The 144,179-nt window shown below is 44.8% G+C and overlaps 2 long non-coding RNA genes across 2 annotated transcripts; both read right to left on the bottom strand.

Annotated features, from left to right (window-relative positions):
• Nucleotides 1-61,242: 61,242 nt before the first annotated feature.
• Nucleotides 61,243-105,932, bottom strand: LOC146797750 (uncharacterized). Its single transcript, XR_014968443.1, has 3 exons — nt 105,833-105,932; nt 62,863-62,951; nt 61,243-61,329 (listed from the first exon to the last, which is right to left on the bottom strand). It is a non-coding gene; the product is annotated as an uncharacterized LOC146797750 (long non-coding RNA).
• A 541-nt stretch (nt 105,933-106,473) lies between these two features.
• LOC146797749 (uncharacterized) lies at nt 106,474-113,124 on the bottom strand. The gene is made up of 3 exons (XR_014969038.1): nt 113,083-113,124; nt 108,697-108,849; nt 106,474-106,565 (listed from the first exon to the last, which is right to left on the bottom strand). It is a non-coding gene; the product is annotated as an uncharacterized LOC146797749 (long non-coding RNA).
• Nucleotides 113,125-144,179: the final 31,055 nt, after the last annotated feature.

Below are 144,179 nucleotides of genomic sequence, written 5' to 3'. Positions count from 1 at the left end.
ATACGCCTGTGTGTGGGGGTGAGGTGTCTTGCAATGCTGGGGGTGGATGTATCTGATGTAATGCTGAGTGTTGCGAATGAGTACGTGGGTACAGGTGTGGTGTCTGTTGTACATTAGGTGTTGTGGATAAGTCTGTAGGTAAGGGTGTTGTGTCTGGAGTTATATTAGTGGGGTGGTGATGAAGGGGGAAATTGCCATGTGAGTGAATGCGTGCTTCAGTATTTTTTGATGCTTCTATTTCCATGTGCTACTTGGGTTGTTGAAGCGTGTGTGTATGTATTTGTGAGTGTGCTTGGGACAGGAGTGGGGGTATGGATTTGGATGGAGAAGAGGCAAAAGAGGGGTAGAAGTTTGAAATGGGTGGAAGGCTGCTATGAGGGAGGACATCACAGCCTAAAAGGTTTTCTGTAGGACACACATAGCACTGTGGATGCCTTCCAGGATCGCCAGCATTGGTTGCAGTTGACTGCCTTGTATTGGATGGCATTCAGTAGTGCCATCTGACCCACAGAAATGTTTCTCAGGAGGCCAATAGCCTCCTCACTCACGCAGCGGGGGTAGCAGAGGCTGAGGTGCCTGGAGCGAAGGAGATGGCTCCCTTCTTTGGGAAGCAGGCCCAGTCAACTCGTGGGAAGCAACAGGGATGGTGGCGATGGAACTGGGGGTGGCAGACAAAGATGGTGTGGATACAGGTCCTGTGTGTTCCACCACCACTAGGGAGTGTCCACAGGAGGATGACTCTGTAGTTGAAGAACTTGAACTTCCATCCTTCGTGGATACTCTCACGGCCGGAACTACAGTGATCATCTGCTTCCCCAACAATGTTGGCCCTGTCTTCTCCACTTGCCTGGGATGATGCTGAAATGAAATTGAAAGTAGCTTTTTTGCATGTGCCAGTACACACTTGACCAGCAGATATGATCACAGAACATTAATATAGTGTACAGAACACTTCAGCTGCAAGGTCTACTATATTGGCTTCAACATTTATATGCATGCTCCATGACCAGTAAACATTTGCTCACAGTGAAGTTATAACCACAGACACTCCAATTGCATAAGTGAAGTTTTCTCAAAGCCATCCTCATGTATCTAGTGGGATACTTGATTAACTTGTATAGGTTGGCTCTTGTAGTATACCTTAGTAACCTGATGTCATCAAATAGGATGGCAATGCCAAACTCATTCCTATATATTCCACACAAGGACTTGCAATCAGCAATAGGTCATGTACCTAATACCACATCATGATGCAATGATGGTCAACTAATAGAGCTATGTTTCAGCAATATGTACAGTAGCAGGCAAAAGGTGACATGGAAATGCTCATTTCACACTGTTGACACTTCCTAATTGAAACTTACTCATATGTCCACTGTTAGAATAGTATATTTTCAAAACGGGGTACAGAGTTCCTCAGGTACAGGAAGAAGAGAGATGTGGACCAGGCGGAGACCCAGTCGGTCGCCAATTGGTTGTGGAAAGAGGTATACAGGGAGGGCCAGGGAAGTGCCCTTTGCGGAACTAGAGCTCTCACACACCCAGCAAGCTAGGTGTCATGCTTCATCATATGAGCACTGCCCCTCGTCAAGTCGGCGCTGCAATCCTTGACGGGCTCCCGGAACCGGGGCTCTTTAACGGGGATCTTTTGTTCCTGCCGATTGTGCTTGGGGGTGAGGGGCCTAGTGGAATAGATGTAGCAGAAAATGGAGATATTTAAAAAGGGTTAGTCAGTCCTAATCATGTATTTATTCTAAAGGTAGACTTCCCTGTTAAAATAAGTGTAGAGTGGCTAAGTCGTAGAATTTAAGGTGTCCAGACGTATAGCTCTACTCTAAAAGATCGACATGTTTCTTGCCATAAAATGTCTGGAGGATCAAGGCAATTCTTCAGGATCATAACACTGTCTACATAAAAGTGGTAATGTGGACTCTACATACCACGTCCTAGGTTGCTGCCCTGTGGAGATAAAGTGACAACATGAAGACGGGAAATAAATTTATAAACATCATCTCTTTATCTAGTACATTATTGGTCAAGGGTGGTGTTGTATAAATCACCAAGCAAACGTGTACAGTAAAACATGGTAAAAAGTGTATTATGGTTAAAACCAGTGAGGGGGGGGGGGATGGGTGTGTTGTGAAGTAGATCACTAGCTACTAACGTTGTGGCTAGTGGAACTCTCAAGGACAAGCAGGGGTACACTCACCTAGTAATTTGACTAGAAGTGCTAGCAACGGTACTGGCGGTTACAAAGGACACCTGTTGGGTCCTACATTAAGAACGGTATACAAGAAAAAATGAAACTTAAGAAGAAGGTAAAATCACTTGGTCAAAATGACGTAAACTGTCAAGATTACACGGAGCATATCGATGCGTAATAGCATAGCCATAAAACAAAATGCCCATCATGACCACAGCATTAGTATGGACTCAGTGAGCCCGGAGATCAAAAAGCTAAAGTCTGTAATGACTCGTCGTTCCCAGCGAGAACGAGGGAGAACGATGTAGCGTGGCATACCGATAGATGAAAGATTGCACTCACCAGACGTCAGTAGACGTAATTCCGTCGACCTACCCAAAACCGCCAGGGACCGGGGTGGTGAAGTGCTTCTGCCGCTACACGTAATTATAGTGTAACTGATAATGACGTATCAGTAGTGCGCCGTTGTATGGCGCGATGACGTCAACCGTTGCTAGGCGATGGCCTGGGACGCTCTAGGTAACGGAGACGTGGGGGCGTGACAGGGTGTAACAACGCCGTCAATAGAGGCGTGGTGTGTTACTTAGCAACATGAACGTGTGTGTCACGCCGCAGATAGGTGGAGGGAGGAGACCGTCTCTGGAACGTGGATGGTGTCAAGGGGAGACGCGCAAAATCCAGAGCGCCAATTTACACATGGTTAGTGTAAATTTCACCCAATACAGTCTACGTAGTGGAGACATGTGTTCACCAACGATGTATATGTTGGGTCTGCCGTGGGGGTGAACCTAGTGCATGTTCACGGGACAACTGACTAATTTCAATCCATATACCCAGTATGGTGATTAAGTCAGGTATGGCAGTTATGTTATAACATAGAGGTAGAACAGTTATAACAAATAGGTGAATTCGTATTCAGTGGTAATTCAAAGGCCTGTGTGTCATGATGTTGAAATAGCTGTACCCCATGAGCGTAATATGTAATCATGGTATAGAGCTCCAAGGGATGTCATCATTAAGGCCTAAAGTGTCACAAGAGAGTCTATGCACCCACCTCTGTTCAATCCTGAATAGAGAAGCTTTGGAAATCTGTGTGTGGGATTCTAGTATAATCCAATGTAATGACTCAGGGGAGTGATGTGACTCTAAGAAATGTCTGTAAAGTTTGGTCGTGGTACGTTGACAACGTATACTGCTTCTGTGTTCTATTATGCGGGTTTTAACTGGTCGCATTGTCATGCCGATGTATTGTAACCCACATGGGCACGTGATCAAATAGACACATTGTTTGGTGTTGCAGTTAGTGTGTTTCTTGATTATCCATTTAAAATTGGCATGTAAAGTGACTTCTTTGGTGGTACTGGTGAAGTCACAGACAGTACAGGTACCACAGGGGAAATGACCTCTAACAGGTGGAAGGCCCCAAAGTGTAGTCTGTAAAGGGGTAACTTTTCTCTTGGGTCTAGTGTGAACCAACATATCCCGTAGGTTACTGGTCCTCTTGTAGGCAAATCTCGGCCTTGGTATCTGTAATTCTCCTGTATTAAGGATATCCCAATGTTTCAAGATGGTTTTCTTGATCAGGGTTGAGTTAGGTGTAAAGGAAGTCACACATGTCAGGGTCTCTCCAGATGGTTTAGGGTGTATCTCTAGAAGTGATTCTCTAGGGTTATTGAGGGCCCTTTTCATGGAGTCTTTAATCACCTTGTGTGGGTATCCCCTTGTCATCAGGTTGGTAGCTAGAGACTTAGCTTCCATTTTGTAGTCCTTGGTTGAGGTGCAATTACGTCTAATACGTAAGAATTGGCCCACTGGAAGGTTATCTCGAAGGGCTCGCGGGTGGTAACTTTGGTATAGCAGAAGGCTATTGCGATCTGTTGGCTTTTTGAATAAGCTAGTCGAAAGTAGGCCCCCCGATAGTTTAATATTTAGATCCAGAAATGCAACAGTTGTATCTGAAATCGTGTGGGAGAATTTAAGAAAAGGGTTCTGTATGTTGATCCACTGCACAAAGGTGTTACAGATGTCAGTGGGCCCCTGCCAGAAGATGAGAATATCATCAATAAATCTTTTCCAAAGAACTAGATATTGTTGGAAAGGATTGTGGTCAGTATTGATGATCTGTTCCTCAAAAGATGCCATATAGAGGCAGGCCAGACTGGGAGCAAATGTGCTCCCCATACACTGTTAGAATAGTCTCATGAAAGCTGTACTTAAGTAGCTTCACTATGTATCACTTGTAGCATAGAAAAATAAACTGGAGACAATCTGCCCCAAATATCTGGGAGATTTGTATACAAATATATACAGCATAATGAATCAGCAAGGCTGAAGGACATCCCGAGCCCAGATTGGTACTAGCGAGAACACATTTTACATTGCATATCTAAAAGGCAATAGGCCAGTGAAGGATGTTGAGGCTCAGGGTAGTTCCATTACATGAAGAGGTGGTTTAACCTATGTCCTAATCGGAAGCACATCGCAGTACCTTTTTGTCTCACAAACACACATTCTTTTGTATTACTGAGTGTATGCACTCACATATGATCCCTACATTTCTATGTCACTCCCTGATGCATGTGACCAGTCACTGAATGAGCCTTGACAAATCAACAGGTGCACCTCGCATAACTGAATACTCACACACCAATTGCATGGAAATTCACATTGTGAAAAATTACTGTAAGTCTACCTGTCACGTCCTTCATTGCTTCGTCAATTGGACCTGACTAATGACAATGAGTAATGGCTTAGGGTATGTGTGACCCACTCACCATTCTCTACCCACTTGTCTGTGGTAGCACATGAACTCTATACCCATCACAAATAAATATTTTCAAATACAGATTGGCCTATGCACACATGTGATGGCATCAGACATCATCCTTTGAAGGCACGTAGGTCATGTATGAACATAAGTGCAGATGACACTATAATGGGGAAAGGTACACATGCCAACATGTAGGCACTAATACTAATGGCACCAGTGATGGTTTGCTCTCTCATGTGACTGTACATTCCCTGTTTACCAATGGGAAGTATTGCTCAGTCACTGCATCCAAAGTGCACTGTGTGCTAAGTCATATGCACCATAACATGAGACACAGTAGTGAGAGGGCATCACTCATGACCCACTGAAGACAAGTGGCATTTTTGGAACAATTGTCATTCACAACAACAAAGAACATGACCTGATTAATCACTTAACTCAGCCATGTGTTTGCTCTAGACAGTAAATTGATATTGGACTGGACTCTGATGTGTTCCTGTTCAGAAGGACAATAGGCAAAGCACATCAGCAGGTGCCTACTACCAGACCTACACAAACAGTAACTCTTCTTGTGCAGCGCACAGAGGCCACCCCCAATATTGTTGGGGAAATGCCTGCTTATAACACTCAAAGTTGGCAATGTAACCTGTATGACTCTGGCCAGAACTTACCCCCTTGAAACTGCTATTGGGCCCTCAACTGCCCATCAAGCTCTGGGTAGGCCACCGCCAGTATGCAGGCCATTAGGAAGGTCAAGGTACAGCTCTTGCCCCGTTCATGTTAGTAGGACATCCCAGCTGGACCTACATGATCTCCTGGGTCCAACACCTAATGTCCTCCTACCTTTTGCTGCAATGGAAGCTGCACTGGAGTTGGACCCCCATGGTCCGCACCTTCCGGGTGATGGCTTGCTTCTGATGGGCGTTGACTTGCATGGATACAATAGATGAATCACAGATTATAACAGCAAGGTTCAGGATATCTGTTTGGCTGACACACAGTTTGTATACCCCTAGCACAAGCATTAATCAATAGTTAACACACAACACTTGTCATTCTCACATGCTAAGCACTACAAAGACATGAGAGGATTGGGCCTTACGGATAAAGCGGTCGACCTCAAAGCTGGAGAAACTGGGTTCGAGTCTTGGCAAAGACGCTCAACATCCTGTGATTCTGGGCAAATCACTTAATCTCTCCGTGCCTAAAAAAAATTATTGTGCCCGTCTGTAACAAAACTGGTGCTCATGTAAAGCACTCTGATACCTGCTATCTTCTGGTCATTTGCACTATACAAAAATCTACAACAACAAATAAATACCCACTTTTGGAGTCCTCTACTGACTACCCTCGACCCTGGTCATGACCTACAGTGACTAAGCCAGCCCACTAACATCATGTAGCCCTGGGCCATCCTGCATGTACTGTGATGTGAGCTGCTGTGAAACATAACACACCATTGTGACCTTCTGAAGGGTAAAGGTTAATTACAGACACCTTTACTGCCAGGCACATTGACTTGATGCATATGGGCCATACAGTATAGACTACATCCTAACACTTAGGTCAAAATGAAAGGGCTGGCATATGTGTCACTGAGAGCTTCCTCTCTGGGGATGTGTGGACATGTCGACTACTTAATGGGAAATCATACTACGTCTGATTGAGTTTGTGTGCTGTGTATTGCCATTACAGAACACACCATTTCCCATATGTGGCACTGTTACAGGGACGACATTCAACATACCATTGTATGTCTTGTTTGATTGTAACAAAGCTGGTGATTCACGTATCAAAATCACTTCTGAAGTAAACATCTATCGGCATTGTTAATGTGTTACATGTGCAATAGGCCTGTAGAATGCAAGCATGACTTATGGAAAAGTGACAGCAGACCTGTGGGAGTAAGGGGCCTGTCATTAGTAAATGTCACACATTGACAATGTGGGTCAATGGAAAGAAGTATCAGGTCAGGGAGTTACCTCAGTCACCATTCCCAATGTAGTCTATTTATTAAAACCAGTCAGGGATACTACTGGTTCAGAAAACTCATTTTGGGAACATCCAAGGATCTGCAAGACTACAGGGAGATTACGCTGTGCATCAGTTGCATTGCTACAGTGATTTTCTCCCAGCCCGGGTCATGGCCCAGACTGGGCACAACTCATTGTCAGGCCTTGCACCCAGCAGGCTGAGCATACTGATCCCACATAAACATCATATTTCCACCACTTCAATACATAACAGTACATCTTGTGGCCATCCAATAAGTAGCCTCAATATTGTGTGCTACTCTGAAGGGGTCTGTGAGTAGTAGTTAGCTCAGAGACACAGTCTGATGAGCCCTGTTCTGGGCTGAGGGATATGTGGGACTGTACACATAACTAACATAATCCTCAACTTCTTCTTACAGTATACATACACAGCTCATGTAATGCCTATAATTATTTTTGCACATTTACCATGATCTGATTAGCAAATATATCATAGGTATCATGAAATGTATACATGCATAGATATGTGCTTGCGACACAAGTACAATCGAGGGCTTATCATAAAACACACAACACAATGGTGATGTTAAGTACACAGAGTGGACTAGATACACAAGCCATTACATGACTGTCCTATGTAGGGGCCACAAAATGTTACAACGGTAATCTGAATACACTCTGGGACACAGGGTCACCGTGTAGCCTATGGGAATGGAAAGTATGGCCCTAGAGCTGGCCATACAGGGGAAGCACTTCTTCAACCAGTTCCTCCAGCTCCTCTGGAGAGAAGGCAGGGTCCTTCACACCTGCTTGGCCTGTCATTTTTGCTCCATGAGGTGGCAAACAGAAGCTAAAATAGAGGAGGTGCTAATAGCAGCAGTGTCAGAAGGCAAGTGAGTTATTTTTCAAACTGCTGTGTACATGTATGCCACGTATGCGGTCATCAGCATAGACAAATACAGCCATTAATCCGCAGCTATCACAATCACCAATGTTAGCGTATGGCTGTGTCCGTCGTGAATGAAACCGCCCATCGCGAAGTTGACATGCGGCGGCGGCGGGAGGTTCAGAATGTCCTATATGTGAGGTCAGGCATCTGCCATTTTAGCGGTTGGAACTACAATATTGGTGACTGTTAAATGTGTCACCCCCACTACAAATGTGTTGTAAGATGTTTACATGATGTATTACTCCATTGCTCGATAATATACTGTGCATAAACATTATATTACAGCATTTTTGAGTATAATTCCAAATTTACAATAGTAGGGTGCGCATGATACATTTTTATAGGCAAAGTGAAGGTGGTAGTAGTGGATCCAGAGCGGAAAATTACCACACCTCGTACAGATATTTAGGTATAGCAAATTTTCAGTGAGAAAGACGTACAATACAATTGTATATATAAAGAGGTCCTTATGCAGGTCTTTCACCCTACTTCCAAAGGTGACCCATATACATTAGAAACCGAATGTGAATCAAGTCAACATTTATAGACCTGCAACCTCAGCACCCTCATGAATAGTTAGGGTAATCACATTTGTATTAGATATTCATTAGTAAGAACACAGTATTCATTTAGTTCAACTGTCCTCTAGGAGGAACACACAGATACTTTTTCCACGGACGCCAATAATATGATCCAATAGATTTTCAATGTTGGTTTATTCTGTGTGAGAACACTTCCAGCAAAAGATCATCCAACACATGTTTCACCACTTTAATACTTTTTCAAGGCAGTACAGTAGTCTAGATCCTAATGCTCTTCTGGCGTTGTTTTAGTAGTCGCAAACGAATACACTGGAACTAATTCGCTCTGCTAAATATTTTTCTAGTAGAGTTCACACTCCTAGTTCCCGAATAAGGTCCCCGTGTAAACAAAATTGCCGCTCTAGTTTCAAATGTTAAGCCGATTCCCAAATCCTGGGCATGTTATATTGATAAACCGTTGTCAATCAGTAATTCAGGTAGTCCATAGTAAGCTCCCCAGCATGTGTTCTGCAGCCAGTATCTGAAATGCCAGTCCTTTCAAGTGAGTGAAAGGACTGGCATTTCAGATTCTTGTAGATGTAGAAATGTGAATCATCTGCTTGGCTAAAACATTCACTATCACACCACACACACAATGGTATGTTGATTGTCATCCATGTTACAGTGCCACATATGGCAAAAGTGGTGTCCTGTGATGGCAATACAAACAACACAAACTCGTTATGACTATGGAAGTCATGCACAGATAGTTTACCCTTAAGATGGTCCAAATGGTGTGCTGTGTGTCATGGTACCTCACATCACATTCAATATCGGATGGCCCTATTCTACATGATGTTAGTGGGCTGCCTCAGTCAGTGTAGGTCATGACCAGGGTTGAGGTTAGTCACCACATGAGCACAAAAGTGTGTATCCATGATTAAGTTGTGGTTACCATGTGACATGGACAAATGTATTTTGTTGACTCTTGATGAATGTTTATGCAAGGTGTAAAATAAATAGCGTATCAACCATACAGATATCCTTACACTTCCAGTTACAATCTGTGTCTACATCTATTGCAACCATAGAGGTCAACGCTCATCAGATGTAAGCCGTTTGGAGAGCCATCACCTGGAAGGTGAGTACCCGGGGGTCTTCAATCAAGATAGTGCTTACTGCAGAAAGAGGTGGGAGGACCTGCGGTGCTGGACCCGGAAGATCGTGGAATTCCAGCCAGAGAAGTCCCCTCAACGTGGAAGGGACACTAGCCTGACCCTGATTTCGATGATGGCCAGCATACTGGTAGTGGCCTACCCGGACCTTGATGGGCAGTTGAGGGCCCAACAGCAGCTACATGGGGGTGTGTCCAGGCCACAGTCATACATGTCATATATATTTCCTACTTTGAGTCTTACAGACAGGCATTTCACCAAGCATATTGGTGGTGGCCCATGTGCCACACACAAGATGAGCCACTGTTAGTGTAAATGTGGTAGTTGGTGCATGCAGCTGTGCTGTGGCTATTGTCTTTCTGACCTGGAGCACAGCAGTGTCCTCTCACATCCAAGTCCTTTTGAGTAGACACCTGGCTCCATGGAGTGAGTAATCATCCCATGTACAAGACTCTACTCAACTCTACTTTACAACACTCTAGTCCACTATGCAACACTGTATGGCAACTCTTTGTATACCACTGCACCCCACTTTATTCCACTCTACTCTTACTTAGTACTCCACTCTACTCCACTACTCCACTGTCTGCCACTCTCCTTTTCACCACTCATTGCCATTGTATTCTATAACACTGTATGCCAATCCACTATACCGCACTCTACAACACTGTACTGTACTGTACACCACTCCACTCTAAAAAATCAACTAGACTGTATTTCACTCTACTCCATTGTAGTCTACATCCATTTACAATACTCTACAACAACCCACTACACTCTTTTGTAAACATGGTACTCACTCATATTTATGACACCTTACTCAACTATATTCTATCCCACTTCATTCTACTGCGCTCCACACCACTATACTTTAAGACAGACCACTCCACTCTCCAACACTTTATTCCACTATTCGCCACTGTACTAAACTACGCTCTATGACACTCCACTGTCCGACACTCTACTCCACTGTATGCAACTCCATTCTACAACACTATATTGCACTATATACCACTCCATGACATACTACTCTACTCTATGCCCATCCACTCTATGCCACTATACTCCACTGTATTAGACTCAATGACATTTCACTCAACCTCTCTATACGATACGCCACTCCACTATATAAAATGGCACTCCACTCGATGACACTCTGATTCACTGTACTCTACAACACTCCACTTGACTATCCACTCTATGGCACTCAAATTCACCCTACTCCACTTCTAAAACTCTCTACTCCTCTCTATGACAGTCTACGACACCCTACTGTTCTACATGCCAGTCCACTGTACAACTCGCTGCTCCAGTCTACTATACTTAACTCTACTATTCGAGACACCATGCCACTACACTATATAAACGTTTAATACATTGTATGATATGGTACTACACTCTACTCTGCTCCACTCAATTCCAATCTCCAATACTACAGTCTATGACAATAGTCTTTACAACATTCTCCTCCACTGTACTGTATGACACTCCACATAACAACTCTCCATTTGCAACACTTCACTCTACAATTTGAAATAAGATCATAAATAACCCCACATCCATGGTATCTCCTTTAATAGCTCTAAAGTGAAAGTCGCAGCTTACGCTGGCGATATCTTAATTATATCTGAAAATGCTGCCCAATCCTTCCCTGTCTTGCTCCGAACCACAGAAGAATATGCCCATGTCTAGAACTACAAACGTAACAAAGACAAGTCTGAAATCCTTTCTCTGAATAACCTCTGCTCCCCTGCCCTCTTCACCACCACAGGTCGTTCCTGGCAACCAAAGTTTGTTAAATACTTGGGACTGGAGTTCAACTTGGTTATAACTGTATCACAGAAAGGATTTCCTTTGGACTAGACTTCAGAAATGGTTAATCACTTTTCTCCAAATGTTCTCATGTTCACCCCAATATCACAGAGCTCTAGCATTCTAATCCACCATACACACCAGGGAAATATAACTGTATACCCAAGGTCAATAATACAAGACAGTATTAAAAAATATAGATCTATTTTTTAATATCAATAACATACAATGCATGAATCATTTCATAGATTAAAATTCATTTATCACATCACTAACACAAAATCTAAAAATGAACTCTAAACACTTGTGTACATTATAAAAACAATGTCACTGAAAAGACAGCAAAATTTGTCATACAAACAAACACATCCGTGATATCACAATAATCGGAACTGGAACCCGATACTGTAACGTAGATAAGTAATCTATGATTCCAGCCTCTTCACGGATTATGTTAAAGAAGCATTGACGCGTTTCAATGGAGGACCTTATAACACCATCTTTCTCAAGATTCTATATATGACTCTCTAAAAAACTGCTTTTGACTCGAACATTTACAAAGACCTGTGTAATAAAAACATAGATATCAACATACGTATAGGAAACTCTATTTCAGTTTGTATTAATATTACATTAGCAAAACTCATAGATGTCGCAAAACTCATTCACAAGCTATCTCTGATACCATGTTTAAAATAAATATGATGGCTATTTGCACATTTCATACCTCTAGTAGGGAGGCCTATATATCATTTTCTTTGAAGACTAATTCCATAAAACACATAGAGGTCCATTGTCCAGTAAACACCATCCCCTGGGCATACACAACATAGTCCCCTTAATACTGCTGCCAACTGGCCAAAACCATCATTCACATGTCAAACTCTTCTTTACACACACATAAACTCTCAACCTCAAGGACTTTATTGTCCTGAACTCCTCACACACTGTTGTGACTACTGTCTCACAATATTCATCCTCACCTCCTGTAGATTGTATGAGGACGATGGAAAAGGGCGTTCTATTTCAATTGAATTAAGTGTAGGTGCTGGGTTAATGCCTCTGTTCTTTCTCAGTATGTCTTGACATCAATCGCAGGGCGTCTCTGGGAATACAATTACTCTAATTAAAATTGCATAAAAACTCAAACTCCATGTCATTGTTGTATTCTAAGTTATCTTACACTATGTTTAGTTATCTATTTAACCTCACCTTTAGATCAATAAAATATAGTGCGATGCTAATTAAAAGGAATATGATTTCCAATCACCGGGTTCTCGTATGCGCCTTTATTGTGACAAATCTATAGAAAAATACGATAAACATTAGTATCGCGATGCGGGCCACTACAGGTGCCTCCAACCTTCCCTCTTACTCGGGGTATGGATCATATACATACCTCTGGAGTGGGACCTGCCACATTCACTATAAATTTGTTATCCTTCTGGATGAGTCTTGACACTGCCGTTCATAAATTGGGTCTGGGAGGACAAAAAAAAAAGAAGAAGGGTGGGACGAATCTATAACTATCTCCGACAACACGGAATTCTTCAAGTACTTAATAACCAGTTTCTAGTCCGCTGTCATTATCGCCCACAGAGTACTCTGGGCGTCATTGGACTTAACATGAGAACATGTGGAGAAAACTGATTAACGATTTCTGAAGTCTAGTCCAAAGGAAATCCTTTCTGTGATACAGTTGTATTGAACCCTATTCCTTAGGCTTTAAGGGGTCCCTCTCATTTTCTTTTACAAGTTCAACTTGGATATCCTTGAATCTCAAACCATAATGAGGCTCAAACACTGAGGAGGGTTGAAGCCTTATTAAAGAGCTAGAACCCTAAATTCCTCACATGGTGGGGCTGCATCGTGACCAGCAAAATTATGATCAACCCCATAATTACCTACATCACGAACATGCTTCCTCTAGCTCTAGATGATTTCCTACAAAAGACCAATAAACTAATAAATACATTTATCTGGCAAAATAAACAACCCAGAATTTTTCTAAAATAAGAACGCCTACCGGTTCACCTCAAAGGCGTAAATTTGTCAGACTTTAAAAATGATCAAACTGCCTTTCTTGCCAGACAGGGCTCCCTTTGGTTTGCTCAATCTCCAGACTACATGCCCACATGGCTATCGATCAAGAGGGAACTTTGTGGCAAATTTCACTCAATCTCTCTCTTAGCATGTAACCCCAAACCCCGCACTTAGGTAAATACTTCTTTAACAACACCAAAAGAGCCCTCTTAAAATTGATAGAATTTTGGAAACCCCAATCACCAACTTGAATATGACCTCCCTATAGAACAACCATAAAATAAGAATCTCCACCCTTCTGGTCTCACTGGGCATCTGATGGCATTCACTTCTTGAAGGATCTAGGGCCCCCCACTATCCTTTAGGGAATTAAGGTGCCACTTTACATGACAGAACCTAGACCTCTAAAATTTCCTGAAGCTAAAAGTCAGTCTATTCAAGCTAAAACCCCAAACCATAAACCTATCTCTTGCCAAAACCATCCTAACCTTTAATCAATCCAGTCACCAGGCCTCCAAGTTGTATCACCTACTAAAGACGAAGTCCTCTGCCCTGCCCTAAAAACTCCAAGCATAGGTGGGACCCCACAAAGTCGGTTTCATTGGAGTCCTGGCACCTAATATGGAAGTCAGTAATCTCATATAAAATCTCTCCCACCCTTTCACAGACGAATTTCTAGGTACTACACAGGACCTTCTGGACTCTTCTTCATAATCTCCTCCTCAGAGATAATCCAGCTTGCTGGGACCGTAATGACCCGACTGGAGATCTTACCCACCTCCTCTTTCACTTTAGCGCGGTTTCGCAATTCTAGGACTCAGTATTTCGCTTTATTCACTCCATCTGCAGAGTTCAACTAGAATGGAACTTCCTAACCTTAATCAAAGATTTCCTTGACCCAAGTATCAGATCCTGTAAAGATAGCCTCTTAATCTACATTCCTATTACTGCTGCCTGTAAAACAGTTCTAGCTAACTAAATGAACACTGGGCCTACATCTTTTCACTCTTGGCTAAACGGCCTCTCCTACCTAAGAGGCGCAGCTAACTCCTCCCTGCAAAACTCCCCATTGAGAGTGCACAACACCTCTATTTGGGACTCCCTCGACAATTATTTTGCTACCACTAAAGCACCAAGAAGTGCTAATGGGGGAACCACCCCCTAAAATCCCTGAGAGCAGTCACTTACTCTCTCAAGTCAGTACTCTCCCTGGATGCTCAAACATCAGACACAGCAACTGTTTTCACAGCTTACTAAAGCCCGAGGCTTGATACCTGGCTTGATAGGAATATACTCCCCAAACCACATATACACCTACGCACTCTAAAGCCTCTTTAAGTTCCAGCCTCCTACACATATCACCTGATTTTACACCTACTGGCTTTTCTTTATCTTTTCCTTATTGATCCATTTTTGCTCAACCAGTTATTTACATGGGTTGGTATGTATACAATATGTTACTCTGCTCTTAATTGTTACATGTTTCCTGGGCTTTGTCATGTGTAATATTCCATCCGTTCACAATTCTATACCAAGGGCTTTTCGTATCAGGCCTGAGCTTCTCAATATGCAACCCATTTACTTTACTACTATTCATTTTTCCCTTTGAAAATGTACAATGAAATATGCCTGAAGTGGAAAAAAAACCTAGTATAATACAATGAAAAAAATCGAAGGTCAAATCTTAGTTATGGTTAAGAAAGCTAGTTTTCCCTATACAAACCAAGTTTAAACTACACAAACTTTAAAAATTCAAATGTTATACTTATAACTTTCATTTACAATTTATCCATCACCTTCAAATTTTTATAAATATCAGACTTTGTTACAAACTCTTTACAGCTCATGCTTTTTGGTTTGCTAATAATTTGGCACCTGTCTGAGCGATCTCCATGAAACTACCCAAACAATATGTTCATCCACCCCAGCTACTCCCTAGAACGTTTCGGGGTGATCCATCCAGCGGAGGCCGAGAAAAAAGGGGATCCCAAAACATAAAATCTCCATGCATTTTCCGAAGACTTCTTTTTAGAAAAAAACTGCTGAACCGAATTACTCAAAATTTGGCAGAAAGCTAAATCTTTGGTCCTCAGATTGTAGTTTTTGTGATGCGTTGTAAATCCATTTAGTAGTTTTTGAGAAATTAAGGGTAAAACATAGTTGTATATTTTAGCACTTGGGCTCGCGAGAGTCTCACAAACTTCACGCGAGAGTACAAACCAAACATAAAGCCCTCTGATTGGTCGAGAGGCCTGTTTTTCCCATGAGCCTACACGCTCTCACGGGAGCGAGAGGCTCACATGAGTCTCACAAGAGCGAACACTCTGATTGGCTGTGTTTTGGAATGTTAGAAATTAAATGGCCACCATTATCATTTACTGTGAAAACTTTCAGGTGTTGTGGAAATGGAAAGAAAAAGCTATATAAGGGGACAATAGAAAGGTATGCTGTTTCCCCAAGTTTATAGAGGAGATGTCTAAATGATAAAGACCATGAAGAAAGTAAATATATATTGTTTTTAACTAGTTTTTATGCTATCGCTGGACTCTCGTGAGATCGGGACTAGTAAAAAGGGGTAGATGAGTTCTGAACACACTCTGTTAGTAGGAATGCATATTGTGGTTATTATTTTTTTAGAGGAAGTGCTTATGAAATAAATACTTTGATGAGTAGATGGCTAATTTCTAATCGCCCCAAAACTTTACGATCTCGCTAGACTCTTGCGGGACTGTGAGCAGTAGAAAGGAGTAGGTGATGTTGGAATAGACTGTAGTATGTCCACTTGCTTCTGTGGGAAGGAGTACTACTGGAGATGGTGCTTGTAAAAGTTTACTATTCGGTTTTGTAAGAGATATGAGTAGCGTACAGTCTCTTCACACAACCTACTATGTACATTCATTATAAGAGAGAGGGGTGTTAGCAGGAAGGATAGTGCCTGGACAAAATATACTATGTACACCTGTCATCCAAGAGAGAGGTCTTAGCAGAGATGCCAGCCATCATCTGAGACAGAGTTGTGACAGAAGAGGCCAGTCCATGTATGCAGCCTAATATGCACACCTGCCATCTAAGAGCGAGGTCTGACAGGAGAGGCTAGTCCATGTACATGCCCTACTATGCACAGCTAACATCTGATACAGAGGGCTGACCGCAGAGGCTAAACCATGTGTTCAACCTACTAAGCACACATGTCATCTAAGACAGAGGTATCACTAGAGAGGCAAGTCTTTCTCAATACAGCCTACTACATTCACCCGTCATCTGAGAGAGAGGTCTGGAAGGAAAAGGTAGTCCATGTACATACCCTACAACGCAAAGCCGTCATCTGAGACAGAGGCCTGATAGAAGAGGACGGTCCATGTATACAACCATGATCTGAAAGAGAGAACTTAGTGGAGAGACAGTCTCTCTGCATACATTCTACTACACAAACCCATCATCTGAGAAAGAGGTCTGAAAGGAGAGGGCAGTCCATGTACACACCTTACTAAATACTCCAGTAATCTGAAAAAGAGGTTTGGAAAGAGAGGATAGTCCTTGCAGACACTCTATTACGCACACCTTCATGTAAGCAAGTGGTCTGAGGGAAGAGACCATTCTCGCACCACACCTTACTACACACATCTGCCATGTAAGAGATGGGTCTCAGTGGAGAGGCTACTTCATCCCACATACTACAATTTCCCTACAATTTTGTTGTGATTCTTTGGGATTCTCGTTAGAGTAGCACACAAGCTTCAGATAGTAAAGCTTGCTGCATGGACACAAGCGATCTTGCAAGAGGCTCACAAGACCGGAGGGAAATTACTGAGCCTGCCACAAGATGTTTTACTCTCTTGAGCATCTCACGGGAATCACATGGAAAATTAGTGGGCTTGCCACAAGGTGTTTTCTGATCCCATGAAAGTCTCACAGAATCACATGGGGGAAGGAAACTCAGCCAATAGTTACCATTCTTTTTGCATGGCTGAAGAAATGCTGTGATGTGATTGGGTGCAGAACCAGGGATTGCTCAGACTGTTCTTCATGATTCGGAGGAGAAGGAAGCCTGTTGGCATTGTGCTCAGCTGAAGTGACTGGATTTGGAACTGAGACAGACAGACTAGTGACTTCAGCTGTATAAATGGAACTATTCTAAGTTCAGGTAATTAGAAATCTACTTCATGAACTTGGTTGGGAACTGTCAGTAAGAGCTCTACTCTTGGTAAACGTATTCTATACAAGGCTTAGTGAGTCAAAAGCTGTTTGTAGAGGTGCATGTTTATTAATATAGACTTTGAGAGGTACACTTGAGAATGTGGATCGATATCACCAAGTATTGGACGTAGAGTTAAAAAATAAAATGTTCAATCTGTTTGTAGTTGGAATTTATAGAGGCAGTGTTTCTGAAATTATAAAACAAAGCCTCTGTAATCTGTTACTACAAGGCCTAGTGTTTTTATGAACTTTTCTGTGCACATATGTTACCACTATGAGATGTTTGAGTAGAGATATTGCCATTTCTAGACTAAAACACTGTGCTCACTAATAGGAAAGGTATGTAAAGAGGAATATGTCATGTTACAAATTGTTATGGAAGCAAGTTTTATGGCATGTTCTAATTTTATTGTGATAAAATGCACTGGTTGAGGGTGCTGGATTCTTCAATAGGGAGAAATATGAAGATAGTGGTACAATACATATAACAATGTGATTGTGAGTGAAAAACATAAAAACACTTTAGATTATATAGTGATGTATTACTGTTGTCAATTATTGATCAGTATGTAACTTTACATTTTTGGGTTTTCTTTTCTTTTTAGGTGAAAAATAGAAAACAGAAGTTTTGAAAAACAGAAGTATCATGTCACAAAATATATGGAGAAGAAAAATAAAAATTGTTTATTTTTGAAGAAAGAGGGAACAGTAACTGAGTGCAAAGCCAAGGAAAAAAAATATTGCACAACTGATGTTGTAGTTACTGCATGTGGTCACATTTGCACCCTTGAAGAAGCTTGTTCTGTGGAGTTCCACTCAGTTTTTATGAGAAAATGATCTGCTTACTTTTAGAGCCAAAAAGTGCTTTATTTGGAAAAGGAGGTTTGTTATCTGCTTGAGCAGGTGTAGATTCCTGTAAAAGTGTAACACACTGATGGTTTATAATTTCCCAGCTGCACTACTTTTTTCAACTATTATTTTATATTAAGTGACTCTTTTGCCACCAAGCCTGCCAGAAAAAAAGGACTATTAAGCACATATTGTTTGGCAGGCTAATGTGGCTGAAACAAAGGAAAAGAAGATCTACCCACATCAAAATCCAGTAGGCAAATGAAGCAAAAGGGGACGAGATGTTGGTGCCGGAGTGAGAATTTTTTTTTATAGATCAGTTAAGTTTATTGCCTTTATAGTTGTTTTCTGTTAGCAATTGGGTATCTGGTTGGCAGAAGTATGCACCCTGTACAAGCAGGAAACACAATCCTAGTCAGGGTAAGTCACAATACTCCCTAAATTATCCTATGCTCACCCTCTGGTAACTTTGCACAGAGCATACTGTAGATTCCTAGGGAAACTTCAACAACTATTGTATCTTAAACCATCAAATAAACATAGGGAGTGACGAATGTGATAGGCAGATACAAAAATAATATTTATTGATTGTCATATGTACTTTTTCTTCAATATAAAATATAGACAAACTTCATACACACCACATTCATCTAATCAAACATACACATCATTCATAAATATGTACATGTACAGGTGTCTTCAGTATGTGAAACCTTGTTTATCCAACAAATCAATGAGAGGGGGGACTAGGAGCAGTTAGAAAGAGGTCCTGAACCAATGCTCCTAAAAGTCATACATTATTCTAGCGGATGGTTACAGTTCCTACAGAAAGGAGGGGGAGTTTACAGCCAGCAGATAAGCTGTAAATAGTGGGGAATGTCTCCAAGGATAGAGTGAGTGTGCAGAGTAAGGAAAAAGTACTCCTTAATGTGGTATGTAGTGCCCTCACACACCCTTGCGGATGTATAGCATCATCATTGGGCAAGGTTGCTCCTCGTGGGGGTGGCGCTGCAGTCCCTCACGGGCCCTTGGTTAGGGGCTCTCTGGCGGAGTTCTTTTAAGGAGTTGCCACATTTGTGAGTGAGGGTGTGTGGGTAGGGGAGTGCTGGTGAGTGCAGGTTTAAAATGAGACAGGGACCTAAAAATATTTAATCAGAAAGGTCCCTGGTACAGACTAAAAAGTTCACGGGGATGCTCCTCCACACTCACTACAGGGGGGTATGCATCCCTTTTTGTGCGGTCAGGACACAGCTTATTCAGGCTGTGTTCAGCTCCTCCCTCCCATCTCCCAGGAAGGCCCATCAGGAACACCTGAGCACCCTTTGTGTGTGGCTGTTTAGATGGAATACACAAAGTCCAGCTGTCACTCATCCCAGACTCAACAAAGAAAGGCAGCAGGCACCAATGGCTACAGTAAGTAAATGCCAACTTTCTAAAAGAGGTATTTGCTAATCTGTAATCAAATCCAATTTCATCATACATTCTGATTTTAAATTATGAGTCCCTTGACACCAAACTTGAAAATTCTATCTCTTCAGAATTGGGAATTACACTTCAAACAGGTAATAATGTAATCCCAATGTTATCCTATGGGAGAGCTATGCCTTGGAGTAGTGAAAAACGGAATTGGGAGTTTTTGACTACCAGGATATGTAAATCTTAAACGTACATGTCCTGCCTTTTAAATACATTTCACCTTGTTCTGTGGGTCATACAGAGCCTACCTTAGGGGTGATGTAAATGCATAAAAAGGGAAGGTTTAGGCCGGGCAAGAGGTTTATCTTGCCAGGACGAAGTAGCAGTGTAAACTGCACATGCAGGCTCTGCTACGGCATGGTTAGAGGGATACTAAAATGAGTGACACAACGAGTGCTGCAGGCCCATGAGTAGCATTTAATTTACAGGCCCTGGGCACATGTAGTGTACTTTACCAGAGGCTTATAAGTGAACTAAATATGCCAATTGGGTATGAACTAATTTTACCATGTTTAGGGGAAAGAGCACAAGCACTTTAGCATTGGTTAGCAGTAGTAAAGTGCACAGAGTCTTAAAGCCAGCAAAAATAAGGTCAGAAAAATGGAGGGAGGCTGGCAAAAAGTTGGGTGAAGACCACTTTCAGACTGGCAGGTCCAATATTGTTGTAGTTAGTTAATATAGTTGTTGTTGTTTGTAATGTTGTTAAATTGTTTTTTTGTAATAAAAGTTTGAAGTTACTACTGATTCCTTTCCTTAATAGCTTTTAAAGATTTTAATATTATTACAGCCTTGCAAAACGGACTCAAAGTGACAATTCCTTCTTTAAGAGCTGTAACTGTGCTGTTTGATGTATGCATAGGATACTATAGAGAGATTAGTGCTTCTTCCCACTGTAGCATAATGATTTTTATACAAGAGAGATATTTTGGCACAGAAGCAAATGCTTCATAGTATACCATGCACTGCTGTAAGGTGGTGAAAATGGCAGTTTTAAAGTATATCTTAGTGTATATGCTTGTCACTCAGGAGAGAAGCTTCAGCGCTGAGGTCTGTCTCTGTGTACACCTTACCACACATGCCTGTCGCCATAAGGAGGTGCCTGAGAGAGACGTGAGTATGTTCTTATATTCAAATATACACACTGGTTGGCCGAGGCACAGTTTTCCACAAAGAGGAACCTCCATTTTATAGTCTACTAATGACGCTCATTATCATAAAGAGAGCCCATTTTGCACATATGTTACTCTGGGCAGATGTCTGAGCTGACCCGGCAGTCTATCTATACCTCAGCCTGCATGCTTGTCATCTAAGAGAAACTTCTCTGTATAAAGCCTAATTTCACTCTGCACTATAGTTGTGCACCTGTCATTCAACAAAGATGTTTCAGCAGAGTTGTCTCAGCAGAGAGGCCAGTCCATATCAACACACTACTACAAATACTTATCATGCAAGAGAGAGAACTAAGGATATGGGTCAGTCCCTCCCCTCACCCTACTACATGCAATCAACATGAAATCTCTCGGCGGAGAGGCCAGTACCTCCCCACACCCTACTACACACACCTGTATTCTGAGAGAGGTCATAATGTAGAGGTCAGTTTCTTCCTACATCCTAGTACACACACACTCTTCATTCAAGAGAGAGTTCTCAGTGTTGAGGCCAGCCCTTCTCCACACTGTTTTGCTCATCTTTATTGTCCTGTGAGAGGTCTTAGTGGAATTGCCAGTCCCTATTATAACCTAATGAGCCGGGTGATTATCCTGTGGTGAGGCGATTTTGAAGAGTCCAATCTCTCCTCACTTCCTACTATATACTCCTGCCATACTGATGAAAGATGGGACTGGAGTGGTCACGTTTTCCTAAAATCCTAGGAGAAGGAAGTAAAAGTTGTAAATGCTGTAATGAAGGAGCGTTTACATTATGTGACTTAAAAAAAACTTTACGATCTCGTTAGAGTCTTACAAGACTGAAAAGTACAGTCTTGCGCGATGCTCTCAAACACCTGACTCTCACGAGAAGCTCACAAGAATCCCCCATACTTTGTAGGGGAGCCTCATGGTTCTCACGAGTGTCTCACTTGGTGGGAGCATTCTTGAATTTCCTGTCAATAGGGAGCAAACACCAGGTCCACTCCCAGCAGGCGGGAGCCTTACAAATGCTCCCATGTGATGGGAGTGGACTTTTCATCTGTTTCCCTCCCTGCACTGAAATGGGATCAAAAAATTGCATTTGGAGCTTCTCCCTCTGGGTGGAAGCAATACCGGCTCCTGCTGCATGTGGAGAGCCGGCTGGGACCTTGGTCCTCCCCACGCAGGCCCCCAGTGACTATATGGTGTGTGCCCTAGGTGGGCACAAAGGCACCCACCTTTAAGTGTGAGAGCCCAGGGGATGGGCTTCCCAGGACCTACTACAGCTCGGGGAGGGGGCCGTGGAAGATGTGGTCCGCTGGTCCTAACAACAAGACTCGGAGAGGGGAGCCACGTGGCCCCCTCCCCCTTAACAAAAACAGCCCTGGGGGATGTGTCCCCAGGGCCCTACAAGGCTCAGGTAGGAGAGCCACACGGCCTTCCTCCCCATTTAACATATATGTACGGCACTGGGGGATGGGGTTACCAGGGCATAACAAGACTCGGGAGGGGAGCCACCTTGCCCCCTCTCCCCTGAATAAAGAAACAAACAGCCCTGGGGAATATGTCCCCAGGGCCCTGCAAGGCTTGGGGAGGGGAGCCACAGAACCTTCCTCCCAACTTAACATATATGTCAAGCCCTTGGGTATGGGTCCACAGGGCCTAAAGAGGTTCTGGGAGGGGGCGTGCGGCATACTCTCCCCTTTTAACTATTATGTACATCCCTGAGGATGGGGTCCCCAGGGCTGGGAGAGGCTTGCTGAGTGGGCCAATGGTCCACCTCTTCAGTAATAAAAAAAGTCATTGGGATGAGGTCACCAAGGCCAGGCCCTATGGCCAACCCCTCAACGTGCCCAGCAGAAGGCTGTGTGCAGTGTGGGGTTGGCTGGCTTTATGAGGGTTGGCCAAAGGGCCTGGTTGCAGGCCCCCCCTACTGAACACGGCCAAATGTCGTGTGCAGTGTGGGGTTGGTTGCATGTGGGGTCCAGCCACAGGCCTTGCGTGGTGTGGGTGGATTTACATATGAAAATTAAATATTACTTTACTTTAAAAAATACACTGAAAAAAACAAAATTTCAAATAACATTATAGTTAGGTGAAGATGCCAGTGACAATATTAAAGTGTTGAACTAAAAAACACAGAAATTCTATAGTTATAGTTAGCAGAGCTAACTATAACTTGTGCACCTACCATGCACTGCTTATGATCTCAAATATTTCTTCTGTCATAAAATGGTTATGACATCATTTATGACATCACTATGGACATCTCAAATGAAATAATTGATGCCATCACTGATGAATTTGGTAATAATTTAATTTGAGCTGACTAGAGATCAGTTAGAATGATGGACTGTGTCAGGAAGGGGGTAGTTTGAAGAAATGTAGTTTTTGTGATATATCAAAGTCGGCTTATAAGGAGTAAATACCATAAGGTAGAAAACTAGAGTTCGAGAAAGTACAAAGTTACAACGGATAAGTTTGTAAAAATCTTCTCAGTTTTATCACTAGTATTATGCTCATTTGATGACAGAAATTGAGTGATGTAATATGCCCTATTCAGTTGTGCATTTAAACTTCACGACACTGGGGCATATCATCAAGGGCAATATAGCCGCTTTAGCGACACGTTTTGCCGCTGAAGCGGCAATATTTTTATTGCCCTATCAGCAAGCTGTTGCTAACAGCTGTTAGCAAAGGCTTACTGGCAATAGCGCCCGTGTCATTGCCGCTTTGCATGTCAGCGATAATAATCGCTAATGACATGCAAAGTAGGCGTTCCCTAGGCGTTCCCTCTGAAAACAACCCTGGAAAAGTCGCTAACCGCACATCGCGGTATCATGAAGCCGGACCCTGATACCCATAGAGACATAAAAATCGGCGCTAACCGCGGTTATCGCCATCAGCTAACGTCTTCAAAATGTCAGACTTAAGTATATTTATAATGGGAGGTGGATTCTTAGCCTAAGTCCACATCTCCCTATTAACAAGGATTCCCTTAGCGCTGTAGTTGCATCACTGGATTTCCAGCGATGCTCCATCTTTGCGCCTCTATTGCTGGAATTTTTATCGCCGTGGAGATAAGCGTTGATAATAACGCGTTATCTCTGCGATTAATTCCGGCAGTAGCCGGTGTTATACAAATTCGCGCAATGTGCGTTCTGCGCAGTTTGTTGGTGATATGCCCCTTAATGAGTAGTCAATGTTTTACTGAGCTGTGAGCATGGAGCAGGCTAATGAAAAAGAAATACCATAAGTGCTAGAACCCTAGGTCGAAATCACACCTCTCAATGTCAGATGTGTTCTTTTTTTTGGTGTTCGCTGTATCAAAAAAAATTGTTTTGTTTGTTTTCTTTTTTTCTCATTTTGAGTATGATGATGGTAATTTACTTACTTTGCAGATTTCATACTGGTTAGTCCATTTTGATATTTGATATTTGATAACAATGTATATTAGGTTGGCCTACTGCATGGCTGTCAAATTGCAAGTCAGCACTGATTGGATATATTAAAAAAACAGTTAGGGGAGTATCCAGGAAGCAACATCAAGTGTCATTTCTGAGGCAACACTAAAGTGAAGTCGTTTAAATCAAGTTTTGCACCCTTTTGCTTGTGGCAAGACCATGACATGGATAATTAGGTAAATGAGCTGGAGGTGAAAACTCTGTCTCATTTTGTTGACTTGCCGTTGTAGTGCACAAGTGTGTTATGACTCTTATTGGTTTGTTTTCTGACTTTCTTGAAACTAAGGAAGATGGATATATAGGGCCTTATTATGACTTTGGTGGTCTCAGAGCATGACTGCCACACTGACGCCCCGCTCTGAGACCACGAAAGCCATTAAAGACTACCCATCAGAGTTCAACTTATTTTCACTCTGGCAGGCGGTTCTTTGGAAGTCGAGCTTCAAAGACAGTTCCTGCAGGGCGTTGACTGTCAAGTTCATGTCCTGCAGGAACTGGGGGTGCATGCACACAGGGGGGGGGGGACAACATATGCCCTCCTACATGCACCCCAAGTTTGAGAGGCATAAAAAATGTGTGCTGCTGAGGAAACTCTTAACGTGCTTGACAGTGCCTCAGCGACACTGCCAGCATATAAGGGACCTCAGACCACTGCGCCACTGCCAGGGATCATGGATCCCTGGAGGCAACAGCCTGTGGTGGTCCAACTGCCACAGTCTCCATGCAGCAAGCAGACCACCAGTTGAGCGGTCTGCGGACCACCACCACAAGTTTGGTGGTCCTTTGGACCGCCAAACACGTAATAAGGACCATAGCATTTTTCATGTGCAATAAATCTGAATACTGATACATTAATTTGAAGTGTTCTCTAAGATAATTTGGAGTGATATGATGCCAGGTGATAATGAGTTAACTTGAATAGGTGTGAAGAAATTGATACGTTTTGAAAGAGGATTTATGAAATTGAATCAACTCAGAAAATAGTTGTTCCTCTGTGTTGTTTGACTTTTTAAACTTTACACCGCTTTTCTATGGTGATCTGTCATTGGGGATTTTAAAATTAACATCATTAAGCCCATGCTGCTGAGCAGAGTCAGTCATCAATTTTTTTTATTAGTTTATAGAACCTCTGTACTTGTAAAGAGGCTTCTGTAGGTAACCCGCAAATGTTATTGACTTTTATTGCATTAATTTTCCTTTATTTTCTTCCTTTTCCTCCTCTCCTTTAACTGTATTTAAAATAGTTTATCTCAGATGTATATCAATCCCATGTATTTAAAAATGTGCTTATGGCTGTTTTATTTTGTAAGTCATTAACCTTCTATTTGTATGTAATATTCTAAGAAACTTTATGTTTCGGAAGTTATCACAGCCCTAGCCAGTGGAATGTACTGTTAATATCAATTAAGAAAAATGGCATGAAGGAATTTAAGTAGTCAATCTGTTAATTTACAGCCCTGAAGAAGTGGTGTTGTAACCGTGAAACACGTGTTAGCTGTCTATGTGGTGCTTACTCTTGAAAAATGAACTTCATTATTAACATTTCCTAAAGTGTTCAATGGATTTTGAAATGTGGCTGTTTCTTTTATGTTATTGACTCACCTGAGTTCTACAGAATATGGGCTGTCCATGTGGTACTTACTCTTGAACAATGAACTTCATTATTAATTTTATCTAAATATTGAATTAATTTTGAAATTCTGTTGATTATTTGATGTTCTTGACCCACAATATGGATCTAATGTATCAAATGCACTGAGACCTTCATGTCTGAATTATTTATTTATTTGTTTATTTATTTAGAAGTTTTATATAGCGCTAGCTCCACCGGGGGTATCAGAGCGCTTTACATTTGCATAAAAATTATTTAGGACAAAACAGAGCAAATAGTTAAAATAGTGAGGCAATTATACATGAAGGAATAGAAGACTCAGTTGAGCTCATGCCGATAATAATAGTAAGGGGAGCAAAAGGGTAGGTTCAGTGGATAAAAAAGCGCCTGGAGGGATAGGGTATGTGAGAAGGCGATGGAGGGGAGAAATTAGGATAGGAAGAGAGAGGTAGGGTGGAGAGGAGTGGGGGCTGTAGAAGTGGGAGAGGCAAAGGGGAGAGCGGTAGTGTCAAAGGGAGGAGGGGGTGGGTAGCACAAGAATAGTAGGAGAGGAATTAAGTACCCCAGTATTGATTGAGCAAGTGTATTTTAAGGTCTTTTTTGAAACTGATATAGGAGGGGGTACAACGGAGAGCTTTGGGGAGGGCATTCCAGAGGCTGGGGGCTTTTCCAGAGAAGGAGCGTGCCTGCGAGGCTTTTTTCTTTAGTAGCGGGGGGACGAGAAGAAGTGCGTTTGAGCTTCTCAACGTCCGGGAGCATCCTGCTTTAGTGAGTTTATTGGAGAGGTAACTTGGTGTCTTTTGATAGAGGGCTTTGTGTGTAATGCAGGAAATTTTCAATGGGAAGCCATTTGAGTTCTTTGAGAGCAGGAGAGATGTGTTCAGAACGTTTACAGTCGGTTGTTAGTCTGGCCGCTAAGTGGAGGACAGATTTGAGGGGGGAAAGGTGAACTTTGGGTGTTCCAGAGAGTAGAGCATTTCCGTAGTCAATCTTGGAAAGGACTAAAGATTGGATAACCGATTTGAAATCTTCCGCAGGAATAAACGGTTTGATTTTTTTGAGAAGCCGGAGTGAGAAGAGTGCTCCTTTTGCCGAATTTTTTATATGGGTATTGAGCGCAAGTTTATTGTTGATGGAGATGCCAAGAGAATTAACTGATTCGGATAGGAGGAGAGAGCAGTTAAGGGCATTAAGGTCAGTTATCCATGTTTGGATGGGGAGAGGGTTGTTTTTGGGAGAGAAGAGAATGATTTCAGTTTTGTTTGGATTAAGTTTGAGATGGTTTGCAAAAAAACAGGATTGGATCTTGGATAGGGCTGAGGTTAGGTGTAAGATATCAGAGTGGGATTTGATTTTATAGTACAGTTGGGTGTCGTATGCATACAGATGGTAGTTAATTTTGGCTTGTTTAAGTATGAGGGTGAGGTGTTCCATAAAGAGGTTGAAGAGGGCCGGCGAGAGGATAGATCCTTGGGGTTCACCGAGGGAGACCGATGCAGGGCAGGAGAGGTAATTTTGAATTTTGATTTGTTGTTTTCTGTGTTGTAAGTATGAGGTGAACCAGTTTACGACAGTGCCATTAAGTCCGAAACGATCTTTGAGTGCATTGAGTAAGGTTGAGTGGTTAACTGTGTCGAATGCAGCAGTGAGGTCAAGGAGGATGAGTATGCAAGACTCACCCTTCCTTATCCAGTGTGAGGTGGATGTCATCTACAATTACTCATGAATAAATGTAATTTTGACTATATAACGTTAATTGCTGGTTGTATATAATACAACATTACTCCCCAAAATGTAATACTATAGGATAAACGTTTTAAGCCAGAGGGAAAACTGGACTAGTGGGTAAATGCACAGGGCCTATTGTTCTGTTGTCCCCAAATTAGGTGATGTGTGCTGCACACTTTGCTTTTGGTCATGATATCTTTTCTTTCAGTCCTCAGTTTTGGTGATATTTTGTCAAATCTCTATGTACGCCTTTGCATTGGTCTTAATGACATGATGGCCCATGAGCCTTGGTTCTGCCATTATTATTTCCAGAGCAAGTACTTGCAGATGTATCTAAAAAGGTCCTGATGTTTTTTAAAGGGAGGATGCAAATATGATGCAAATTGCTCACCACCATTTTGCGACTTGCACTTCATATTGCAAAGTGGTTTATGTACTAAGGCAAGCAGGTTACAGGTGAAAAGGTCCAGTTCCAGGGGGTCCGCGAACAACCTGCTTAATGAATACATATGTCAGGTTAGCAAAATGTGAACACACGCAAGTTGCTGCGAATACGGGGATAGCTGCTGCAAGGATCAGCAGCCCAACATCCTCCAAGCCACATCCCCAAACCACAGGGAAATCTGCCACCCAATAAAGCCAACCAAACTCAGACATGTTAACAACATCAACAACAAAATAAAGCAATACAAACAATAATTCAGATTGTATTACCCAATTCGTTCACTAAGCGTAGCAAATAACAAATGCCACAAGTACATAAAATGAGCAAGTGCAAAAGCCGAGGACAACCTATAGAGAAATGGCGGATCTTATACCATTCTGCATTCCTTAACTTCTCCTAATAGAAATCTTCTCCATGCGGCTAATTCACAAACGGCATTTTATAATTCATGAAGTAGCAAATTCTACTAAATGGAATTCACTAACCTTGGAGTGGAGATCTCTGCCTCCATCTCTTCTATCTTGTAGCCATCTTTCTGTGAGATCCCTGCCAAATGGCAGAGATATCTGACCTGCTATTCATTCAATGTTGTAGTAATTGTGGGAGGGATTTGGGGAGTGGTTGGGAAATGGGGAATATTACTTCAAAATAGGAGAGGTCTACAGAAGAGTGAAGAGGGATTTAAGGAAGAGTAAGGAGGGGTTTAGGGATGTACAAGGTAATACAGACATCCACCCACAAGATTATAAGCTCACTGCTATTCACAAAGTACACCTCTAAAGTTACTGCAGTCCAAAAAGTACAGAACAGTCACAAATGTACATCCGCCCAGCCTTGAAGTAAGTCAAGCACCATACATGACCAGTCAAAGGTACTGCCAAACACTCCATGGATAATGGAGGAAAGGATATAAAAAAAAACATTACATAATACAATAATTTTGAAGTGGATATTTTTTTTAAAACAAATGAATTTCACTTTAACCTTGTATTGAAAAAGTAAAGTTATTTAAAAAATACATAATGTTTATTTTCATTTAGAACATAATAATTAAATATTAATATGCTCATGTGGGTGTGATTTGGTTAAATTTTATTTTAACATCAATACTTATAAAATAAATACTTTAGTGAGTAAATATGTTTAAACTTTTTTTGTTACAAGCCTGAGGTAATCAATAATTTCATCTAGAATTAATTAGCAAACTGAATTTATGTGTTTTCTATATTTAAAAAAATTAATTAATAAGCTTTAATTTGAATAAGTTTTCTTTTATTTTAGCATAGGTAGACCGACCCCTCCACACTCATGGAGGAGATGCCCTCCTATGTGTAATCAGTTTCTAGTTGTATCCTTAAACTCATAAATTTACTCTTACATGTCTTCACCCCATGGTGTAAAGGGGGTGAAGTCATGTAAATCTACACTTTGGGCCAGATTACGATCTCGTCAGGAAGGCCATCCCGACGCGTACTGGGATCTGGTTTTCTCAAATGACTCATTACGATGCCCAAAACCCTTTAGTTACCAAACGACTCGGTCAGTCCGAATCCGACTGAATTTTCCTAATGAGAAGCCCCCAGAAACGCAGATTGGAGTACCTCGGAGGCACTTCCCAGTTCTAATCCCACTGCCCAAGTACGATGCGTACTTCCTATGGGCCGAATCGGTCGCCACAACCAAAACGTCAGAGCGGTCGGAAGGGGAGTATTTCAGATCCGATTGGCACCACAACACGATTCCTGCTACTGTGACTGTCCAGCTATGCATCCTAGTGCACATGTCATCCCTCTATTCTACATCTACGATGAATACTAGAACCCCAACCAACGCAGTCGTCACAGACGGTAAATTAGACACCTACCCCTACATAATAACACAACTACCCAGCGAAAGACAACATAAAAGAAAGCAGGGGCGAAACTACAGATACATTTAGGGGGGAAAATACTTCCAGCAACGTAGAGCCAATTTTGGGATTAGGGGCAAATACACCCAGCAATGTAGAGCCAATGTAGGGTTGGGGGGCAAACACCCCTAGCAACGTTGAGCCAATTTTGGGATTAGGGGCAAATACACCCAGCAATGTAGAGCAAATTCTAGGTTTATGGGGCAAAAACCCCTAGCAATGTGGAGCCAATTTGGGGGTTGGGGGCTAATACCCCCAGCAATGTAGAGCCAATTTTCAGTTTTGCGGGCGCAAATACACCCAGTAATGTAGAACCAATTCAAGGTTTATGGGGCAGATACCCCTAGCAATGTAGAGCCAATTTGGGAGTCAGGGGGATAATACCCCCAGCAATGCAGAGGCAATTTGGGGGTTGGGGGGCAAATAGTCCCAGCAATGTAGAGCCAATTTTGGGGTTGGGGTCAAATACCCCAGCAATGTAGAGCCGATTTGGGGGTTAAGGGGCTAATACTCCAGCAATATAGAGCCAATTTGGGTTTGGGGGGCTAATACTTTCAGCAATGTGTACTTGAACAATGTAACGGGTGCTCATGCAAAGTGCCTTAATACCTACAGTTGGAGTGCAAGCTGCAAACAATTCCCCAAACACAAAGCCAAAGGTCACTTTACAGCAAATGCATTCTCACACTGTGGCAGCAAAAGTAACTTCATCTTTAAGGAATGAGTAAAGTGAAGATGCTGATGTTCTAGGGACTGCTGAAAAACAAACAAAGCCTCATCATCTACCATAACTTCATCTTTAAGGAATGGGTAAAGTGGAGATGCTGATGTTCTAGGGACTGCTGAAAAATAAACAACGCCTCATCATCTAGTAAATGGTCCTTTAAAAACCTGTGAATTACTTGGGTGCTGATATACATAGATGACAAACCAGCCACCCGCAGCAGCTCAAGGACTTTATGTGCGTGTGGGGAAGCAGTCTCATCCTGAGCTGACACACTCAACGGGGGGCCTGAAGCCCATAGAGCCCGATGGGTGTTGAGTTCGATCAGAGTGTTCTGTATAGGCTTGTATTGGCTATGCGGGCAATTGGGCATTGGTCGATGAGCCGGTGCACCAGGGTCACCTCTGGGCCATGTCTTTGGGGTCGTTGTAAACCACACCAAGAGACGGACTCACTTCCCCTGTCCCCACCAGGCCACTGCAATGTGGTGCCAGTATGTTGTCCGCTCACCAGCTGTGTTGCAAATTGAGGCTGGGGGTCAGCCTTTGGAGCATACTCACCTTGGCGCTATGCCTCGCATGCCTTGCCAGAAGCAGTGTCATCTCCCTCACCCAACCATAACTTTCAGGTCATGGCAGGTGCAGGGAGGTTGTGTTGTATGTAGGGGCCTTGCAGGAGGCAAATCTCATTTGGTCAGTCTAATCTACCCTCCACCCCCTTGATCAGCAGTAGTGTGCCTTTTTGAAACCTCTCTTGATAGGTAAAAGCACTGAGGCTACAATGAAAGAGATGATCACGGAATGTGTGCCAATTACTGTCAACATGCCGAGAATCATTGCGATCCCAATCTGACCATGGATCCATAGCATGTTGTGTCTGTCCAATGAGGGAATGTCATCATCAGGTAGGTACACTTATCCCGCTAAATACTAGGAGAAACACACATTTGACAGTGGAACAAGAATTGCCATAACCACATATGTGTATGTATCACAAAGTTAATGCATGAGTCCACAACAACACACACTGAAACATCGCAGGGCAACAGAACTCCAATGTACTCTCAAAAGTATGACATTGTGAAACCTCTTTGTACAGCAAAGACCAAAGGATATTGGCCCTGACAACACACAAGTCCACAGACCCAGCCACTCAGTACTGATTTCAGTGCCTCACACTACAACACCCTAGAAGTGGTTGTGTCACAGTCATCATAGAAATATTTGTAGACAATATCCATCTTGATTTTGAAAGAAGCATGGGCCAACAACAATGTAGGATACAGTCACCATGTGTGGACTGGGGGAGCTGCACACAACACACAATCTGTATGTGTACATGGTCATCTTTGGAGAATGTCATTCACAGCAAATCTGCATCTAGCTCCTCAGGATGTAATGTGTGCAACAAAATAATACTTCCATTTTGAATGCGCAGATTGTGTCCTGCAAAGTAGTAGGAATGTGCATTAGTCTCAGGACCTAGGATCTACCAACAGTGTTGGGGGGTCTAGTGCACAGCCTATTGTGTAAGATAAGCTGCCAGCACTAGTGAGGATGCCAGGGGGGGGGGGCTCAGTCTGTGGCTCTCCAACACAATTGACATAGCCATTCTCAAGCCAGGTGATATGGGTACATCTTGTGGGGATGAGGGATATGTGTAGAATGAAGTCTGCTTTGTCCACATTTGCACCTAAACACTGTCTCCAAATCTATGAAAACATCAAGGAGACCTTCAACAAAGACATATTGCTCTCAGGCTCTAGGACAGTGTTGAATTGGCAAAATAGGAGCCATCATGGACACACTCAAGGGCTACCCTTGCCAAACCAGATTAGAGGTTCAAAAATATTGACAATGTGAACACTTATGGAACTGGGTGTACTGTTCCAGTGTCACATGTGTGCTTGCTTAGAGTGCAATGTGTTTTCATCTGCACAACCATAGATATCATTAGAATGAGTCCATCTCCCATGGTGTCCCCATACCTCAGACATTCAAAGTCAGAGTGCCATTAATAACCATGTGTGTATAGTCTACTGGGAAGTGTGGGAATGTGTTTCTGTAGTAGTGTGACCCCAGGTGGCACAACTACATACATTCTTGACTTTTCACTTGAGGGGCTATAGCCCTCTAAGCAATGGACTGCCATCCAAGTTCTGGCATCATGACATAACAATATAAGCAATCACCACCTCCATCCCAGGGCAGTATCCAAGGGCAAGAATGACTATAAGTGACTACAACTACCCACAAAGGGTAACTCGTCACTTATCCCCGCACACAACTGAGACAAGGCAAGGCTAGGTGGAGGCTACTGTTGTGTAGTTCCTATAAACCCTATATAGGATCTGCATGTTTAGACAACATACACTGCGGGACTGGTGTCCAAACTGATTCCAGACACCCCCACCGGGTATGTTAGCCTGTATACCAGCTAGCTCGCAATGCCACTATAATTACCAAGGAGAGAATAGCTTTTGGCAACTATTGAACAAAACAACCCTGATCCCTCAGGACCGTGGATACAGTATCTTACTTTTCGCTCAGTAATCTCGTGCTCACTTTTTCTCAGAGAGATGCACAGAATAAACGGTTGGGACATTTTTAATAAGCATTTATTGAACAGTCGTTATTCTACTGTAAAATAAGTGTACTGAAATCACCAGTAGACAGTAGCATAGATAAATGAGTAGAAGCACTAGAAAGTAAACAGATGGTAGGTTTCTACCATTTTGCTAAAATCATAACTACAGGCAAGTATACAAAATACGTGGCAATAGAATGCGTACGCCTATGATGCAACCCTAACTAGATGTAGCTAAGTATACCTAGCATGTGAGTAGGTGTAAAGCCAAGAATCCCTCTAGGATAAAGCTAACCCCATTACCTGATGTGAGACTGTGGGACTCCGTTCTGGTCTCAAGCTGAACACCCCGCAAGGGATGTCAGACCACTGAGAGCTAGAGTATCTACATGCAAGGATCTCAGCATCTTGCGTCAGTGTGTCGGCCGGGAAGTCCTGATCTCCTCTGACTGTCACAGCAAGATGTGATGTTTATATACCCTAAGGTATGGCCAGGGGTTCCAACTTGCTGTGCCAGTGTCCGACTTGGGATGACATCGGGAATAAACTTTATACATAGTTATTATGCAGGAGATGATGGTCCTGCTGTGTTTCCAAGAAACTAAGAATCCTCATGCATAATTTATGAGGCCAGCGTTCAGGGAAAAACCCTATGTACTGTGTGTATTATTGTAACTAGGTAAAAGGTCAGTCCTTCAAATCTGTTATGTACGGGTAAAGGGGCGGATTACTACTCTAAACGCACTGAGAACTGTCCAAGATTAGGTCGACATGTTTCAGCCCTGTGTAGTCGCCCAAACGGGTCGGGGGGGCTTTCTTCAGGACCTTGGAAAAAGAGGTGGGGTCTGTGTATAATAATGACAGCTCTATTGGACCATACTATGGTTCAATTTCATTAGAAAAGGTCATAAAGTACCTATTTGTGGTGAAAAAGAAAAAGAACAAAGGAGAAAAATAAGTATTTACAAACATATATGTATTTTTACATCATGTTATTTGACTGTGTGTGCTGTCAAGAAAATCCACAGTCATATATATGGGAATAGTAACTAGAAAATGGCAATTCTTTATCCCCATCAAAGGTTTTTAGGATATGGGCTCTCCGGGGTCACAAGCCCTATTATTATGTCATGTGAAGTATGTAGCACAAAGTTTCAAAATTGTGTGGTCATCGCTGGCTAGTGTTCTCAAGCTTCATGTATTATAGCTGCATAACTGTGCCTGGCTCGTGTTCTGAAACACATATGGATGTGGCAAGTGTTTGGGCCGCCCCCCATGGTTGTGGGGTTTAGATCTGTATGTAGACTACGTATGGAGAAATCTATGCGTATAATAATCGCAGCAGGCTCAGTTGCTGGTTTGCCATAACGTGGCAATAAGTGTTATGAGCTGTTACAGATCACTAAAGCAGCGGTGATAAATTGCGTTATAGAGTCAGGGTGGGGCTGTGCAGCGTTATGAGTAGCGAGACGATACAGTTTCTATTACTGTGACAGCGCGTAGTCATTGCGGGATTTGTATGTTTGCAAGTGGGAATGCGTTGCGTTAACCAACAGTTAAAGAGAGCGTAAAATGGCGGTTTTGCGTACATTAAAGACCGTAATTACGGGCTTCAGCGGGGGGTCGGCAGGCATATTAACTTGCTGAGGAATTGAGGAATACATTAAAATCACGAACAATTTCAAAGGCTACAATACGTGTCTTCGTCGTCCGGTGGATAGTATCTGTTATACCTGCATCTATGGTAAGGAGCGACTTGTGCTCGCTCTTCTCACGACGCCCCGGTTAAGGCGAGGCCTTGAGTTTCCTCATGTTATAGTGAAAGCATGGCCATGGAAAAAAGTGTTAACGTGTTGACGTATGGCAGTGGAAAAAAGACTTTTGCCAGGCAGAAGAGACTTTAGTTGTTAGCTGTTATGATAAATGTAAAATGACCGAATTACTATATCTAAATTATAATTTAAATTATAAATTATATAACCCCGTTCGGTCATATAGTTCAAGGGTATTTCGGGTGTATGTCGTAATTCTAAGCATTGTCTTGCGCAGCTAGGGGCATTCATTATGAGTGAGTGCGTTTGCTTTGTGTTGCTCGTTACAATAATGCCTTCAAGGATTAAAGGGGTCAAAACATAGATTGGTGTAGCGGACAGTTCAGTATGGTAGATCCTGACTAGCGTTTGACATATTTCTGACAGAGTTTCATGATTCTGACAACATTAATCCTTTTGGCACAGGCTGAGCCATGGGATGTTATTTTGGAGTCCTCTAGTGTTCGTTTTGAGGCGATGGACACACCACCTCTGTTCTTTTTCAAAAAGTATTTTTTCAGCGTTTTTGTCTTTAATCTGTAAGCATTCCAGAATCACCCATTTGAGATCCTCAACAGTGTGTTGTAGCTCAATAAAGTGAGCACCCCTCTTGGTCGAGCCCCTCTTGCATTTGACATTGCTTCTATGTTCGCAATTTCGTTGTTTCGCTTTGCGACATGTCATCCCTATGTATCGTAAGGTGCATGGGCACGTAATCATATATATCACGTGTGTAGAGTAACAGTTGGTATGGTGTTTGATTGTCCACTTCAATTCCGGTGACAATTGGATGGTTTTTGTTGGTGCCGTAAGGTTGCACACTGATCATGAACCATATGGATAGTACCCAGTGACAGGTGGCAGGTTCCATAATGTCGTCCTCGAATCATTAATGGCCGTCAGTGGTGGCCTTGTGTGGACAAGAATGTCTTTGAGGTTCTTGGTTCTGGCACCTGTTGATAGTTCTCTCAGGGTAATTCAATTTTTTCAGTTTCTCACAGAAATCTTTAGCTTGATTCTTACTCCTAGATCGCTGCAGTTACGCCTGAGGCGGAGGAATTGGCTATGTGGGAGATTGTCTCTGAGTGGGCGTGGGTGGAAGCTTTTGTAGGATAGTAAGCTGTTTTTAGATGTTGGTTTGAAGAAAGTCCTTGTTTTTATCACATCGTCTTCGATGTAGATGGTTATGTCTAAGAAGTCCAGTTCCTTTTTGTCAGTGGTGTATCTGAACTTCAGACATTGGTCTTTGGTGTTCATCCATCTGTGGAAATCTTGTAGGCTTTCTTTATTACCATCCCAGATCAGAATGAAGTTGTCAATGTAACACTTCCAGAAGCGTATCATAGGTAAGAAGGGTTTGTATTTATTATGTATGAAGGTGTCTTCAAAATTACTCACATAGAGCCCTGTCACACTGGGGGCGAAGGTGCTGCCCATCGAAGAACCATGGCATTGTTGGTAAAGGGTGTCGTTATACTCAAAGTAGTTCTCGGTTAGTGCTAGTCTGCAGCACTCTAACACAAAATGTCTAGGTGTCTTGAAAATCCCAAGGCTCTTGGAAGAGTAATGTTTCTAAGGTGTCCAGGGTTTCTTGTTGGGGTAGACTTGTATATAAGCTTTCCACGTCCAGCCCAAATAAAAGCATTCTTTCCTCTGAGTATTTTTATGCGTCCAGTAGGTATAACAGATCTCTGGTGTCTTTTAGGTACGTTGGTGTTTATTGCACGAGTGGTCTCAGGTATTGGTCAGCAAATTGGGACATAACCTGCTGAGGAATTGAGGAATACATTAAAATCACGAACAATTTCAAAGGATACAATACGAGTCTTCGCCCTTCTGCCTGGCAAAAGTCTTTTTTCCACTGCCATATGTCAACACGTTAACACTTTTTTCCATGGCCATGCTTTCACTATAACATGAGGAAACTCAAGGCCTCGCCCCAACCGGGGCATCGTGAAAAGAGCGAGCACAAGTCGCTCCTTGCCATAGATGCAGGTACAACGGATACTATCCACCGGACGATGAAGACACGTATTGTCTCCTTTGAAATTGTTCGTGATTTTAATGTATTCCTCAATTCCTCAGCAAGTATGGTCCAATAGAGCTGTCGTTATTATACACAGCCCCCACCTCTTTTTCCAAGGTCCTGAAGAACGCCCCCCCGACCCGTTTGGGCGACTACACGGGGCTGAAACATGTCGACCTAATCTTGGACACTTCTCAGTGCGTTTAGAGTTGTAACCCGTCCCTTTGCGCACAACACTGTTTTTATTCACCTTGATTCCAGACTCATTAAAAACAAGATCTAGGATATACGAGGATATCTCCCCCTCTTTTAGCACACTTCCACAAGAGCACTTCACACTCACTAATATCTGATCACTACTGGAATAACCTGTGGTTTCCCTCCTGGTGGAGGCTAGCATACGAAAAAAAAGCCCCATAATGATGCTGTCACGTTTTTAACTTGACGGAGAACAAAGATATACTGCCACACAGCTTGTTAACGTGAATGAGGGTTTTTTAACAATAAGTCAACCTCAACGTTGCTAACCCTGGTTTATCAGGTCATGTGATCCATTCCCTATTGATATCTCGTACTACTGTAAGGAAGCTGAATGGATCACAATCCCTTCTTTCTCCCTACACTTGACTAAAGACAGATTTTGTTATAGACAGCATATAAAAAAAGTTTTTGATGTGGCTTTCTGGGACCTCCTAAAAAATCTGTACATCTACATCCTCTGTAAGTAAGGACAAGTGTTGTTTCACCTGGGGTAGTGTTGAGGTCTTCAGCCAATGGAGGCATAACTTCCCACACTGTATGATGTCACTACCCCCGGAAGTTCTCGTACATAATGTGGGTCTGGCCTATGGATACTAAACCCATTGGTGGCACCCCTGAATCCTTCCTGACATTTGTTTGCGTCTGTGGGCCAAACCAACCATCCCTTTCCATTGGGGTCTGATCTATTGTATTGCAATATGCCATCCAACTTAGCCCCTCTATTGGATGAAAAATTCCCCTCGATGTTTAACGGTCTTGGAAAATGAGACGTGTCAAGTCCTCATTCTTGGCTATTCCAAGACAGGAAGTCTATTGCACAGTGTCATTCAGAAAAATCATCTGTTGTGGAATGAGGCATGCTCTAAATTGTGCCTCCGTTCCCTGGGCTTGCCAGTCTCTAGAACCACAGATTGATTTTAATTCTACAGTGTCCATCCATAAGTCGAAACCTGGTTCAGGCAGCTGGGTAACAAAGAAAGCAGAGTAAATCTGTTTGGTGTTTGTTAACATATTTTTCTGTGCAGATATAGGTGCAACCTTATAATAATACGAGGTCGGGTCAGAAGTGTTAAACCTTGAAAAATATGAGAATTTCTGTGCCAACGTTTTTGAACTACCTTTCGGTGGTGTAGGGCTAATATTCCCACTGGTGGTATGTGAAAACATTTCTAGGTTTGCAAGATTTATGCAAGAAATGATGACCATAATGTTGGTAACAATACATTTTGTCAAAATCTGATGTGTCTTCTAACACTTCAGTGCTAGAAAATGCGGCAGATTGTTCCAAATCAGACAATAAGTTGTTAATAGTTTCAAAATCCCATTCATCAGAAAATGTACTAGAGGTAATGATATCGTTTAATGAAAATTTAAACAATGTGGAATCTTTAAAAGTTTGGTCAGTCAAAATATATCATAATTAACCTTGTCCCGCACTATACCATCTGGTATAGGAACTGCTGAAATTTTTACGAAGGACAAGTCTGTTTGTTCACGATGAAATGAAACATGAGATTTTAAAATTAAGTTCACTTGTGACGTTGCAGAGCTCTGTTGAAGATAAGTTTCATTAATGAGTAAGTGGAAAACAATTAATAATTGTAACCAAAAAAGAAGAAATAGTATACTGGTGATTATCCAAAGTTCTAGCCAAGGTGATACTAAATACGTCTTTCTAAGAAAGTTGAAGAAGTCCTTGATCCGTTGTTTGCTAAAAATTTGGGCTGGCATTGTTTCAGGTTCACTTGGATCCAATGAAAAGGTATCAAAGTCGAAAAATAGCCAGATGCAGTTCGATCTATTTTAGGTAGCTCAGAAGGTTTTGTTGAACTTGAAGATTGCCCTTGTTGAGGCATGTTGACGTAGACATCCTTGTTAGGTTGAATTAAAATTTGTCTTTCATTTTGATTTTGAACGTTTGTGTCAAGAGGAACTAGTTCCATTGCATTTTTATCGATTCCGTTGTTTTGTAAAGGTGACTCTTCAAATGTTATGAATTCTTCTGTTTGAACTTCCTCTAGTGTAGCGACAGAAGAACATTGGCTACTCAGGAGCCCACAAGGCCTACTATTTAGTATTGGCCACATAGTGCAGTTTGAGCAGATCAATTGAGACAAATCTCTTTTCTAGCAAGAGGCAGTAGAAGTACAGTTCTTGATCCTTCAACGGCCAGGACAGGTACAGGCTTTCGACAGGACAGCCCGAATTCTTTCTTGTCCACAATCTTTTCTCTGACCAGATCCCCAACTTTAGGAATCCAGGCAGGTCTTGCCGTGACTGACTTGACTTTCCCAGTTGTAGCTTTCTTTGTCTCGATGTTACTTAAGGAGGCTCTGGATTCATTCAGATCCTGTAAAACAGCCACACGTTTATTGATGTCAAAAGGTTTTTCATCCGCCACTGTACCTTCCCAATCGAGATCAGGTACCCACATTCATGTCCCAAACAGGACCTTGTATGGAGTAGCACCTCATAGAGAGCTTCTTGGCTGGTTATTAAGGGCCCGTTGGACCCCATATAGGTGACTGACCCAACCACCACCCAAGCCTAATACCCTAGCTGTTAAAGATTGCTTTAAGTCCCAGTTTTTAATCTCCGCAACCGAATTTCCCTCAGGATGGTACGGAAAGGAGTACCGCAATGCAACACCCAAACTTCCCATGGCTTCCTTGTACGATCTAGAGCTGAACGCGGGAACACGGTCAGAATGTAATGCACCAAGTGCGTATGTCCCCATTAAAACTCGCAAATCTTTTATAACAGTTCATGCGTCAGCCGAGCGCTGAGGCCATACCCATAACAATCTGGAACAGTAATCCACTGCAACCTTGATATACTTGTGAGCCCCATCAGATTGTAAGGGGCTGCAGTGGTCCAGGTAAACACACACAATCGGTCTGTCTGATATTAACAAAGGTGTCTGCGCTGGGCGAGCTACGGTGGACCCTTTTATCTGTTGACAGATATCACACTTTAAGACAAAGTCTTTGGTCTGATTTGTTAACCCAGGCTACTAAGAGCATTGTTTTATTAAAGAAACTATGATGCCAATAGGTTTTGTATATGCCGGTGTACTCAAAGCGGAATATAGCTGTTTCACTCATTCCTTTACAACGCGGTTGTTACAGCGACTGCGTTGTTACCACGCTAACCATTACATCACAAGAAGTTTCAACGACTTGCTGAAGGGGGCGCGCTGGACTTAGAAATAGTATTATTTACTATTCCTACGTCAGTTTGTGCAACAGCATGGAAGGTGTTGGATTCACCAGCGCGCCCCCCTACAGCAAGTTGTTGACATGACTTACGATGTAATGGTACGCGTGGTAACAATGCGGTCATTGTAACGACCATGTTGTAAACGAACCGCGTTGTGGAAACAGCGTTGTAAATGCTGTTACCACTCAAAGCGACCATTAAAACAATCAGTCATTAATTGGCAGACAGCAAGCTGCAGCAAACACATTCCACATCTTCATATTTCCTCTGGCTACCGTTTTTGCCTTATTGCATGCACATAATCTACACATAAGTACATTTCAACATTACCTCATGGCCTGCATGAACTCTACTTCTGCAGGTATGACTCCTCTCACATCCATCTCAAAGTACATGCTCATGTCTCAAAAACTATCATACACACACATGAACGTCATAAGCCCCCTCTGGTGCAGCTAGCCGGAAAAACATCTGCCCCACAAGCTCCAGCCTTGTACTCAACCTCTTCCAACCTGATTCTTCCAATCTCACACTGCCACTGCCCTTATTACATCTATACATACATTCACAACACCGCTCTTAATCACTATGTACACAACATAGTGAGCAAAAAAACGATGGATTTAGGCCCAGATCTCTGTACTGGGGTGAATGTATGACATTGTTATGCATTCTGTCCATCAACTTCTGTTTTTGCATTTGTCACCCCAAGTGGGACGGGTATGCCTAGACGTGGGTCCCGTGCTCTCCATGCCACTGGAATCAAGCTATCCTGGCTGAAGAGGGGTGAAACCCAGAAACCGGTCCTAGGATGCTTGTTTCCAGTCCAGGGAGGACCTGACTTGGCAGTTCGGGCTGGACTGTTCCCATGAGGCACAGGGTCAAGACTGATTTGCATATGGCAGGGTTCAAACTGGAATGGCATGGTGAGCAAAAAAAACATGGATTAAGGCCCAGATCTCTGCATTGGGGTGAATGTATGACATTGTTCTGCATTCTGTCCATCAACTGTTGTTTTTGCATTTGTCACCCTGAGTGGGAAGGGTATGCCCAGACGTGGGTCCCGTGCTCTCCATGCCACTGGAATCAAGCTATCCTGGCTGAAGAGGAGTGAAACCCTAAAACCGGTCCTAGGATGCTTGTTACCAGTGCAGGGAGGACCTGGCTTGGAAGTTCGGGCTGGACTGTTCCCATGAGGCACAGGGTCAAGACTGATTTGCATATGGCTGAGTTCAAACTGGAATGGCATGGCGAGCAAAAAAACTGTGGATTTAGGCCCAAATCTCTGTACTGGGGTGAATGTATAACATTGTTCTGCCTTCTGTCCATCAACTGTTGTTTTTGCATTTGTCACCCCAAGTGGGACTGGTATGCCCAGACGTGGGTCCTGTGCTCTCCATGCCACTGGAATCAAGCTATCCTGGCTGAAGAGGGGTGAAACCCAGAAACTAGTCCTAGGATGCTTGTTTCCAGTCCAGGGAGGACCTGACTTGGCAGTTCAGGCTGGACTGTTCCCATGAGGCACAGGGTCAAGAATGATTTGCAAAGGACAGGGTTCAAACTGGAATGGCATGGCGAGCAAGAAAACAATGGATTTAGGCCTAGATCTCTGAACTGGGGTGAATGTATGACATTGTTCAGCATTCTGTCCATCAACTGTTTTTGCATTTTTCACAACACCTCTCACAGACATGACATGTACACAATGTATTTTGCTCATCACCTCCTCAGCAGACGTCAAACATAACATGTCAAATGGACCACTCTCATCACCAGTTGCACCCTCAGTAATGTCTTGGACTGCACTCATATCTCAACATGCAGCATCAAAGCCAACTCTGACATACACACTTAACACATAACCACATCTCACAACAAGACACTTACATTGATCAATGAATATGCCCCAAGTCATTCGCATATCACCATACACCCACCCTACTCCGCTTAAGTTCTACAGATTGTTATTTCGCAAAATAAATGCATCCACAGATTCAAACACAACATACATCAACTGGACAACACCTCACATTTCACCATACAGCACCTTAAATTACACATCTTGTGTATATCCTTTATGTACACTTATTCACTTTGTTAAATAACATTGTCTCACTATGGCCCTGTCACAACCACATATGACTTCCATACTCCCTACCCCATTGACTTATGCACATTAACAACTATCCTCACTCACTCATTGAAACTGCCCTGTTACAGTCATCCCTCGCCGTAGCGCCACAGACTACAGCTCTCATCTCCTGCCAAAATCCAACCTTATCTAGCTGGTTATACCCCTACCCATCTAGCTAGTCCTACCATACCTTTCACAGGATTTGTAACCAGTCTTACAAGCTTGCATACTCTGATTCATACCCCAGCATGTAAAACCACTCATTTTGGAACAATGTGGATACTTCACGTCTCCTACACAAGAACTGCCTATGAACTTAACTCATACCTTACACTCTGTGACAATCTCTAAATTTGTCCTGCCCTCATTACGTATGAGTCTCCACTCCATTTCAAAATTGGAAACACTAGTCTCTTTCACCTCTACCCTTGTTTAAGCTAGCTTAGCACATGCAACATTAACCTTACAAAACACATCTGCATCTAGGCCTCATATTCCAAATTCATCCTGCTCATTCCGATCTGGAATACCTAACGGCTCCCTTGGAATTACCAACTCTACCGGCGCTGCACTCCACCCTCAAATTGATTAATTCCTTTCGGAAATGGGAATTATCCATCTCACACTCAGTTAGCAACCACAACCTCAACCCAACCCTCGGATCCCTCCTCCCCGCACTCGTTAATCAGGCAGTATGTTTTCAGGCTTGTTATAGCCTTCTTGATGATGATCTATGTATCTTGTTATAGATCGAAAGGTCGTCGACTCTTTAAACAGCATGCACGTTAAACTCATGTGTTAAAGCTAGTGTATTACTGTTTACTTCCTAAAAGCTTGCCCCTTTTTTCTGCATTGGCGTTAAGCTCGTTTGTTTTGACTGAAAAATGTCTATATATATGTGATTGTCCATATGTGTTGTTTGTTGAAGGATACAGGACTGTGTCCCACTCTATTACGCTCGCTTTGATTTTGAATAACCACGGTTAAAATATTAAATCTACATGTCCGGATGGACATCTCTACCTAATATAGCACCGATTCTGGTCTATATTCATTGCTCTCATACTTATATATGTTTGAAGGACCAATTGTTTTTCATACATGGACACAGGACTTGGCAGAAGCTAGGTGGGTGGAGACGGTAGTGGTGGTGGTGGACTCCTATGTAGAGGATTCAGTCCATGTCTCCTCCACCACCACAAGGGAGTCATCACTGGAGCTAGAGTAGGCTTCGGATCCTGCAGATGTTGCCTCAGATAGGCCCTCAGTGTGGCTCCCCTCACCCTCCACGCCACTGGGTCCCTCCTCCTCCGAATCAGCACTGGACCCAGACTGGCGAACTGCTCCCCCTTCATCCGTGGCACTGCCTCCTCCGCTGGCTGGTGCTGATATTGTGAACAAGAATGAAAAAGAATCACATAAGTCATCCGTATGTACTTGACACATAGGTTACATTACAAATCTTCACAGATCAAACAAATACATCATTTTGACTAGTGCTATTACTTTTTGATACATTTACATACATGGCACTTGTTAGCCTGCCAGTTAACCATTGCTCCCTCGCACATGAAGTTATCTCCATCATTGTGTATATCAACATCAAATGCCACAACCACAATGTCAACTATTTTACAATATAGCAGGTGATGTATCGTCTTTTGCTCCTGACGGTCTGGTTTCCTGACATACCTGTCTCAACTCCTGCAAGGGAGTTTAGAGTTCAAAATGGAAATAGGATTTGACCAATTGAATTGATACATGCTATCCATCCTGCAATCCCTAGTCATCCTTGTCAAACTTTAAGCTTACATACTCATTGCATGAGTCATGTCACACAGATAACAGTGATTGTGCTCATTTGTCCTGTAACTTAGGTTCTCTACTATCAGGTCATACATCTGACTCTTATTGTGGAGATACCAAGGTAGTAGGCATAGCTAGGATGAGAGGCACGTGGCACTCTGCCTTGTGTCATCTATGCACAGTGTCATGAAGATGAATCAGAATGTTGGGCACATTGTAAACAGCTCACCATTTTCAGATGTGAACAATTGTCAACACACTTTCAAATCTCATGACTGCATCTTCACAATGCTTCTGGTGGAACACCATGCCACTGGCCAAGCTGGTTGCATTGTCTGTACAGACTATTAGTACTGATCTAAACTTCTATTCTTCATGAGTCCAGTCAACACTGTGTACCAATCCTGTGTAGACTGCAGGAGTCCCCATTTGTATGGCCCAATTCTGAATGTCCCTCGCTTCTACTAGACATATAGCACACTTTCTACAGCTTACATTGCTCTTGTTTTCCATCTCAATTTGTTAACTTACTTCAAAATGATGCATAATTGACATCTCTCAGTCTGACAGTGATGCATCATACACATGGTTTACAAAGTCCTCAAGTATGAATAGTCAAGGGCATTTACACACATGTCAACCGTTGTGGATGTGTATCTAACATCATACCTTACAATTTCAGCCATGTTTCTACCAGTGACCAACTGTGTTTGTAAGTGAATTGCATATGTTGTCACATGGACTTACTCTTTAAGATGGAGTGATTGCAATCTTCCACACAATGATGTGAAAGGGCAGAGTGACAGGTGAGCAGAGTTAGCATACTTGTAATTGTCCCATTGGATACATTTGATTACACTGAGCAGCATGGCTGGGACTTAACATTGGAACACTGACGAAGCAATACTCACCAAGGCCTCAACATTGATGTCACCTGCTGCAGGGATGTATAGCATGGGTTTTTCACACTTGAGTGCTCCAATAACAACATACTTCACAGATTTGTTAAAACCACACTGAAAACAGGTTATACATTAGTCAATGTGCTGACAGATGTTGAGCAATTGCATTACTCCTGAAGGTTATCTCCATGCACATGTTACTGTAATTTGTGATGGCACTACTGTCACTACCCTGAACATAACTTCCTCAAATGTCCCGGATAAAAGGGGCATAACCAGGCATCTAATAATCCTTGTGCATATGCATCTTTTAAAACTGAACAGTGGGGTTGGCTGACTTCTGACCTGTAAAAGGGCCAGCAGGCAAAGATACTACAACATTCATGTTTAAAGAAAGCTGTACTACAGGGCACATACTCACCCCCTCCTTGCTGCTTTGTGGCTTTCAACTTCCCATCCAGGTCAGGGCTGACCACCACTAGGATGCGGAGCATGTTTGGAGTCAGGGTTTGGTTCCACCCCCCTTTCTTGGAAGTGACAGGCCCAGCTGGACTTCAGCGATCTTCTTGATCCAGCCACAAATATCTTGCCAACTCTTGCGGCAATGACGGATGTGCTGATTCCAACCCCACAGAGCGCACCTTCCAGGTGCTGGTCCTCCATAGCTTGGCCTTCTGATGAGAGTTGACCTGTCAGGATGACATGGGGACAGACCCTTAGTTCAGATGCAACATGTTTCTGAGTCAGACTCTTGTAGACATATGTCATGGTCAGATTGGCAACAATGTCTAACGGGTAGGGTTGTGGCAATATGTGCAGTTGTCCTGTGTTCAATGATGACTCAGTCCCATGAGAACAATGATAAGATGTTTTCCCCATTAAACACACTTCTGCAGCAGTGCACCTGCCCAGAACAGTTATGCACACGCTTTTAAACTTACCAAAAACAGTTTACATGCTTGCAAATGAGATTACTAATGCTAGTAGTGCATGGTAATTGCACATGTCCAATGAAAATGCAGTGTGATCATGATTCAACTGCTCCCCTGGTTTGCCATACAGCTGGCTGTACAGTGGCAGGAGGGCGACCCTCAGGTCCTTGTAATCCTCCTCTGTGAAAGCTGGTGCCCTTACCACTGTAAATGCCATAGTAGATCCCAGAGGATGTGGACAGAGCAGCAGAGAGATGGGGAGGTGCAGGAATGATGCAGGTAGTGCAGGCATGTGAAGTCTCAAGGGAACAGACAGACTTATATCTAAACAGCAGAGGGGGTCTTAATTCCATGCGGCCAAAACGAAAGGTTCACTTTGGTTGCATTTTCAGAATCGGCCCAATGCATAACATCATCGGACCGTGATTGACTTTGATGCATTGGTGATGGGAGGTTACCGAGTCAGTTTCCATGCGATGAGGACACGAACCGATACGCGTCTGTCACTATAACAACTTGCAGCCAATGGCTGTGTCCAAATCGGTTAGGATGCGGCTACCGCATCCTTTGAATACCCACCCGAGTCTGTTACCATAACACTTTGCAGCCAATGCCTGTGTCCGAATAGGTTAGGATACTGCTACCGCGTCCTTCCAATAATCTGTCGGCAGGGCAGACACTTCTGTAATTGATGTATTTTTGTGCATTACATGTGTGGAGGCACTTTTTTCAAGATGAAATGGACCTTTCAATGAATAGCTCACAGTCCCATGAGGAGCAAACCTTGAGGGGCACATGACACACTGATTTTGAGGCTAATACCAACATGATACAAAAGTACTCCATTTACCCTCCTAGGCTTGGTCACAGTGCCAATGACATTTTGGGGATGTACAAGTCCATTCTTGACATATTCACTGCATTTGGGGACTGTGTGACCCAGTGTACAATCTGTGTGATTTCTGACTATAAATATTTGATGTATAAGTCATGGATAAAGCATTTACTTATGAATGAGCAGAACGTGACATTATGCAGCCGCATCAGCTTGTGTTTGTTATGTGAATTACTAGTGTATCTTTGTGTCCCAGACTTAAGTGGATGATGGCGTTATATATGCAACTCCTACATTGTTCCTCTTTTGTGTATGTGAGTGTATTGCAGACATGACAGTGTCCACCCTAAGACAGTAGTGTGCATGATTCGCATTGTGAGACGCTGTGTGTATTAGGTGTCCCACATATCTGGCATTACATGATCCTATTGTGGGTACCTTTTAACCATCTAATTGTTCTCACAAACCTATATCTTGGCTTATTTGGTGGGGAGGTGTAGAGTATGTGATGCTTGATCACATGAACAGTGACAGACACTAGAGATTTTTACACTATAGCAGTCTAATTGATGTGCCAGTTACTGACACCTGGAGAGTTGTCAGACATTAAGGGAGAATTCTATGCCTTGAGGCGGATACCCCATGTCATTGGCTCTACCGATGGCACCCAAGTTGCATTGATCCCACCACAGGCAAATGAGCAAGTTTATCGCAACTGAAAACATTACCACTCGATCAATGTCCAGGTAGTATGTTTGGCTGACATGTCCATCTCCCATGTGTGCTCTCATCTCCCTGCATCGGCACATGATGCATATATCCCGAGGAACAGCGACATCCCCCATTTGATGTCTCTGCTGCAACATGACTGTGCCTGGCTTGTTGGTAGGTGATGTGGCATGTGTATGTTGTGGTGTGTGCTGATTGTATGTCCGATAGTGCTCTGTTATCAGACAACTGAATCTTTTTTTGTGTTAAATGTAGCAGACTCTGGATACCCCAACCAGCCTTGGTTACCAACACCACTCTGTGACCCTGTCACCCCTGCAGAAGTGTGGTTTAATGAGGCCCATGGTAGAACCCGGCAAGTCGTGGAGCCGACTTTTGGGTTACTGAAGAACAGATTCCGCTGTCTAGATCCCACAGGAGGAGCCCTCCAATATGCCCCATTAAAGGTGTGCCAGATCATCATAGCTTGCTCCATTCTCCACAACCTGGCTATACGTAAGGAAATACCTCTCATACAGGACGAGGGAGACCAACAACCACCAGCAAGTGAGGATCCAGGACTGGGCCATGATGACAGTGGTGAATATGATGATGGCAGGGATTTGAGACAACAGCTTATCCACAACTTCAATGAGAATAGGTGGCTATCCCCAATTGGTTGTTGTTGTGTTGCTGGTGGATAATGTGTATGTATGCTTGTGAGTGTCTGAAAATTCTCCTGAAGTTTTTCTAAGATGGATCTGTAAAATGGGCAGGTTAACATGTACAGTGTTACCGTGAAGCCTAGCTAGTGTTCACAATGACATTCTTGCGCTTCAGATAAAAATACATTTTTTAAATTGGACTACCTTAGTCCTGGGTTCCTGACTCTGTTCTATGTTTCTCCTTACCAGAATACTTTGCCATGTCAACTGCAGAGTTGAGACTTGACCAGACCCATGATCCTGTGAAATACTCCAACATTGAACTGTTGAGGAAATCCCTGGCACGCACTTCCTTCTGAATTGATGGTCATTTCTTTTTACTTGTGAGCATTTTGTTACTGTGTGATCTGATCTGACTTTGGGTGAAGGTGCCAAGTTGTATCTGGAGTATAAAGCTGTGTTCCACATTGAGGTGTGCTTTGTAACGTACCATGATGATCTGGTTTTCAGAAGATGATTGTTGATTGTGCTTGCAAATGGTGATAGTTTTGTCCACAGTAGACTTAAATTGAATCAGTAGCATGTACTACGGATTGTGTGATAAACTGGTTCTGTCTATCTATCATGCTGTGACAAGGTACATTTACTCACAAGCTAGTAGTTGACATTGTGGAAGTGATTTCTTACCAAAGTTGTTGACACTTCCTTCTTTGTAATTTTGTGCATCATTTCAATCTGTACATTTGGGATTCAAAGTCACGACATGAGCAAGTATTTAGTGAAAAGTGATTTATTTTAGTGCATGATGTAAGGAGATCATTTCAAACGATGGCGGAGTGCTCAACAAAAAACAAAAAACAAAGTGCAGATAGGAGTTGGTAGTGTTTGTAGAAGTCTTCAAAAGTAAGTCCACATTCATTTGAGTCCAAAGTCCAACTTAGACCCTCCATCCAATGTGGGACAGTTCAATGACAGTCAACAAAGTGAATGCTTGGCACACAATAGAGGATATCAAGGGTAGATTTTCACTTCCTTGGGGTGATGCATTCCCATCTGTCTCTCAAGTATTCTTCCTCAGACGACCCTTTCAATGTTTTGCGGGGGGACCCTTTGGTACAGGCAGCTGCGCTACTAGGGAGTCCACATGCCTCCCTGTGGCTGGTGCAGATGTTGTTGCCCCAGATGTTGTGGGCACACAGGGACATGTTATCAGCAATCTGGCGGAGGCAGGTGACAATGTCCAGGTGCACCGCAGGCAGGTCATCCATTTTAGATAGGAAAGTGATCAGTCATTGGTTCTGAGATCACTGCAGCTGTTCAATGTTCCTGAGGATCCCAACGACCTGGCTAAATTCTTTCTGGCGACCCTCATATCCGTTGAGGATCCGGGAGAGGTTTGGGTGCTTCTCATCAGCAGTACCAGCTGCATGACAGCCCAGGTCCCCACGGCCCCTCCCACTAGCCCTACCTACCCGAACAGGCCCCGTTGGTAGTAGCACAGTCTACACTGAGCCTCCTTCCGCGTTGACAGAGTGCACTATGTTGCTGTACTGTCGGTGGTGGTTCGGGCTGCTGTGTCTGTCATGGCAGGGGTCATCTGGGTGTTGTCTGCTGAGGAGGGAGTGGTCGTAGAGGATCCTGCTGTAGCTGCTGCTTGTTCTGTGGGCCGACCCAAACCTGATCGACCAGGTCGTTCCTCGTCGTTCGAGGATTGTTGAGAGACATCAATGCCGGAGAGCTTCTGGTCAACCAGAGTCTGGGACTGGCTAACCTGGTTGGTTACAGGGGTGTTCCCAGCTCGCCCTGTGGGTACATGAAAGACTCAGTGATTGATGTGAATGTCCACATCCCCTCAAATCATACTAGTTACATAGTCTACTGAACCTAATGATGAGTTAATGTACATAGATTGGCCTTCTTCCTCCATGATGCTGGCCTATGTTTTTAGGGGACAATGTAATTCAAAGAAGATGGGATTAATGAACATGTCCAGCTATGTGCAAAAATGGACATGTTGTGTTTAGTTCACATTAAATATCCAAAGACATTGACTGGTTTGTGACACCCTGTGAATGACACAGGAAGGCCTGGGTGGTAAATTTTGCGTTCCACGGAGAACGCGGAATTGCCAAGAATTTTTTGCTTGTTCACGCTTTCAAAATGCGTATTTACGAGATATTTCCCCCAAGCAAGCAAACAGCATTTGTGAACAGGAAAAATGCATCGCGAACGGGCGGGACAAGCAATTCCGCATGTTCGCGAAACTCTGCGTGCTCGTGGAGATTTTTTACTGTTTCGGAGCTTTGCGTAGTGCGACTACACAAATTCTGCCCACCCCTAGACACAGGTGTGTAGGTGTGGTGTGACATTCGTACTCTTTATCTCCAAATATTGGTATTTTTCAGGCCTGTGTACTGGGCTTAGTCCATGTCTTTAGCAGTCACATAGGTGTGGCTGCCTATACACTCACAGTCTGTTTACGTACCCAGAAACTTGTGAGAATGGTGTGAGTGAGGTGCTTCTTGTTTTCATCTCATTATACACAAGTGAATGGCTGTGATGAGCAAAATGTGTGACTGCTTAGAGTTGTGTCTACACAGATAACGTACTTTGTACATTTACTCCATAGTCAGATGAGATCACAAACTGTGCTTTGTACCATTTTGTTGCAGACTACTTTAATGAACTGAGGTTTGATTGCTTAGGCTCTATTTGTGAAACTTACACTCCTACTACCACAGAGCCCAACCAGGCCACCAGGTAGAGTGTTTTCCAGACAATGTTGGTAAGTGTACCTGCAAGATGGTTGTCACTGGTGGCTGGTGTTTTTGGCATGAAGGCAAATTTGGTAGTTGTGAACAGGTTCAGACAGCAGTCCCCAGTGTCAAGCATCTTGCTAGTAGTATACATACCCTCACTGACAGGTAGCCATAGGTATAGATGAGCTGTTTGGTTTGTGTGGGAGGAGGAGTGTAGGCCCTGTCCTACATACACCTTCCCACCCAGCGCAAACAGCCCAACAAGACTTAAGCTTACCTCACAGTGTGTCCGACTGTACCTGCAGGATGTCTGACACTGGGCACTGGTGTCTAACTTTACATGGCATTGTACTCCAAACTACGGGTGGGCGTCAAATTCCATTCTGCTCGCGGAATTTTCTATATTTTGACATTTTCGCGATCAGGGGAGAGCGTGAAAATGCCCAAATTTCTGCTATTTGCCCCGTTGAGAAGATTTCTTTCATGTTCGCGCTTTGAAAAGGCGTTCTCGTGCGCGCAATTGCCTTACCGGGATCCCTGCGTTCACGGACGAGTTTTGCAATCCGTTCCCGTGCTCCATGAGATGTTGATAGCCAGTCGCGCTATCCCTGAGAGTTTGCGATCACGTCATTCTCCTCGCCATCAGACACTGCGAGAGTCTGCGATCACGAACACGTCATTTTCCACCGCGAGAGAGAGCATGAGGTCGCAAACACGTCAATCTCCCCCGTGACAAAGAGCATGAGATCGAGAACACGTCATTTTGGAGGCGCCGTCGACATCCGGAAGTGTGGTGAAGGTCGCGAACACGCCAAATTTTTGATTTGGAGAAGAATATTAACTCTAGCTGCATAAAACCTTCTCTAAATGATGATTTGGATATAAAAAAACTCCTCTGATTGACATTTGGCTGTCCCAGGCCTCCAGCTTGTTGCTTATGATTTGCGAGTGTCCATGTGGCTGGTGGACCTTTTCTGGTGGGAGTTATTAGTGTGCTGCTTTTGCCATATATAGGCCTGCATGATATTCCTTTGTGGACTAGGCTTCTTGTTGTGGGCCTGGCCATGAGGGTGGCGGCCATTTTGAAGGCAGGCAGTGTATTTTTTGCAACAGGCCTGAATTGTCTTTCTTCTGTTTCTTGTAGTTGGGTGGGCCTGGCCATGTGGCTGGCGGCCATTTTGAAGCCTAGGCCTGCAAGCTTGTGTGGCCTTGTCTGCCCACGGGCCTGCCTTTATCCAGTAGGCTCAGAGCAGGTAGCCACAGGTGCATTACAAGTGTTTATCTGTGTGTTCTGTTGAATTTAAACATGATTTAGGGCATGGATGGCATTGGATTGAGTTGGAAAATGTGTTTTTGGGGAGTATTTCTGTTTTTGGGGGTGTGTTAAAGAAATGCCTTTGTTGAGTGTGCCTGGTGTGTTGGTTTGCACTCTGCAGACCTTGTTTTGTCCTGTGGATTTTCGTTTTTGCATTTTATTGCATTAAAAAGGCACAACAGGGTGGTTTGGCATGCATCTTTTGCTTGGCTTCTTTATAGGCCTTTTGGCAGTTCATTGTTTCCCAGGCCTCCAGCTTGTTTCATGTGGTTTGCGAGTGTCCATGTTGCTGGGGCCCTTTTTTGGTGGGAGTTATTAGTGTGCTGCTTTTGCCATATATAGGCCTGCATGGTATTCCTTTGTGGCCTAGGCTTCTTGTTGTGGGACTGGCCATGAGGCTGGCGGACATTTTGAAGGCAGGCAGTGTGTTTTTTGCAACAGGCCTGCATTGTCTGTCTTCTGTTTCTTGTAGTTGGGTGGTCCTGGCCATGTGGCTGGTGGCCATTTTGAAGCCTAGGCCTGCAACCTTGTGTGACCTTGTCTGCCCACGGGCCTGCCTTCATCCAGTAGGCTCAGAGCAGGTAGCCACACGTGCATTAAACACATGTTTATCTGTGTGTTCTGTTGAATTTAAACATCATTTAGGGCATAGATGGCATTGGATTGAGTTGGAAAATGTGTTTTTTGGGGGATATTTCTGTTTTTGGCGGGGTGTTAAAGAAATGCCTTTGTTGTGTGTGCCTGGTTTGTTGGTGTGCACCCTGCAGACCTTGTTTTGCACTGTGGATTTTCGTTTTTGCATTTTATTGCATTAAAAACGCACAGCAGTGTGGTTTAGCATGCATCTTTTGCCTGGCTTCTTTTATAGGCCTGTTGGCAGTTCATTGTTTCCCAGGCCTCCTGCTTGTTGCTTTTGAGTGTCCATGTAGCTGGTGGCCTTTTCTGGTGGGAGTTAATATGGGCCTGCATGGTTTTTCTATTGGCTTACTGCTTCCATCCATCCCCTTTGCCAGCAGCAGCTCCCTTCCATTACATTTGTATTTTGGTGGTTGTTCTTATTCTTTCCTATCCTTCCTGAGAGTGTAGTGTGTGTAGACTGTACACAGTAAGTAGTATACCATAGCCCTTGTTGCCAAAGTCTCGCAAATGGCTACACTAGATCTTCTATTTTTTTGTTTGTACTAGTAGTAATTGAACCACAACAAATGCAACATTTCACTGATGTTCTTCTCCTGGCTTATTTGCTTTTAGGTGCACATAAAGACAGAGGAGGAGGTAACTATCAACATCATCTGTTGTACTGCCAGACAGAAGTCCTGCTGCGCACCACATCACGTCCAACTGTGACCACAGACATCTCTGCAACTTGTGCACCTGCGTCCTGTCTGACCTCTGAAGAAAATGGGCCCAAAGAAAGGTACCAGGTCCTCCAGTACCATTAAAGTTGCCGGTGAGAAGAAGGAACAGAAAAAGAAAGAGGCACTAACCACGACTGGTGTGCCGGCTAATGTGTTTTTTGGGATCAAAAAACACACACCTGCAGCAGCGTTGTCCAGCGGGAACCAAGCTGGGAGCAGCGCATCCACACCAGCAGACCAACCTAGGCCCAAGCCCATGAGTGTCACAGAGGTAGCCAGTCTATTAACGAGCAGCGATGTTGAAATGTCATTATAGCAAAGTAGTACACAATCATCGCAGGCGGAAACTCAGCAGATAAGTCTGCAGCAGCAGGCGCAGCTGCAAGAACCGGAGCAGCAGGCGCAGGCGCCAAAACAGCAGCAGCAGGCGCAACAACAGCCCACAATAGTAGTTGTTCCTCCTGAAGTAGGGGCATTTCAGGAAATCGAGCTTCCTGCAGACAAAGAGGGGCAAGCCACTGTTTCAGAGGATCCATTGTCTTCCAGACCCCCAGCAAGGAAAAGGAGGGTTATTCCATCATCTTCTTCTTCAAGCCCCGCTTCTGATGATCTTGATGCCACTTGGAAGCCACCAGCTCAGTCTGAGAGTGAATCACGCCACAAGAAAAGGCTAGTGAAAAGGAAGGTTCCAGAAAGCCTTAGAGTTATGGAGGTAGATGTACAAGAGGGGGATGATGATGATAAGCCAATCATCACGGACATCACTCCCGACCCAAAGGATATGGAGACCAACATTATTACCCTATCCAAAATGGCTGCAAAGGATGTAGAGCGGATACCACCAATACAGGTAACACCACCATGACCTCCAGCTTCCATATTTTCATTTGCAAAGGAAAGGCAGGGACCTACATCCAGCTCAACCACCACCTCAGTAGGTAGTGGTAGAAGTCGCAGTGTAGCTGCTCAGAGTCACATTCCAAGCACACCCTCCAGTTCATCTGGTATTGAAAGTGGCACATCCAGCAGCACCAGAAAGTTATCCTCCCCAGTTTGGGACTGTGTTAGCAGTAAGGAGGAGAACATTGCTATATGCAAAATTTGTCGACATGCTGTTAGGCGGGGTAAGCTTAGTACAAACTATGGTACCAGAGGCCAAACAAGTCATCTCAAAATACACCACACTATCGTGTGGGAGGCTCACCTACTTTGCTTAGAACAAAGTAAAACTCAACCCATTGTTGTTGGGCATGAAGAGTCAGGGGACGATATTATCTCGGTGGAAGTTGAACAAGAGTGAGACATTTCTAGCCCGGTCCCCAGTAGTGTAATAGTACCGCCCATATCCTCCTCAGCAACATCTCAGTGGCACTGCAGTAAGAGTCAGGCTGAGACACCAAGGTGACCGGGTTGTACTGCAATGATTATGAAACAAAGTGCGTTGTTGAACCTAACAGGGTTAAAGAAAACTGCACCACAAAGGAAAATAATCCAGCCTACCATTGACAGCATGTTCTGGTTGGAGCGGCAGTACCAACGCAACCACCCAACGGCACGGTTGTACAAGACCTTCTCCCTTTTTCATTTGTGGAAGGGGTGGGTTTCCTTGAATTTGTGTCAACCATCTGCTCTAAATGGAAGGTCCTATTTCGCAAGAGTTGCTGTTCCAGCACTACATCATGATATGCTGGAATTGGTTGGACAAGCTTTGCAGCAGAGTGCTGTTCACAATATCCACCTAACAACAGACATGTGGACCAGTTGCCAAGCCATTGATTACATGTGCATCACTGCACACTGGGTCTCATTTGTGGGGGTTAGAGATAAGCTATCTGAAGTACGTGCTGTTGACACAGCTGAGATTTTTAAAGCTTCTCGGAAACATGCAACTGTATCCATGTTCGCCATGGAGAAATCTCATACTGCTGTAAACATATTGGAAGCGTTTCACAGCAATATTTTTGAATGGCTGCGCCTAAGAGGGCTTAAGATTGGTTTTGTTTCCACAGATTATGGCAGTAATGTACTTAAGGCCATGGAGCTTGGTTCCTATTTCAGGGTTCCGTGTTTGGCGCACTGCATTTACATTATTTTTCAAGACTTTCTGAAAAAAGAAGCCATAGTCAGCATCTTACTAACCACCTGTAGAAGAATTTGCACTCATTTCAGCCGTTCTTTTAAAGCTCAGAAGCAGCTGAGGATCATTTAACGTGACTATAGAATGCCAGTCAAAGCACTCGTCCAGGAGGTGGCAACACATTGGAACTCAACTTATTACATGTTTGACCGTCTGTTTGAGCAGTACATGCCAATCAATGAATATGTCATGCGAAGAGGGGATGCTACTGTGAAAGGCATGAGCCTTCAGATGGACCAATGGTGCCTAGTTAAAAGCCTGACTGAGATGCTTCTTCCTTTCGAGGTCTCCACACGTGAAGTCAGCAAGGAGGACTGTACTATGGGCCAAGCTATCCCATTGTTGCAAATGCTAGAGCATCAGCAGAAGGAGGTGTCTGAAGCATACAAAGATGTAGAGGGAAAAAAAGAAGCATATGAGTTGGTGGAGAGCTTAGCCCCTCACTTAGCTGACAATACAAGGGTGCAAAATAAGATTTTGTCACAAAAACATTACATTTGTGCCACAATTCTGGATCCATGAACAAAATGGGCACTGAAGACATTAATTCCTTTTTCAGAAATAGATGTTGCCCGGTACAAAACTTGGATAGCTGAGTCAGCGTGTAAGTTGGAAAATGAAAGGCTGCTAACTAAAAGCCCGCTAGATAAACCCACAACAATTACTGCAGCAGGGCATCCGGCGTCAAGTTCAACTTCGGAGTCTGAGGGCAGTGCGTTTGGCTCAGAACACTCACCAACATAGACAACAGCAAGAACTGGATCTTCAGGCCCAGTAAAATCGTTACAGGATTGGTATTTACAGCAAGGCATTGGTAAGTCCAGTGCTGATGCAACAAGAAAAGAGCCCGAAAAATGTTTTGCACCCCTGAACATTGAGCGAATGGTCCAGGCCTATCTGGACGACCCAACAGAGGCGTACATTGATCAAACCCCATTGAGGTATTGGTATAGGAAAAGGACTCAATGGCCAGTGCTCAGCAGGCTGGAGATAAACTATCTGGCTTGCCCTGTCACAAGAAACTTTGGAACGTGTTTTCAGTGCTGCTGTTTCCATTGTAACAGTGAGAAGGACCAGTCTCTCGCCCAAAAACGTGGAGAGGTTAACAATGATCAAAATGAATCAGCACTTTATACCACAGAATTACACAATACATGAATCAAGGGAGGAAGATGAGGACGGCGGCTCAGGTGACAGAACTGGTGTGTTAGATGATGATTACCTACTTCTGGTTGAACCCCCAGAGTTTGAGGACGAGCTATACTTCCCTGACAATTAGGCTTGCACTTCCAGTTCTTACAGTATTCTCTTCTCTTTGTGTATCTGTCTTTCTGGAAACTTTGAATCACAACAAATCCATCACCACCGTCTTCTAATTGTTTTATTGCCATATACATGTTTCGGCTGGCTGCATATCACAGTACACTCATCCGAATCCTGCTCCTCCATCATCCTGAATCTCCCAAAATCCATTGCCCTCAAGAAGACAGATGATGATTGGATGATGCAAAATAGAAGAAAAAAGAAAATGTTTCCTAGTCCCTCCAAAAGAAGTGGAACATGATTGATGCTACTACTATAGGTATCCTCCTCTATGATCCAAGAGAGACTGACCATTAACTGAAGATGCGAAGGAACAGGTAATGAATGAGGCCATGCATTGGACACTGACTGAGTGATTTTGTTGTTGTTTGTTGTTCATGGAGTTACTTCATTGTGTACTTTATGTAATAATCTACACACTAAAAGATACATTGCATTTTGAATATAGGAATGGGACTCACTCGATACATTCAGACTGAGTTGAACAACACCATCATGATGACCATAGTGACATAGTATCTTCACAGTCACTCAGTACATGGATCGGAGATGATTGATGGAATAAGTCAGGGCGTTTCATGAGTGGCATAAAAGGTAAACAACAACCACAGCAGACCTAAATGTCTGTTTAGCGGTGGTATGACTGTGGTGCATTGATTTAGTCACTTAAATTGTAAAATACTATGCTGCTGGATATGTGCTTTGTCCAACTCTTTCAAAAAATGTACGCTAAATGGAAGATGTGCAAAGGGTGCCGTCACCGTGGGCCTGCTCTGTCCTGTTGGTGTTGTAGGTTAATGCTGGAAACAGACTATAGTAGAGATGATGCATCCATGCCGCCTCGGAAAGTGTTCTTGTTGCACTACACCATAACTTGTGCATTTTTTTCAACTTGGTTTCTTAATATCCCTTTTGTTTTTGCATCTACAATTACAGGCCGGGCCTTACCCTGTACTATACTTGGGAAAACAATGCACACTTACCTTACCAATGAATCTACATCTGCCCGGCAGGCTGTGGCATCACCCAAGATTGATGGACGGAGCATCCATGGAAGGGAGGACCAAGAGGAATGCCGAGATTCAACTCCCCATTTGACCAGGATAACACAGTAACAGTATCAACTGTCATCATCTCTTAAATAATTAGATTCATTTTTTTGTCTACAATCATTACAACAGTGTGTTCTTGCTGTTATTACTATTATTATCATTAGGTTTGCTCTCTGTCTATAATTCATCTCTACAGATATTTTAAAATTTTCTTTGCTATCTGTAAAAGTAAGCCCGGTAACACTGAACACAAACTGTATGTAATCCGGGTTTCCTTATCATCATCATCATGCAAGCATTTCCTTTTTCTCCCTTAACATATTGATATGGATATGGGTAGTCGAGAAAGATTCTGTTGTTTGATGTTTGTCCATGCGTACTGTTTTTCTTTCTCAAACCTTTCCCCAAAACCCCCTTCTCAACCATTCAACAAACCCTAACCCTCTTCCCCCGGCTGTGTGACTTATTGAGGTATGACTACATTAAATGTACACCAATAATTTATCACACGCTTGCTGGGGCGGATGTGGAAAAAGCAACAGTACTTCAATTTCAAGACAGGGCGGGGATCTTCTTCTGCTTGCCCACCCATGAGCAGTATATTTGTGAGGTATTTTTTTTTACCAAAGGAACCTAATACATCAGCATTAATTCCCGGCATTGATTGGATTAATGGATTTCATTTGTTGTCATCCTCCTACACAGCACTAACAGTTACGCTTGTGTCCAGTGTACTGTAGGCCTAGTCAAGTGACTCGACATAACTAGAGTTTATAACTCTGTGTAATACTAGGCTATGCCCACCACCATTATGTTTTGTTATATTTTGGCATATTATTGTTTGGCAGTAAGTTATGTACTGTTCTTCATTCTACTACTCCTCGAAGAGTCTCTCTCAGGCTACTGACTGTCTCATTTTCTTTTTTTGCAAATGCTGCTGCCAGTGTCTACTACTACCACCACCAGAACCATGGCATGTTAGGAAAGAAAACCATCATCACCATGCAGCCATTGCTGTGCCTAAGTTAAACATCAAGCAAAGGTAAGAGAAGTTTGGGGAGGCATCATTAATAATGGACATGTTTTCATTAATTCAATTTCACACCCCCATTTGAGTCCAGTTGCAGAGTGCCTAGAGTAGAAGAGACTGACAGTACTAGTAGGACAAGTCACTCGGTGAGAATACCGCATCTATCTGTTTCTGTCTTACAAAGTCATCCAATTATTAAAATCAAACACTGGCTGTGTGTGGCCCTGCACCAGAAAGGAAAGAAGGATACAGTGTGATGTAAAACAGTAACCCCACCCAGAAAAAAATAACAACATTGTATGTAAAGTAGAAATATATTATTTAATTCCCTAAAAAATAAACTATGTAAAAAAAATCCTACACCTGACCCACGCCCTAACCCCAACCAATGTCTGTGAAGAAAATGTCCAATTGTCCAAAAGAGAAAACCCAATGCCCGATTCCCACCTACCCCAAGAATAATTAAAAAGGGGGAAATAAACAGGGTCTAAGTTCGGCGGGCTTGACTCAGGAGGACACAAACTTGCTCCTCCAGGCGGGCAACACAGCACTTCAATGCGCAGCAGTTGCATCCACGGGGGGCAGCACTGATAGAGGGGAGGCGGCGGGCAGCTGCCAGGCAGTAGCACCATACCACTGGAGGAGGATGCAGCTGCTGCCGCCTCCTCCTCTTCCAGAACCACCAGCTGACGATATTCAGTCTGTATGGCCTCCAGCTTCCGGCGCCGGGCCTTGGCTGCCAACTCCTTCCGGTCAGGTTTCCCCTTGGAAGGAGTAGCTAAATATGAAGAAGAAAAAACAAGACTATTGTAAAATATGCTCTTAGCAAAGCAGTAAGACAAATTATTTCTACACATAGTGTCACAGTAGCACTAGCAAGCACAGTACATAACATTTGTGATATGTATCTATCCTCCCACTTTCTTGGACTTTAACATTTGTGGGAGCTCCAGGCATTCAACCAACCATGCATCTGATTCCTATCAGCCATCTATGCATGCTGCATGCATCCCACGAATCCTTCTCTGCCAGTCATAAATATTAAATCTCACCCGTCCTTCTTCCTTCCACTCTTCTTTTCCTTTTCATTCAACCCATCCATCAAGGTAATCTGATCTGACTTTTAGTCTTCTCCATAAAACTTTCACAGCTGAGTTGAAATCAGATAGAAGAGGCCATTGGTTACTCAACACTCCCGCCACTAATGCTTTTACTAATGCTAAGTAAAAGGTGTCTGCAACCGTTCACAGCAACTTCTTACTTAGTAAGTCAACTGTACAGTATTATACAGTACACCCTTGCAGTGAGTTTAATGTCAATAAGTAACGATTAGGGATCTAACTTACCACCGCCCGCCACTGCTGCTGGCTTACCACCTGCAGCTCCTCCTGCAACTGCCGCCTCCTCCTCTCCTCCGTCAGCAGCCGCGTTGCCTTCACTGCTGGCCCTGGCACTGGTGGTTGGTAGTGCGCCTTGAAAAAACATTACACATTTTTTAGGTGTCATATCCACCTCCCCCTATTTTTCACTAGCAAGATTGAAAAATGAGTTAATAGTAATACATACATCACTAGTACACATCAGGTAGTAGTAGAGAAGACACTAGTAGTTATATGGTCCCGAGGGTCATTCTAGTCTTTGTTTAGTTAGTCCGAGCCATGGTACCATTTTACCTTTGTGTCTTTTAATTTAGCACACGCGTCGTTACCTCGCAGCTTGTTGTATAAAGAGTGACGCCTTTGAGCCCACATGAGCTCATACTGCTACTGTCTAAGCGCTGCGTACAAGGTCAACCAAAACAAGCCACTTTGTTATGGAGTTCTGGTGTTAGTCCATATTGCTTATCCAAAATGCTACACTTTTTGCACAACTGAGAAATGCTTGCAATATACTAACGCGCACCATTTTTCTCCTAACAGACGGAAGATTCCCTTCTACGAACCAGAGCTTTGCGGAGCTTATGATGTAACCAGTACTAGCTTCTTCTAAGGTGAGGGGTCCACAGAATTCGCTCAGAGATCTTCATTTATAATTTTAAATAAACTATATTCCTACAAAGGGGATGGTGGTGCTTCCACCACTGTTCAGTTATCAATCATGATTTCAAATTTATTTTTTTCTTTGTTCTATGGACTTGTAGTATGTGTAACTAAGTGTAACAATGTTTATAGTTTTAATCTTATGCATTTTGCTATTGGTGCTGCATTATGGAACAACGTACAGAGCTGGTCAGTTGCAAATAAAATTTTTGAACTTACATAGACTCTGTGGTATTTGGTGTGGATGGACTTACCCGAGTGAGCGAGTGAAAGGAAGGGTGTGCAAACTGTGCATGTGCATTGCTTCCACGACTGAGAGGTCGGGAGTGTTATGTTCTGGGTTGTCTAGTCATTGGGTATCTTGGGGGGGGATTCGGAGAGCTAATAGTAATGAAACACTATTATAACTAGTCGGGCAGGGGATTGTGGTGGGTTCTGTTCTGATTGAGGTGTGAGTGTGAGGAAAGGTCCAACCTCCCATCACCAACATCCTATTTTCTTGTGCAAAGTTCTGTATGTGGAAAATCCCTACAACAGTATTAGTATGTCCTATCCTATCAAAATAGTAAAATCTGGTTGGGCATTTTGTTGGTGGGAATTGTCAAAAAACATCAAGATTAATAAAGCCTCAACGATTAAGAAGAATAGAAGGAGTACAAGAGGATAACCCAAAGAACTGGACTCAATGGCTAGAGCTACTGGTGAATCTGAGTTTTATTTAAAACCTTTTAAATAAAGAGTGGCCAACTGGGCATGCTTAGCTACAGACAGACTAATAGTAGTAGTACAGAGAGTCATAGCAGAGGCAGTGATAACAAGAATTTAGAAACAGATAGTCTAGTTCGAAGGATAAGTGTTGGTAAAAAAATAGCATTAGGAAACGGAAACAATAGTTCGGGAAAAACAATACGGTGCAGTAAAAGTTAGTGAATAAGAATTATTAATCTTAAAAACAGGAAGACTTACTGGGCCAGCAGAAGAGCCCTTGTTCTGGTCCTCCTGTCCGACTGGAACTACTCCCGCCGACTCTGCCCCCATCTTCTTGCCCCTGGGTGCTGAACATGAAAGATATAAGAAAGAAAGAGACAAACATTGATGATTGGTGTGAAACAAATAAAATATTTTTATAAGACTGTCAAAAAAACATTTGTGTAAACAACAACTGCAATAAAATTGACCTATCTAATCTGGTCGACAAGTAGTATCTGGGGATTTGCGGACCGACTAGTTATTATTTATCTACACTAATCCAGTGTTCCATTCTGATTCCAGAATACTAACCAAGCCTAAGTAGTAGGTACTAGGCCTGGGCGAAAATTTCGTTCCGTTCGCGGAAATTGCAATAATTTGACAATTTCCCGTTCCGCGGAAAGCACGAAAATGTCAAAATTTCCGCATTCCGCAGCTTAGCGATCATTTGGTTCTTGCTCGCGCTGTAAAATAATACATTCTCGCGCGCGATCGCCTTACCTGAATCCCTTGATCCGGTCGCGTTCTCCATGAGATGTTGTATTGTTTTGAGCCATTTGCGCTGTCTCACGACAGTTCGCGCCCGCAGTGACGTCATGCGTCACGCGATCACGTCTTTCTTCTCGCGATCATGCACCGCGAGACAACTGAAAACAAGATGGCCGCGCCCGCGAGCAACCACATGGGTAAGTTGGCGAGCCTCAACCATGCAGAAAATCTCGCGAACATGCGGGAAAAAGAACTTCTGCATCTTCGCGATATTTCCGCGTGTTTGCGATAATTTTTAAAATGTTCGCGATAATTTGCGAAAGTGGATTTCGCAAATTCCGCCCACCCCTAGTAGGTACCACCTGACCAAGCCCACCTATTCCAGGCGTACCAATTGTACATTAAGTAAGCATTTCCACTTCTTTTAGTCCACAAAAATGCATAAATGGAGGACATATGCCTGAATTTCTGCATACACAAAAATGTTGGCTGGTTGATGCAGATGTTCTGCTAGTGCTAAGCCTATTACCACTCACTGAACAAACTACAAAAGGTTCTATTAAGGACTGGGGTAAGCACTAGCAGCACTCAGCAGCACGTTACATAGCAGAGGGGGTGTCACGTGACCACTAAAAGATTACAAACTTATAATAAGTAACTAAACCTAAGTATTAATCCACCCCTATCTCTTAGTGACAGGACAAAGGAAGGACTAGAGTCACTCTAGCATTACCTAACTTAAGTTTTCTTAAATAAACTCTTACATATTAATAATGCAAAACGAGCGCAAACGCAAAGTTGCAAATAACAAGATTAGTAGCGCAGAGCACCTGTGTCATAACAATCACAGAAGACTCTTAAACGTGAATTACCTCTAATGTAAGCAGCAGCATTCTAGCTGGTCGGAAAAAATATATATTCACAATATATAACACAGAGCAGAAGAACAGACACAAAGTAGTAATAATTAAATAGCTACTCACCAAGACCTGGGACCTCCACTCCTAGCAGGTCCAGCAGGTCCTGCTCCCGGTCCAGGATATCGGACCACCGGTGCGTCAGCTGGTTCTGGCTGCGCCGGACACCAAAGCAGTAAAACACAGCCCGGCGCACCTTTCCCCACCGCTGCCGATGCCCCCGGAGCCCGTACCCGGACCCAGGCCTGCCGCCTGCTGCCAGGGTTAAGGGGAGGTGGCGCTGCACAAAAAAAAAACAGTGCGGCCAACTGCACCTCCCCAAATAAGGCCCGTGCCTGCACCCCTTGTGGGCGCCGCCTTCCGCAAGGAAGGCGGTCGCGGCTCAGGCTGCGATGCGCCCTGTGGCCCTTTGCCATGGTTCTGGGGTAGGCGGGGGGCAGAAAAGAAAAGGTAAAAATTTAAAAAGTAAGTAAAGAAATGAAATAAGCAGGTAATAGAAAAATCCCTCAGATCCTTCACGCGGAAATTAGGCACCAGACCACCTACCGAATTAATTAAGATTTACAAGGCCTAATGCGTTTCTGGTGCAATGTATGGTAGTGGGATTTGGGGTTTTGCTGACACTACCCAGCTCCAGGTACTTGAGAACTTTTTCCTGAAATTTATCCTCGCAGTCCCTAAGAGTTCCTCTAACTATAATTGCCACACAGAATTGGGACTCTCTTTTAAATCAGATCTCATTAAGTTGGAACCTGTACTATTATGGCATAGGGTATGGACAAAAAAAGAACCCAAACTCAATAGAGATATACTGTTAGAAGTTTTAAAACTGGACGGCCATTTGAGGATACCGTGGCTGAATTATGTACGAAAGTTCTTAAGTGATATTGGCAAATTGGATTATTATTTAAATCCTTATACCATGTCAGCAATTTCACGGAAAGAGCTCAAAAAGAGGGTTTGATCTTTCTAGAATCATTAAGAAATGCAGCTGAGGCCTCAAAACCCACTGTTTTAAACCTTCAATTAATTTTAGCATCTTTTAACATTCAACCGTATTTGCTTCTTGTTCCGGGTAATTATGATAGATTTCTATTAACCCGTTTTAGGTTTGGACTGTTTCGTAGACTGGTCAGCTTTCCAACAGCTAATATTTGGTCTCATGTACTGTCTCCCTGTCCCTGTGATGAATTTTCTCCCCAAAGTACAATGCATGTTGTCCTATTTTGTAAATGTTATCACCAAATCAGGCGTGCTCTTTTACTACCGTTTTTAAGGGAGATCGGGCATCGGCAATGCCGCCCGGCTATGTACAATATTCAACGCTTGGACAATCACCTTTGTGTTGCAACAATTACATTGCATCTGAAGAAAGTGATATTTACCAGAAATGGGATAACTATAAGTGCACCTCTTTTTATCAACCCATGGAAATGATTTGTTATATGATATTTTCTCTTTTATTGAATTGTAATGACTTTTGATATGTATACTTTTATGATTGTTCTTCTACAATCGAATAAAGTTTTTTCTGAGTCTGAGAAAAAGAGTGAAAAAAGTTGTTAAAAACACACAAAAAGTAGACAAAAACAAAAAATATAGACTCAGGAAAATAGAGAGAGAGATAATAAATAAAAACAGATCAAGGGAGGATTGAAAAGCAGGCCCCAGAACCATAGCATAGAGTGAAAAACAAGATGGCCGCGCCCATTGCGACCGCATGGGCAAGTTCGCGAGATATTCCCCCCCCCCCAGCACGCAAAAAGTGTTGCGAACACGCAATATGCGTTCCAGAACAGGAAAAACCTATCGCGAACGGGCGCGAGCATGCATTACGCGACCCGGAACAGAAAATAGCATCGCGAGCTGGCGGGACATGTGAAAACAAGATGGCTGCGCCCATTAGCAACTGCATGGACAAGTTGGCGACACATTTCCAACTAAATCACGCAAAAAACATCGTGAACAGGCGGGACAAAAACTTCTGTCTTCACGATATTTCCGCGTGTTAGCGGAGATTTTTGGCGTTTTCGCGAAGATTTGCGTAACGCGATTATACAATTTCCGCCCACCCTTACTCCAAACACCAGTCCCCAGTCTCAGGCATTTTGGCAGTACATTTCCACTCACTCTCAGGAAAGCATGGTTCAAGGTAGGCTTTTTGTGCTGGGTGGGAGGAAGACTGTTTGCAATGGCCACATCTCCCATCAGGCCCTGTACTACACACACTCATTCCACTGTGCAAAAACAGCACCCCTGGAACTATGCTTTCCATTAGAGTAAGTGGATCTGTACTGACAAAGATAACTGACACTGGTGCCTGGTGTTTGGAGCACAAGGCCCTGTTGGTAGTTGTGGTAGAGTCAGACACCAGTGCCAAGTGCCATGTATCCTGTTAGAAAATTTTGAAACACTGTGGGTAAGCTTAGTTCCTGTTGGGCTGTTTGTGCTGTGTGGGGAGGTGTAGGTTTTACAGGGCCTGATGTGAGTTGTAGCCTTTCTGAATACTCCTCCACCCACCCTGCCCACATAACTCCTCTGACACTATGGCTAACTGGCAGTGAGGGAAAGTGTACTAGCAAGGAGGCTGACACTGGTACATGGTGTTAAACTTGATTCCAAATCCCAAGGCCTTGTGCACCAAACACCATACAACAGTGTCAGCCTTCTTGCTAGTGCACTTCCATTCATTGTCAGGTAGCCATAGGCCCAAATAAAGTGGTTGGGCTGGGTGAGGGTAGGAGTGTTTGCCATTGCTCCAACTCCCATCAGGCTCTGTCCTACACACACACTTCCCACCCAGAGAAAACTGACAACATGGCATAATGGATTTCCTGACAGTGCTGGAAGTGGATTATCAAGATGTCTGACACTGGTGCCTGTAGTCAGAGTTGACAACAAATCCCATCAGGGCCTTGTGCTCCATACACTAGTCCCCAGTGTCAGCTATTTCATCAGTACATTTTCATTCACTGTCAGGTAAGCAGGAGTGCCAGGTGGGCTGTTTGTGCTGGGTGAGAATAGTGTGTGTAGAATAGGGCCTTATGGGAGATGATGTCAGGGCGAATACTCTTACTCCCAAACAGCCCACCAGGAACCATGCTTACATGACAGGGAGTTTTAATGTGCTGACAATATGGCTGACACTTGTGCCTGTTTGACTTGACTGCAACACCCAAAAAGGTCTTTCACTCCAGACACCATGCAGCAGTGTCAATCATCTTGCTAGTCCACTTCCCCTCACTGTGAGGTAGGAATAGGCCCAGAGGAATTACCTGGGCTGGATGGGATGAGGAGTATTTGCAATGGCTACAGCTCCCATCAGGCCGTGTCCTACGTGCACCTTTCCACCCAGCTCAAACAGGCCAGAATAAATCTCTGCTTACCTGACAGTGGTGCAAAATCTACCAGCAGGATGTCTGACACCGGTGCCTGTTGTCAGAGTTGACCACAAATCCCATCAGGGCCTTCTGCTCCAGACACCAGTCCCCAGTGACAGCCATCTTGGCAGCACATTGTCACTCACTGTCAGGAAAGTAGAGTCCCAGGTAAGCTATTTGGGATGGGTAGGAAGGTGTGCGTCTGACAGAGACTGATGGGAGTTGCAGTGACAGCAAACACTCCTCGTCCCAACCAGCACAGACAGCTATTATGGACCAATGGCTACCTGACAGTGAATGGAAGTGTACTAACAAGATGGCTGACACTGTTGCATGGTGTTTGATGCACAGATCCTTGACAAGAGTCAGGTTTAAGATCAACACCATGCACCAGTGTCAGCCACCTTGCCAGTACACTTCCCCTCACTGTGAGGTAAGCATAGGCACAAAGGAGTTAGCAGGGCTAGGTGGGAGGATGAGTATTAGTAATGGCTACAACTCCCATTAGGCCTTGTCCCACACACACCTTCCCACCAATCACCAAAAGCCTACCTGGAACTCAGCTTCTCTGACAGTGAGTAGGAATGTACTTGCAAGATGTCTGACGCTGGTGACTGGTGCCTATTTGTAGACAACTCCAAGCAAAGCATAGTTGTCCAGACACCAGTCCAAAGTGTCCACCATTTTGTTAGTACATTTCTACTCACTGTCAGGTAGACATGATTCCTGGTGGGCTGTTTTATGCTGGGTAGGAGGAGGAGTGGTTGCACTGACTTTAACTCCCATCATGCTCGGTCCACCACACACCTTCCCAGACAGCCCAAACAGCACATCTGGAACTATGAGGTCTCCTGACAGTGAATGGAAATGTACTGTCAAGATGGCTGACACTGGGGCCTGGTATTTTGTCACACAAGGCCATGAAGGGATTTGGCTTCAAGTTCAACACCATGTAGCAGTGTCAGTCATCTTACAAGTACACTTCCCCACACTGTCAGGTAGCCATAGGCCAAAATGAGCTATTTGGTATGGGTGTGAGGAGGAGTGTTTGCTGTCACTACAACTCCCATCAGGCATGGGTCCACACACACCTTCCCACACAGCTCAAATAGCAAACCAGATAGAGTGGTGATCAGACAATGAGGCGTAGTGTACTATAAAGATGTCTGACACTGGTGCCTGCTGTTTGACTTGACTGCAACACCCATCAAGGCCTTGTGCTCCAAACACCAGTCCCCGTCTCAGCCATCTTGCTAGTACATTTCCACTCACTGTGAGTAAAGCATAGTTCCAGGTGGGCTTGTTGGGCTATGTGAGAGGAGGAATGTTTGCAGTCACTACAACTCCCATTAGGCCTGTGCCCAAACCCACCTTCCCAGCCTCCCCAAACAGCCTACCTGTGACTCTGGTTTCCTAAGAGTGAGTGAAAATGTGCTGGCAAGATGGCTGACACTGGTGACTGGTGTTTGGAGTGCAAAGCCTTGATGTTTGTTTGTAAGAAGTATGTACATGGTAGGAATTGTATGCATTTTCATTTTCATTGCAGGTATATTGTTTATCAATATGACATGCACAACACATGCTCATTTACTCTAGTTTGGTTTTCATTTCAACACAGTCATTTGAATAGCTGTGTTTGCAGTGATGTCTAAGGAGGTGTAATTGGTAACTTTGTTTGAATATGGAGTAGGTACTTACCAGACTCTGGTGCTTCTGGTAGACCATAGAAGCTTTCCGGCAGAAGGATGACATGCAACTTCCCCTCCCAGGTGAAGTGTACAGGTGGTGCAGGAGGGTCACTGCCAGGCTGCTGGCTTTGAGTGTGTTCTCAAGCTAGCAGTTTTTTTTACCCTCGTTCGCACATCATAGTACCTAGTCCTGATATCATCCATTGTGCGCAGGGCAGGTGCTTTAGCGTTCACCTTGTTGAATATCCTGTCACACATCCTTTTTCTCTGGGAAAGGGGGGGGTCTGTTGGACTAGGTTGCCAAATAACTGTGGCTCTACTCTGACTATTTAATCTACAAGCACGTCCACCTCCTTCTCTGTGAACCGTGGCTGCTTCTCCTGGGCCATGGTGAGGGTGAATGTGAAGGTGAGGGTGAGTGTGAATATGAAAAAGAGTGTGTGTTTATAAGAATTGTTCAAAAATAAAATCTGTGCAAGTTGTGTGGTGGGTGAAGTGTTTGTTTATGAGGCAGAGAGCAGGGGATATGTGGAGACTCCCGTGACCTAGTAACAGTTCTGTTAGAGCAAAGGGTCATGGTCATGTTTTTGGCCCTTTACATAGATGGATTGGTGGGTGTGGCCAATATTTGAACTTGCTTGTTTTTATTGGTTTCCAATTGCCATTTGTAACACCAACTGACACAGTTCAGAAACCGCATCAGATGCAGCGTCATCTGTTCGTGGGGCAAACTGAGTTTGATTTGTAACAGAAATGCTATTCTTCAGCGTTTCCGACCGCATCAGTCGCATTGGGCTTGTTCATGGACGATTTAGTCATGCGGATTGATTTCCTATGGACTTGGTAGGAGTTTAACATTCAATGCATCCTAATCCGTCGTTCGGAAAGCTCAGGTCGAGTAGTTCAGAAAGCATTCCGAAACCAATTTGGTTGGACTGCATTCCGGACGACATCATAATTGGCCCCTTAGGTGTACATCGACAGTCAGATATTGTGACTAGCCAAGAAATGTGGATTTTAATTTAAGTGCAAGAGTAAATTTACAGAAGAGTGAAACTACAGGTGTAACATTTGTGTAGAGGACTCCCTTTGTGTAGATGGATATATCAGGTAGTTGGCAAAACTGCAAACATGTGATTTGTATTTTGGACAGCCCTTTTTCAAGGAATTTTGGCATGTGAACTAGCTACAAATGTTGTCACTGGAATCTGGCTAAAGGTACAACCTTCCTATAAGTTGAGATTTACAGGAGAGTAATAGGTCAAATGTGTGACAATGTAACACACTTTTCAGAAAAAATGATCTGAGATTTTCTGTTACAAGACAGTTCTGGCAGGAAATATACAAATATCAGAATATCAGACTTCTTTTTTAATCAAGAGCCCTAGAGGAACATCATGCAAGTTGGAAGTCTCACTGGATAAACTACTCATAAGTCATTTTTGGTTGTTACATATTATGTATAGGGGTGGGCGGAATTTGCGAAATTCACTTTCGCAAATTATCGCAAAAATGTAAAAAATCTCTGCAAACACGTGGAAATATCGCGAAGATGCGGAAGTTTTTTTCCCCCCCGTTCGCGGTATGTTCTGCGTCGTCGCGGCTCGCCAACTTACCCATGCGGTTGCTCGCGGGCGCACCCATCTTGTTTTCACTTGTCTCGCGGTGCATGATCGCGAGAAGAAAGACGTGATCGCACGACGAATGATGTTACTGCGGGCGCGAACTGTCGCGAGACAGCGCAAATGGCTACCAACAATCCAACATCTCGTGGAGAACGCGACCGGATCGGGAAAACTTGTCGGCGAACGCGGGGATTCAGGTAAGGCGATCGCGCGCACGCAAGAATGTATTATTTTACTGCGCGAGCAAGCAAAACATTTCCGGTAAAATGCGGATTGCGGAAATTGACATTTTCACGCTCTCCGCGGAACGCAAAAATGTCAAATTATCGCAATTTCCGCGAGCGGAACGGATTTTTAGCACAGGCCTAATTATGTAGCATATCATGCAGGAGATAAACAGGGAAAAACAACTTTGACAAGTTCTATCTGGATTGAACTTTTTTGATAAAAAAGTCTTTGATATGGCTGCAAAACTCAGTGCAACTTATCAATGGCAGACATTTTGAATTCTGGAGTCCAACGGGCTCAAGAGATTGGCTAGCTCTCTCCAAATAAATGGTGTTAAAAAGAAGTAAACAGGAATTAAAAGAAATTGAAGAACTGGAAAAGCTTAAAACAGGGGACGAATGAAGATCAGATGCCAGAAAACTAATTGATGAAGTCAATAAACAGATAACAGAGTTTAAAACATTCAGCATTAATTAGAAGATGACAAGTGTTGAAAATGTCAGCAAACACATAACATATCCATACCTAAAAGAAAAATGTTATAAATCCAATCTCTCTAATATCCAAACATCCCACCTTATGCTACATCCAGACAATGTATTACCTTTTCAGAAACATCATCTGATCCAAGTTCATACACAAACTCAGGTTCTCTAGGAGACAACACAGATCACTCTAGACAACAATATTTTATAGGTAGAGAAGGAAGGAGAGGTAGAGGCAACAGAGACCAAGGGAGGGGCAGATTCAGAGCCACCTTACGAGGAGAGATACTAACAAACAGGAAAACTAACCATTGGTAAGACCTGAAATACTGATTTGCAATGTATCCTAACAAAATCTTATGGAAGCTGAATTGTCTTTGCTGTCCAGGGGTTTTTTATTTGTACCAGCCAGAAATCAAAATCCAGTCAATTCCAAAGTGAAAATCCTGCAATTTCTAAGAAAGAGCAGACTCCACATATACTCTGCAGACAAGGAAGATAGCAATAGTCAAAGCATTACTGGACTAAAAAATAAATCTTTTTCCTGTCCCTCCACAACAGACTTGCCCCTACAAGTCTTAATGTTTAGAGGAAACCAAATTAAGGGAGGTTAATTTATATCAGAGACATCACTTCCTTCAGAAAACATCACAAAGGAGAAAGAATGAACATTACACTCCCTAGCCACAAGCTCCCAAGTAATAATCAAACCAGCAGACAAGGGAGGTGGGATATTTCTAATGAATTGTAAAAAAAAACAAAAAAACACACATGATAATGAGGTGATGAAACAGTTAAACAGCATCAGCACCTATCGTAGGTTGAGTTAAAATAGAAAATAGCAGAGCCACTACATTGTCAATCGAGAATGGGTGGATCAGTGATAAAGAATGGGATTACTTAAACAAAACCAACCCAAGAACACTAGTGTTCTATCTATTACCCAAAATTCATAAGAATACTGTTGACCCACCAGGAAAACTGATTATATCAGGCTGTGAATCCATCTTAGCGCCATTACGTAAATATATTGATTTCTTCTTAAAAATGTTGTAGTTGACACAAAAGCTTTTATAAAAGACCCAATGCACTACAACGACACAAAAGAAAACAAAACAATTGATCCCTCACATGAAATCTTAGTAACTTTAGACATTGATTCATTGTACTCAAGCATCCCTCATGATGAAGCACTGGCAGTGATGAAAGACACCCGGTACAAATGAACTCAACCACACATGGTACCTACTGAATTTTTATTAGAACTCGGCACTCCTTGTCAAAAGAAGAATATTTTCCTATTTAAAGATGAACTATTCCTACAGGCCAAAGGAGTAGTCATGGGCTGTGCCTTTGCATCAGAAATTGCGAACATCTTTATGTCGTTCTTTGAGGACAAATGAATCTCTAGGGTTGAAAATACATTTAAATAACATACCATGTCCTGGAATTGATATAGTGATGATGTATTCTTTATTTCGATTGGCCAAGAGTATCCTCACTAAATTCCATGAACAGCTGACCTTAGATTTACTGTGACACACAAAGAGAAATTGATTTTTCTTGATATGTGGATTTTCATAGAAGATAATAAACTTCTAGTTTATCTATATACTAAACCTGTGGATAAAAACACTCTACTGCACTTTGAGAAAAGTCATCCAAAAACACTCAGACAATTTGTAATTTTGGCAATTTTTAAGAATCCGTAGAAATTGTTCAAAAAAAGATTATTTCCTGAATAGAGAAATACTATGTACAAAATTTATGGAGAGAGGTTACACTAGTAAACTTGTGAAAAACAATATAAAACTGGCATGGTTCACACCCTGTGAAACTTTACTTACTCCCAAAGTAAGACAGAAAACCACACCACTGCCATGCGTGCTTACATTCTCCCCAATGCCCAACAAAATAAAGAAAATTGTATATGAAGTTACTGAGTTCTTTCAGCATTCAAAAGCCCTTAATTGCATTAAAAAAGGAATAACATCTTCAACAACATCTAGTTAAGGCAGTTAGAAGGACAGAAGTTAGATCCTTGCCACAGTTGTTAAGACTTCCGCTGGTCACTGGACATTATAAATGCAGTAACTGTATGGTATGCAAATTCACTAAATCCAGCAAAAGCACAATAATCAATGGAAAAATGTGGAATCTGAATACAATGTCCAATTGCATCACCAAAAATGTCATCTATCACATTACGTGCCCTTGCCAAAAGACATACATTGGCCAAACCACTAATCCTACAAAAAAAAAAAAAAGGATACTACAACATCGATCCAGAATAAGATGCAAACCACAGGGAGCCCCATTGGTCTTGCATTAGGACACAGCAGGACATACTGAAAATTATATAGAATAGTCAATTCAATATGTAACACCCAACACAATCAAAGGGGAATCGATTGAGAATTTACTTCAGACCAGAAGCGCGCTTTATTGAAAGATTCCACACTGCTACACGAGGCCTAAATGAACATGATGAGGTTTGGTCTTTGATTAATATATGATGATTTCCACACATATGACAGGGTGAAGAGAAGACAATGATGTAAAACAACCTTTGTGTTGCTGTCGCAAAACACCAAGTTCAAAGATCTATCATATAAGGGCGAAATGAACTTGATGACTTTTTGCCTTGGATTAATATATGATGATTTTTCCATAGAGGATAGTATGTTTAAAAAACACTTATGTTAGATGAAAAATGTTGGTGTTTTTTGTTGTACATGATTAAGTTCAAATTTATGACTAGTGATGTTATATGATTGGAACAATACTTTATATGGTGCATCTATAAGCTAGTGACAGGTAACATGTTCAAGGTGATAAGGCACTTAGGGCCAGATGTACGACCCTAAATTGCATGCGCAAACGGGTTTGATACCCGTTTGCGCATGCAAAATGGCCCAGGGCCATGTACAATTCCTAAATAGCAAGTCGCAATTCATTTGCGACTCGATATTTAGGAATTGCGAGTCGCAATAAGGAAGGGGCGTTCCCTTCCTAATGGCGTCCGCAAATCAATGTACAAATTACCACCCTCGTCAAGAGGGTGGCAATGCAGTCGCAATTTGGAAGGGGTCCACTACCTGCCCTTAAAAAAAAGAAACAAAAAAGTTTCATTTTTTTTTTTAAATGCATCGCGTTTTCCTTTAAGGAAAACGGGCTGCATTAAAAAAAAACTGCTTTACTTAAAAGCAGTCCCAGACATGGTAGTCTTCTGAGCACAGCGGGCCACCATACCTGGGAGGGTCTGTCATTCCCAATTAATATTTATGAGCCTCTCAATTTGCGACCCGATTGGGAATCGCAAACAGTGTTAAACACACTGTTCTACATGGCAAATTGCACCTCGCAAATGAGTCGCAATTTGCAAGGGGCAGATTTGCTGGTCGTACATCTGGCCCTTACTATCCTCTGAAAAACCTGGGATTTACTCAATAATGAAATTTGTAGTCAATGAGAAAACAAATGATAAAATACATTTGTAGATGTCAACATGGATATGGCCAAAATAGTGCTAATGCTCTCCGTAAATAGATTGGTAAGTTCTGACTTGTGAGTTTTTTTCATATTGAATGTGCAATGATAGAATACAAGCAATACAGCCATGTGCCCTGCATTGTGACCTGAGATATAGAAGCTTATTGAATAAACGTGGTGCTGACGGTTAAGATCCAAAAGTAGTGCAAAATAATGGTCAGAAAAGTTGAGTTTTAGAAAATTGATCATTGAGATGGCTGGGCCGTGATAATAGTGGGATGAGTCTAACTCAATTGACAGTCCAGTTGATCCCCACACTTGTTTAGAATAGAAGATAATCACTTCCGAGGAAGACAAGCCACTTAGACTGGAAGGAGTATCACAAGAACGCCCATGCCAGAAGCATCAGGGGGGCATAGTGCTCCCATATTGTTATTGGGCTTTCCTAGGTGACCGGAAAGCAATAGCATTGGGCATCACAAAGAAGAGTGGCTATGAAGTAAATTCTACAACACTTACTCAGAATGGGCTCATTATTTGTACTGAACAATCCTATTTTTAGGAAGTGAAATTAAAAACTTAAGTTTACATATAGTTGGTAAATATGGTTGAGGTAATGTTGTGTGCCAAAGTATATCAATGCACCACGCTTTGAGTCTGACAGTATTCTTAATGCCACTGTTATGAGAGGTGTGCCTTCTTGGGCTGTACGCCAGATCAAAAAAGAATAAAGTTATTACGAAGATTCGGGACCTGGGTCTCATCACTGCAAAACGTCTCATAACTAAGAAATGGAAAAATGCATGCCCCCCCCCGAGATATTTTGTTGGAGGCGTTCATTCATAGTATGGGCTCAGGCGGAATGTACAGCATTGCATAGAGAGGAGATAGCTGGGCTTCGTAAGCTCCCCATTGCACAAGACTGGGACACGCTGCTAGTCGCCTTCCAGACTGGCAATCTGACAGCAATTGATGCTACCCCGTTAGCCAATCATTGATAAACTCACCAGATCCCCTACTACTCAGCTAAGGAGAGTTGACTCGCCTCATAGTTTGCAGAGTAGATTTGTCGTTCCCCCTGGTCTGTCATGGATGGCTCCTCACAACCCCTCCGTCCTCGGACACAGGAATTCTCCTCGCTGATGGCTGCTCTGGCCTGATATATGTGAGGTGACAACAATCTATTGGGTGTGAAGATACATGGTAGTGTTCTGATGATATCTATTTACATACAGTCATGCATGGTTAATACTAATTGTGTTTAGTGGATGGCAGATGCTCTTTTGTTGTTTCAAGTTTTTAGTTCTGTTTAGAATATTTTGGAAAAAGTGTTTTATTGGTACTCCCTAGTGATATACGAGTTCTGCCATTATTTAAGCCCTTTCTCCAATTAAACAGTGATTTGCCGATAAGACCCGACCGGCTACGGACTGGATGTACCTGGTGCACACAAGCAAGCTCCTGTCAGGACTGCTTCGATAAGATGTGTTATGAGTAAGCAGTAGATAGTAATGACATTAACTGGTAATCTACGATGTAGCTCAACTGTGGGCGATAGCATGCAGAGGTGCTCGTTCATATGTTCACGTATGATATAAATGTCAGTACTAGGGAATAGCATAACTGTGTTGTTTCTATACTGCTGTGATGGTTAAAGCTATTCTGCACATGGGATTTGCACATCTAAGGCTTTTGTATGGACCAGTGATGTCAGCCATGTTAAAAAATACCAATAAAGATATTTAAACAAAGAAAATTATTCTGACAGTATTCTTTCTGAGATATTTAAAGATTCAGTGGCTTATAACCTTGCGCCGGCGGTGTGTCACTTTTTGTTTACCAGACAGCATTAAGTCCCTTTTTGGGCTTAATTGCTACCTTGTAAATATTGTTCCCTTTAACACAGTTTTCTGTGTTAAAGGGGCGTGCAGTGGGTGTTGCTGGGTGTGTTACCAGAAGCATCCATGGCAAAAACGCATGCCTTCCCAGGGGAGGCATAAGGGGGGCACGACAAGGAGAAACATCTCGTTTTCTCCTCTATTCTCCCTTTTCTATGGGTGCTGAATTCTGCAGCACACATAGAAAGGGAAAAAAGCCTCTAGTGATTGTTTTTTTATGCAAGAAGATTTCCCTTTCTGCACTTAAACAATCATCCCTGCAACACAACCACCCTGGCATTCCTGCCCTTTTCTTTTGCCATAGGGCAGTGCAGCAGGAAGGCCTCAGTCAGGACTCAATGGCATAAAATTGTCCTGCGACACTTGGGGGCATGTATTCAAAATGACACTTTATGCTCATTTGTAAACCTTCATCCTGCATATGGCATTCCAAATCTGAACTTTTTAAACTGTCTACCGCTCAGGAACTTTTTATTAACATCAAATTAACCCTAAAATGAATCCAAGTGTTATACACTTGGCATCAATACCAATATTAGAGAATATTGTTTCGGCTAGAAAGAAACTATCAGACATATAGTGTACTAATTGATAGAATGAACAATGGCCAGCTTCAGCTGGCAAACAGATGGACCAGAAATTCTCGGGACGTTATCATAGGTGATGACTTGGCTGACAGTAAAGTAAAAGGACACAATTTAAAAAAATATTCTCAACTTGTGCTGTCAGCTCAAACAATGGCAATTGCCAGTAAAGAAGAGAATATTGTGTGCCCCCATATACTACACTTTAATGCCAGAATGTACTGTTCATGTTCACTTTAATGATGATTATATTTAGATAATACTTTATTGGGTCATAAATAATTTATATATGTGTACTTCTTTTTCCTACAAACATTTTTTTTTTTAAAGTGCCCATGTTACTCAAGAGAAATGTGCAGATCCAACTGGAGGCATGGTGGCGAACACTCCAAAGCCTGAAGGATAAGTACATATCTAGAAAGATGGAACTCAGTCCATCAGGATGAAAGCTGTATGAGACTGAACCGATTGCATGCATTAAATACATTTCAAACTGTCCTCAATTAATCATTTCATACATAGCTGCATGTTCGGATTTCAGTTAGAAAAGATCTAGCAGAGTTCTCCCAACTTACGTCTCAGCTCAATCCTTTTTAGAGGATCCCAATTACGTTTATTCTTCGATAATTTGATTAAAATAACACACATTTTACACTCTGCTAATTGTATTCAATATATAATTTCTGATATTGTAGCAACAGAACCACCCACAATATGCTTCATCTCAATTCTCCACTCCTCGAGGATTTCTGTCTCTTTGAATACATTTTATAGCTAGGACAATCTGAGACCACTGTTATTGTAAAAACTCAGGGGGATATGTACAATAGAAGTGGCGGAGCGTGTCGTTAGCCTCCTGAGCTTGACGACACGCTCCGCCACTTCGGAAATGCAAGGTTGCACCATGTTTACAAGAATGTGGCGCAGCTTTGCGCTTCCCCCTGTGATGGCGCTAAGTTTAACAACTTGGTAGCCTATGAGGTAAATTGGACACGCGATATGGGTATACAAGTTTAGCGCTATTAGGGAAGAGTGAGAGGTGTCCGAGTGGACCGTTTTTGTGACTCCGTTGTTTTTGGCTATTTTTAGAACACGGAAGCACTGATGCAAGCAGCTGCTTCATTGTAAGTAATCGTCTGCCACAGTGTTGTTTAGGGGTTTCTTGTTCTAAAGGTTTGGGACTGCAGAGTCGGTTTTAATATAAACTTTGGTTGTCTTTTTAAATTTAGTGCTCCCTTGCAAAACGATACGATTTAATAACAGAGAAATCATTACTGAAGGAGTAAGTGACGTATAGTGGTTTTACTATAGGGTGTTTCTAAGGCACAAGTGTGACATTTTTATAATGCACGTTTGACTTGGTGGTTTTTGTTTGGTTCACTGGTGGCTATATAATTCTTGGGGTTTCATTACTTGTGCACCCAATTTGGTGTTAAGGGACTACACCTATTGACCTGTCTTCCTTCGGTGTATGACAATACTTTAAGTATTACTCAGATGTTGTTGAAAATGATGTGGTATTTATCATATGTATGTATTTCTGTACTAGATACATGGTGCAACTTTGGTCCTGATGATGGTCTCGGTGGATAACCTTACAGATAAAGAGACCGAAACGTCGACGCTATGACACTGTTTTGACGCAAAGAAATTTCATTTGGTGTCAAAATATATTACAATTGCTGAAATTATATGACCAACTGTGGATGGTATATATTGGAGAGAAAAGTGTCAATAACTACTGCGGATATTCTATATTAAGACAGTAGTTTGTGTTGCCAATGTTTGAATTTAATTTGTGTATTTCGAATGTACATGTATAAAACAAATGATTATATTTATGAAGTAAAAAAGATTCATTTTCAGATGAAAACGAATACAAAAGAATGAACTGTGGTCCTCTTTTTGTATATATATTTTTCTATATCTGAGTATTTGATAAATTAAGCTCACTGCGGTGACTACTGAATTGATTGATATAAGTGGAATAAATCCTCAAGGATTATTTTTGTGATTTACATTATACCCAATTCCTTGGGGTTTATTGGGTTGCCCTATTGTTTGATATAGTTGTAAGCGCAGATTCGTCTGCAAGGGCCCTTTGTTCATTAAGTGGCTGTATGTTTCAGGATTGGTATTGTCTTTACACCTAAGGTCGCACATGAATTTTTGGAATTCTTTTTTTGATAATTTGTTGTAAATAGTGGTTTAAATTATACTGTTCCCTAATGTCAGAACAAGAAACTCTTACATACTCAGACGAATATATAGCTAAAATAGCAGGGGGACCATCTCTGCTTGGTCCCTCCACTGGTGTCAATAGTCAGAATGTTCAACAAACTGTACTACGTAATAATTTAGAGAGACTGCATAAGAAACTTATAAGAACAGAGTTGCATGCTAAATTCCTTACAGACTGTCTGAACAACAATATAATTCCAGTAGGACTACAGGTACGGAATATCCCAGTCATCTTTGTAGATGACGAACATTTCAAAGTAGGTTTTAGCTTCGTTTCAAACAAATGCTCATGAAGCTGGATGGTTCTCAGTATTGAAACTGCTCTTAAACACATAGATAAGCTGAAAGCAGAAATAGCAGATTTAGAAAAGCAAATTCTGGAAGATAGCTCTGTCACAGATGCTCAAGAATTTCTAAAGAAATTGGAGACTATTATTTTGGATTTTCAGAGAAACAACATTCTAAAGAAAACTGAAAAATTACAAAAAGATATTAAGAACTATTCAAGAGAACGAACCTACCCTTTTTTGAAAAAAGATTTTTTTCAACAAAATCCTAACCAATCTAATTGGGTACCAAAACATACTACCTTTTCTGACACAGGTTCTTCGAGTTCTGACGAACCGAACAGCCGTGAAGGTACGTCCAATTACAGACACGGGAGGGGACATAATCAGCAATCTCCATCTCCTTTTTTAGGAAGGGGCTCCCACCAACAGAGAGGCAGAACTCGCAACACCAGGAGAGGGTGGTTCAGGAATCAATACACTCCAGGATTCCGACAGACCAGGAACACATACTACGAGTGGTAGAACTAGGAGCACAGGACGATCCTTCTAGAATGGAGAATTCGAATCCCCAAAACCTTGAAATAGTTCCCATTTTCAACCTATCTAATCACGAATTAAGTACAAAAGAGATCAATCTATTAAGTCACGGGCTATCATATGTACCCACTAATAGAAATGATATGTTCACAACACAGGTTGAACTACACAAGTTTTTTAGGGCAATTCGCTTAAAGTATATGTTCAGCAAAACCCCATTCGTAACACAGTATAATGTCACTGGTTTACGTTGTCCCTAGACTTTCTATCCATCTACGAACCTGATGCCTAAGGAGTTTGTTACTTTTGAAAATGTAGTCTTGATGGAGATAGAACAAATGTTTAAAAATAAACAGTATGTGAAATATAATTTCACGAAGGAGGAACATCTAACACTAAAAACCCTTGCCAGCAGGGATGATATTGTTATCAAACCTGCTGACAAGGGTGGTAGCATCATCATACAAGACAAATCTGATTATGATTCTGAGGTTCTAAGTCAACTAAACAATACGATCCATTATGTCAAGTTGACGAAAGACCCTACAGATAGGATTCGAAAAGAGATCTTTGACCTGACAAAGAAAGGTCGAGACAATCTATGGCTGAGTCCCAAAGAATTTGACTATTTGAACAAAAGTGATTTTTCCATACCAGCGTTTTATACGCTACCGAAAATCCACAAAAACAATACAAGACCGCCCGGAAGACCTATTGTGGCTGGTTGTCAATCCATCCTACAGCCATTAGCAGAGTATGTAGACTTTTTTATCAAACCTTCAGTAGTGTTGACTAAATCCTACACTAGGGACAGTACACATGTGATTGGTGTGGTGGAAGGACAAGCATTCAATAAACAACGAAATATCCTCGTCACGATGGATATAGAAAGCTTGTATACTAATATACCCCAGGAAGAGGCCCTTAATGTGATCAATGCCACACTTGAACATAGAATGCGCCCCCATCAAGTACCATCTGACTTCATAACTAACTGTGCAAGAATTGCATTAGTAGAAAATTACTTTTTGTTCAATGGCGACTACTATGGTCAAGTCAAGGGAGTCGCTATGGGTGCAATTTTTGCTCCCGATATAGCGAATCTGTATGTGGCCGCCTTTGAGGATGAAGTGATCTACAATAACAACCCGTTTGAGAACGAGATAAAAAAGTATCTTAGATACATCGATGATGTATTCTTGTTATGGGAGGGCTCTGTTGCTAGATTACATGAGTTCCACACATGGCTAAATCGTCAAAATAACCATCTCAAATTCACTTTAGAGTTTGACGAACAAGCAATAAATTTCTTGGACTTGAGGATATGGAACGATGAAGGGAGACTATCCACCAGTCTATTTACAAAACCTACTGCAAGAAACACATTGCTTAAGTACACCAGTCACCACCCCCGCAATCTACGAGATAACCTCCCGTTTGGTCAATTTCTCCGGATCAAACGAAACTGTACTAGACGGGAGGATTATTTCAGAGAAGCCAAAATACTACAAACTAAATTGGCAATGAGGGGTTACCCCTATAGACTGGTCAAACGCTCTCTCAAAAGGGCCTGGTACTATGATAGGGAGGCACTTTTACAGACTAAGGATAACCCAACAACTACACAAGAAACAATCACATGTGTAACAACTTTTGGAACTGAATCTAATTCAATAAAGAAGATTGTGACAAAAAATTGGCATCTAATTCAGAAGGTAGAACCGCAGCTAACAATACCTCGCTTTGCATTCAAGAGGGCTAGAAATCTGAGGGACTCTCTTGTGAGGGCATATAAAGAACCAGCCCCTACTACCTTGACTAATCTATGGGGATTACCCCCCTTAATGGGTCATTACCCCTGTGGACACTGTGTAGCCTGTCCTACAACTTCGATGGTTAAATCTTGTGTCATAAATGGAAAAGAATGGACATTGCGGCAACATACAAATTGCCTTACCAGGAATGTGATCTATTGTATTGAATGCCCCTGTGCTCTTTTTTATATTGGTAAAACGACACAAGAGATCAAAAAGCGCATAATTCAGCATCAGTCTCGCATCAGATGCAAGGTAGTCACAGCACCCTTGGTGGAACACTACATGACAAAAGAACATACTCCCTCAGAAATGAAATGGTTTGTGTTAGAGACCGTTGAAAACACAAAACGTAGACAAAGTGTGGATAGAGCGCTTACATTGAAGGAAAACAGGTGGATTTGGTCTGCTAAAACAGTGGAGAGGGGCCTTAATTCATACATCGAATGGCAAACTCTGGCAACTTTGTGAATTATATAGCCATCGGGTTTCTAATGAGCCATGATTACTATTGCTTGACATTGATGTATTTGAGCGTATGATACTTTATGAGATTGTTCTGAGTAGCATATGTTTTCTGAGGATTGGCTACATCACCTGTTAAGTGTGTTATGAAGTGTTTGTCATACTATTGAGTTCTGGGACATCGTCTATCTGTAATTATAGTTCTTTTTAAAAAATGGAGAGCAATAAGATAAAGCGCTATTACAACAGCTCAACAATGGGTAGATCAATCACTAGAGAGTTCTGGCTATAATGCTTTTGTATCTGTATTCATATCTGTGGTTGAGACTGGTGAATGACAGACTACACTCCAATATGGCCGATTCAATTTCACCACTAAGCGGCTGTTGTTGCAAGTCCATGACGCTACCGGATATATAATCGACTTCCGCCTTGTTCCGATGCTTGCTGCTCGGACTGGTTTGGCGAGTGGAACAGGAGAAGGCGACTTGGTAGCCAATGAGGTAAATTGGACACGCGATATGGGTATACAAGTTTAGCGCTATTAGGGAAGAGTGAGAGGTGTCCGAGTGGACCGTTTTTGTGACTCCGTTGTTTTTGGCTATTTTTAGAACACGGAAGCACTGATGCAAGCAGCTGCTTCATTGTAAGTAATCGTCTGCCACAGTGTTGTTTAGGGGTTTCTTGTTCTAAAGGTTTGGGACTGCAGAGTCGGTTTTAATATAAACTTTGGTTGTCTTTTTAAATTTAGTGCTCCCTTGCAAAACGATACGATTTAATAAGAGAGAAATCATTACTGAAGGAGTAAGTGACGTATAGTGGTTTTACTATAGGGTGTTTCTAAGGCACAAGTGTGACATTTTTATAATGCACGTTTGACTTGGTGGTTTTTGTTTGGTTCACTGGTGGCTATATAATTCTTGGGGTTTCATTACTTGTGCACCCAATTTGGTGTTAAGGGACTACACCTATTGACCTGTCTTCCTTCGGTGTATGACAATACTTTAAGTATTACTCAGATGTTGTTGAAAATGATGTGGTATTTATCATATGTATGTATTTCTGTACTAGATACATGGTGCAACTTTGGTCCTGATGATGGTCTCGGTGGATAACCTTACAGATAAAGAGACCGAAACGTTGACGCTATGACACTGTTTTGACGCAAAGAAATTTCATTTGGTGTCAAAATATATTACAATTGCTGAAATTATATGACCAACTGTGGATGGTATATATTGGAGAGAAAAGTGTCAATAACTACTGCGGATATTCTATATTAAGACAGTAGTTTGTGTTGCCAATGTTTGAATTTAATTTGTGTATTTCGAATGTACATGTATAAAACAAATGATTATATTTATGAAGTAAAAAAGATTCATTTTCAGATGAAAACGAATACAAAAGAATGAACTGTGGTCCTCTTGTTGTATATATATTTTTCTATATCTGAGTATTTGATAAATTAAGCTCACTGCGGTGACTACTGAATTGATTGATATAAGTAGAATAAATCCTCAAGGATTATTTTTGTGATTTACATTATACCCAATTCCTTGGGGTTTATTGGGTTGCCCTATTGTTTGATAAAGTTTAACAACTTAGCGCCAAGTCAGGCACCCTTGCACCAGAGTGCAAGGGTGTTTGTGTCCAGGGGAGGATTGGTTATATGTAGGAAGGTGTCCCTTCCTGCACATAAACAATCCTAAAATGACATTTTGTAACTTTCATGTGTGCTTTTTCAATAATGCATTTTTCCTCTTTTCTCCAACTTAAGACCAGGGTTTTCCTGGTCTTAATTTTGGCGCTGCCTCCTATGTACGCCAGCCTTGTACGTAGAGGGCTGCGTCAAATACAAGAGGTGTTGTGGTGGAACGCCCACCACAACACCCACTGAACGCCCCTTTCATGCTAAACATAGCGTGAAAGGGTGCCTTATGTACAAGGCAGCGTTAAGCCACATTAAGTGGCTTAACGCTGCCTTGTACATAAGGCAAGGCCCCTATCGCCACGGAACGTCACAAAAAGTAACGTTCCCGTGGCGATAGGGGCTTGTAAATATGCCCCACAATCTCTATTATTTTGCTCATCATCTAAATAAAAGGCCACATTTTGGCATTTAGTTACATTTTTCAGTTCTCGCAGAAGGAATTTCGTAATTCATTATCCTATTTTGAGCATGAGATGCTCTATAAACAGTGCAAAAAACATACAGTGACAAGGAAACCTCTCCTCATCCTGTGTTGTATGTTTAGCTGGTCTCTTATCATTCCAGGCATCATTATGTGTATACATAGGAGGTTGACATGAATCATAGGAAGTCCCAATTGACCAGTTTTAATACCTTCTCTATATTTAAGAATTATTTAAGAATATAAATTATACCTTTCTTATTACCTTCTAATCAATAGGACAATTTGTTTAAAAAGCCTTACTTTGGACCCGAATTAATCCAGTTTGGTCCATACCGCTCATGCTGCGACCAGAGATACCAACTCCTTTCTTAGGGATTTTATAAACTGTGTTCAGCGTCTATATGAACTACCTTGCGCAGGGTACCAACGACTGTATGAAAGGCCTTCTTTTAAATACATAGTTCATGCTGTTTTCCTTGATGAATCTTCAAGTGCAGGAAAAATCTAGCTAAGAGAGCATGACATTGAAATCATCATTTAAAATGATACATTCCAGGTGTGTCACTAAAGTTTTCTTGATATCGATTACAGTCGTAGGGTCATCAACCACAGGGCTGTACTAGGAAACCAAGGATCGGAGGATACCTTGCACATTTATGTGAGCAGTAATTGAGTGGCCAATTAAGTCTGCCCCTGCATCCCCTGGAAACTAATGACAGTGACTCGCTGTGATGCTGACACATATACATGTATGATTTCTTGAATCTATCTTTATTTTTCTTTCCATTTTAGTTTCCTTAACTTTTCTAAGGATATGTGTGTCTCTTGCAGAATAAAGACTTGCGCTCTCTGTTGATGGGTTGTAGTGGCGGGAGCTCCAGGCGGAGACCTTCACCCCCGTTTTAATTGTTTACTGCCCCCTGACAAAATCCCCACCTTCCCGCAATGTCGGCCCAGGCACAGATGTGTGCTATGCTTGACCAGCTGATGGGCACCTCTCGGGATGCGACAGGAGATCACAGCTGGGAGTGCTGGAGGTCTTGGGCCTGATGACGCCGTAGAGAAACAGAGACTTGTCGTGGACAGGCTACAGACTGGGAGGTGAGCGAGGCCCCGGGGCACACCATACCGGCAAGCTGGGGTAATCCAGGGGTTTTCCTTAAGCAGCGTCTCGTCCTGGGGGGAGGGGGGGAGGGGAAGTCTGTAGCTGAGAGTTTTGACGGTAGGCCAAGCAAAGGCAATGCCGGACCCTAAAATGGCACCCGGAGCGACGTTTCAGTGGTCATTTCAAGGTCTCCACAGCGCAAAAGATTGGTAATGGGGCTGGTTTTCTGCTCAGTCCTGCTGCAGCCTCACTCACACCCACAGAATTACAGGGGGAAACAGCGGAGTGTCCCACACTCATGGGTGTGCTTATTCTGTCTGCGTGTCCTTAAGATGGCTGCTAAACATCTCCCCACCTCATTGATGGTCCGCATTGGAGTACAGGAACTACTGAGAGAGGCACGGACCGTGCTGCAGCACGGTCTGAGGAACCAGCTGGACAAGCACCACGGGAATGGTGCTACAGATGGATCTATGATGATGCCCCCCGGGTGGAAATCATGAAGATTGGACTCATCGCCGAGGCCGAACAACATGGCTGATGCCCGGTGGAGCTGTTTAGGCAACTATAGAGGAGTTAGGCTTTGGTTCACCCTCTCGGTCGTCACCTACCCAGCCGGACATTGGACATAGTTTTTCCTAGTCTCACCGTTGTTTCCTTCCCTCCCATGCCTCCTTCCTCTGCGATCCTGTGGCTACCTCCCCTTTCCAGCTTATGCGTTAATATCTCTTGTTATTATCTAATCACTGTTTTTCTCCTTTTGTTTATTCTTGGCTCCTGTAACTGTTGTAATTGTGTAACATGTAAGTCGCTGATCTTCATGTAAAGCACTCGGATACCTCCGGGTCTAGCCAGCGCTATATAAAACTCATAATAAAAATAAATAAATAACGTCCATCAACTGTGTGTCTTTTGCTTTCTAACCCTAAGTATTCCGGGTATGCCCTGGCGTGGGCCCCAGGATCACTGTGCCACTGGATTCAAGCTATCCTGGCTGAAACCGGTCCTAGGATGCTTGATTCCGGTCCAGGGAGGACCTGGCTTGGCATTTCGGGCTGGATTGTTCCCATAAGGCACAGGGGCAAGACTGATTTGCATATGGCCAGGTCTAAACTGGGGTGGCATGGTGAGCAAAAGTATGATAAATTTAACCCAGATCTCTTGACGGGGTTGAATGTTTTGATTTGTTCTGCATTCTGTCCATCAACTGTGTGTCTTTTGCTTTCTCGCCCTAAGTGCACCTGGTATGCCCAGACGTGGGTCCTGGGCTCACTGTGCCACTGAAATCAAACTATCCTGGCTGATGAGTTGAAACCCAGAAACCAGCCCTAGGATGCTTGATTGTGTTCCATGGAGGACCTGGCTTGGCAGTTCGGGCTGCACTGTTCCCATGAGGCACAGGCTCCAGACTGATTTGCATATGGCTAGGTCTAAACTGGGGTGGCATGGTGAGGAAAAGAATGATGGATTTAACCCAGATCTCCTGACAGGGGGTGAATGTTTTGATTTGTTCTGCATTCCGTCCATCAACTGTGTGTCTTTTGCATAATAACATTGGCATCAGTGATATTTTAGTGGAATACATTACCGCATTTCCTCAGCTACATATACAATCACTGGAAATGGCTCAGCTCATCAGTTCTAGACCTGTTCTAGGCACACAAATTGATGGTTCTTTTTCATAGCATTAAAATGTAAAGGGGAGAAAATTGTTAGTACACAATCAATTAGCCAACAATTCTCCTTTGCTGTATAATATTCCACGGACAACTAAATATTGTTAGATAATTTATTATAAATAACTGGACATAGAAACATCTCAAGACAAGGGTATAGAAATACAAAGGAATTAGCATGAAGCCAAATCTATGCATCCAATTTAGATGGTACAGCATGAACAGAACTATTCATTCAAGAAGTAGGAAAAGAGAATAAAAAATCAGGAGTCCAAATTTCCCTGCATCGAAGGTTGATATGTAAATAGCATTACTCTATCCCTACTCTAGCTCTTAGGTGACATCCCTACATCAGCATTTTTAATGGAAAGGAAAAAAGGTGTTCGTGCATGGACTCTTCCTGAGAAGTCACTCCAGCAGCAATGGGACAAGTAGCATAGAGTCACTATCGCAAAGAAAGAGCTTGTTCTAAGATGCTCTCTCTCTGAAAGAAAGAATTGGGCACTTTGCCTAGTTCCAACAGTCAGTTATCCACAGGTAACTTCCCATATGGCACCTCGCATCAGGGCATCCACACTGGGTGCTGTTCTGGACGTACTTTTCCACAGTGTTGTCCATGTACCTTATTCGCAACAATTTGTCCTTGGCTCCCATGCCTTCTCCAGTGTGAAACCTTATCTGTCTTTATCACCTCCAACCCATGTATTTGTATCTTTTGCTCTCCTTGCCGTGCTATTAAAACAAAGACATTACTTTTCCTAAAGAATGCTTCCCCATGTGCAATGGAAACACGAGAAAGAACAGATTCTGCAGTGCACATGAAATTCAACTATTAATTCTAAAGAGTTTTCAGGGACTTGCATGTCAGGCCTATGATTTCAGCTAAAATAAGAACGTGCCACTTTCAAAAATACAATTGGAATAATCATTATAGCATTTCAAACAATACATTTACCTACTAATAGGAAATATCATTTGTCAAACACATTTAATATTTGAGTAGGTCAGCTTCACAGCATGACTTTGACATGTTAACGTTTTCTACTAGTTACATTTATTTCCTATTGTAATTCTCCATGACACTCATCGCTAAACTAAAACATGTCACACAATTGTGTTTATACGTTTCGTGATTCTAACACCCGATGTTGATATAATTTGCAAGATTATATGTGGATGCGTTCTACACATGATTATAATGCACCCCTACAAAAAAAATTACATTTCTGCTCCATCACATTCAATGCCAACACAAGGAGATGATACACGGAGCACTGAAACTTTTCAGACACTCACCCCCAGTCACAGATCTGGGTTGAATCCATCATCATTCTTTAGCTCACTTCGCCACCTCAATTCAGACCCAGCTATATGCAAATCAGTCTTGACCCGGTGCACCATGGGGACTTTCCAGTCCGAACTGCCAAGCCAGGTCTTCCCTGAACTGGAAACAAGCATCCTGGGTCCGGTTTCTGGGTAGCACCCTTCATCAGCCAGGCTAGCTTGAATCCAGTGGAAAAGTGGGCAAGGGACCCACGCCTGGGCATACCCTGCCAACTAAGGGCAAACAAAGCAAACACAAGGAGACGATGGAGGGAGCGCTGAAACTTTTCCACTTACTCCTCCTGTTTCCTGTGGCCGTCTGAGGGACGGTGCACGTCGCTGTGAGGAAATGGAAGAGTCTCCGTTTCCTCACAATTACATAGATTGCCTATATTTTTTTTACAATGAATGTGCTTTTACCATACATACTTTTACAACTTAATTTGTTGTAAAGGCATGCATGGTAAAAGCACATACAATGCAAAACAATGCGTAGTAAAGACTACACGTTGTTACAATGCATGCGTGGTAATGCTTGCGTTGTAATGGCATGCGGGGTACCAGCCGCGATGGAATGACTGATTCCCATTTGTGACCTTACCTTGAAATGGAGTCCTTCCTTTTGAAATGAGTGAACTCAGGCTGTCTCTCTATGGTCCTTCAACTCATCCACTAAAAATGTCATTTGTGTATTTTGGAAGGAATCTTCGCTGAATCCCAAGCTCTTCATCCTCTACCCCTGGCAGCCATGTTTAATCAATTTGGCTTCTCTCCCATTCATACACTGAAGATACCCTACCTATTGTATGGTTAAATGTTAATCAATCTTAAACACACACTTCCAGTTTGCCTATATGCTGCAGCCATCTAAATACATGACAACTGGGATAAAACCAAGGTAATTATTTTAGGTGAACCATCCACTGTATAGTCACTGAAAAGCAGGTCAAAGAGCTCTGTACCATACCCATTCTGGTGGCAGACGCCAAGTACCTCAGAGTGAAATTTATCATTTATCTGTCTTTTGTACAGCAACTCAAGATAGTCACTTCATTATGTTAGTACTACCAAAGGCTCTAACGTAAGATCGTACCTATGCTTCCTAGTGATTGCCGTAAAACAGTTAAACAGGCACTAACTCTGTCAAGAGTAGAATATTGTAATTTGATTTATTTAGGGCTGTCTAAATGCCTTCCAGGAGGTCCAACTTATCAAGAATTCTGCAACTGGGCCTCTTTAGGTCTCGCTGAGTCAGCGCATGCGCTGCCCTGCGAGAAATTTTGTAGTGTGCTTTTAAAAGTGCTACCCCAAGCTTCTGCTGGCCTAGCGCTTGCAGTCACGTGCGCATGCACGCGTGCAGCCTCCAGCTTGCTCCATGTTACTCTCTCCCTGTTAGTTTGCTTCCCTTCCCTCCACCCACCGTGTTGCTCCCCTTCCCCCCATGCATTCCCTGCCCTCCTGTCCTCAGCCGGTGTCCCTGGAGACCAGAGGGTCACAGCCCCGTAAATACCGTTGTCATGGAAAACATGAACAGGGACGTCCTCAGCTCACCACGGAAAACTCAAACGCTCTTTCATCAGGTGAGTCCTCTGTGCCACACCAACAGGAGGTATCAGTAGCGCAACAACCCCGCTTCACACTCCCTCCTTCTTCCAATGCGATCACCACAAACTTTTTCACACTCATTATCTTCTGGTCACTCTCACTTGCATACACGCGTACTCGTCCACTCTTGCACACTTGCTCGTCATTCGCTGTAGCACGCTCGTCCATCTCGCTTCCACACTCGTGCTTACCCTTACGTTTACTCACTCACTCGTCCTTTTGCCCAGTAACCTGACATTCACTCACAGATGATAACACCCAGTCACCTCTCCCTCAGTCAATATTCCTTGCCATTCACATTCTCACACGCCACTCTGTCTTACGTGCGTGCACTCCCTCAATCACTTGTTTCTTCTGTCTTTGGAGGACCTCGCTGCGATCAATGACGTCAATAACAACAGCAACAAAGCCACACTGGCTCATGGTGGCTGACCCATTGTCCCATTCTGACTTTTCAGTGGACTGATTCAACATGTGAATGAAATTTTATCTGAACAAGGGCTGAAGCGGGAAGACGGCAGACTCGTCTGCAACTTACATTGTATTGGTCTGATGTATTATTTTTCGTGATTACAAGAAGCTGGAACACTGCTGACGTTGTGATTGAGTGGAATGTATTTTATTGAGGACCAGCTTTTAACTTTTCGTCAGAAATAAATATGATTAAATATCAATTAAGTACCCGAATGCCTTTAACTTCCAATTATTTTCTCTTCATAATCTTCCCAATTAAAATGGGAAATAAAACGCAAATGTGTTTTCTTTTTTGGAGCCTGTGGGATTCCAAAGCTTTGCATTTCATCTTGGATGCTTTGTGGAATGGCTTTGTAATGTATTCAGAAGTGTTCGCATTTGCATGTATTCATTAGAGATTAGAAATTGTTTAAACTGTTTTATACATTTTCATTCTGATGTTTACAATAGTCAACAATGTCTTCTTAAAACTGGCATTCACATAGAATATTGCCAAAGTTGTAGTGACCATTTTCCCAATCTAGCCTTTCCTCGTTATGATTTCAGAGCAGGGAGGGCTGTCAATTCGGGTCACACACCCCTGCTGATGCGTTCGTTCAAACATTTTTTCTTGTGTTTTTGGTCGGGCTGATTTTGGTTTCCAATTCAGATCCGAATATTGCCATCGCTTCTATTTGCTTTGTACTTTTCTTTTCTGCTACAGAAGGTGTAGAAATACAGTAATAAATCAAAGCAACTGTCTATTGATTACAGCTTAGCGCTGTATCTGCTGGTACCGTGGAATTCTACCATGTAACAAAAACCGCTTATAATGTAATTTAACTCTAAAATGATGGCGCCGGGAGTGCACACCTGGAACCAGTCGGTTCTCAATTCATGAATATTGACAGATATACCCCGACCTCTCGGATCATTGGAAATGTTCATCTGCCTTGACTTAACAGGCCCTATATATATATATATATATATATATATATGAAAGGTTTTAGATAGAAATTGTCAATATGGTAAAACTAACCTAGAGTGTCTTGTCTTCCAATTACATGTCACCTCACACCCTGCGTGTCAAATCCTAGTTCCTGTAATTAGATCTCACCTGGCCTCAAACACCATACTGTTCGTTGTATAACATCTCATGTGCAAGATGTTCTTGTTACAATAAATGTCATCTCTGCAAAGTGAGGTAGACATGCGCTTGCAGCAAAATAGAATAATTTAAAGGTGGTGCTAGGTAAAGTGGCTACCACTGCCCTGTATTGAAGACAATTGACATTAAATTCACAGCCCAGTGCAGCATCCCTGCTGTCTCAATGAGGCATCGACTAGTGTTGCATCCTTACAGCAATACAGCAGTTTGTTGAGAAGGATCATATTTGTAAACGTTTTGCTATGACAAGCAAGTTAGCAAATGTCCCTAAATTTACCACACACACAGAGCAGGAGCTAAGAGGCACAATCTAGAAGAGGCGTACCTTAGAGCACTTCAAAACTGCTTTGGAGTCTCTGGTCTAATGAAGCAGAGTGCTGCAGGGATATAGGGCCAAGGAGATAGAATCTCAGCCTTTTATGTTGGTCCTAGAGTGGAACCACTTCTCAACTTTGACATGTCATCTTTGTAGGGTGCCACCTCTGGATCCATTGATCCCCTCTCCCTGTATTTTAATTGTAAGGGCTGGCATAAAACTAAGTGGCACTTCCCAACATCTGAATACCATACGCTAATGCTTCCATTCAGCGACCGGCAAGGAGATTATGCAAGTGGGACAATTTTCTTTTAGCTATCAGTGAGACCAACTACATCACTCTCAGAGTATCAAAGAATTTCATACAAGCCACTGTTGGAATTAGAAAAGATTTACCTCGGATCCATATATTGAGGGTCAAGTGGGTGCAGAGGAAAGGTGGAGGAGTCACAAGCGGCGGAGCTTCAAAAGAATATTCCGACAGTCAATTTATACTTTAAAAAAACCAAATAATTGCTGCAAAGAAATTGGCAGCAAAGTCATATGCGACAGTAAACCTGTCCTAGATTACTATTGGTCACCAAGAGACTTCATTAAAAAATATCTTACAGGGTTGACACCTGCTGCAGACATTATTGTATGCCCTGCAATTTTGAGAGCACTGTAATATAGGTAAGATAACTTTGGTGGTTGATGCAGTTGTGGGAGAGATCTGCGTTCTGTCCAGTCACAGTTTTGACTCAAAGGAGTGTTGTAGCATTTGCTACTGGGCCCTAAAACGTATATCTTGTGATTCAATTTTATTAATCGAACCTCTGGCTACCCCCATACGCAATTGGTCCTCCGATGAATCTTGTATTGTAATGAAGGGAACTGGATATGCTGAGGGTGAGAAATTATCAAGAGGGTAATGTGCCTGCTGCAAATTGTGTAATATCCAGATCACAGATTTGCATTTTTTTTTGATAGGTAAGTGGGTTACTGCTTTTGACACGGAGATAATTTAGCTAATTCCAGTTCATAACTTGCAAGCCTTCTAGACAAGCATTGGCATAACAATAAGGGTTTAGCCATGCAACAGTTAATGTTGTTACACCAAGGATATTGTGCTGCATAAGTAAATACATATAAGGTCCCAAAAGCGCGACCTATTGGCTATGCCAATGCTTGTTTTGGTCTTCCTATCCGTTCCTGCATTTCAGGTCATCTACCGCCTTGTCGGCTTCTGCCTCTGGCTAAGAGAACTGCTCAAAACAATGTTTTTCCTGATACAAACAAAGTGTGGTCGCTTTACGTCAAAACAGAAATTTTACTTCTGCCTCCCTGACTGTGCTATTTGTACTTCTTTAACCAGCAAGGCTGAAGTCCTAAAGTTCTTTGTATATCCAACAAGGACTTTCTCAATACCTCTGAAATAAATGTTCATGATGATTGTTTTGGGGATTATTTTTCCATTGTTCTTTCCAAAGCTCTTTCCTATTTTATAAGCGTGGTCATGTCCTGGGTGATCCATTTGTTGATGGAACATGGGGATTTGTGGTGGGTGGAATTGACAATGTGGAGAGAAATACTGAGAGGTTAAAATATGTTTGAAGCAAATTGAGGATCAGATCACTGTATCTTTCGCATATGTCAATGTCAGGCTAAATCATTGGATGCTTTCGGCATTGCTAAATCAGGCAAAAAAGGACTTTTTGGTCCTGCCCTTTTAACTATTACCAAGGTGCACCAATATTGTATTGCATTGTATTGTAAATGCATTTATATAGTGCTTACTACCTCTGAAGAGGTGTAAACATGCGTTTTATGCTAGTAGCCTGCTACTCCGAAACCCAAAAGGATTAGTGGTGAATTAGTATATGAAATATGAAAATAATGTGAGTGGTGGAAATGTTAGTCTGTTATTTGGATTGAGAAGAATAGTGGAGGGATAGAAGAGAGAAATGTTTGCATTTATGTAGCACTTGCTACCCCTGATGAGGTGTCAAAATGTGGCTCCAAGGCTTTCTCCTGGGTACCACCGGGGTGGAGGGGATCCTGCTACTTGAGATTGGCTCTTCCCTGCATTTGAGCAATTTCCGTTTACCTTGGATTCACTACATTACAGAACTCCCTTCGTCATCACAAGAGGGATGCCTTCAGTATGTTTTTAATAGATTAGACAGTTACTGTAGTACAGGAAGCTTATTACTTTGGGATAGGAATACTACCTCTACTTGGAGTAACTATGAACTCCCATCATATTAGACGATTTGGACGATTCCTGGAGGGCACCCTAAATGAAACAATGTCAGCATTAGAAAACATAACAGTAGAAATGAGTGGTGTGTGTGTTCCATAGGTCTCCAAAACCGCATGGTTTTAGATGTGCTGTTTGCAGAACGCGGAGGAGTATGTGAGATTCTGCCTACCGGATGCTGCATTTATATCCTGGATAATTCCAAAACCATACAGCAGGCTATTGAGAACATGCATAAAATAGCACAACAGGTAGATGCATTTGGCAATAAAGATATTTCCTCCCTTTGGGATTGTGTTGCAACATTCTTCACTAGTTGGGGTTGCAAATTACTAGTGATAGTGGTTATACTAGGGAGTATAGTATTAGGATGTTGCTTATGCGCAAAATACCTGCCAATGTGCTGTGGGCTACTGGCAACAGTTTGCTGCCCCTCACCAACACTAAGGCAGCTAACCACTATGACAAAGGTTCAACAGGAGGAAGTATTCATGTTAATGTAAATAGATAAACAATTATCCTCCAGCGAAGAATAGTCAATGATACAACTGAGCACAGACTAATGTTTTGGATTACAATGATACTGAAATGTTCAGAACTAATGTTCTAAGGGTCATTTGTGAAACATGTATTTGTATTCGTTATTATGAACATCAGTTTTCCCATTTGTAATTCCCTGAATGTTTCTGATCACGAGCCTTGGTGCCTTGCTCGCGTGTTTTCAAGTCAGCACAAACAGACTTATTTTGCTCATGCCTCCACACACCTGGTGTTGGCATACCTGCCCTTTGCCCATCTGAGGCTAATCTAGCAGTTGTTATGCTTAATTGTTCAATCATCTGCACTTGTAGGAGAAGGAACAAGCAACATCAGCTTATAAACGTTTATGCTCATTTGTTCGATTGTCTGCCAGGGTCTTAAGGAACAAGAGATTTCCTCTCATAATGTTTGTGCCCGTTTATTCTATGAACTGCCAATGTGTTAAGGAACCAGCAATTGTATGTCTGTATTTGAGGATCTGAAACAAATGTCAACCTTGTTACCGAGTTAGTGATTGTTCATTCTGTAAATGTTTTGCACAGCCTGAGCTCCTGCCAACTGTATAAAAATCCTCCGAAACTATGTAATTGTTCACTCTGGCCATAGCCATCTTAACCCTGTGACTTATGTGTTATCCTGTGTATATCCTAATGGCTACACCATACAGTAGGATTGAAAGGTGACTATAGAGTGGGTAATGTGGTAGTTATATGTAATGGTCTGGACATCTCTGTGGTGTGGTATAAGTTTCCTAGATGTTCTGAAATGTGCAAGTTGATTCAAACATGCTTAAGGTGTCCCCTGATACTCATACCATATCTCACTCAGGATGCTGGAGTCTCTCAAGAATGGGTTTTATAGCAAGGTAATGGAGACTTTCAACAAAAGCATTTACTTTAGGTTGCCAGTGTGTCAGCAGTCATTCACGAATAGTTGAAAAATGATTGCAATGAGTATGAAAAGGTTTTTTTCCTAAAAAGGCATCAGTTGTGTCATTAACTATCCACTAGGCTTTTCTGTAGCTAACTGGTGTGTGTTATGCAAATTGTGGTATTACACTTTGCACTACATTTTGTCATCCAAATCCTCCTACCCATACTCCTCACTGTAGGGAAACGACCTTTACAACGTGGGCTGAGCCATGCATTCCGTTTCCCCACAAGCAGAACCACGCGTGCCTTAACCATGCATATGCCTTAGCCACGCATGAGCTTGATTAAGGCAGTGCACAGTCTAGATGCTGGTATGGGTGGACACAGGAAGATGAAGGATTGGGAGAGGACACAATCAGGCAAGTTGGGCATGGGGGAATCAGGGTTATATAATATAGGGTCAGGGAGGTTGGTGCAGTTTTTAGGGCTCAGGGTGGGATCGGGGTAGTTTTTAGGGCCTGGGGGGTCAGGGTAGTTTTTCAGGCTCGGGCGGGGTAGTTTTTAGGCTTGGGAGGTCGGGTCAATTTTTAAGGCTCAGAAGGGGATCGGGGTACTTTTTAGGGCTCAGGGTTGGGGTAGTTATTAGGGCTGGAGGGTCGGGGTACTTTTTAGGACTCAGGGGGATCAGGGTAGTTTTTAGGGCACAGGACTGGCAGGCTATGTTGTGATCTTTGCCACAAATAACCCTTAGCCAGTCATGCCTTTAACACAAAATTGTGTGGTCAAGGTATGTGTGGTAAAGGAATGCATTGTTCAGATGCATTTGTTGTTCGGGGAGCGTTGTAGAGGCACATGTGGATTAGCCATGTGTGCCTCTGTCATACAACCCCTTATTGTATATCTTGAATATGCCTACATCAGGATGAATGCTTGATTTTTCCAATATCTTGGTGATTTTGCAATATTCTGGTTGACTGATATATTTTAAATATATTTTCACATTTTGCATGCATGTATGTTATGGCACATGGACAGGTGCTTTAGAGTACAGTTCAGACTTAGAGTGCATTCAGGGACTGTAGTTTAATACTTTTTCATTTTGCCTTCTCAAAGCTTAGCTGGACCAGCTGGGAGTGAATGTTATTGTAAATTAGGTATGCAGAGGATAAGGGAATGAGTTAATGCAAGTTCACTTAGAAGGAGAGCAGATTGAGGTCATTCAGAAGTGACATTTTGTCTTTGTAGACTAAGGTGTTTCTACTGTACATAACCTCATGCAGGTTTCTAGGAAGACCAAAGAGAATGTTAAGTTAGATCAGGCCCAGTTGGAAAAAACCCACACATAGGAAAAGAGGTGCTATTGTAAGGAAGATACATGGACACCATTATGTTTATAGGGACCTTGGGAAGTGGTGAATGAGCTGATACGGGAACACTATGAGACCCATATAAATCTAGGGAAATGATTAATGGCTTAATGTGAGGAAACTGTGCAGCCCAGGCTGCCCAAGAGAGTGCTACTTTGGGGTCATGCACAGCTGCCATAAGGTCTATTAAGACTGAGGGGAGTAATGAAAGCAGTGATGCTGGTCCACTACAACACCTAAGCAGACAGAGGAGTGTAAAATGAGATGATGGTGGCCATCATAATGTCTGTGCATTTGATCAGTGCGCACCAAGCAGAAATCTGCAGTACATTTGGTAATGCAGGTCTGTGCTGCGCATGTAGACCAAAATAAGTGCTTAATGAGGTGATAGGACCAGGGGCATGTGGAGAATATGCACAGATGCCATGACACACTTGCACATCAAGGTTAGTACAACTACCTCTCTGTGATCTATCACATTTGATGAATGAAGAATGATTTATAGGATCGTTGAGATACCCATTCAGACCAAAAATAGTGCTACATGAGCTCATACAGGAGCACCATGAGGTACCCAGAGACAAATGTGTAAATAACAGCGTATATTAGCCAATGGTTTATGTTGGTTCTGAGAAAGTAAGATGCAAAATTAAGCAATGAGGAATAAAAATGAGGTAAAAATAGACAGAGCATAGGTTGGAAATGGAGCAAAAACCGTAATGGACAGGTGGGTCAGCCAGTGGTTCAATGCAGTACTGAGACACAGTGTTGATATTACAGGAGGTCATGTCATCTTGAGGTTTCCAGATGAGTGATACTGAGAAAAAGCTAAAACTGGCAAAATGTGTAGTGTACTGTGTAATTTCAGTATAACATCAAACTCTGCTAAGCTGCTGATATGCAATTGGGTATTTATTTCATCAGAATAGTGGGCTTGCTGGCCCTGGAGAAAAAAAACACATGTGGCATAGGCTGACCTTATGGCAATGACTACTATTCCATATGAAAGGCCATGAAGAAAGTCAGAGGTTTCGTTTAAAAGATTATTGCTTAGGGATGAAGATGAGACACTGAAATAATTTAGTCAGCAATAATATGACATGTCAAAAGCTTTAGTGTTATGGTTGTATGTATGTATGTCTATGGCAGACCTAGCCAAAAGGCAGCAGAGTGCTGTATGTTGTCAAAGACAACTAATAATAGGAGAGAAAGCTGGGTTGTGGACGTTTAATACATTGTGATGTAGTGTTTTTTTAAAGAGGTGAGTTTTCAATTCTTTCCTAAATTGGAACAGTATTGAGAAGGTCCTAATGGCTGCAGGGATGTTGTTGCAGAGATCCTGAGTGCATAGATCGAAAAGGTCTTCTGTCTTTTTTTCACTTCTTAGTCTACAGTCTGATGGTATCCTGGCTGCGGGTGTGCTGGGAACCACCAGAAATGACAAGGATTTCTGCAGAATGAGTGGTGGTGCATGTCATGATGGTCTGGTAAATGACACCGCCAGTTTTAAAGATTGTGCAGGCTGGCAAGAGGAGCAAATGGTAGGTATGCGGATGAGGTGCTTTTATTTTTTCAGGTCCTGTGTGAAACGTTCTTTGACGTGTAGGATGCCCCTAAGGGATTTGCCTGTGGAGTCTGGGAAGCCATTTAGTAAGATATTACCACCATCCAGATGCAAGGGTAGGAGGGCTTGAACAGATTTCACAGAACTTTCTCCAATAAACAGTTTGACTATCTTTAGAAACAAGACCTGATACCAGACCATCTTTGGTTTATTGGCAATGTGTTCATCGGTGGTGGGGTTGATGCTCAGGGGAATCCAAGTCACTTGCCAATTGGGGAAAGTTTGCGTTCGAAGCCAGCAAATTCATGTAATTGAGCCAGGTTTGTTGTCCTCGAAAAATAACAGAAAATCAAACTTGGTTGGGTTTGCAAGCAGTGTTTGAGGCATTGGATATCTGCAGTAGAGAAGACTTTCACGTAGAAGGTAGATGGAGTTGAAGGCCGTTGGGAGGTCCAACAAAATCAAGCGGCAGGGGTCACTTTCATCAAGTCAAGAGGGCATTGTCTACAGTATGTAAGGTAACGGTCTCCATGTTGCAGTGTGATCTGAAGCCATACTGGTAGTCATGCAGGGGGTGGATAGCATTGATGTTAATTGAACACACACTGCTTTTTCACTTCTCTTACTGACGAATGACGGGTGTGTGATAGGCAGGTAGTTGGCGAGGTCATCAGGGTCTAGTGTACGCTTCTTTAGGAGTTGAAGGACCTGGCTTGACTTGAGAGTTTCTTGGAGGGTGCCTTGAGTGAAGTAGACATTAACAATGGTAAGTAGGGGTAAGATAGCAACCCCAGAGATAACTTTGATAAAGGTCAGTGGCTTTCAGGGAGTTAAGTATATCAGCTATATCTAGGAGAGCTGGGGCTTTAAAGGCTGACAATTGCTAGATTCTATGGGAAGGGTTGGGTGTAAGAATTGAAGCAGGCTTGGTGTTATCAATGTGCTGTTGGATATTTTGTACATAGTTCACTGAATAATAGTTTGATGGCATTGCACATTTCTGTGGAGTGAGAAATATATGGGCCCTGCAGGGGCTTGATGCAATGCTTAATTGTCTTGAACACCGTTCTGCTTTCTTTTGGTGGCTTCATTGGTGGTGTTGGTGTAGCTTCTGGTTGCCAATATCAAAAGGGAGCCTATGCTTTACTACGAGATGCAGGAAAAGTCAAAATGTACTACATCGAATAAAATGGCTACAAGTCTCATTGAACTTAACAAGTATACTCAGGCTAAAGGTTACTTCAAATTAATAAAAAAACAACATCAATAATTTACACCTCAGAACCCAAGAAAGTCTTCTACAGAGTCTCTCAAGGATCGTCGCTCAGTCCAACACTCTTCAATGTCTACATGATGCCCCTCTTAGACATCTTCAGAGCCCATGGCATCAACATAGCCTCCTGCGCCATTGACACAGCTCCTCCTCCCCCTTACTGCCTCAACCAGCACCATTAATGCAAACTTTGCCCACTGCATGAGCAACATCGCTGCTTGGATGAAAAACTGCCTCCAGGTCAACACAGACAAAAGCGAAGTCCTAATCTTCGGCAACAACCACTACCCCGGAGATGCCTCTTGGTGTCCCTCCGAACTTGGTCCCCAACCAGCCCTGTATATAACACCAAGAACCTTGGGATCATCCTGGACACCAACCTCTCCATGAGCAGGCAGATCAGCCCCGTCTCCTTTTCGTGCTTCCACATCATGCGAATGATACACATGATTTTCATGAACACCATATGAACGGTCACCTAGACTCTTATGAAAAGTAGACTTGATCACGGAAATGTCTCTATGTCAGAATCCCAGTTCATGTCCTACGCCGACACCAAACGACCTAGACTGCCACTGTCAGACTCATACTGACCATCCTACGAAATAACCACATCTCTCCACACCTCAAAAATCTCCACTGGCTCCCAGTTTCACTCACACCTACAAAGCTCTCCACAACACTGGTCCAGCTTACTTCAATCACCGCCTCTATTTCTACCAACCTACTAGACACATTTGATCTGCATCCCAGGCAAGAGCATACCTCCCTCGCATCAAGAAGACCAGAAGGGGAGGAAGCTCCTTCTCATACCTCGGAGCCAAGACATGGATTGATCTGCTGAAACACGTCGGAACCTCCCCCTCCCTCATGTACTTCCAAAGGAACCTCAAGACATGGCTCTTCCAGATGAAATAGGCATGATCTACTCACCCCCTCTCAGGCCTGACCTACTCAGTGCCTGGATACCTTCATGGGTGATTAGCCGAGCTCTACAAATTCACACAACATAATATATAAAAATATATTGGTGCAGGTTGTTATATACAGGTACAAGGAAACATTGATGTTAAAGCAATAGGAATACAGATTGTTTTAACTCATGGCTTACCTTTGTGCAGCTGTACTTGTGTAGAATTATGAAGTAGAGGTGTACCTCCAGTACCTATCTCAAACACGGCACCACTGGCTCAAATTAGTGACGTAGCTAAAAATGTTGCTTGGTGCAAAATAGTCTTTTTGTCAACAGTTCTCCGGATGACAAAATTGGCATAAGTCTTCTGCTAAATTCAGTACTGCACAATATTTAGGTCTAGCTTTTAAGATAGCTTTAGCTGTTCCCTAGAGAATTGTATTCCAAAAATAAATACTTAACTGTTGGACTTAGCCCACTCTGCATGGTCACCCCCAAGATTTTTGCCTTCAGCCCTCCTGTTTTCTGAACCCTTCCTTGTTGGCTTTAAGGACTTTGTGGAATGTACCACTAACCAGTGCAAAAGTGCTTGCGCTCTCCCTCAAAACATGGATGCTTGTTTCCGGTCCAGGGAGGACCTGGCTTGGCAGTTCGGGCTGGACTGTTCCCATGAGGTACAGGGTCAAGACTGATTTGCATATAGCCAGGTCTAAACTGGGGTGGCATGGTGAGCAAAAGAATGATGGATTTAATCCAGATCTCTTGACTGGGGGTGAATGTTTTGATTTGCTCTGCATTCTGTCCATCAATTGTGTGTCTTTTGCTCCCTCAAAACATGGCACAATTGGTTAAACCCGATTAGTACATTTATATCACTTGTAAGTTCCTCGTATATAGTATCACGAGTACCCAGGCCTGTGAATTAAATGCTACTATTGGGCAGCACTAAAAGCAGCCTCTTAAAACATGTCTCAGGGCTGCCATTACAGTCTATAGTGCAGTTTTAAAGTGCCAATTCCACCTGGAAAAACAAACCTTTTGCCACAGCTAAACCTTCCTTTTTAATACATAAAAGCCATCTTCTAAATTAGTCCCTAAACAGACCATAGTGCAGGGTACATTGGATTTAAAAAGTAGGACAAGCGTTTTTAAGCTTTTTTAAGTTTTACATGACCTGGTAGTGAAAACTCCTAATTATTTTTACTACTGTAAGGCCTACCTCTTCTATAGGATAACATATGGCTACCTTCTTACATTTAATAAGTGGAGCAGGTAAAACTGTCATATTTGGACTCAAATTAATTGTAATTTAAAATCCTATTTAATTATAAATTCAGATTGTAGATTACAATTTTTAAAATGCCACTTTTAGAAAGTTCACCATTTCCTGTCCTAAACCTTTTGAACCCTTCGAGGAGTTTCCAGCTGCCTGTGCCTGTCAATTGCGACCCCATAAAGGAATGCGTATTGGGCCCAGACATGAACAATAGGGCCTGGATGCAGCTGAGAGAGAGCTCTCCTGCCAGGATCAGAAGGGCAGGGCTGTTACCTGCCCCGCTTTTGTGCCAAACTATCACAGGGTTATGCACAGGATAATTTAGTGACTTTCGTGGTTCACCCTTACAAGGATTGTGGTTGTTGCTTGACAAGGGTTCTCACTCCCCCTCAATCAAAAAGTCAATTTCTTAAAATCATATACATACAAATAGGGACTTTTAGTCACAGGCTTCATCCCTTGACCAGTTACGGTGTCAAACCGTTTTTGTTCACCGCAGCATGGATGCATTTGGTCAGCCGCACTTTACCCATTGGTTTCCTTCATTTCTGATGACTGCGCAAAGCCTATGCACATTTACCTTTTGCCTAAAATAGTTCCCTTCTCTTCAGGAAGAAAACTGGTCCAAAGTGTGCTTTTTGAGCTTTTTTTATTTTAACATTAATAACTGGCTATGTATTTTGCCTGAACTTTGGCTACCCAGTTAGGAGGTGATTTATTTTACGGCTGCTTTTATAAAGTTGTTGTTATAAAGTATTTAAGCGACATTAAAACAATGGAGTTAAATGTGATTTGAGTAACTGGTTACACATTGTGATTTATTCTTGTCTCCACCACAAATGTTAAAAACTAAAAAAAGTAAGAGCAGCGGAAAGGCTTGCCATAAAAAATCATCACTAGTAAGACCAATTCTATGAATTTCTGGAGTGTGCGAATCTCCAAAAAACCAAGGGTGGGGGGGTAATGGTCAGAGTATTCCACAGTCAACCATTGTTTTGACCTCTGGGGTGCAGCGAGGAGGGCAGTTGCCACAGGGGGGAAACTCTGATGGTATATTGTGGATTTCAGGGCAGCATTTCATTGAGTAAATTGAGTTTTTCTGTGGAATAAGCTGGGAGGGCATTCCCAAGAACTTTTGATAATGATACAGCAATTATACATAAATAATCGGGTGCTAGCTTACTTGAACAGTCTAGGTTCCCTAGGTGACAGAATTCCAGTGAACAATGGACTAAGACAAAGCTGCATGATAGCCCCTTTGCATTTTAGCCTTTTCTTTTTGGATCTTTCTGAGATACTAGGTAGTCCAAATTATTTTCCTCCAAAGTTAGATGGGGTGCACACTCATTGTTTAAAGTATCCAGATGATCTGGTCCTGATGGCTTATGCCCAGAGAGGGTTAAAGACGATACTAGGAATCTTGCAGACCTATTGTCAGAGGAAATTCCTTAGTGTAAATGTAAACCAAAACCATGATTTTCTCAAAGTGGCAGGTGAAATGGTCTTGATTTTTAGATAATGCTCCTTTAGTGAAGGTTGACGAATGCAAATATTTGGGGACCTCCTTCTCTTGGAACTCAAAGTGGGATAGCCTTATGAAGAGAGTGAAAACTGGGCTTTTAGATACAGTAGATGCGTTAAGAAGGCTTCATTTGAGATTTGGTAATTGATCCATAGAGAATCTAAAGAAGGTGGTGGTAGGAAAGTTGATTCCACTGGCCCTTTATGGAGCTCAGCTGTTTTCTCCGGGTCACCATATTTGCTGGAATTCGCTATAGGGTATATTGTTTAAGGGCACTCCTAGGTCTCTGGCAAATGTCCTGAGGATTAAGTTATCTCTTGTCTCCTGGACCTTGGTGGGCAGATTGTGCGCTATTAGATATGTGCATGGCCCAATGCAAGAAGTTACTAATGATAAACACTCCTGTATGATGTTGCAAGATATTGACCCAGTTGTCACGACCCTTCTTAGCTTCAGTGGAAAAAATGGGCCTGTGCCTTGGAATATATGTGTGTGAAAATACTCTCAAGGTCAACGCTCCAAGGAAGATTCTTAAGGAGAAAGCTATGTTAGCTTCTGCAACTGCTGATTCACATGATTTAGCCTCCAAAAGTTCAATGGCCCACTCCTTGAAGGTTCTAGAAGCAGAGGTGTTGTTTTCTTACTAGTCTCAGGTCTGTAAAGACGGCTGAGGTGTGTTATTCTTCAGCTTCGAGTAGGCATTGATCCTGACAGGAGAATCGTTGAATACTTAAATTGAGTTTTGAAAAATTACGCATATTGCTTTCATCCACTCGTTTTGAGGCATGGTGTCATGTCCCGTAATGAAGCACTTGTCACTTTATTTCCAATGAAACAGCCTGATATTGTGGTTACATTTGCTAGGTAAATTTTGCTTAATCAAAAACCCAAGTTTTCAAAGTTTGTAATCAGCGACTGTATGAGGAAATGTGACTGTGGTATCAGAAGTAGGTTTATGTAAGAAGTATGGGTGTCTTGGATTAATTTTCATCATGATGTTTCTGATGAACTTCAATATTTTAACTGATGAAATTGTAATGTGTAATTTAATCTTGTGAGACGTTATTGGAATGTGTATATCTCTATAAGATGTATGAAGCTGTGAGGTGCATTTTTATCTTTATCTAATGTGTGTATTTCTATAAAATGTATGCCTTGGAAATAAATCTTACTACTACTGATTGTGCACTGCTGCAGAATTTCATAATTGCAGTCATATTTTCACTCCCAATGGGCTACCCACCAACCTATTGTTTTCTACGGATTACATTTTTAATTAGTATTTAATGGATAATTCAGTCCAAGTAGTGTTTTTTAAATAAAAAATTGATAGCTTTTCCATCACATGTCTAATAATTATTTGTATTCTCCATTTATTTAATTAGAATCTCGGTATTCCACTATTTTGCATCAAGGTTATTAAAAAACTTTCTGCCACATAATAATAGATACAAATCCGAACAATTTTTTTACAATCCTTGACTCACCCTAAGTGAGACGGGCCTCTCTGTCAGTATTGATCCCCTCCTGGATTCTGCACTCTAATTCTATGACTTCCCGAAGAACTCCAGAAATGCAAGCGCGTGGATACTAGAATGCAAAAATAAGAATTTGTAGGCTGAAAGGCGAGGGAAATCAAAACGTATTTTTGTCAATAACGTAAAGTATCCCCTTCTGCAGGCTCTTATTTAACAGGTCTGTAGAAACAGCATTTGTAATCACCATAATCATCCTGTTATGGCTTTTCATGGAGGAGGCTTTTGATGTTCTCCGGTGTTTCTCAGTCTAAACTTTTCATGCTCAGCTCACGCTTGACCCCATTTGTCTTGTTTTTACATAAGCTAACAGCACCCTCAATTATACCTGCCATAAGAATAATCACCGATTCATGTTGTGACTATTTCTCAGCAAGCAGTGGTAACATCTCCTCTAGCAGATTGCAGTGTGTTTTTAACGTTTTCTCCCTGCACTTGCAGCATCTAGGATGATATCAAGTTGCACAGGCCTTCTGTGCGCCTTCCTTCCTGGTCCTCTGTTCAAACCCCACTTTAATATTCAAACGCAGGTACATATAAAAAAAACACAATTTTGTTATCAGAATAAAACAAGCATTGGCAATAGGTCTTGCCTTTCTGATGCTAATGCAGACCAACTAGTTTTGCCGTTGTTTTTTGCCGATGTTGTGCAGATTCCTCTGAGTTAAGAGCCCCGAGTTATCACCTGAAATAGAAGAAAATGTATAAGACTTGGACAGAATCTAGCTGCTAAAACCCACTCTAACCAAAGGTCTTGGGGGCATATTAACAAGCCAGGCGATAAAATTATCGCCGCTTTAGCCCATGAAGCCCATGTTAGACGTCCTTCACATCTAACATTGGCTTCAATTGGAATTCCATAGAGCATATTATCAAGCCCATTATCGCCGTTTTAGTGGCAGTTTTCTGCCGCTAAAGCGGCGATAATTATATCGCCTGGCTTGTTAATATGCCCCTAAGTCTGTGCAAGCAAAAAGTGTACAGCGGAACTTGGGACCTCAAGTACAAAACTCTTTTGTGATTGCAACGAACAGAACCCATTTTATGAATCAGAAAGTGATTTCGCAAGTGCAACCCATTACGAATCACAAATAGGAAGGGGTGTATGTGTTCCTCTCATTTGGGTGTCGCAATTACATGTATTAATGTTCTTCCAGCACAACTGTGGCTGCAACCCAGAGATCAGATACAGACACCATAGTTGGAGTGGTATCTGATTCCCAAAGACTTAACTGTCTCACAGGGACTGTCCCTGTGGCACAGTTTCCCCTTTGTGAATCGAAACTGCCTGCTTAATGAGGACCAAAACTCACGACAGATATTCGAAGTCAGATGCTGTAAATAAAAACAGGACAATGGCTGTAGAAACCGAGAGGCTGTAGGACAAAATGGTACAGGAAAAGAAACCTGCAAAACAAAGATCAAGGGAAAGCTACACATAGTGAGAAATCTAATGGGGAAATAATAAAGTTTGCATTCAACACTAGCCCGGAAACCTTTTGTGTGCGTAGCAATACAGAGGTTACATCTGCAATTTGCTTACTGTAGCAAGTTGAAAAGAGGCTTGGAAGCCAGATTTAAATAAACCACAACAAAAAGTGTCAACAAAACCTGTTGGCAGATGCACCAGCGCAGGTACTGCGTGTGCCCGAGTGGTCACAATAGTTTCTTCAGCTGTCACCGAGCAGCCAGCTAAAGACAACAAGGTCTGGCTTATCGTAGAAGGCTTGAGGTACATGCCCTCATCCCTGCTGCCCTAAACGATTTCTGGATTTCAGGAGGTGCACAAAAGTTGACGTAAGCTCACGCCATACTGTGGAAAACTTGGCACACCTGTGGAGTTTGAATGTTAAGGTTCCACCTGCGAATCTGAATTTTCACAGACACAGATCTGCTATTATTAGATTGTCTGAGACAATAATGATGTAATTTACCTTTTGGAACTGGCCTTTTTGCGGGCCTAAAAAAAACGTAGGTATGCTGAAAAAATGAATCGGGCTCAAAGTTCTCTTGTGTCCCTGTGAACACTCATGTACAGACATCAAACGCTTGCACACAAGCCAATGAGGCTGGTCCACTACAGTGCAGACATGATATTGCCTGACATGCTCTGCAGCTCCATGATATCAGGATACCGCTGTGCTGCAGTGTTGTTTGTACTGCTAAATACTTTTGGGACTAAGCACAAGATGCATAGTACTTTGGTGGTAACGCCATACTCGGAATGACCATTAGCACCCAATGCCTGATGTTAAGTGCCAAAAGTGCTCCCCTGAGTCCACCTGTCACTCAGACTGTCATACCAGACAACATTCCCCCACGATAACCCTTGCCTCAGACATCACTAGAAAAAAAAAATAGAGGACTTAATTGGTTTTGCAGATATTGAACCGTAGCATTATGCTGGCTTGTAATACGCAAGAACCTGAAACGTATAGTTTAAATGGATTCAATCTGTCAAAAAAATATGTCCTGTGTAACCAGGGTCTTGTTCGTGTTGGTTCCATCATAAAAAAACCCTCATATACGTACACAGGTAGGGATGGCGGTATATCTTGAATCTCCGCCTGAGTGTACAGTTACAGCATCATCATTTTGTTTTTGTTAGTATATATGCTGACCTCCACCTGGAGGAAGACCAACTGGTTTGTCAGTAGCGTCCAGAAATAAAGATAAAAAGAAGGTGTGACTGTGCTCAGGGGTGGTGAGGTTAAAATTCTCTACATCACTTTTTCCCTAAAATTTTTATTGAAGAAGTAGTGATGTGGGAAATTAAAAATTGAGGGGTGCGTGTGTAGACCAAGTTACCAGCTTACCGCACTGTCATGGGTCAACATGTTTCAGCCTCCTGTTCTAGTCTAGAGGGTTTCGTCAGGACCGGATTTAGTTGTAGGAACGCGTTGTTGCTCCTAATCTTGTGGTTATTTTACCACTCTTATTAAAGGAAGTCAGATCTGTAGTATCTGTACCTGTGGGAGAAGAAGAAAAGACATGTGCAATGGTAATTCGTATCTGTCATTCTCCCTACATATATAACAATAAGTTTGTTTTTGTACGCACAAAGGCTACTGTAGCAGTTAACATTTAGTAGCATAAAAGTCCCTGTGACCTGAATAAGTCAGAGTTGCAATATTTAAAGGCTGAAAAGGCGAAAGCAAGTTTGGCTTTTTTTGGGAAAACATCAGGAATCAAAGGGACTGGTATCAATAGGGGAGAAGGGGGATTGCAAAATGTATCCTCATCCAGATGCATCGATTGAAATGCGGTCACTCAGTTTATGCACTTTATACTATTCTCATCAATGCCTTAATAGTGTGGAATTGGGCATCTTTAATAAGGACACTTGTTATGTAGAGATTAAAAGGAATATGCGCTGTTTTATTTTGCGACATTTCATCCCTATGTATTTTAGGTCACAGGGACAGACAATCATGTAAATCACATGTGTGGTGTTACAGTTCGTATGTTGACGTAATGTCCAGGTGAAGTTCGGTAGAAGTTGTATGGTCTTAGTAGTTCTGGTCCGATTGCATACCGAACAGGAGCCCCATGGGTAATGTCCTATAACAGGGTTAAGATTCCATGCTGCAGTAATGGCTTCTCTTTTTGTGTTAGGTGCCGGTCTTGTGTGCACTAGGTAATCTTTTATGTTCCGGGTTCTTCTGTTTGCGAATCTGGGTTTAGGCCATTGTCTCAAACAGACACATTTACTAAATGTAGTGGGCAGAATAACTGAGTATACTCTCTGGTCTACAGGATTAAAATTAACACATTATTTTATGTAGACGTCAGGAGGTGATGTGGAAGAGAGGTGCAATGGAATAGGATGCACTATATGTAATCAACTCCACGAGGCTCTAAGATACAAAAAAACCATCCAACTAAGCTCACACATAGGGGGTCATTAGCATGGCGAACCGCCCGCCAAAATACCCTGCCGGACGGCCTGTTACCCCCGCCACATTAGCATGGCGGGGGGTACCACAGCAGACGGAAAGACCATCCATCGCTTTTCCATCGGTAGGCAATCGTCACGATTGCCTACCGGGCGGGAAAACCCCATAATGTGGTGGCGGTGCCTTGCAGGCACTGCCATACATATTAGTAGGAGGCATTTTCAATGCCTTTCCATGGTGGAGACTCCGCCATGGAAAGGCATGTGGAGTTCTCTTTGGGGGCCTGTTGCGGCACCCCAGGGGGATGGGGGGCTGCACTTGGGGGTACCCATGGTACCCCCCCAACATTGGCATGCAGAAGGTTGTGCATGGCAATGCACAACATGCATATATTGCATTGTGGCATCCTAATTGTCATGGCGGGATCGCCTCACTACTGGCGGCCGGTCCCAGAGCCGCTAGGGTGGCGGGCAGACTGAAGTCCGCCCACCATCCTAATGGACCCCCCTGTTAACATCCTTACAACTCTAAGTACAGCTCTTGACAACTACCTTCAAGGACAAATGCCACTAAACATCTAGAGGAATGTGAAGACACAGTGGCACATAAAAGAGTCTCTCTGAAAACATTTTGGAGGCCATCAACAGGCCCGGCTGGGGAACTAAAGCACTGAAGTATTTACCTCTTAAATAAAAGTCCTTGTCAACTCAATATTGGAACGCGAGAACAAAAGGATGTTTCTGAATGCTTTCAAATGGGAGAAAATTTAAATGAGAAGTTACCTTAAATATTAATTCTTCACTATAATTTTCTCCCATTTCACAGTGTCACCTTTATGAGCAGCAGGCTTGTTGCTCCCAGTGACCAGTAGATTCTGTGCAATATTTATAACTGAAAACTTGTCATTTTATTGTACTGGGAAACATTTTAAGTGAATAAAAGGTCTCTTTATGAAACTATAAGTATGAATGTCTTTCTCCACTTTCAATTAATCCAAATACCTCTTAATATTTTATGAAGCATGATTATTCACATAATATTCCTTTCATTCAAACAAATGTATTTTTCTGCTATAATTATGGCACCATGTCTGCAGGCCACTTGGAGCAAGATTTATTTATTCATTTTATTTTGAGAGTTTTATATAGCGCTGACAAGACCACAGGGGGTATCAGAGCGCTTCACAGAAAGATAGTTGTATAGTTACAAGGGTACAAGCAATAGAAACAACATTACAGGGTACAAGCAATAAAAACGACATTAGAACAGGGAGGCCCAGAAATGGACACCCTCGGTCAAGATGCTTGGTGTTTGTAAATGTGACATTTGGAAATGGGAGAAAATGTAAATGATGAGTTTTATGGAGACCTTATATACAAAAAGGTACCCCTTCAGTTTAATTTTCTGAATTCAGTGCTATATTTAAAATTGAAACTATAATCATTGTTTTAAGTTGTAGAAATTTAAACTTCAGCAACATGTCCGAATTTTGCAGAACATTTTTTGCACTTTACTTTTCTTCCATTTGTGTTATAGCTGTAACGGTGCCACATATTGCGAAAAGTACATCCTCTGCCACAAGTACATATGACAGTCTCTTAGGCACTCATACACGTATATATTCCATTCACGTGCACACATGTTCATACATCCGTAAAGTACACACTCTCACTGACACACATGGCAGCCCTGTCATAATGCCCCTTGTCAAGTATTTTTCTCAAACCACAGCATCTGGATCTATGGACATTAGGCTTAAAGCCAATTAGGCTGGGCATCTGGTAACAATGAGCGAGTTGCTTAGCCTTCAGTAGCTCACAATGATTTTCACTGATCAGAAGTAGCTCTCAATACATAAAAGGTTGGAGACCCCTGCTTTAGAGCCTGTAGCCTCACAAGCCATCCATTGATTCCATACATCGGGATATCAAGTGTGTGCTTGAATGAGGTGTAGCAGTCTAACTTATTAACCAGAAATATCAAAGGGTGTGGAGAAGCAGAGGATAATGGGTCTCCCACTCAGCTTCCCAAAAGAATATCACCATCCATCAAGAGGAGTGGAAAGACATAGTGTCACATAAAAGAGTTTCTCTAAAAAACTTTTTGGGAAACCCAGCAGCTTTTTTTGGTTAGTGGCATGTTATTCCCCACTGGTGTTCTAGTAACAGATAGCGTCATCATCGGGTCTAGCCTCCACCAGGAGGGGATATCTCAAAATGCAGAGATGGTGTGGGATCCATGACAAAAAATACTGTGGTCTAAAATTACCTCCTATCCCGAAAATGGCAGAAATTATTATATTTGGGGCAGGGTAAGATTACAAAAGGGGGGATGTGCTTAGGGAAGAGCTAGATATCCCTCACATCTACATAAACATATCATCAACATGTTTCAGCCTACTTGCGCCCATATAGGTCAATGGCATTCATCAGGACCGTGACATTTTTTGGATAACTGTTCTTAGCCAGGTGAGCCACTTTACCCCGGCAGGGTGCGTCACAATTCTATTCACTCTATGCAGGTTCGGAGAATGCAATGTCCTCCCCTGAAACAGAAATGAACACTAAAGCATGCTTTCTTTCATTCCTACTGTTCTCAATGTCACCGTTATGTGCTTAGTGAACCTGATTACTGAATATCTTATTCAGCATATACATCACTATTCGTGTGTACATAGCACAGTATGCAGTGAGAACACAGAGCGTGTGACACTGAGTGTGATAAAGATGTGCGTGCTGCTGTCAAGATGCACATATGATCAATTAATCAGTTCCTGCTGTTCTCTAATGCGGAATACGGTTGGGATCACAAATGCTGTCTCAACATCAGTAAAAATTGCCAAAGGAACTTGTGTTGTCGTGCCCAGAATTAATGTGCCGATAGCTTTAAAAGTGCACAGTCCTAATGTGTTGTGAAATAAGGGGCATGGTGTAATCATAATAGTCAGTGCCATTACATGCTGTGATCCTGGGTTTATATTGTATCAAAGAGAGGAAACAATGTATGATCAATGAAGGAAGGCAGGTCTGAAAGTTACAAAAAAGTGTAGTCAGAAACAACATTGTGTAAACAAAGAATCAATGAGGCATCTAGGAACATGCTGAAATGCTAATTTTTTTTTTAATCATAGGCAGCGCCATTTGGGATGTGAGGGGGGGGGAGGCGGAATGGTTGTGCTCCTTAGTAAAAAGATTATGAGTTTTGTTAACAAGACGAAAACTTACGAGTGAAACACTCGTAAAACCGCATATGGTAAAAACGCAGAGTGCCATTAGATAATAAAATGGTTTGCAAGACAAGTCTTACTTTCAGCGCTGGCTCTGCATTTGTGCTTGATCCCTCCCATCCTGAACCTTGGTGAGGGGGAGAGCAGTAGCTCTTTTTCTCCTCCGTAATCAGAGGAAAATAATCGTCAGGTGTTAATCGTAACTAGCATCGGCGTCAGTGAGGGTGAATACTGAAGAAAGACTTCAGAATGAACCGGGAGAGATGCTACCTAAACATTCTTGACAATGAGGCTTTGTGCGTTGATTTGTTAGAAAAATGTAAGCGCCTTCCGCCAATATGCTGATTTTTAAAATTTTAAAGGCACAAAAAAGGAAAAGTGAGAATTGCTGAAAAATAAATGTTTTCAAGTGATCATTAAGACTATGATATAGTGCGATTTTGAGCGGATAGGGACTACTGCACTCCTGGCATTGTTCTAAATTCAGGCTGCCTAATTCAAGGGGCTTCTATTCTATTGCCGAATGTGAAGGGGTAGACAGGGATGATATTTCCCGAATTTTGGGCAAGTGGTTCATCCCTTTACCGTTGTGAAATAAGCGACTGAGAGCTGATAGAAAGTATTGCACTAATGGCATTCTTCTCGATCAAGGTTGCTTGAGTCAAGGGGTTGGTTTTCACTTGCCACATGTGAAGGAGTATATAGTGCTGCAATTTCTGTAATTCAGAGGCTTCCTTGACCCTCCACCCAACAAATGCAGAAAGACCGCAGCTCCCAGCAACCTCTGCTACTGGCAGTAGGACTGCTGCAATTTTCCCTGCATTTCATGCCGCCAACATTCTATTTAGCGATACCAAAGGGGATGGTGGAAGGAGCGTTTGAGCAAATCAAACACTCACCCCCTGTCAACTGATCTGGGTTTAATCCATCATCATTATTTAGCTCACTCCACCACCCCAGTTCAGACATGGCCATATGCAAATCAGTCTGACCCTGTGCCTCATGGGAACAGTCCAGCCCGAACTGCCAAGCCATGTCTTCCCTGGACCGGAAACAAGCATCCTGGGACCGGTTTCGGGTTCATAACCCTCATCAGCCAGGCCATCTTGAATCCAGTGGCAAAGTGAGCAAGGGACCCACGTCTGGGCATATCCTGCCAACTTAGGGCAAACAAAGCGATACCAAAGGGGATGATGGACGGAGAGTTTGAGCAAATCAAACTCTCACCCCCAGCCAACTGATCTGGTTTAATCCATCATCATTCTTTAGCTCACTCCACCATCCCAGTTCAGACATGGCCATATGCAAATCAGTCTGACCCTGTGCCTCATGGGAACAGTCCAGCCCGAACTGCCAAGCCATGTCTTCCCTGGACCGGAAACAAGCATCCTGGGACCGTTTTCGGGTTCATAACCCTCATCAGCCTGGCTATCTTGAATCCAGTGGCAATCATTCTATTTAGAGCATGGGCACTCACAAACTTTCTCTCGGGGCCAAATTTACAGTGTGGTTTATGGCCGAGGGCCACACCGGAGGTGGCGGGGGCAGTGGGGAAGGGGGGTGGGTCTAGAGCAAAAAAAAAACTATGCCCTTGAGGTTGAACACAGGCCCCTGCAGCGGACGCCTTCGTCTACTGAGCCACCAGACACACATCTCTCTCTCTATTTATCTCTCTCTCTCTCTCTCTGTCTCCCTCCCTCTCTCTAGCTCTCCATCCCTCTATCTCTCCCTCCCTCTCTCTTTCCGTCTCCCTCCCTCTCTCTATCACTCTCTCTCTCCCGCTCTCCCTCCCTCTCTCTGTCTCCCTCTGTCTCACTCACTCTGCTTGTCTCCCTCTCTCTCTTTCTCTCTGTCTCCCTCCATCTCTCTCTCTCTCTCTCTCTGTCTCCCTCTCTCTCTCTCTGTCTCCCTCTCTCTCTCTGTCTCCCTCTCTCTGTCTCCCTCCCTCTCTCTCCCTCCCTCTGTCTCCCTTTGTCTACCTCTGTCTCCCTCCCTCTGTCTGTTACCCTCCTCCCTCTGTCTCCCGCTGTCTGTCTCCCTCCCTCTGTCTGTCTCCCTCTCTCTGTCTCTCTCCCTCTCTCTCCCTCTCCCTCTGTCTCCCTCCCTCTGTCTGTCTCCCTCCATCTGTCGTCTTCCTCCCTCTCTCTATCTCTCCCTCCCTCTCTCGCCGCCTCCCTCCCTCTCTCTATCACTCTCTCTCTCCCTCTCTCCCTCCCTCTCTCTCTGTCTCCCTCTGTCTCACTCACTCTGCTTGTCTCCCTCTCTCTCTTTCTGTCTCCCTCCCTCTCTCTCTCTGTCTCCCTCCCTCTCTCTGTCTCCCTCCCTCGGTCTCCCTCTGTCTGTCTCTGTCTCCCTCCGTCTGTCTCCCTCCGTCTCCCTCTATCTTTCTCCCTCCCTCTGTCTGTCGCCTTCCTCCCTCTGTCTCCCTCTGTCTGTCTCCCTCCCTCTGACAGTCTCGCTCTCTCTGTCTCCCTCTCTCTGTTTCCCTCTCTCTGTCTCCCTCCCTCTGTCTCCCTCCCTCTGCCTCTGTCTCCCTCTGTGTGTCTCCCTCCCTCTGACAGTCTCGCTCTCTCTGTCTCCCTCTCTCTGTTTCCCTCTCTCTGTCTCCCTCCCTCTGTCTCCCTCCCTCTGTCTGTCTCCCTCTGTCTGTCTCCCTCTGTCTGTCTCCTTCTCTCTCTGTCTCCCTCCCTCTGTCTCCCTCCCTCTGTCTCCCTCTCTCTCTGTCCCCCTCTCTCTCTGTCTCCCTCCCTCTGTCTGTCTCTGTCTCCCTCCGTCTCCCTCCCTCCCTCCATCTCCCTCTCTCTGTCCCCATCTGTCTCCCTCTGTCTGTCTCCCTCTGTAACCTCACTGCTGCTCTCACTCCCTGCTGCCCTCCGTCACCTCACCGGCTTCTCTCCCACCCTGCTGTCCTCATAACCCTCTGTCACCCCAGGCTGAGACTGCTTCCCGGGCACACACACAGCTGCACCGAGTACTTCACAGGTCTTTAAAAGACCATTCACTTGTTAATGAGTCTTTTTTGTATTTCTCCTCTTCTTAGCGCCCCTGCATCTCCACTCAATAAGAGGGGAAATGCAGGGGCACTAAGACGAGGTGAAATACAACAAAGCCTCATTAACAAGTGAATGGTCTTTAAAAGAATCTCCCATGATTTAGAGGGTGCTTGCATCGTGGGACTTCCTTGACCCTCCGCCCAGCGAAACAACTCCCACCAGCCTCTGCTACTGGGAGTAGGACTGATGCCGTTTCCTGCCATTTCCTGCCGCAAGTACCCTATTTAAAGGGTGCCTGCTCCCGCATTGCAGGACTTTTTTGACCCTCCACCCAGAGAGACTACAAATCCCATCAGCTTCCGCTATTGGGAGTAGGACTGCCGCCATTTGCTCGCCATGTCCCGACCATATGGGAAGCAACCTGGCTTATTTCTGCCTACTTGAAACTCATCAGTAAGTTATACCTCAAGTCGTGTGGCACAGTGAGCACGAGATCCATGTTTACGCATATTCATCAAATTTAGGGTATCTAGTTCAATATGGGTCAGAGTGTTGTCTGCCGACAGCCCTGTCAGTGTTTCCTATCCTGCTGATTTTATCAGGTACAGATTCACTCCTGGTAAAACTGCCTCATTGGTTTCCAGACCCAGTAAACCCAAATAGGGCTGCCTTAGATGGCTTGTGTAAAATACTTTTATTCTTGTCTAATATTGTTATGTAATTTTGAAATCTCATATTTGGAATGTTGAAGCCCATGTCCCTCTCAAAATATGAAATGTAAGATCATGGGAGCATATCTGTTTATATAAATGTAACTGAGAAATTTTCTTAAACTGGGCATTTTCAATGTTAGGAAGTTAATAGTCATCTTTATGAGTACACACACAAACCTTAGGCATGTTCATCATTTTATCAAGAGGATCCTGATCTACAGCCTTAATTCGAATATACTCTATTCCCCTTAGTCTGCTTTATTTCAGAACACTAATAGATTTACATTAGTAAACATCATTATCCATATACTCTGTGTCAAGTAGAGGTCAGTAAAAATAGGAATATCACTCACACCTAGAACCCTAAAGAATTCAGTAATATAATAATATTAGGTTGTACAGCTGTCTACAGCGTGTGTTAATTTAATTCAGGAATTAAACATGTATGTGGGGAGTCTTGAAGTTAATTTTGTGGAAAACCTAGATAGTTCGAATGTAGAGAAGAAATAACATGCATTTTAGTAGTCAAAAAGGCTATTTAAAATGCATTATGCAATGGTGAATGGCCACCCTTCTTGATCAATCTGGAATAAAATTCACCTAATCTGCTCCAAAATGTCCTCTTGGTTGTTGATTGCGAATAAAACATATTTTATGGCCCAACTGACAACAGACATTTTAACTCTACATGTCCATCCTTCAAAGCTCATAATCCAGCACAGATCTTGCATAACACCTGATGAAGCCAGACCCCTGCGGGTGACTACATGTTGACAGTTTTAAATTTATTTCTTTAGACTAACTTTAAATGATTACCTTAGGATTTTTTATTCTGTACTTCCTTTGTAGAACGCAAACAAACAGAACCTTTAATTTTAGATGAATTACCAATCAACTTACAAATGAGCCTCACTGAAGACAATCATCAAGGTTCATTCATTAACTATTGCAAGAGATAGAAAACTACATATTTGAAGATTTATTAGCAAACACAATACACTTATGCAGGCACAAGGGTAGAATTCTGTAGATTTGATAATGAAGTCAAATATCTGAAGTATATCTATAGGAGTTACACATCACCACATCTGTTCTGTTTTATTCTGCAGGCATAAAGAAATCATGGCTTGAACATGTCTCAATGTTGACAACCTTGGATACTTGTCAACTCTGCATTATGGCTACTAGAGTCTGTAAACCTTTGCAGCGAAACATCAAGTGATTTCAGCGTGCTTAGTGCCATACATTTGGGAACATTTCTGGTTCATCTGAATCAGAGTGCGGAACATAAACATAACTCTCACGGGCTACCATTACATTCAGGGGCCGATTCCAATCCTGGAAAAAGGCTGTACAAATCGTTGTATGGAGCGTTTTTTCCGTACAACTTGTACCCGGTAAACTTTTCTTACAACCTAGGAAGTACGATTCGTACAGAAAGCCTCTTTCCATACAAATCGCACAAAAGACCATACAACTAAAATAAACCAACGATTCTGATCCGGAACAGCTTGCACGCGACATCTGTATGTATTTAAGCAGCGGTTTCCAGCCCAGCAAGTACGATTCGTCCCAATGGCACTCCGTATGGCTCTCTTCTTACGGGAGCCAAAAATAGCTGTAAAAGCAGAGTCCCCAGGGGTACGAGTTGTACAGGCATACATCCCCATTCGTTGTGTATGTACGGTGTGTACCCCAACATCGCATATGTACTGTGCGTACCCCCAACATTGCGTACCCCAACATTGCGTACCCCAACATCGCGTACCCCAACATTGCGTATGTATGCAACGTACATAAACGATGTTGGGTTACCCGATGTTGGGGTATGTGATGTTGGGGTACACGATGTTGGGGTACGCAATGTTGGGGGTACGCGATGTTGGGGGTACGCACAGTACATACGCGATGTTGGGGGTACGCACAGTACATACGCGATGTTGGGGTACACACCATACATACACAACGCACAGGGGTGTATGCCTGTACGACTCGTACCCCTGTACGACTCGCACCCCGGGAACAACTTTTCCCGGGATACGAGTCGTACAAAGTTCGCTTCGTAGCGGGTAATGCATTCCCCGTGTACCGGACGTTTTCCGTACAAATCGGAAAGCCGGTCCGGATCGTACTAGTACGGTTGGACTGCATTTTTACAATTTGTACGGAAAAGTGTCCGGGTCCGTCTGGAACGACTTTTCCCGATCCGATTTGTAGGAATCGGGCGGATCCGTACAAATCGGATCGGGAAAAGTTGTATTTTTCCCATACGAATCGTACTTCACGGGTCAGACGGGACTTGTACGATTTGTATGGAAAAATTTACCGATACGAGTTGGACGGGAAAAAAAAATACAGGATTGGAATCGGCCCCTTAGTGTTGAGATGATTAAACTGTTGGTAATAAAACTGAAGTCTGTTTTCAATGTCTATGCACATTATATTTTAAAAGGCATGTAACTGACTGCACCAGATTTACATATGACTAATTCCATGAGGAAGGTTGAAACGTGTCATGGAAAGAAATCTTTGCGAATAAAGGATATTTTTTCATCAAACCGCTTGGTCTGCTCATATCTGCTGTGCAATTTATCTATCTATCTATCTATCTATCTATCTATCTATCTATCTATCTATCTATCTATCTATCTATCTATCTATCTATCTATCTATCTATCTATCTATCTATCTATCTATCTATCTATCTATCTATCTATCTATCTATCTATCTATCTATCTATCTATCTATCTATCTATTTCAGAGGTACACTCCACCGAGCAGGTTATACTTGCTGTGATGAATGAGCTCCGCAGGGGGGCGGATAACAATCTCTCCCAAGCCCTTGTTCTTTTAGACCTCTCGGCCGCCTTTGACACGGTCGATCACAACCTCTTGATCGACCGTGTCAGAGTTGCTGGCATTCAGGGCACGGCCCTAAAATGGATTTCCTCTTTTTTGGGAGACCGCTTGCAGGCCGTTCGCCTTGCCGCCTTCTCCGCCAAAAAGACCTCCCTAACCTGCGGTGTGCCACAGGGCTCGTCTCTTTCCCCCTTACTCTTTAACCTATATATGGTCCCTCTTATCTACTCACTTCGTAACTTTGAAGTAGTCTGCTTCAACTATGCGGACGACCTTCAACTTGTCTTCAACATTAACTCTACTGCCGCGTCTATTTCCAGCTTTCAGGCTACACTTTGCTTTATCAGGGATTGGATGAACATCAGCCAACTCAAGCTCAACCCTGATAAGACTGAGCTGGTGTTGACCGGCCCATCAAATCCCTGGAACCACAATTTTTGGCCCCCCTCGTTAGGAAATCCTCCTATACCCTCCAAATCGGTTAAAAGCCTTGGAGTAATCATCAGCAGCGACCTGTCCACGAAGCCTCAAATCGGTGCAGTTACATCCTCATGCATCTACGCAGAATCTGGAAGATCGCAAGATTCTTCACCACCGAGGCCCTCACTGTGGTCCTCTTGGCCTTGGTCATCTCACGGATAGACTATGCCAACTCTCTTTATGTTGGCATTCCTGTCTTCCAACTCCATCGCCTTCAGCTGGTTCAGAATCAGGCCGCTCGCCACATAACTCACCAATCACGTACTCAACATGTTTGCCCACTGCTGAAACTCCTTCACTGGCTCCCAGTTGCCAAACGCTGTCTGTTTAAATTGGGCTGTATTATTTTTAAAGCCCTTACCTGTAAGGGGCCTGCCTTTGTTTCCTCTTTATTTCTCATTATGTTCCTACTCGTGCACTCCGTTCGTCTCACTCCAACTTTCTCACCTCTTCCCGCTTTAATCGGAAAAAACACGGTGGACTCAGTTTCTCCTTTCTGGCACCGCAGATGTGGAATTCCCTTCCTTTGGAACTCAGACTCGAAACATCTTTGCCACACTTCAGATCTCTCCTCAAAACTTTCTTATTCACTCAAGCTTACCAGTAACCTCCTGATTTAGTACGCCATTGCCATAGCGCCAGGAAACCTTTGGGTGTACGTGCGCTCTAGAAATAAATTTAACATAACTACATAACAGAGGTCTTCAAACTTTTTTTCTCTGAGCCCCCCAAAAGCAAAATATTTTAAATTTGGTCCTCTCTGCAAAACTCTATGGCAATGCCTAGAGAGTGGAGGGGCAGGGCTGAGTGCAGGGGATCGGAGCTTATGAGATAATTTTATGGATACTTTTTCAGTAGCCCATAATCCACAATAAATCAGAAACCTACAAAGAGCAAATTCATCAAACAAAAACTGAAATTGACTCACAAATTCTGCTCCCCATAATTAGTGTATAGGAGTTTTTTCACATTTGTAGTTGAACATATTCGTGTCAGAGTGTTCTTAGCTCCACGTTTATTAACATTGTAATGGAACTATATTCTAGAACAGCCAACACTTGTTTTGGAGTTCCACAGTTACATTTCAAAATAATTAGTGTGTTGTGTTCATCTTGCACACCTGGCGCTAATACAACTACACCTGCTGCACTAGTGATAGATAGCAGCGACCCTGAATAGAAGGACATCTCCTCTGGCTCCTTCACCCGTCTCCCACCAATGCCTGATAATCACTACAGTCTTGAAAAAGGCTCTGGATCTTTTGTTTTTTTGGAGTTCTATTAAGTGCAAACTCTGTCCAAGGGCATTGGAGCACTCCGTTATGTGAGCACCAGTTACATTACACAGGGTCAGATTTTTTGTTTTTGTTTCTATGCACTTGGATATGATAATTTGCCCACAGGACGCTGAGTTAACATCGGGAGCCAGTAAAGACTTGAACTAATGGAGCCACTTGTAGCTCCATGAAGGGTATTTATTATTGAGAGGTAATGTGAGGGTCTCACTAGCTGAGTTCTTGAGTGCTTTTTTTTAATGAACACTCTTCAAAATGTTTCTAGGTGTAGTCTGATTACTTATTTTTAAACTATATAGATAGAAATCATGACTTACATATTCACAGTGTTTTCTGTGCCAGGCTCTGACTTTGTAGCACTATGTATACACAAGCCAGTATTCCTCACTGTGCCAACTAGAATTCAGTTTTTTGATTTTCTAGGAGGACCACTGAAATTATGCAATTCTGTGGAATTTTCCACATAGTTAGGGTTTTGCTGCATTTGCCTCTTAATCAGTCATCTTCTAAAAAATCTGCAAATTTTAACAAAACAAAACGTACCTAGCTCAAACGAATTAAAAGGTATTAAAATGTAGACAAGTGTTTCCAAGCCGCCCTTCATAAAAGGTGATTAGTCACCTTTCAGTTGCTTGTTTCAGTTGCTTGTTGGTGTATTTTGGTGGTAAACTGGTACTAATGAAGTGAAATCTTTTCCCAGACAGAGTTTCCATTTGTACAAATGTAAACATAATGAAATACTATCATAAAATGTGCCACATTAAGGGCCTCATTATGATGCCGGGTGGAAACTCTCTGCCCAACACTGTCTAGATTCGGGAACCGATCGACTCGCAGTAGGCGGTTCTGCTCAACCGATTACGAAGCGACTGTACACTGTTCGGTCGGAGTCCCGTTGACTTCTCTGGGAGCCCGTGTTCCGCCTGACAGTACAGGCTCCTAAGGGGAAATGGGGTGTGTGCAGAAAGCCCTGCACCCTGTTGCAAGCATCCCATTGTGCCTTCCACACAGTGCACGGTTTTACAGGGGGGTCCCTTAGGTACCGTCTCGGGACCAAACCAGGGGCTGCAGGATAAAGGGGGGCCTAGTCAGTTTCCACGAGCCTTTTCATGCCAGACAGACCGACTTGGAAAGGCTGTTGTAAATCTGTATTGTAATCGCTTGGCTGGAAATGCTGTCTGTCGAGCTGTACGATGCAGTCCCGACTGACATGAATTCTCCAAAAGCCAGTTGGAACCAATTTGAAAAGACCATGCGGGTTACAATCCGACCGCGAACATCGTAATCGGTCGGGCAGTTTGTAAATAAACCTCATAATGAGGTCCTGAGTCTTATTATTTGCATTTTCTAGCAACATAAGTTATTCAACCCTGCTGCATAACTTTGGTCCTTCACTGCCGCATCATTCTAGTGGTGCTGCTTTCTGGTCACAAACAGACATCTGCCTTGATTGCATTAGGCAACTGAGGTTTTGTAGCAAAATTGATGTATTTAACTTGCATTTATTTTCCATTTATTGTGATAACATTTCTTGTAAGCGGTTACCTGAAGTTTAAGAAAATAGCAAACCTGTTACAGAATATATTTCCATTTTTAACCACATCCTTGTACTGCCACTCTACTCACTGACCCCCACTTCAGTTCATTTTGGATCACAGTTCATACTTCATGTTGAAGCCCTTTCGTTTCTGTATGTAAATCAATATTGCCTGGAAATGCGCCAAATGAATAAAGTCGCACTTACAGGCCTCATTTGCAAGCACTTCAAGAGACATTGGCGCCCCCCTGGGAATGCAGCCACACTGGGGAGGTGCGCCTCACAGTTTGAAGAACTATATATATATATATACATATATATCCTGGAACGTTGTTTGCCAATTTCCCCGCACTCCACACAGCGGGTGCAGCAGCCACGAGGGCGAACTTGTGTGATATGTTAAACACAGTTGCCTCCTGGCCTTCGTCAATGTCAGCAAGTTTTTACAAAAATCTGCCTTATAACAACAATTCATTTAATTGGTTAGCAGCTGAAAAAGAAACATTGAAAAGGGGACTTCATGATTAAACCACACTCCAAGGATAAAAAGGTGTCGGCCATTTTAACACCGTCAAAATTTCATGGTATACATCATGCCCGATGCTGTCCACACGCAACAAGATGTTAACAGTGACACATTGAGGAGGTAAACACTATTTCAGCAGGATTGAATTTGTATTGTGGAAATACTATGCATAATTCATGTCGAATAGATGTATTGCCCTTAAATATTAAGTAATTGAAACAATAAATGAGCAAATGCTCGGACATAATTAAACAGATGAATTTCATGATTCAATACACCATTACCCCATGCAGCATCTAGAGTACAATCCAGCTCTGAATGAGCCTCGTTCACCATTCATAATTAGACCTACATTTATTATGTTGGTGTCTTACTATCTGTATACATTGTGTCAGTGTGGAAGTCCATTGTAAAATGTATTAAGTTTCTTTGGCTGTAGGGGATGATTCACAAACTTTATCAGCCTAGCCAATATATGACCACAATTCTTCGGAGGGGTCTTCGGAGAGGTCTTCGGAGGTCACACACCCCTTCTGCACCACTCTGCAAATGCGTCTCCTGGCACACTACTAGTAGGGGAAGTTACGTTTTCTTGGATGCTAAGGGACCTTGAGGACCAAAAAGCCCTCCTGGTAGTTTCTGGAAGTATTACACGGAGTGATTAATGAGAGCTGCACACCATTCTGCAAATACCACTTCTGTTTAAAAAACCATAGAAATTCTGTGAAAAAAATAAAGGTTACAGGTAAGCTAAAGTTGGGAATTAGCATTTAAAACCCTTAGAATATCACTGAAGACACCAAAGTTTACAAGGCTGTTATAGTTAGTGTTGGAAGGCGGACCCCGAGGAGTCGGTGAGACCACCAAGGGGGGGGCCCTCTCACTGCACGAAGTAGCCGAGCGCTGCCGAGAAGTCTCCTGAGAGATCCTTCTCCTATCCCGTACTAGCACAGTAACACCACCACACCGGACTCAAGGGGGTTGTCTCAAGACAAGCAATTCTTTATCATCAATAAAAAGGTTACGAGCTCAATATTTACACGAAGGGATCGAGGGATCCCCAAAAAGTCTCAATGTCTCTTTGGAAGGGTAGGGGTAGCGGGACAGTCTTTGGCAGGAATGTGGTACGAGGGTACCTGGGGCCCAGTTCTTATCCTCACGCTGGAGGACCTCCGATCTCGGAGGGGTCGAGCCGCGACGGCGTCAGCAGGGCTCTGGCGTACAGTTCGTGGAGAGCCGCGATTCAATCAGCAGGGCTCTCAAGGTGGTCTCTGTTCAGCTTGAGCCGCGACGTCGTCAGCAGGGCTCCGAGGAAGGTTCCAGCGAGGTTGGGCCGCGACGGCGTCTGCAGGGCTCCGATGTTCCAGGTGGTTCAGAAAAGGGTTCACAAGAGGGAGCCGCGACGCAGTCAGCAGGGCTCGTGATGGTTCCGACAAGAGTTCTTCTCCGTAGGGTCAGCCGCGATTCAATCAGCAGGGCTCTCGACTCCGGGATACAACTGCCGAGCTGTGGTGGGGTCGCCCCAGATATAGGTCTGGAGCCCTTTGATGTCCGGACCTATGCGCCTGAGGGGGCGGAGTGGCCGGGTGGAGGTGGCCAGACGCCCAGCAGGAGAGGCGCCAGGCCCATGGGAGTTGCAGGGCGATCACACCTTGAGAGGGGAGGACAGTTGGGGGTCCCATCGATACTGTCCTCCGCCGGGGCGATGAATGGTTCCTGCGGCACCCCCTGGCTAGTTCGTGGTGCCTCGATGTCGGGGCTTCGCTGGGGTCGAGGCCGGGTTGAGCGGGGTCGCGCCGGCTGGTGCACGGTGTGACGTGGATGCCAACAAGATGGCGGAGCCACGAGGAGTATGCGTCCACGTGCAGCTCCGGGTGAAGGGCCTTGGTGCAGTTCAGACGGGTGGCCCGTGACGGCCGGGGCGGGGAACGGGCACCATCCAGGGGGTTAAGGACCACGCCACGAGGCCGGGTCCAACAGGCGTCCCCCCCAGCCGAAGGCATGGAGAGTCACCCATCTCCTTGGGGATTCTCCTCGTCAAGGCGGAAGAAGCGGGACAGGCCGTCGGCGTTGGCGTGGTCATTGCCGGGCCGGTGTTCGACGTCAAAGTCCATCCCTTGTAGCGAGATGGACCACCGCAGCAGCTTGGGGTTCTCGCCCCGCATTTGCATTAGCCATTGCAAGGGCCGGTGGTCGGTCTGGACCCGGAAGTGGGTGCCAAAGAGGTAGGGCCGGAGCTTCTTGAGGGCCCACACCACAGCGAAGGCCTCACGCTCAATAGTGCTCCAGCGTTGCTCTCGGGGCAGTAGTCGTCGGCTGATGAAGGCCACTGGTCGGTCGAGCCCCTTTTCGTCGGCTTGGGATAGGACGGCCCCGATCCCATACTCGGAGGCGTCCGTCTGTACCACGAACTCCTTCTGGTAGTCCGGGGCCTGCAGCACCGGAGCAGTACACATGGCTGTCTTTAGGGTGTCGAAGGCTGTTTGGCAGCGGGGTGTCCAGTGTACCTTCTTGGGCTGCTTTTTGGACGTTAACTCTGTGAGGGGGCCAACAATGCTCCCATAGTCCCGGATAAACCGCCGGTAGTATCCGGTGAGGCCCAGGAAGGCCCGGACAGCGGTCTGGGTAGTGGGGGGTTCCCAGGTCTGGATGCCATCTATCTTTGCTTGGAGGGGGGCCACCTGCCCGCTCCCCACTTGATGGCCCAGGTAGGTCACGGATCCGTGGCCGATTTGGCATTTGCTGGCCTTGATTGTGAGCCCGGCCCGCTGAAGGGCGGCCAGGACGGCCTTCAGGTGGAGAAGGTGCTCGGCCCAGTGGTTGCTGTACACGGCAATGTCATCTAAGTAGGCCGCGCTGAAGGCCTCAAGCCCGGCCAAAACCTTGTTCACTAGTCTTTGGAAGGTGGCCGGGGCGTTCTTCATTCCAAAGGGCATCACCCGAAAGTGGTAATGCCCATCCGGGGTCGAAAAGGCGGATCTTTCTTGGGCGCCGGGGGTGAGCTGGATTTGCCAGTACCCGGCGGTGAGGTCCAGCGTGCTCAAGTAGCGAGCGGCCCCTAGGCGGTCGATCAGTTCGTCGGCCTGGGGTATCGGGTGTGCGTCTGTCTTGGTTACTACATTCAGGGCTCGGTAGTCCACGCAGAATCGCAACTCCGGGGGGTGACCGGGAGCTGCGGCCTTGGGCACCAGGACGACAGGGCTGGCCCACGGGCTGTCGGAAGGCTCGATGACCCCCAGGGCCAGCATCTTCGCTACTTCGGCCTGGATGCAGGCCCGCACTCGGTCAGGCACCCGGTAGGCTCTGTGTCGTATGGGGGGGTTCTCCCCGGTGTCGACGTCGTGGACGCACCAGTGGGTCACCCCCGGGGTGAGAGAGAAGAGGGCTGCGTAGTCCCGCAGTAATCGCTGGCAGTCGTTGCGCTGCTCCGGGGTCAGGGACGAGGCGAGTTGGACCCCTTCGATCGATCCATCGTGGCTGTCGGATTGCAAGAGGTCGGGCAAGGGCTCGGAGTCGTCCTCGCTCCCTTCGTCGGTCGCTAGCAGCAGGCTCAGTTCGGTCCGGGCGAAGTGGGGTTTTAGCCTGTTCGCATGTAGGACCCGGAGGGGGTTCCGGGGGGACTCCAGATCGACCAGGTAGGTGACGGGACTTTTCTTCTCCACCACCTTGAAGGGCCCGGTCCACTTGTCCTGTAGGGCGCCGGGTTCGACCGGGGCCATGACCCATACTTTCTGACCTGGCTCGAATTCTACCGTAGAAGTGTTGCGATCGTACCACCGCTTCATGTCCTCCTGGCTGGCCTCGAGGTTGGCTTCGGCTATGGCTCGGAACTTGCGGGTCTGGTTTCGGAGGGTCAGGAGGTATCGGTAGACGTCAGGAGGGGCGCCTCGGGGCTTCATCTCCCAGCCCTCCTTGACCAGGCTGAGTGGTCCGCGGACCGGGTGCCCATACAATAGTTCAAACGGGCTGAACCCCAGGGACTTCTGCGGGACCTCCCGATAGGCAAACAGGAGGCAGGGCAGCAGGACATCCCATTTCCGCCTGAGGGGTTCTTCCAGGCCCTGGATCATCCCTTTCAATGTTCGGTTGAACCGCTCAACCAGCCCGTTCCCCTGAGGGTGATATGGGGTCGTGAACTTGTATGTGACCCCGCATTGTTGCCACAGGGACCGCATGTACCTGGAGATAAAGTTCGTGCCACGGTCGCTCACCACTTCGCTGGGGAATCCCACTCGGGAGAAGATCCCCATCAAGGCCCGGCCTACCACAGGGGCCGTTATAGTTCTGAGCGGGACCGCCTTCGGGTACCTGGTGGCGTGGTCCACGAGGACCAGGATGAAGCGGTGGCCCAGGGCGGTTTGGGGGTCCAGGGGTCCCACAATGTCGATTCCGACTCGTTCAAACGGGGTGCTGACGGCGGGAAAGGGCTGGAGGGGGGCCTTGACCCGACCCCCCGTCTTCCCGCTGGCTTGGCAGGTCTGGCAGGACCGGCAGTGGTTGTCCACATCTCTCCGCATCCGAGGCCAGTAGAAGTGGGTCACCAGACGACTGTACGTTTTGTCTTGCCCCAAGTGTCCGGCGAGGGGCACATCATGGGCCAGGTTGAGAAGGAACTCCCGGAAGCGGAGGGGGACCACCAACACGCGGCCGGCCCCGAGTTCTGCCACTTTCTGTTCACTGTACAACAGGCCCTTGGCCCAGTAGATCCAGTGGGTGCCGGTCTGGTCACCGTTGGCTTGCGCGGTCGCCTGCTGTCGGACCCCTTCGAGAGAGGGACAGGACTGCTGCTCTTGCTGGAACTGCTCTCGGGTGGGGCCCCCTTCATGTTGCCATTGCGTCAGTTCTGGTAGGGCGCTCGGAGAAGCCATCTCTTCGGGGGAGGATTCGCTGGGCCCGGGGTCGGTGTCCGCCTCCTCCTCGCTGCTGGCGGGAGGGGGTGTGAGCCCCTCGGGTCGGGCCGTCCCGGAGGTCGAGGAGGAGCGGGGGGCCTGGGCGGTCATGGACCGGGTGATGGCGCAGGCCCAATCAGCCAGTCCCAACATTCGGAGGTGCTCTCGTCGTTCTACTTGAGCCCAGGGGGAACTCTCCAAGTCGTTCCCCAGGAGGCAGTCAACCGGGGCGTCGTCGCGCACCGTCACCTTCAGCAGGCCCGTCACCCCTCCCCACTCGAAGGGGACCAGGGCCATCTGGCATAGGCTTTCACTGTTGTCGGCCGTCCGCACCGGGCACAGCACATTCGGTAGAATCTGTTCAGGGGTCACCAGGTGGCAGCAGACCGCGGTGATACTGGCGCCGGTGTCGCGAAGGGCTTCGGCCCGTTGTCCGTTGACCGTGACCTGCTGCCGGTACTTCTGGGTGTTGGTTGGGATGGGGGTGCAGGGTACCATCTCTCGGCTACCCAGGCAGACCAAGGACATGGCTGCCGGCTCCCACTCAGTGTTTTCTCGGTCGAGGGCCTCTTCTTCCTCCTCTCCCCCCAAGGCGGCGGCTGTCAGCTGCCGGGGCGGGGGCCCGCCGGCCCCGTTTCTTCGGTTCAGGGGGCAGGCCGGGTCGCTGGCAAAGTGTCCGGTTTGTTGGCAGCCATAGCAGGTCACGGGTGGCCGTGGTCCGGGTCGGGCCAGGCCCACCCTTCGCGCTAGGCTCGGGGAGAGCTGTGGCTGCGGTGGCCCTCGAGGGGGGCTCCTGGGGGCCCCAGCGGGAGGGTCTCGGTTCCTGTTCGGCCCTCCCCCCCACCGCGCTGGCGTGGGGGTCCGTTGGGGTTCCTCTGGTACTCCCCCATTGAGCTCCGGGGGACCCGGGAGTTGACCCATCGATCGGCCTCGACGGCAAGTTTTCGCGGGTCGGTCATTTTGCTGTCGAGGAGGTGCTGCCTCAGTTCCACGAAGCAATTATTGGAAAGGTGTTCCCAGACGATGAGGTCGACCAGTTGTCCGTAGGTGGTTACTTTGCTGCCTTTGATCCACCCTTCTAGGGCCCGACTGAAAAAGTCCACATATTCCACCCATGTGGTACCCGGGATTTTCTTGCAGTCTCGGAACCGTTGGCGGTACATCTCCGCTGTTAGCCCGTATCGGGTGAGCAGGGCCTCCTTCATGTGATCGTAGGAGGTCATCACCTCCTCCGGTAGCTGGAGCAGCGTGTCCCGCCCTTCACTCAGGAATCGCCCCCACAGGCCTGCGCCCCAGTCTTTTCGGGGCACCCGATGGGAGGTCATGGCCACCTCGTAGGCCTTGAACCATTGTTGGATATCGTCATTCTTGTAATACTCCTTGACGACCTCCTTCGGGATATGCACCTTGGCCTCGGGGGGCGGTAGAGTGTCTCTAGTACTGGGGGTGTTGGTCCCTCCGTTCTTGGCCTTGATCTCGAGCTCCTTGAGACTGCGCTCGTGCTCAAGAGTTAGTTTCTTTTCCTCCAACTCCCGGTGTCGTCTCTTCTCTTCTATTTCTTCTTGAAGGCGTAGCTGCTCGAGGGCCAGTTTCTTTTCTGCCAGCTGGAGTTCGCCGTCCAGCCGCAGTCGGGCGAGCTCTAGTTCGTGGCTCCGGACCTTTTCCCGCTCTCGTATCTCTTCCTCGGAGAGGCCGGTTTCTAGGCTCTTTCTTACTCCGGTTGCCGGGGTCAGTGCGGTTGCTGTGGTCTCCGTCAGGGGCAAGGGCCCTTCTTCCTGGGAGGGGCCTGCCCCAGCCTCCAACCATGCCCTCAGAGCTTTCTGCATCTCTTCCTTGGTACCGAGGCTGGTGGTTGCAATGCCTTTGTCTCTGCAGAACTGTTTTAATTCTTTGTGCGTATATTCTTCCAGCCGTTCGGGCTGGAACTCCATTGTCGCGTTGTTTTCCTGGCTGCTCATGATGCTATTCGTTTGGATGGGTAGCTAGTGGGTACTGGCTGGTACGTACTGCGTTCGGCTCGGATCCCGTCGCTGGCCACCAAATGTTGGAAGGCGGACCCCGAGGAGTCGGTGAGACCACCAAGGGGGGGCCCTCTCACTGCACGAAGTAGCCGAGCGCTGCCGAGAAGTCTCCTGAGAGATCCTTCTCCTATCCCGTACTAGCACAGTAACACCACCACACCGGACTCAAGGAGGTTGTCTCAAGACAAGCAATTCTTTATCATCAATAAAAAGGTTACGAGCTCAATATTTACACGAAGGGATCGAGGGATCCCCAAAAAGTCTCAATGTCTCTTTGGAAGGGTAGGGGTAGCGGGACAGTCTTTGGCAGGAATGTGGTACGAGGGTACCTGGGGCCCAGTTCTTATCCTCACGCTGGAGGACCTCCGATCTCGGAGGGGTCGAGCCGCGACGGCGTCAGCAGGGCTCTGGCGTACAGTTCGTGGAGAGCCGCGATTCAATCAGCAGGGCTCTCAAGGTGGTCTCTGTTCAGCTTGAGCCGCGACGTCGTCAGCAGGGCTCCGAGGAAGGTTCCAGCGAGGTTGGGCCGCGACGGCGTCTGCAGGGCTCCGATGTTCCAGGTGGTTCAGAAAAGGGTTCACAGGAGGGAGCCGCGACGCAGTCAGCAGGGCTCGTGATGGTTCCGACAAGAGTTCTTCTCCGTAGGGTCAGCCGCGATTCAATCAGCAGGGCTCTCGACTCCGGGATACAACTGCCGAGCTGTGGTGGGGTCGCCCCAGATATAGGTCTGGAGCCCTTTGATGTCCGGACCTATGCGCCCGAGGGGGCGGAGTGGCCGGGTGGAGGTGGCCAGACGCCCAGCAGGAGAGGCGCCAGGCCCATGGGAGTTGCAGGGCGATCACACCTTGAGAGGGGAGGACAGTTGGGGGTCCCATCGATACTGTCCTCCGCCGGGGCGATGAATGGTTCCTGCGGCACCCCCTGGCTAGTTCGTGGTGCCTCGATGTCGGGGCTTCGCTGGGGTCGAGGCCGGGTTGAGCGGGGTCGCGCCGGCTGGTGCACGGTGTGACGTGGATGCCAACAAGATGGCGGAGCCACGAGGAGTATGCGTCCACGTGCAGCTCCGGGTGAAGGGCCTTGGTGCAGTTCAGACGGGTGGCCCGTGACGGCCGGGGCGGGGAACGGGCACCATCCAGGGGGTTAAGGACCACGCCACGAGGCCGGGTCCAACAGTTAGGAAATAGAATTTAAAAAAACTTAGATAGCCACAGAAAAAAACAAAGGTTACAGGGACATTATAGTTAGGCTCAGATTTCACATGCATGAAACTAGAGAAATGTATCAGTTAGCTGGGATAGCTATAATTCGCACCCCCGCAATGCACTGCTTATGGCCTCACATATTACATCACTCATGACATCACTGATGACATCTCAAGTGACATCACTGATGACATCATCCAGGGACTGATTATGCGTGTTAAACATATATACCAAGGTGTATTGATGACTCAGTGGGTGTATAAGTGCCTGTATGGATGATAGAATAGAGTGGAGTGTCTAAAGTTTTTGTTATTCTATTTCCTAACTATAACAGGCTTGTAACCTTTGTTTTTTTCAGTGAGTATATATATATATATTGTGGACTTGTGGGCTCACATTTGCCTGCAGAACCCCTTCGCAGCAGGGTCATCTGATCTCCCACAAATGGGAGCGCCAGAGGAGGTACAAAGGAGGGAGAAGGTGAAGATGTGGTACAGCGGTGTCTGAAGAAGGTTGACACGCTGAAATGCATCATGCCATGCTGTACCTGTTAAATAAAGAGTCTCGCGGTCGCCAGTAGGTAGTTATAGTTAGGACCTTGTTTCTATTCAAAAAGTGTTTTTTATTTTCCCAATAACTTTGGCGCTGATTGACGAATCTTCGCGAAATGTTTAAAACGTTTGTCCCGCTCTGGTCAGCTCCAATCCTGAAAGTTTCGGGGTGATTCGCCAAGCGGGTGCCGAGAAAAAAGGGGAGTCCCAAAATACATTTTCTCTATGTTATTTCCCATAGGAAACTTTAGACACGACTACAGCCCGAACTGCCAAATGGAATTACACCAAATTTGGCAAAAAGGTAGCCCTTGGTTCAGAAAGAGAACTTGTTTTAAATGGTGTAAATTTGTTCAGTAGTTCCTCAGAAATTCAAAAAATAGAGGTCAAAAAATCAATTTACCATAGGAAACTTTAGACACAGTTACAGCTGAAACTGCTGAATGGAATTACACCAAATTTGGCAAAAAGGTAGTGCTCGGTTCATAAAGAGACCTTTTTTTTAAATGGTGTAAATCCGTTCAGTAGTTTTCGAGGTATTAAAGGAAAACAATGTTTTTATATCTAGGGGGGGGACCTAACTACACAAGAACAAGCTTGGCTCTAATTGGCTGCCATCACTTCAATCCAGAAAGTGTTGGCAGCCATCTTGGTGCAATGCTTTTTAGGTCTCGCCTAGCGACACAGCACATGCGTTGCACACTACACAAACACAACTGCACTGCCCTAAACCCTAAAAAACTACCCCAGCACGAGCCCCTACACTGCACGAACACCACTGCACTGCCCTATACCCTGAAACACTACCACAGCATGACTCCCTACAATGCCCGAACACCACTGCACTGCCCTAAACCCTGAAACACTACCCCCAGCAGGACCCCCTACACTGCCCGAACACAACTGCATTGCATTAAACCCTGAAACACCACCCCCAGCACGACCCCCTACACTGCCTGAACACCACTGCACTGCCCTAAAACCTGAAACACTACACCCAGCATGACCCCCTATACTGCCCGAACTCCACTGTACTGCCCTAAACCCTGAAACGCCACCCCCAGCATGACCCCTACACTGCCCGAACACCACTGCACTGCCCTAAACACTGAAACACCACCCCCAGCACGACCCCCTACACTGCATGAACATCACTGCACTGCCCTAAACCCTGAAACACTACCCCTAGCAAGACCCCCTACACTACCCGAACACTACTGCACTGCTCTAACCTCTGAAACATCACCTCCAGCAAGACCCCCTACATTGGCCGAACACCACTGCCCTAAACCCTGAAACACCTCCCCCAGCAAGACCCCCTACACTGCCCGAGCACCACTGCACTGCCCTAAACCCTGAAACAACACCCCCATCATGACACCCTCCACTGACCAAACACCACTGCTCTGGCCAAAACCCTGAAACACTAGCCCCAGCATGAACCTCTACACTGCCCGAACACCACTGCACTGCCTTAAACCCTGAAAGACCAGCCCCAGCACGACCCCCAACACTGCCCGAACACCACTGCACTGGCCTAAACCCTGAAACACCAGCCAGCACGACCCCCTACACTGCTCGAACACCACTGCACTGCCCTAAACCCTGAAACACCAGCCCCGGCACGATGCCCTACACTGCCCGAACACCACTGCCCTAAACCTTGAAACACCACCCCCAGCACGACCCCCGACTCTGCCCGAACACCACTGCACTGCCCTAAACCCTGAAAAACCACCCCTTGCATGACCCCCTACACTGCCTGAACACCACTGCACTGCCCTAAACCTTGAAACATTACCCCCATCACGGCCCCTACACTTCCCGAACACCACTGCTCTGCCCTAAACCCTGAAACACCATCCCCAGCATGACCCCCTACACTGCCCGAACACCACTGCACTGCACTAAACCCTGAAACACCACCCCCAGCACAACCCCCTACACGGCCCGAACACCACTGCACTGCCCTAAACCCTGAAACACTACCCCCATCAAGACCCCCTACACTGCCCGAACACTACTGCACTGCCCTAACCCTGAAACTATCACCTCCAGCAAGACTCCCTACACTGCCCGAACACCACTGCCCTAAACCCTGAAACACCACTCCCAGCAAGACCCCCTACACTGCCCAAGCACCACTGCGCTGCCCTAAACCCTGAAACACCACCCCCAGCACATCCCCCTACACTGCCCAAACACCACTGCTCTGCCCAAAACCCTGAAACACCAGCCCCAGCATGACCCCCTACACTGCCCGAACACCACTGCACTGCCCTAAACCCTGAACCACCAGCCCCAGCACAACCCCCTACACTGCCCGAACACCACTGCACTAAACCCTGAAACACCAGCCAGCATGACCCCCTACACAGCCCGAACACCACTGCACTGACCTAAACCCTGAAACACCAGCCCCGGCACAACCCCATACTCTGCCCGAACACCAGTGCACTGCCCTAAACCCTGAAACACCAGCCCCAGCATGACCCCCTATACTGCCCGAACAACACTGCACTGTCCTAAACCCTGAAACAGCAGCCCCAGCACGACTCCCTACACTGCCCGAACACTACTGCACTGCCCTAAACCCTGAAACACGAGCACCAGTACGACCCCCTACACTGCCCGAACACCACTGCACTGCCCTAAACCCTGCAGCACCAGCCCCAGCACAACCACCTACACTGTCCGAACATCACTGCCCTAAATCCTGAAACACCACCCCCAGCACGACCCCCTACTCTGCCCAAATACCACTGCACTGCCCTAAACCGTGAAACACCACCCCCTGCATGACCCCTACACTGCCCGAACACCACTGCACTGACCTATACCCTAAAACATGACCCACAGCATGACCCCCTACACTGCCTGAACACCACTGCTCTGCCCTAAACCCTGAAACACTCCCCCAGAACGACCCCGTACTCTGCCCGAACACCACTGCTCTGCCCTAAAACCCTAAAACACCACACCCAGCACGTCCCCCTACACTGCCTGAACACCATTGCACTGCCCTATACCCTATATGTGCGAACTCGTGAGATTAAATGCTGCACGATGATGTGTGCGGCGTTACTGTGTGTAGTGTAGAAGTGCCACTTCTAGACGCTGGCATAAATGTGCAGTGACTGTCTGGCTTGTGATTGGCTGGTGTGTCTGTCTCCAGGAGTCAGGATGGGTCTGCCCCGGTGGTGGGTGGAGAGATCTGCATGTTGATGGCAGGGAGGAGTACACCTGGGACCTGAATAGGGCTGGGCTTTCCCCACACAATGCTGGCTCCACCCCCTGTGGTGCGTCTGATGTCCCTGGCCTGTCCTGTGAATAGGGAGAGGGGCTGAGCAAAACAAAGTGCTCAGGAACCAGTTGCATCTGGTCTGCCCCTTTGGAAACAAAGGATTCTGTGTATAAAAGAGGGGCTGTGACCCCATGAAAATGTTCTTGTTCTGACTTGAATCTGCCAGGGGCGTGTTGCTGCTGGGGCCCAGGGGAAGGCTTGCCTCCCTGTTCCTTGCCCAGCCCCTGGATGCCTGATGGACTTTAAGGACTTTGTTTCTAGTGCCTGGTGAGCGCTTGGATCCTGAGAGGAGGGGGCTTGCTACTGGTGGGGCCCAGGAGGGACGGCCATGGGGGCTGCCTCCCTGCTGGAGGGCCCTGTGTGCTGGCCCCTGGGCCCTACATTGCCCCCTGGATGCTGCCAAAGCGTTGTCCAATCTTTTTGCGCCCGGAGTGCACTGTGCTTCTCCAGGAGAGTGAGAGCCTGGGGGCTGAGCAGCGCGGCGCTGCAGCCCTGGCTGAGGGAATTCCCAGCGTAGGGATTCCCCCCTTTTTGATGAGCCTTGCGGGTGCCCACCCCGCTTATGTCCGCTTGTTCTGATCATGGTTGCGGGAGCCCACCCCGCTTATTTTCATTATAGGGCGCGGGTGCCCACCCCGCGACTTTGCTGTACTGTAGCGGGTGCCCACCCCGCTTTGGCGTAGTTCCTTCACGGGAGCCTACCTAGTATTGCCCGCAAGAGAAATCACCGCCGCAGCCCAAGCCGCATTCAAAAATCGCGGCCGAGTCCGCGGCCCGCCTGGTTGTGGGCGGGGCCGCTGGACGGAAGCAGAAGTGCGGCCATTTTCCGGCAAGCAGAGGTCCCGGAACCCTCGCAGGCTCCCCCTGCAAAGTCCAGGTCCCGAGATGGGGGACTGGGTGAAGACCGGCGCATCGAGAGGACGGGGGTCTCATGAGGTGAGAGAGCCCCGCCATGACCGCCAGCGAAGGGAAGAATGCCGCCGCCTTGAAAGAGAGCCCGGTAAGTGGGGGCTCTGTGTTGTTCGTGCCCCTCGAGGCACCGTGCCTTGCCGTAGTCCCTGAGCGGCCCCGTCTTGCAGCGAGCCGCTCCAACGTGAGCCAGTGCGCTCCAACAGGGGCATGCTTATTTTAAGAGCCCCGTGGCTCCAACATGGGCACAATGACTTCCGGAGCCTACGTGGCTCCAACGAAGGGCGCGTGTATGTTCGCAGAGCCCAGGTGGCTCCAGCGTGATGGCCTGGTTAGTTCAGGAGCCCGTGCGCTCCATGGGGGCATAATGGTTCTAAGAGCCTACGTGGCTCCAACGTTTTGGGGGCATCTTTTCCTTTTCCTTCTAAAAAGTGCCAGTGCGCTCCACAGTACTGGGGGACATGGTGTGTGTAGAGCCTAGGTGGCTCCAACGTTTTGGACACTGTTCAGAGGCCATTGAGAGCCCATGCCTCATTTTGCTTCCCCAGCTGCGCAGCACTTAGTGCCAGCTGCAGCGTTTAGGCCCTGTTCTTGTCCCCAGCTGCCCAGCAAGTAGTGGGCAGTTGCTACGTTTACTTTCTGGCGCAACCTGGACCCTAATGTATTTGAAGTACTATTGGGATTTCATGCTTATGGTGTTAGGAAATGTACTGTGTGTAGTATGTTGTGCGCACCCTGTATTAATGCTTATGGTGTTAGGAAATGTTCTGTGTATAGTATGTTTGGCGCACCCTGTATTTTATACCTCTAGATAGGATTTCTGCCTAGGAGGTTGCTTTACCTGTTTAGGTTGATGTTAGGGAGATTATACTTCCCTGTGTGATGTACGCCCCTAGTGTAGTTATACTTAGGTGGTTAGGTCTAATGCGTTAGACTAATGAGAAATTGCATAATGTGTTTATGCCCCTGTGATGGATGCAGGATAGGTTTTATACCTGATTCTAGTGTGATGACGCTGAGGTCATTATTGCGCCAGTAGCTACTGGTTGTGCTCTACAGTTACTTTGTGTTTCCATTGGTATATGTTCTACATTTACTATTGGTGATTTGTGCTAATTCTGACAGTGGCCCATGTGGCCCTGTCTTGTGTAAATAGTCCCCTGTAAAATTCTGCCCAGTGCCAGTTGGCACAGTGTAAATTATGTGATTATCATCTAATGTGTTTGGTATAATACAAAGGCTATTTCTATATATAACCTTGTGTGGAGTTTCTTTTGTGGTGGACCTTGGGTGTTGTTGCTGGGTGCGCGTGCAAACGCTTTACACATTGCCTCAGGGAAAGCCTGACTGCTCGTGCCAAGCTACCAAGGGGGTGAGCAGGGGTTATCTTTGGCGTGTAACTCCCCAGCCCTGACTAGAGTGGTGGTTTCTGACTGGCTTTGGCGCAAGCCCTAGCCAGCCAGAAATCCCATTTCTAACATTGCTGGCAGCGGTGGGATTAGGACTTGCGTTTGCGCAGTACCACAGTGACAGCTGGCTGCACTACAAAACTCTGCATTTAGATGGTCACATAGAAAGGGATTATTGTTCTAAGTTTGTTCTAAGTGTCATTTCTGTGGAAATGTGTTTCTGGATTCACCAGTAAGGGTGGGATCCAGTGGAACACCTACACTGCCCGAACACCACTGCACTGCCCTAAACCTTGAAACACCAGCCCAAGCATGACCCCCTACACTGCCCTAAACCCTGAAACACCTGCCCCCGCCCGACCCCCTACACTGCCCGAACACCACTGCACTGCCCCAACCCCTGAAACACCAGCCCCGGCACGACCCCCTACACTTCAAGAACACCACTGCACTGCCCTAAACCCTGAAACACCACCCCAGCACGATCTCCCACACTGCCCGAACACCACTGCACTGCCCTAAACCCTGAAACTCCACCCCCAGCATGACCCCCCACACTACCCGAACACCACTCCTTTGCCCTAAACCCTGAAACACCACCCCCAGCACAACCTCCCACACTGCCCGAACACCACTGCACTGCCATAAACCCTGATACACCACCCCCAGCAAGAACCCCTACACTGCCCAAACACCACTGCACTGCCCTAAACCCTGAAACACCACCCCAGCAAGACCCCCTACACTGCCCAAACACCACTGCCCTAAACCCTGAAACACCACCCCCAGCAAGACCCCCTACACTGCCCGAACACCACTGTACTGACCTAAACCCTGAAACACCACCCCCAAAAAGGCCCCCTGCACAGCCCAAACACCACTGCCCTAAACCTTGAAACACCATTCCCAGCACGACCCCCTACACTGCCCTAACACCACTGCACTGCCCTAAACCCTGAAACGCCACCCCCAAAGGCCCCCTGCACAGCCCAAACACCACTGCCCTAAACCCTGAAACACCATTCCCAGCACGACCCCCTACACTGCCCTAACACCACTGCACTGCCTTTATTTCTGAAACAACACCCCAGCACGTCCCCCTACACTGCCCGACCACCACTGCATTGCCCTAAACCCTGAAACACCAGCCCCAGAACGACCCCCTACACTGCCGGACCACCACTGCACTGCCCTAAATCCTGAAGCACCACCCCCTGCACGACCCCCTTCACTGCCCGAACACCACTGCACTGCCTTTAATTCTGAAACAACACCCCAGCACGACCCCCTACACTGCCCGACCACCACTGCACTACCCTAAACATTAAAACACCACCCCCAGCATGACACCCTACACTGCCCAAACACCACTGCACTGTCCTAAACCCTAAAACACCACCCCCAGCACGACCCCCTACAATACCCAAACACCACTGCACTGCCCTAAACCCTAAAACACCACCCCCAGCATGACCCCTACACTACCCAAAACACCACTGCACTACCCTAAACCACAAATCTACCCCCAGCACGACCCCTACACTACCCAAACACCACTGCACTAACCTAAACCCTAAAACACTACCCCCAGCTCGACACCCTATACAACACCAACACCACGGCACTACTCTAAACCCTAAAACACTACCCCAGCATTACCCCCTACACTACCCAAACACCACTGCACTACCCTAAAACACTATCCCCAGCACGACTCCCTACGCTACCCAAACACCACTGCACTACCCTAAAACACTACCCCAGCACAACCCCATACACTACACAAACACCACTACACTGCAATAAAAACCCTAAAACACTACCACCAGCATGACCCCCTACACTACACAAACACCACTGCACAACCCTAAACCCTAAATCTTTCCCAAGCACGACCCCCTACACTACACAAACATCACTGCACTACCCTAAACCCTAGAACACTACCACCAGCACGACCCTCTACACTACACAAACACCACTGCACTACCCTAAACCCTGAAACACCAGCCCCAGCATGACCCCCTCCACTGCCCGAACACCACTGCACTGCCCTAAACCCTGAAACACCAGCCCCAGTGCGACCCCCTACACTCCCCGAACACCACTGCACTGCCCTAAATCCTGAAACACCACCCCCCTGCACGACCCCCTACACTGCCCGACCACCACTGCACTGCCCTCAATCCTGAAACACCACCCCCTGCATGACCCCTTTCACTGCCCGAACACCACTGCGCTGCCTTTACTTCTGAAACAACACCCCCAGCACGACCCCCTACACTGCCCGAACACCACTGCACTACCCTAAACCCTAAAACACCACCTCCAGCACAATCCCCTACACTGCCCGAACACCACTGCACTGCCCTAAACCCTAAAACACCACCCCCAGCATGACCCCATACACTTCTCAAACACCACTGCACTGCCCTAAACCCTAAAACACCACCCCAGCACGAACCCTACACTACCCAAACAACACTGCACTACCCTAAACCATAAATCTACCCCCAGCACGACCCCCTACACTACCCAAACACCACTGCACTAACCTAAACCCTAAAACACTACCCCAGCACGACCCCCTACACTACACCAACACCACGGCACTACCCTAAACCCTAAAACACTACCCAGCACGACCCCCTACACTACCCAAACACCACTGCACTACCCTAAAACACTACCCCCAGCACGACTCCCTACACTACCCAAACACCATTGCACTACCCTAAACCCTAAAACACTACCCCCAGCACAACCCCATACACTGCACAAATACCACTGCACTGCAATAAAAACCCTAAAACACTACCACCAGCACGTCCCCCTACACTACACAAACACCACTGCACAACCCTAAACCCTAAATCTCCGCCAAGCACGACCCCCCACACTAATCAAACACCACTGCACTACCCTAAACCCTAAAACATTACCACCAGCACGACCCCTGCACTACACAAACACCACTGCACTACACTAAACCCTGCAACACCAGCCCCAGCATGACCCCCTCCACTGCCCGAACACCAGTGCACTGCCTTAAACCGTGAAACACCAGCCCCAGTACAACCCCCTACACTCCTCGAACACCACTGCACTGCCCTAAACCTTGAAACACCAGCCGCAGCACGACCCCCTACACTCCCCGAACACAACTGCACTGCCCTAAACCCTGAACCACCACCGCTAGCACGACCCCCCCACACTGCCCGAACAGTACTGCACTGTCCTAAACCCTGAAACACCACCCCCTGCAAGACCCCCTACACTGCCCGCACAGAACTGCACTGCCCTAAACCATGAAACACCACCCCCAGCAAGACCCCCTACACTTCCCAAACACACCTGTCCTAAATCCTGAAACATCACCCCCATCAAAACCCCCTACACTGCCCGAACACCACTGCACTGCCCTAAACCGTGAAACACCACCCCCAGCAAGACACCCTACAGTGCCCAAACACCACTGGCCTAAACCCTGAAACACCACCCCCAGCAAGACTCCCAACACTGCCAGAACACCACTGCACTGCCCTAAACCCTGAACCACCACCCTCTGCATGACCCCTTACACTGCCCGAACACCACTGCACTGCCCTAAACCCTGAAACACCACCCCCTGCACAAACCCCTACACTGCCCGAACACCATTACTCTGCCCTAAACCCTGAAACACCAGCCCCAGCACGACCGCCTACAATGCACGAACACCACTGCTCTGCCCTAAACCCTGAAATACCAACCCCAGCACGATCCCTAATCTGCGCGAACACCACTGCTCTGCCGTAAACCCTGAAACACCAGCCCCAGCACAACCCCCTACACTGCCCGAACACCACTGCACTGCCCTAAATCCTGAAACACCAGCCCCAGCATGACCCCCAACACTGCCCGAACACCACTGCACTGCCCTAAACGCTGAAACACCAGCCCCAGCACTACCCCTACACTGCCCGAACACCACTGCACTGCCCTAAACCCTGAAACAACAGCCTGGGCACGGCCCTGTACACTGCCCAAACAGCACTGCACTGCCTTAAATGCTGAAATACCAGCCCCAGCACGATCCCCTACACTGCCCAAACACCACTGCTCTGCCCTAAACCCTGAAACACCAGCCCAAGCACGATCCCCTACACTGCCCGAACAGCAATGCCCTAAACCCTGAAACACCAGCCCCTGCACGACCCCCTACACTGCCCGAACACCACTGCACTGCCCTAACCCCTGAAACACCAGCCCCAGCATGACCCCCTATACTGCCAGAACACCACTGCACTGCCCTAAACTCTGAAACACCACCCCCAGCACAACCCCCCACGCTGCCCAAACACCACTGCACTGCCCTAAACCCTGAAACACCACCCCCAGCACGACCTCCCAAACTGCCCGAACACCACTGCTCTGCCCTAAACCCTGAAACACCACCCCCAGCAGGAGCTCCGACACTGCCCAAACACCACTGCACTGCCCTAAACCCAATACACCACCCCCAGCAAGACCCCCTACACTGCCCGAACACCACTGCACTGCCCTAAACCCTGAAACAACACCCCCAGCAAGACCCCCTACACTGCCCGAACACCACTGCACTGCCATAAACACTGAAACACAATCCCCAAAAAGGCCCCCTACACAGCCCAAACACCACTGCCCTAAACCCTGAAACACCATTCCCAGCACGACCCCCTACACTGCCCGAACACCACTGCACTACCCTAAACCCGGAAACACCAGCCCCAGCACGTCCCCCTACACTGCCCGAACACCCACCACTGCACTGCCCTAAACCCTGAAACACCACCCCCTGCATGAGCCCCTACACTGCCCGACCACCACTGCACTGCCCTAAATCCTGAAACACCACCCCCTGCACGACCCCCTTCACTGCCCGAACACCACTGCACTGCCCTAACCCCTGAAACACCAGCCCCAGCACGACTCCCTACACTGCCAGAACACCACTGCACTGCCCTAAACCCTGAAACACCACCCCCAGCACAACCCCCCACGCTGCCCGAACACCACTGCACTGCCCTAAACCCTGAAACACCACCCCCAGCACGAGCTCCAACACTGCTCGAACACCACTGCACTGCCCTAAACCCTGATACACCACCCCCAGCAAGACCCCCTACACTGCCCGAACACCACTGCACTGCCCTAAACCCTGAAACACCACCCCCAGCAAGACCCCCTACACTGCCTGAACACCACTGCCCTAAACCCTGAAACACCACCCCCAGCAAGATCTGCTACACTGCCTGAACACCACTGCACTGCCCTAAACCCTGAAACACCACCCCCAAAAAGGCCCCCTACACAGCCCGAACACCACTGCCCTAAACCCCGAAACACCATTCCCAGCACGACCCCCTACACTGCCCGAACACCACTGCACTTCCCTAAACCCAGAAACACCAGCCCCAGCACGTTCCCCTGCACTGCCTGACCACCACTGGATTGCCCTAAATCGTGAAACACCAGCCCCAGCACGACCCCCTTCACTGCCCGAACACCCACCACTGCCCTGCCCTAAACCCTGAAACACCACCCCCTGCACGACCCCCTACACTGCCGGACCACCACTGCACTGCCCTAAATCCTGAAACACCACCCCCTGCACGACCCCCTTCACTGCCCGAACACCACTGCACTGCCTTTAATTCTGAATATAGCCATGCCTGAACTGGGGGTGGCAGAGTGGGCTAAAGAACGGTGATGGATCAAACCCAGATCTGTTTACTGGGTGTGAGTGTTTGATTGGTTCTGATGCTCTGTCCATCACCACCCCCTTTTGTACCGCTTTGTTCGCCATAAGTTGGCAGGGTATGCTCAGACGTGAGTCCCTTGCTCACTTTTCCACTGGATTCAAGCAAGCCTGGCTGAAGACGGCTGAAATGCCAGAAACCGGTCCTAGGAAGCTTGTTTTCGGTCCAGGGAAGGCATGGCTTGGCAGTTCGGGCTGGACTGTTCCCATGAGGCACGGGGTCAGACTGATTTGCATATGGCCATGTCTGAACTGGGGTGGCAGAGTGGGCTAAAGAACGGTGATGGATCAAACCCAGATCTGTTGACTGGGTGTGAGTGTTTGATTGGTTCTGATGCTCCGTCCATCACCACCCCCTTTTGTACCGCTTTAATTCTGAAACAACACCCCCAGCACGACCCCCTAACTGCCCGAAAACCACTGTACTACCCTAAACCCTAAAACACCACCCCCAGCACGACCCCTACACTGCCTGAACACCACTGCACTGCCCTAAACCCTAAAACACCACACCCAGCACGACCCCCTACACTACCCAAACACCACTGCACTGCCCTAAACCCTAAAACACCACCCCCAGCACGACCCCTACACTACCCAAACAATACTTCACTACCGTAAACCATAAATCTACCCCCAGCATGACCCCTACACTACCCAAACACCACTGCACTAACCTAAACCCTAAAACACTACCCGCCGCACGACCC

Source organism: Triturus cristatus, chromosome 9, assembly GCF_964204655.1.
Source record: "Triturus cristatus chromosome 9, aTriCri1.1, whole genome shotgun sequence".
NCBI classification, from domain to species: domain Eukaryota; kingdom Metazoa; phylum Chordata; class Amphibia; order Caudata; family Salamandridae; genus Triturus; species Triturus cristatus.
Note: the sequence above shows the minus strand (reverse complement) of the source record. Positions and strands in the feature narration are given on the sequence as shown.